Source organism: Lepidochelys olivacea, assembly GCF_965140295.1.
Source record: "Lepidochelys olivacea isolate rLepOli2 genome assembly, chromosome: 14".
NCBI lineage: Eukaryota > Metazoa > Chordata > Testudines > Cheloniidae > Lepidochelys > Lepidochelys olivacea.
In genome coordinates this window covers 35,712,132-35,855,886 of record NC_140424.1, presented here as the reverse complement: position 1 = coordinate 35,855,886, position 143,755 = coordinate 35,712,132, and the positions used below count along the sequence as shown (strand labels likewise).

The 143,755-nt window shown below is 49.3% G+C and overlaps 1 protein-coding gene and 1 pseudogene across 2 annotated transcripts; one reads left to right on the top strand and one right to left on the bottom strand.

Moving 5' to 3' along the window:
* Positions 1-6,029: 6,029 nt before the first annotated feature.
* LOC311530276 (butyrophilin subfamily 1 member A1-like) lies at positions 6,030-56,600 on the bottom strand. The gene is made up of 11 exons (XM_084646730.1): positions 56,328-56,600; positions 51,951-52,067; positions 48,321-48,668; positions 36,845-37,126; positions 29,434-29,550; positions 27,402-27,434; positions 26,490-26,522; positions 26,369-26,401; positions 21,598-21,618; positions 20,278-20,304; positions 6,030-8,218 (listed from the first exon to the last, which is right to left on the bottom strand). The coding sequence occupies exons 2-11, from the start codon at positions 52,054-52,056 to the stop codon at positions 7,659-7,661; spliced, it is 1,560 nt and encodes a 519-aa protein (XP_084502856.1). The 5' UTR covers positions 52,057-52,067; positions 56,328-56,600; the 3' UTR covers positions 6,030-7,658.
* A 6,836-nt stretch (positions 56,601-63,436) lies between these two features.
* On the top strand, positions 63,437-116,077 carry LOC311530275 (butyrophilin subfamily 1 member A1-like; annotated as a pseudogene). Its single transcript has 8 exons — positions 63,437-63,659; positions 76,489-76,836; positions 87,433-87,714; positions 92,502-92,619; positions 96,779-96,811; positions 97,117-97,149; positions 97,238-97,274; positions 115,486-116,077. The product of its transcript is annotated as a butyrophilin subfamily 1 member A1-like (transcript).
* Positions 116,078-143,755: the final 27,678 nt, after the last annotated feature.

Sequence of the window (143,755 nt, the reverse complement as noted above, 5' to 3'; positions counted from 1 at the left end):
GATTCCACCACCTCCCTAGGTAACCCATTCTTGTGCTTCACCACCCTCTTAGTGAAAAAGATTTTCCTAACATCCAACCTAAACCTCCCCCGCTGCAACTTGAGACCATTACTCTTTGTTCTGTCATCTGCTACCACTGAGAACAGTCTAGATCCATCCTCTTTGGAACCACCTTTCAGGTAGTTGAAAGCAGCTATCAAATCCCCCCTCATTCTTCTCTTTTGCAGACTAAACATTCCCAGTTCCCTCAGCCTCTCCTCCTAAGTCATGTGCTCCAGCCCCCTAATAATTTTTGTTGCCCTCCGCTGGACTCTTTCCAATTTTTCCACATCCTTCTTGTCATGTGGGGCCCAAAACTGGACACAGTACTCCAGATGAGGCCTCACCAATGCCGAATAGAGGGGAATGATCACTTCCCTCGATCTGCTGGCAATGCTCCTACTTATATACCCCAAAATGCCATTAGCCTTCTTGGCAACAAGGGCACACTGTTGACTCATATCCAGCTTCTCGTCCACTGTCACCCCTAGGTCCTTCTCTGCAGAACTGCTGCCTAGCCACTCAGTCCCTAGTCTGTAGCGGTGCATCGGATTTTTCCGTCCTAAGTGCAGGACTCTGCACTTGTCCTTGTTGAACCTCATCAGATTTCTTTTGGCCCAATCCTCTAATTTGTCTAGGTCCCTCTGTATCCTATCCCTGCCCTCCAGCATATCTACCACTCCTCCCAGTTTAGTGTCATCTGAAAACTTGCTGAGGATGCAGTCCACACCATCCTCCAGATCATTAATGAAGATATTGAAGAAAACTGGCCCCAGGACCGACCCTTGGGGCACTCCGCTTGATACCGGCTGCCAACTAGCCAGTGAGCCATTGATCGCTACCCATTGAGCCTGATGATCTAGCCAGCTTTCTATCCACCTTATAGTCCATGGGGCACTCCTACTCCTAAAAAGAAACAAATGACAAATGCTGCTGTGTGGATTATGTATCAGGCTGTGAATAAGTTTGCAGAGGAGCATGAAATTTGGAAACATGATAAGGAAAGTTTGCAACAGGAGCTGGAGAAGCTGGACTCATGTTGATGGAAGTGTGCAGGGCTATTAATCACATCCTGCTCAGAAAAAACATTGCTGTGGAAAACATGCATGACACTGTGGATGGCTTTGCGCAAATGGGCTTCCCTAACTGTGGAGGGGTGATAGATGGCACACATATTCCAATTCTGCACCAGACCACGTAGCCTCCAAGTACATTAATCAGAAGGGGTATTTCGCAATGGTTCTCCAGGCGCTCATGGGTCATCGTGGGCATTTCACAGCCATTAATGCAGGCTGGTCTGGAAAGGTGCATGGTGCACGTATCTTTGGGAACCCAGGCCTGTTCAGGAAGCTGCAAGTGGGAACAGTCTTCCCAGACCAGAAGATCATCATAGGGGAAGACGAAATGACCATTGTGATCCTGGGAGATCCCACCTACTGCTTGATGCCATGGCTCATGAAGCCTTGACAGCAGCAAGGAGCGGTTCAAGAACAGTTTGAGCAGGTGCAGAATGACTGTCGAGTGTGCCTTTGGCTGTCTAAAGGCCTGCTGGTGATGTCTGTATGGGAAGCTGGACCTGGCCAATGACCACATCCCTATGGTTATAGCTGTATGATGTACCCTGCATAATATTTGTGAAGGGAAGGTTAAAAGTTTCACTCCAACCTGGAGTGTTGAGTCTCAGTGGCTGGAGGCTGAATTTGAGCAGCCAGAGACCAGGGCCATTAGGGGGGCACAACGCAGGGCCTTGAGGATTTGGGATGCTCTGAGGCAGCAATTCGATGTTGAAAGCAAGTAATGTTTGGTGCCATGCACAGGAGTGCAGTGGTTGTAATGCTAGTAGGTACCTAGTGCTCCATATGATGCACTGACTAGCAGTGCTTGTTGCTTTCCTGGGCTATGCTTGCTTTCACTTAATGCAATTGTGACGTTGCACTCCATATACTTTATGAAAATATGCTTATGAACATGAATATAACATAACTGAAATATGCTTTATTCTAAATGCCCCATGTAACATACCATAAGAAAGGTTATGATCTACGGTGTTGGTGGTGACATGGGGGCGCAAGGGAAAGAGTTTTGGGACACAGGCTGCAGGGGAGGGCAGGCACGAAGCTGCTCCATGTGCAGTTCTATGAGCACCTGCATCGAGTCCACTTGCCGCTCCATGATGTTTAGGAGCCGCTCTGTGTTCTCCTGCATTTTTCTATTCTCAGCAATGGCCTGCTGCATAACTTCATGCAGCAGGTCCTCTTTACTTTTTTGAGGCTGCTTCCTGAGTCTGTGCAGCTGTTCAGCTGGCGATAACAAGGACGACTGGGATGCCAAGGTTGCCTCTGTGAAAGCAAAATGCAACATTTTACAGAGGCACCATTGTTAACACTAGACAGAGCAATGATACGGTTGGTCTTAAACACAAGCACAACTTACATACCTATCACAACTGTCTGTCTCAAGGCAAGAGCACATAAGCCACAAGACCCCCCAAAATGGTGAGTAACCTCAGGGGCCAGGGGAACTCATTGCTCAGGGACCGTGTATAATGGGAAGAGCTAACACTGCAGGGGGGCCTTATACTCAACACTATCCACACATTTTCCACAGCCTGAGTTCATTATTCAAGATATCTCACTGCTGAGGGTGAGCAGGGAAGCAAGTCAGGGTTTTCTGAAAGACTGAAGATTCTGCCCTGGCCCTTATGCAGCTTCCCTTTGTGCAGCAATGGTCCCGCCACCCCTGATGGCACAATGGCGTGGGAATGTTATTCTTAATGGGAAAATGAACACAGCAGCATTGCCAAGGAACCTACAGAATCGGATTTGCTCAGTATCTGCATGAGACCTTTGCTGAGATTTGTGAGGCCAAGTGCCAAGACGCGAGAGAGTGCATCAACACCCTGTTCCACTTCCAGGCACCGCACAAATCCAAACCTGCTTTCTGCAACTCTCCTCGCCCCACCAACCTGCCTGCAACAACTCTCTTCCTAAAATCAAAGGCACTTACCAGGTGCCTCCTCTGATCTTTGTGATTCCCCAAGTTCCAGCTGCTGCGACTGGCTATCTTCCTCCAGGCTTGAAAACAGCTCTTGGATGCATGCATCTATGGATGCCGAGTCATCCTCTGTCTCTGGGCTCCCCTGCTCCTCAGCACCTTTGCTCCCGATTTCCTTCTCCTGGCTTGTTGCACTCTGGGCTAGCATGGCCTGTGAAGTGTCCATGGTGCTCTTTGGGCTGGAGGTGGGTGTGACTGGTTGGGTCACAGAGATCCCCTTGGGACTATCACCTGATGTGCTGAAATCACCCCTGAGCCCATTTTCCCTGCCAGCCTGGGCCTCCCAGAACCCCATCTAGTTGAGCCAGACACGCTAGCCCACCCAACACAGACCCAGGGTCTGGGCCAAGCCCCGAAAGCTGCAGGCTTCACTGAAAACAGTTCAGGAAGTTACCTGTCTCCAGCACCAGATACCCAGCTCCCAGTGGAATCCAAACCCCAAATAAATCCGTTTTACTCTGTATAAAGCTTTTACAGGGCAAATTCATAAATTGTCCGCTCTCTATAACACTGATAGAGAGATATGCACAGCTGTTCACTCCCCCAGGTATTAATCACTTACTCTGGGTTTATTAATAAACAAAAGTGATTTTATTAAGTATAAGAAGTAAGATTCAAGTGGTTTCAAGTAATAGTGGACAGAACAAGGAAGGTCACAAAAGTAAAATAAAACAAAATGCAAGTCTAAGCCTAATACATTAAGAAAGTGATTACAAGTAATATCTCACCCTCAAAGATATTTCAATTAGCATAGTTCATGGACAGGATTCTTTCCTAGCCTGGGCCCAATCCTTTTCAGACCAAAGCTGTAGTTTATGGCCTCAGTCCATCAATCTTGAGCCAGCTGAAGACAAAATGGAGGGGTTTCCAGGGCCTTTTATATTCTCTGCCTTGTGGGAGGAAACCCCTTTGCAAGATTACAGCAGCTAGATGGAGTTCGGAGCCACATGGGCAAGTTACATGTCCATGAATGATTCAGCTTTCTGCAGGTCGACGCCAATTTTTACGTTAGTTTAGCACATGTGGATTGGTGTTTCCCACAGTCCATTGTTAGTCAAGTACTTCCAATTTACTTGAATAGTCTTCAGAATAGGTTGGCTCACCCTCCCTTATGTGTTTCCCACAGCAAATAATTAACATACTAGAATAGAGCCAACGCTCATAACTTTAGATATGAAAATGATACATGCATACAAATAGGATGAATATATTCAGTAGATCATACCCTTTGCAGAGATATGTTACATGGCATACTTAGCATAAAGCATATTCCAGTTATGTCACATTCACATTCATAAGCATATTTCCATAAAACATATGGAGTGCAACGTCACAGTGGGGTCATGCCCAAGTATCGCGTCCAGCTCTTTGTAGAACTGGCAGGTCACGGGGGCAACACCGGAGTGGTGGTTTGCCTCCCGCACCTTGTGATATGCATTCCGCAGCTCCTTCGCTTTCACCCTGCACTGCACTGCGTCCCGGTCATGGCCCCTTTCGGTCATGACCCTTGATACCTGTCCATAAGTATCATAATTCCTACAGCTGGATCGCAGCTGGGACTGGACAGCCTCCTTTCCCCAAACACTGATGAGGTCTAGCACCTCAGCATTGCTCCATGCTGGGTATCGCCTGGAGCGTGGAGGCATGGTCACCTGGAAAGATGTGCAGAGAGCGCTCCACGCCTTGCTGAGCAAATAGGAAGGGGACTTGCAAAATTCCCAGAGAATTTAAATGGCGGGTCTGACACTTGGTCACCTGAGGCCGGGGCAGTAGAGTTCAAAGTGATGACCAGAGTGGCTAGAACAGGCATTGCGGGAAATGTCCCAGAGGCCAGTGAGAGTGCAGCAATAGAGCAGGACGTCCACACTGGCACTGCGGTGCTTTAGCCCAGGCACAGAAAGCTCTATGCCTCTCGTCGAGTGGATTCCCAGGAGTGCTCCAGCCGCAGAGTCGGGGCTCTCTACAAGCCTTACCAGTGTGGACACCTCGAGAGTTATAGCGCCCGGGACTGATTTAATGTGCTCCAACTTAACAGCACATGAGGTGGAAAGAGGACAGGTAAAATTATATATCAACATGGCTGTCCAGAGCAGATATTGGCAGATCTGGGTTCTGAATTGAACAATGAGGTAACAGTTTACATTTGGTGTTATTTTCATTACATGGTCACCTACACAATTATGGCCGTGTGACAGGGGGCTGTTAGCAGCTACAAACTGAGCCCTTTTGAAGCCAGCACCCTGGTCACTGAGCACATCCAGGGCACCAGGTGCAGTTAGAGGAGGAGGGACTGAGTAGTTTGGGTTCGGAAGGGCAGAGGGGATCTCCTGCACCTGTAGGAAGCCTGAGGAGGTCACTAGCTCAGCGCTGAGAAGAAAGCAGCAGGATAAAAGGCTGAACCAGGGAGCAGGAAGGGGCTTCCACGTAACTGCTGCTATGGTGTGATGCACCATAAATGGTAATAAAGACACTTGGTGGAGGTTCCTTGGCAGACTGCCTGCTGCTTAATTCACCCAGAGGTCTGCCAGCCAGGGGTTGCAAGAACTGATGCAGAAGCATTCATAGTTAGAAATTTAAAAATGAACATTGCCTGCAATCTCCTCATGACATTTCATGCTGTAAATTGTTAGTGACAACACACTTTTATGTCTTGTCAGATATGTTAATATACAGTGTAGTTTTTACTATTTGCGAACATATTTTCCCATGTAATAACACAATAAGATTGGATAAGAAACCACAGTAATTACACATAATTCAATGGGAAATAGGAAAGGAAAACAGATATTTCTGAAGGAAATTTTAAGGAAAAATTCTCTATTTTTAGATTAACATTTCCTCATGTTAAAAACTAGGAAAAACAGATAGCTTCAGCAGCCCATGCCACCTAGACACCAGCAGACTGGATAAAAAACACAAATGAATCCATCACAAGATAATTTTAGGGTATTTATTTTCAAATAATCAAGGTATGTTTAGGGTACGAATAAATTTTCAAAACTGAATTATTACACTGAAAATGTTCATAACACATCACATTTAAAACAAGAAGTAATCCTAGCAATGCCATGCAATGTGCCTCCCCTCATACTCTGCTCAGCCAGCTCTTCAGGAAATGACATTCAATTTCTAATTTCAAGGAATTAGCCCAATCAGTCACTATTTGTACACATCATTCCAGAAGGTGGTGGACAGAGAACCCAGAGGAACTGCGATGAATTTCCTGGAGCAACATTATTTTCTTTGTACTCTGAACTTCACATGACAACAAAAATATCACGTGATTTACGGCCGAGAAGAAAGGTTTCCCAATAAAGCTCCACCAAATTTCATAGTATGGGCCATTAAGTGCCAGTGTCTTTAATACAATTAAGTTAATTTGTGATGATTCAGTAAAGGAATACACCCCATCTCTATTTTTTTACCAAAATACATTTGTTGTGTCCTTAGAACCAAGAACATGAAGAGCCCGGCAGTACATTGAAATCAACAGTGGACACTGACAGGACATTGCCTGCAAGTAATATTTCTAAAGAAAAATAAACTAAAAAAATGGATATTGTAGAAGTGATTTCTAACTATAGGAAGATAGCATTTGAGGTTCGGGACCATGTTTTGTTAATTGATGTGAGAACAAGAAAGGAAGGGTCATGTCTTGATTACCGATTATATGTAGCTAGAAAGTTAAAAATCACATGAATTAATGCTGACAGAAGTTCAAAGACTATTTTAAAATCTTGTGTGAGTTAACTTAAATATATTGCTTAATTAATTCTATCATTTTTTCACCTATTAATTTTCAAAGGTGTAGTGCAGGAGGTGGGTGTATGTGCCCTGCCTTGCAGAGAGAACCAGTCAAGACAATAAAGAGAGAGAGCGAGAGAGCGAGAGCAGCTGCACATGTGTGTAGTTATGATATTTATGACACACGTACATTGTAACTGAACAGCCCAGTCTGACGGTTTTTAATAAGTATTTTGATAAGAGAAATATTTTGGATTTCCTGAAATGACACAGTTGAAATACAAATGATGCCATGTAGAGAAGGTAACCCTCAATATAGATTTGAGAGAAGAATCAAAAAATAAATGTAAATAATTCCATTTCTAAAAATATGTTCAGATGCATGTGTCAGAAGTACTGTTGAAATGTCTAGGAAAATGCTTTGGTTTTACAATAACATTTTCTAATTAGAATCATCTTTTTTTCATATTTTGCATTGAGATTTCACGGGGTAGAAAATTGTGAGAGGAGTGAATGATCCCCGTCCGTCACCATCTGCTACCCCTGGGCAGGAGACGGGGAAAGGTGAGGGCAGCAAAAGCCACTCGCTGTCTGGCCGTATTTCTTACCAGCATCGCCCTGTGCCGGGGTGGAGCAAACACGTGGGGGAGGGGGGGAATCTGTCTGGGTCCCACTCAGCAGCCTGGGCAGGGGTTGCCAGGTGTCCGGTTTTCTACTGCAGCTGGAAAGGGAAACTGGCAGCGTCTGGTCAGCACAAAAAACTCCAGCAGCTGCAGTAACTGGCCTCTGCCACAGGGGGTGTCCGTGCCGCGGGGTCACTGTCAGGGACCGAGATGCCCCCCGGCCGGAGCCGGGACCGGGCAGAGGATCAGGGGAGCCGCGTTTCTACCCCCAGCGTTGAGACCGGGACTGAAATAAGGGCGGAGCGTCCCGGAGAAGGTGCCAGTGAAAGTGAAGAGACGGGACCCGTCAGTCGCATTGTAAAACGAGACCTCGCCCGCCTCATAGTCCAGGAAAATCCCCACCCGGCCGGGCCGGACGCTCACGGGGAGGGGTGTCCAGGAGGAGGTGAGGGCCTGGTATACCCCCTTCCTCAGCCACACGGCCCAGAATCCAATCCCAGGAGTGTATGTGACCCACCCCTTCCTGCGCACAGATTCCCGACAAACCCCCAGTTCCCACTCAGTCTTGTCTCCCACCCCCACCTCCCAGTAACGCCTCCCGCCCGCGAACCCCTCAGCGCCCAGGACAATGGGATAAGTATCGAATCTCTCAGGCTTGTCGGGCAGATCCTGGCGTCTGTCTCCGTGTCTCACACGTTTCCGATCCTCAGACAGGACGAGGTGGGGATTTGCCGTGTCTGGATCCAGAGTCACCTCCACTGGGGAGAGAGTCACCAAGTCAGGGCCGGGGCAGGGGCTGGTCACTGGGATCGAAGGGAAATTAACCTGCGTCCCCGTTAATCGCTGCGGGGGGGGGAGGCATGGGGGGGGTTGTTGCCTGAGGGGAGTCAGGGCCCATCTGCCTGTGAGGAAATGGCAGAGGCCGGGGGAGGGGGAGGGAAGGTGTCCGTGGGGGAGGGGAAGGGAGGGGAGGGCAGCAGAGGGATGGGGGAGGGGACAGCTTGATGCTGGGAGAGGAAAGGGGAGGGGCAGGTGAGGGAACACGGGGGGAGGGCTCGAGGGGGGCAGGCACAAGGGCAGTGGGGGGGAAAGAGGAGCTGGCACCAGGAGGGCCGGGGCGGGGGGAGAAAGGGGGATAGGTTTGAAAGGGCTGCAGGGGGCGAGGGGGGGCAAAGGGAGGGGAGGGGCAGACAGAAGTGCAAGGGGGGGCAAGGGAAGGGGTGGGCACCAGGAGGACGGGGCGGGGGAAGGGAAGAGCAGGTTCCAGGGGGTGAGGGGAGGGGTGGGTGCCAGGGCAGAAGAAGGGGACAGACCCCAGGGGCACAGGGAAGCTAGGGAAGGGGCGGGCACCAGGGGCACAGGGCTGTGAGGGAATGGGGGGAGCTCCAATGGGGTGGGGAGGGGGGAGGAGGAGTGGGGCAGGCACTGGGAAGGCAGAGGGGAGGTAGAAGGAGAGGTTGGCACCAGGGGAAAAGGAGGGGGAGGGGGAGGGAGAAGGCGCAGGTGACAAGGGGAGGAAGAGGGGTGAGGGGTAGGGCCAGTGCCATAGGACCATGGGGGGGCAAGGGGTGGGGCAGACCCCAGGGGGAAACGGGACCGAGAGAAGGGGCAGTCATCAAGGGGGAGAGGGGCATGATGGTAGGGGTGGGTGCTGGTGGGGCTGGGGTGGGGGGGTGAGGGAAGGGCTAGTCTCCAGGAGGGATGAGGGGGCTGATCAGAGGGGCAGATGTAAGGAGTAGAGACAGGACAGGGATGGGCACCAGGGGGCAGAGTGGGGGAAGGGAACAGGTGCACACAGGTGGGGGGTAGAAAGTGGGGTGTGGAGAAGGGCAGGCCCTGGGGGGCACAGGGGTGTGGAGATGTGGGCACCAGGGGGACAGAGGGAGGATGAGGGGAGGGGTGGGACCTAGAGGTTAGGAAAGGGTGTGGGGAGGGGTGGGCACCAGGGGGGCAGAGATGGGGGGAAGGAAGGTCTGACACCAGGGGGCCCAAAGTGGGTCAAGGGAAGGGGTTTTCACCAGGCAGGCAGATGGAGCAGAGGAAGGGGCAGGCACCATAGAGGCAGATGGGGGAGAGGGTAGAAATGGGCATCAGAGGGGCAGAGGAGTGAACAGAAGGGTTGGTACCAGGGCACTAGACGGGGGTGAGGGGTGCAGGTGTCAGGGAGGCAGAGGGGGCGACAGGAGGGGTGGGGGGAGAACTAAGGGGAAGGTGGCAGGGGGAGGAGGTACAAGGGAAGGGGCAGGCACCAGGGGGTGGGGGGGGCAAGGAAGGGGGCTTGTGCCAGAAGGTGAGGGGAGGGAAGGGGTCAGAGACAAGCATTGGCAGGACAGAGTGGGGGAGAGGTGGGCACTGGGGGGCAGTGGTGTAGCGTGGGACGGGACAGGCACCGGGGCAAATGAAGGGTGAGGGAAGGGTTGTCATCACGGGGAGGTGGGAGGGCAAGGGAAGGGGTGGGTGCCAAGGGGCTAGAGGGGCACAAGGGGAGAGGTGAAAGTCAGGGGGTTGAGGGGACAAGCAGATGGGCAGGCAGTAATGGGGCGGGGGAGGGGCAGGCACTAGGGGGACAGTCGTGCGGCATGGAAAGGGGTAGGCACTGTGGCCAACAAGGGGCAAGAGGAGGTATTGGGGGATAGAGGGGGCAAGGGAAGAGGTGGGTCCCTAAGGGGCAGGGGGAGGGGCAGGTGGTGGGGGACAGACGGGGGAAAGGATGGGGCAGGCAAAAGGAGGGAAGGGGGAGGGGAGCAGTAAGTGCTAGGAGCAGGATGGTGTGAAAGCAGAGGTAGGCACCAGAAAGGCAGGGAATGGGGGAAGTCATGGGTGATGGGGGCAGAGGATGGTGTGTGTGTGGGGGGGGCACCAGGGAGGAAGGGGGCAAGGGGAGGGGCAGGTGACAGGGGGGCTGAGGGGGGTGAGCAGAGGGGCAGACACAAGGAGGGCTGAGGGGGGAGGGGTGGGCACCAGGGGGCAGAGAGGGGGGAGGGGAGAGGCAGGGCAGGTGGGGAGAGGGTGTTAGGAGAGGGGATTGGGAAGGGGCAGGAGCCAGAGGGTCAGAGTGGGGCTAGAGGAGGGGTGGGCTCAGGGGGGCAAGGGAAGGGGCGGGTGCCAGGGGGGCAGAGAGGATGCGGAGAGGGGCAGGTGCAAGGAGCGCTGAGGGGAGTGATAAGAGCAGGAGCCAGGACAACAGAGGAGGGTGAAAGATGGGGTGGGCACTAGGGGCAAATGGGGGTGAGGGGAGAGCTGGGATTCGTGAGCAGGGGGGAAAGGGAACAGCAGAGGCTAGGGAGTAGGGGAGTGAAGTGATGGGTGGGCACCAGGTGCAAAGAGTGTTTGGAAGAGGGGGCAGCTGCCAGCCCAGGAGGGCAGGGTGAGAAGGGGGGTGGGCTCCAGGGGGGCAGAGGTAGGTGGGGGGCAGGGACATGTGACAGGGCAGGGGGCATGTGACAAAGTGCGTAGAGAGGGGACCATGGGAGCAGAAAGGGGGTAAAGGGAAGGGGTGGGGCAAAGTGGAGCCATGGAGGATAGAATTAGGGGCCAGGTGGGCACAGAGGTTGAGGGAAGGGGAAGGGAGGGGCAAGAGCTAGGGGCCGGAGGGCAATGAGGAGATTGGCAGGTGCCAGGGGGCAGAGAGGGGTGAAGGGGGCAGGTCTGCATCTCTGTTGCTTTGGGGCCATGTGTGGTTGGTTTGTTACTAAGAGCAGGTTGGCACCGTCCCCACATACACTGGCCAGGCAGCCCTGCCCCAGGGGTGGAGCTGGGACTCTCCATGCCGCCGGCCCCATGGGTACCACCTTCCAGCCAGGCAAACCCCACAGCCAGCCCCTCCCCTCCCCTCCCCTCGCCAAGCCCAGCCCCTCCCCCAGGCCATGGGAAGTAGATCTGGGCTTGGCTCCTGGGTGGGGGCAGGACAGTGGGGGGATGCTTGGAGGTGTAACTGGGTAATGGGGGGACCAGGGGCCATTACTAATGGGGCTGGGGCAGTGGGGAGGGAGGGGACATTTCCCCACTTCCTGCCCCCTCCATCTGGGATAAGCTGCACCAGGGGCCAGTCCTGACTCACACCTGTGCAGCGCGTCTGCACTAGGGGTTTGCACAGGGGCACCGACATGCCTGAGACACTGCTGTGCCAGGGGCCATAACCCCTTCTCTCACTGGGGTTATGGATCAATAATTACAGGATCAATGGAGCAGGGGAGCTGACTCTGGGCGTACGTACCAGGTGGGGCCTGACCCACTGGGCTGCAGGATCATTCTCACTCCCATGCTCTGGCCGAGGGCCCATGGCAGTATTTAGACACGGGCATCTTCAGCAGGAGAGACACAGAGAGCCCCATGTCAGAAACCTGGAGCCCAGCGGTTCCAGCCCTCACCTGAGGGGGGGGAGACCCCCATTCCAATTCCTTCCCCTATATCACACGGGGGGGATTGAACCTGGGCTCCCAGATGAGGGCCCAGCCACTGGGCTAAAGGCTAGAAGGGAAGGGGTGGCATATTCTTCTGTTCATTCAAAGTATTCAGCAAACTCAACATGGATTTGCAAAGTTTCAGCCTATCAAAAATAATATTTTGCAGCAAATAAACTATTTGTCCAAAACATTTCACCCAGCTCCACTTCAAACCTGTCTGATCAACTTAGGAGCCTAAACCCCAATGACTTGCAATGAGTGATTGTCAACATCCTCAGCAACGCAGAGTTACGGGCTCAGGTCATCAGCTATGAAACACCCCAGTGCTGCCGTTAAATTTGCCCTGGGTAGGAAAATTCCCCACCCCCCCAGCTCCTGATCGCACCCAAAAAATCAGGCTGAAAATGGAGTCTTGGCTCCAGCCTGAACTCTCTGCTCAGAGCGATTTTCTCCCCTGGATTGTGCGAGTGGCACAGACCCTCTGCAGCTGCACCTGGGTGTCTCCCAGAGCGGATAATGCTCCCAGAGACCGTCTCAGATCCCCAGGGGCTCAGGTGTCTCCATCTAATGACTGCGCCAGCCACCCCCCTTGCTCTAATTAACCGGCCCTGGGTCAGACACTCTGGGAACTTTCACACCCAGACTCTGGAGACACTTTGGGTTCGTCTACACAGCCCGTGGCAGCAAGTCTCAGAGCCGGGACAACAGAATGAGGTTTGTGGGGGCTCCTGCTATGGCGCTAAAAAGAGCCGTACAGACCTTCTGGCTCAGGCTGGAGCTGGGGCTCTGAAGCCCAGGGAGTAAGTGTGGGGTTCAGACCCAGGCTCCAGCCCCAGACACAACATCTAAACAGCTGTGTTTAATGCTTAGCTCAAACCCCAGAAGCTGATGTCTGTCACCCCGGCTCTGAGACTCGCCCAGGAGGGCTGACAGAGCAGCACGGTACAGACACCTTCCATGATGGTGGGACATTCACTCTCCCAAGCTGATGTCTGGAGGGCCAGCAACAGCCAAGGGTATTCCAGCTCCCATTGCTGGAAGTGCCCACGCACCCACAGCGACGCACAGAGGAGGGCCAGTGACTTGAAAGAGTCACCCTGGCCCATTGCAGACAGGGCTGGTCCAGTGCTGTGCACAGACTGTGGGCAGGACGGGCATATAAGATGGGGCTGCCTCCAGAAGCAAGGATGGGCAGACTGGCCTGGTTTCCCAGAACGCTCGGGGAACAGAGGAGTCCCAGGTTATTAGACACCCTGCCATGGGGAGGTCAGGCCCAGGACTGTGGGAACCCTATTTTGGGCTGGGAAGAGTTCCCCCTCCAGGGTCAATTTGTTTTGACTACACAGAAAAGGGACACATAAAAAGATGCTGCCCTACAAGAACTTTGGATTTTGGACAGAGGGGATCGGGGATGTTGCTATGGGGCAGTGAGAGTTTCTAGCACTGAGCAAAATGGGTAGCTAAGAAAGCAGACCCTGGGGTATAAGCTTCAGAGGGAGAGGCCAGCCATGGGTTTCAGATATCCCTCTGCTTACCAGGGATATCTTAGCCTCGCTCCCAGAAACAAAGCTTGAGAACTGGGGGCATTTGAGTAGCTTCCTCCAGGATCCTGAAAGGACTCCCTTGGAAAATGATCCAACCAGCAGCTTAGTGGACAGCAGGCTCTCTGGGCCAGGGGAGCTGAGGAAGAAGCTAAATGTGATTCAGCATTTCTGGTGGTCCCAAGAGGGTGGTGTTACTAGAGCTCTGAGAGGGCTATTGAACAGCTCTGTAATTTGCAGGCCCAGGTGCGGGTTTTCTTACTGAAACTGGCCAAGCAACAGGAGCAAGCCCACTGACCAGAAGACAGGCAGAAGGAGCTACTCACAGAGCAGGAGAGAAGCCACCAGGTTGTGGCTGTGGAGAGCAAACAGGTCAAGGCACTGAAAAGAAATAGGGCATTCGGCAGAAGAAATTCTGCTCTAGCTCCCAAAAAGCCCAGCTGTTGAAGATTAAGCTCCAGCACCGACATGAGCCGAGGACTGATGAGATTATTGATATTCAGGAGAAACTCACAGCTGCTGAATGTACCAAGCGCCAGGTACCATCCCACAGGGAGGAAGTGGCAGTTGGAATTGACAATACTCCTGGTCAAGGAGCCCGGGCCCTAGAGGAGAAGCAGCACCTGGAGACCGGAATCGTTCAGCCGAGGGAGGAGTAAAGCAACAGGGAGATGGGGAACAACAGTCTCCAGGCAGCCAAGGTAGAAAATGAGCCATGCAAGAGGAAAGTTACCCAGGAGCCAAAACGGGAAGGGCTTGAACAAGCCCTAGGCCTTGGAAGGAGGGGCCCAGAAAGGGCTGCAGGATGGGAGTGGTGTGGCTGGGAAACTAGAGGAGGGTTTGCTGGGACACAGGAGCCTGCCACGCTGGTTAGAAGGAAGAAACCTGGAGAACTTGAAACAGAGGGTGTCTGCAACTGAGCGGGGAGGTGAGATTCCCAGCTCATGTAGACGTACCTACACTAACTCTGCTCAAGCTAGAGCGCTAAAAGTAGCAGTGTAGCCCGGCGAGGAAGGGCAGCTCGGGCCAGCTGCCTGAGTACGTACCAAGGGGGGCTGGGCAGGTTTCTACTCAGATGGTTAGCTGAAGCTGCCACCTGTGCTACCCTGGCCACACGGCTGTTTTTAGGTGCTAGCTCAGCTACATCTACATGAGCTGGGAATCACACCTCTTAGCTCCAATGTAGACGTTTCCTAATAGAGGAGAAGGAGCAGCTCCTGGACTAAGTTAAAGAACTAGACAGACTAAAGCTGAGGGTTCAGGAGAGGGCAAAGGTGCAGCCTGAGGTCTCTGGTGTGTGCGATAAGAGAGCCCAGCAATAAATCACCAGGAGGCTGCATTTACACAGGGGAGTGCAGTGATGCTGCGGGTGTCCTGGGAGGCTTTTTAGGGGAACAAGTGGATCAGTCACTGAAGGGCTGGATGTCGACGGGCACAGATACAGAGGTGCTGGCTACAAAGGAAGCTGCACTAGTGGCCGAGTCCTCTACAGCGACCCAGCAACCCCACCCACAATGGACTGGGCAGAGCGAGAAGAAAAGGTTGCTGCAGCTGAGGGGAGCAGGGCAGAAGGCCTTGCACAGCTGAGCACCCTCCAGGCCCAAAGGCTGAGGCCCTGCAGGAGCTAGAGGAGATGCGCTGACAAGGGACTGGATCTCAGCCCAAGCCATCCAGTGGGAACGGGAGCAGGAGCACTGGAAGGAGCCCATCTCAGCACTGGAAGGTGACCGGGAAACAGCAGTGTTTGTTGTTGCAGAAGAAGCTGACTAAGCTCCAGATCCAGCTTAAGATGGAGTATGGAATGAAGCCCGGTTCTAAGACGCATACGAAACAGGAGAGCCCAGAGGCCTTGTGGAAAGAGATGAAATTATGTCAGAGAGAGAAGGCGCAGCTTCTCCAAAAAACAGAGCAGCTGGGCAGTGAGCTACACCAGCCGGCTGGAGACAAGAACAGCGCTGTGGTGGGTGCAGAGGTACAGGCCCATCGTGTGGAAGATGGACTGTCTGAGGTGGAGATTGCACCTGCTGGAGGGAAAAGCCACCATAAAAACATACGTCCAAGAGGAAGTTGAAATAGAAAAGGAAGAGACTGGGGACCTCTCTCCCCAGAGACCTGAAAAAGCAGCACAAAGCCCGAACCAGAGCTGGGCTAAAACGAAGTCCATCCTACAGGAAAAGGGGAGAAGCAGAAAGGCACTTTCCCAGCTCCTAACGTTACACCCAGCCAGGTGAACGGAGGAGGATCTGAAATGTGCTCCCAGAGCTCATTTACTGAAGGCTGCAGGAAAGCAAAGCTGTGCTCAGTAATAATTAGAGATGCTAATAAGGAGCTATCTGAATGAAAGACAAACTTAACTCCAAAGGGCATGTGTGTGAGTGTGTCCTGGGAGGCAGCTGTTGGAGGGACCTTGTAGCTAGGTGGGTCTGTGTGTAGCAGACCTTATTTAAGCTAACCTCAGCCAGACCTGGCAGAGCCCTGAAGGGCCTTGTGATGAGCACATCTGGTGTGTACCTGGCTCCGGAGGAAGCTCTGTAGCCAGCCTGTATCTGTTACAGCATCATGACGGCAATGGTGAAAGCCTGGTGCTATTGCCTACCTCTGCTATGGCCAGAGGGCCTGACTCACACAGTACATGTTGTTCTGAACTACGCCATGCTGAAGACTATGGGAGATTTTGCCCATCACATGAGCTACACAGGACTGTGGGGAACACAACTCCTGGTCTCTTCATTTTTTCACAATTCAGTGATGAGGATAAAAATATGGCCAAGGGCCTTGTAGGTTTCCTTGTGGCAGAAGGGCAGGAAGTGCCCCCTGGCTGCAGAACATCACCAAGTGTTAGCCACGGTCAAGCCTGCTTTTAGGTAAACGGGGGGAAGGGAGGTCATGGGGGCCGGCCCTTTACGGGGAGTCAGGGATCAGCCTACCTGTGACAGGCTCCTGTAAGGGAGAACCAGCCAACCCAGCCCCACCTGGAAGTAATGAAATCCCTAGTGCCTGGTTGGCAGCTAAACAGCTAATGAGCCTGATAAAGGGTTATCAGGGCTCAGCTGAAGGGATCCCAGAAAGAGGAAGCTGCTGAGGAGAGGGGGGCCCAGGACAGCTCACAGAGCAAGGACCCTGGAAGGGGTGCACCTAGAGAGAGGAGTTCCTCTAAGGGGGAGGAGCTGCCAGAGATGACATTGATAGAAATAGCAGCTGAATGAGGACAGAGGCCTGCAGGGAAAAAGGTACAGTCTGAACTGAATCCAGCTCCAGGAAGGAGGGCTGGGGTCTCCTGACTCGAGGAGAGTGAGGACCTTGAATTAGAGCCAGAGGCTAGAGCAGAGTGAAGGAAAAGATTTTATTTTGGGGTTTGCTGGGACTCAGAGTGGACCCCAGCAGGGGACTTTTGTCTCAGCCCTTTTGGACTGTGGGGAGCAGTTTAAGGAATGCTGAAGAGAGTAAACTGAGGCAGGGCAGTTGCAGGGCCACCCAGAGCCGGCTGAGGGTGGTATGTGTGGGCGCCACCCCATGATGCGTCTGCACAACTGGCCCCCATTTAACAGAATTGCCCGTTCCCCAGGCAGACAGAGCCTCGCTCTCTCCAGTCTGTCTGCTTGGGCCCAATGGAGCCTGCGTCGCTGAGTGAGAACCTGGAGCAACTGAGCACAGGGTGGTGCCTCCCACCTGACTCCTGGCCTCCCCATCCCAGCTCCCAGGCTGTTCCCTCTTGCCTGCAACCTGTGACTGCCCTGTCCTCTGAGTGCCCCTGCCCTGCCCTGTGCCCTGGGGGTGCTGAGCCCCCTGCTGGCTGTACATTGAACTGGGAGTGACCCAGGGCCCAGCAGGGTCACTACAATACTCTGTCAGACCCAGCCAGACAGGCCCAAGGGTGCACTGGGATCCTTGCATCATCTTGGCGTTTGCTGCTCCCCTTGCTGGGCCTTGTCCGCACTCAGACCGGGAGCCCTTTGGGGCCAGCAGCCCCTTGTTCTGTCTCTGCAGCGCCTGGCTCACACATGGGCACTCACTGCCCAGCCCCTAAGGTCTGCATGACAGCATGGGGCCTTCCCCATTGCACATGGAGCCCTGGTTACTCTGCCCCACAAATTCACGCAGTGACTCCCCCGAGTTGCCAGACCTGGGTCCCTGGGGTCAGAATGCGGGCAGTCGAGTGGCACTGACCAGTCAGGGGCTGGTGGGGTGGGTGGAAGGAAAGGGTTAATCCCAGCACGGTGGCACTTTGCTGCCTGGCCCTGGCTGGTCTCTGCCCTCCGGGTGCAGCACAGGGCGTGTGTCTCTGAGCAGGTCCCTGCCCACTCGCCCGGCCACTTGCCCCAGACGCAGAGAACCCAGGTGCCGGTGGAGGAGCAGCCCCAGCAGCGCCGCATTGGCCCTGGCACGGGCTGAGCCTGCGAGCGCAGCACCAGAGGCAGCGGCAGAGAGAGGGGCTCCGCCAGGCAGAGCTGCAGAGGAGGGGTCAGTGCTGGGGCAACAGGCTGGCCTGGGTCAGGGGCTGGGAGCTCTGGCCACGAGAGCGCGGTACCAGCACCAATGGCCCTGGCCAGCTGGGAACAGCCAGTGAGTCTCTCAGGGCCTGGACCCTGCCCAAGACAGGACAGCTGGGGTGTGTGTGTGTGTGGGCCGGGGGTGGGGGCAGGAGGCTCCCCAGGGGCTGGAGATTCCCTAGAATGAGGCATCGAGGAGACGGGCTCAAGATCACGACAGGCTCAGGGGCCAGGGGTGTGGAATGGCCCAGAGAGCCCAGCCATGCCCAGGGCCCCGTGGCCATAGAGTGCACTGGGCTGGGGGCGGGGAGGGAAGCAGGGCTGGCAGTGCCAGGGGTCTGAAATAATCCAGAAGGAGCATTTGGCCTTGCTGACTCTAGTCTTGCCCTGCCATTCTGTCCTGATCGCTGCCACCAACTCCACCTCCTCCTCATCATTCTGGCCCACCACATAAAAAACAATGGCTCACGTTTTAGGTTCTTTTTCAACAAATTATCTAAGTATATGAATGTGCCGATGGACGTTCTACAGCATCTCTGTCTACCTTCCTGAGCTGGGGTGTGTGTGACTTTGCTAAATGTGTTAATAAACTATTTGTAAATCTAAGAGGGTTCCTATAGTGTGAGTGTTGCAGCTGTGCACAGTGGGGTTCCCAACCATGTAATGATTTAAATAATACTGGGCCTGATCTTGGGACAAAAACCAGTCAACCCTCAAAGTGACAACTACAAATTCGTAAGTAATCAGTATAATCGATCTAGAATCTCTAGATTGGGCTACAGGCCCCCTCACACCCACTGCCGTCCCCTTCACTGGCTCCACTCCTTGTCCCCACCCCCGGGCTCCACCCTGCCCACCCCTCATCTGACACCTCCTGCTGCTCCCTGACTACCAGCCCCACTCACCCTCCTTCTCCCTTTGTTCCCTTCTCCCACCAGCTCCCCCTACACCCTGAACAAACTCCCTGCTGCTGAGCATCATCCAACCGCCGCCTCCTCCTTCCTGCCTCAGAACCCCCTGCTCTCACCCGGCTTCCCAGCTCCCACTGCCCCCCACGCTCCTGTGCTGCTTTAATTCACACACCCAGGCACTGGGCATTAGGACCTTGCACATATGCACTGTGCATGTCCTAGGGTGGCACATGAGACCCAAGCTCTGTGACAGTCTCCTGGTCTTATGGGGCTCTGCTCCCCAAGCCCTCCCCTGTCACTGCCCCTCCACATCCAGTCTAGTGTCCTGTCTATGACTGGAGTAGTGAACGGATGCTCTTGTGATTAAAGTGCTGACCTGACCAAGGAACCAGCAGATCTAGGCTCAATTTTGCCACAGCAGGGGGTAGTCAGGGCTTGTTGGCTCTGGGAGGGGACCTGCTCGGGTGCTTCTCCTCTTTCCCTTGGAAGCAGGTGTGAAAGTAACTTACATTTCTTACAGGTACTGTCCTATGGCAAGCACCGGTTGGGGAGGGGGCTCAAGGCAGGGGGTTGGGGCAGCGCCACCTAGGGACTGTGTGTGCTGGCTTGGGCCCACCAGGGCTGGGGCCTCACCCCCAGCTGTCTGGCATTGGGGTCAGGAGTGGTGGTGGTTTGGGCTCCTGTGGGGGAGGAGGGTAGAAGGGGTGGGATGGGCCACCCATGCCCAGCACCGCCCAGTGTTACCCTGCTGGCAGCATCCAGAGCCCCGCCCCCAGCGAGCCAATTGTGGCTCTAATTCACACACCGGCTTACTTTCACCTCTACTTGGAAGTAAATTTAAGGACTTGTATACATGGGGGGAAGCCCTGAGTAGCTAGTGCAGAACAGCTAATCAGCGCTAGCTGCCTGTGCGGACACTCTTATTCCATGCTAAGAGTGCCCTTGTCTGCTTTGGGTTAATCCACATTGGAAGAATACAAGTGCAGAATACTCCACACTAGCTGCTCTGGGCTCTTCCCCATGAATTCCCCATGCTGAGAAGCCCTAAGTGTGGGGAGAGGAGGTTTAAATTCCTTGTTCCTCACCCCGGCAACCCTTCTAGAGTCACCAGCTGCCCCTCTGCCCTCCACCCACTCTCTGCCACTGCATCCAGCAGGGTTGGATAAGCTCATCGACTGGATGTTTCTGCCAAACAATGGTCAGTATTGAAGTAAACAATGTATTAACTAGAAGCTATAAAATAGCAACAGAGAGCAGTTAAACAATTATCTGTTTGCACCAGCTCCCCCTGCCCCCAGCAGGTACCCTAGGGGGTGTTTGAATAACCAAGCTCCTCAAAGTTTCACACAGACAATCACATTTTGCCTTACCCCTTAGCTATTGGGAGAGCTGTAAGAGGACTGAGCAGGGACCGAGTACCCCAGAGGAATGGGTCTGAGAGCGACTGCAGCAGTATCAGTGTTAGTTACCTGCGTATCCTTGGGCTCTGGTGAGTCCTGAAATAATCAGAAACGAGAATTTACACCAACGAAATGCAGACTCAGCAAGTCACATACTGTGAAAAACAAACCACACAACCAGAAATAGCTTACCCAGTTCTGCCAGAGGGTCCATGAGAATGTGAGGAGAGAAAAGGGAAAAAAGAACATAAATGAATGAACAGGAGAGATTCTCAGTAACAGAAGTGCCCAGTTCTAACCCCACATTACACTGGCTTCAGTGGGAACTTTGCCTGAGTAAGGACAGCAGGATTGGGCTCCTAACCACTAGTTATGACTTCTCCTTTATTCCATCTGATCCTGCAAACCCTCCCTGCAGAAATCAATGGGGCCGCACCTGTGGGGATCACTCATGTGAGTCGGGGGGCAGAATGGGGCCATTAGTGATAAGGGGCCCAGTTCTTTCCCCTGCTCCGGTCACTGTGAGCAGGGATGGTGCAGACTGGCTGGAACCAGGCCCTGGACATCAGAGAATTCCCCTGGTGTAGGGAGAGCCCAGCCAGGGTAAAGCAGCATAGCTGGCTCCTGTGTCAACTTGCCCCCCCTCCCCTCTCAGCCATCCTGGTGAAGGGGGAGTGTCAGGGCTGGGAGGAGGTATGCTGGGGCAGAGCAGAGCACATCACCGATTCTCAGGGACCACAGCCAGCTGGAGCAAGTTAGAGCAACCCCTGGGGCAGCCTGAGAACCAGAGAGCCATAACCAGCTCCCTCACTGCCCCCACCCCAAGCAGGCACTGGCCCAACTGAGAACCTGGGCCTGCAGCTCAAAGAACTCTTCCTTCATAAGTGTCTCCATCATCTGGGTGATGCTGGTGACCCCAAGGGGTGATGAGCACCTGCAACTCCTGCCACCTTCAGTGGGATCAGACCCATGTGCCTGATCCTACAGCTGCTGTGTGTGTAAGCCAACAGGGCCCAATCCTGCTCCAAGGAGACCTAGGGATGCAGGAGAACACCCATGGAGAGCTCAGCGGGCTGGGCCCTATTGGTATAAAAGAATCATTGCTCTCGTTACAGGGTCTCTCAGGTGTCAGTCAGTGACGTTTGTTTACTTTTTAAGGGTATTTCCAAGGGTTAATGTTATGAAATATAAAACTGTTAATATTCATATTTCAATATCAAAAATTTCCCATCCATTATGTCTGGGTAATATCTGGATTTCTCCTTGTCGTGTACATTACCTGTCTCAGTAACACATTAATTTTTTACACTAACACGCCTTTGCACACACAGCTCTGAGTGTTCCTTTTCCAATTTAAAGCATAATCAAAACTAGTACAAATGCCCTTACCTTTCGCTGCCTCGTATTCCGCTGGAAAGTCAAAGACATCGGGAGTTAATGTTGAGTCTCAAAACTTAATGGGCAACAGTCAAGATAAAAGTGACGTCTCCCTCACTGGTGATACGAGTATTTTGAAAGATTTGTCCATAAGACACTAAGCAGAGCACAGCCCAGGAGCTGGCTTCTTATGGACGAATGGACTTAAGCTGTCCTGCCCCATCTGTTATATCTACTACGTTCTAAACCTCAAATACTGGAAGGTAAACCTGGCCCAGAGAGCAGAGCTTCCTTGGTCCACATCATTACTCATCTCTTGCTGTGTGACATTGTTCCCTGCAACCCCCCCACCCACCTTCACCTCTTCATCCCCCATCCTCTGCACAGACACACACACTTTTAAGCCCCACCCCAGGCCATATCTCCATATCCCAGAGCCAGTCTCCTGCCCCACTGCACATTGTTATTCGCATTCCAGTTGCATCTAGAGGTCACACTCTGAACTGGGCCCCACTGAGCTAGGTCCTGTACACCCACACTCAGCACTAGATCCTGTACGCACACACTCAGAGCCAGCCCCCACTGCGGTAGGTCCTCTACGCACACACTCAGGGCTGGGACCCACTGGGCTACATCCTGTATGCATACACAGTGCCAGGCCCCATGGTGCTAGGACCTGTACACACACACTCAGGGCCAGGCCCGACCGTGCTAGGACCTGTACACACACACTCAGGCCTAGGTGCTGTGCACACATTCATGGGCGGGCCCCACTGTGCTAGGTTCTGTACACACACACACACACTCAGGGCCGGGCTTCTCTGAGCACAGAGTGCCAGGCCCCACGGTGCTAGGTCCTGTACACACACACTCAGGGCCAGGCCCACCACATGCCCAGCCAGGAGAGATTCCAGGGGCCACAGCACAGCTGGGTTTGGGGGAGGGATTGAAGAGAGGAGAAGGGAGCAGCTTTACTAATACTGAGGGGATGTTTTTCCTTGCATGGATGGGAAGGGGGAGAAAACTCTGAGGTGTTTAAGGGAGAAGCAGATAGGCGGGTGACCCAGGCTGTGGGTAACCAGACATCCCAATATTAGGGGCTTTGTCTTATAAAGGCAACTATTCCTCCACCCCCGCACAAGAAAAAGTGTCCAGATTTTTCACACTATCTGGTCACCCTACCTAGACTGCCAGGAGAAAAAAAAATAGAAAGCCCAGCGTCAGTACAGCTCCCCCTGGAAGTGGTGCCAAGGATGACGGCCCTGTGTGCCCACCCCTGGAACCGGCCCTGCACGCCCACCCCTGGAACCGGCCATCGCTGGCAGAGGGAAGGCAGCATCAATCGCTCAGACGGGGTGGGACTAAATGTTGAGTTGAGGGGCCTAAAGGCGAAGACAAAGAGCTTGTGCTGGAGCGGTGCTGGAGGGGGCCTCAGTGGAACTAAGTGGAGGATGTGGCAGGAGAGACGAGTCTGAGGGCTGAGCCTAGCCGCCATGCTTTGGATGGAGCTAAGGGGACAAAGTGGCTGGCGTCAAGGCTGGACAGGAAGAGATCACAGCAGTGGAGGTGTGAGACGATGGGGTGAACGAGAGCCTGGGCTGTCGGACAGACACAAGAGGCTGTATCTGTGACGTGTTATACACGCAGGCGCATGGAGACGGGTGAGGTCAGGACATGGGGGCCCAGACAGAGGCTGAGTCAGAGACAATGTCTAGATTGACGGGGCTGATGGAGATGTTTTTGGGGTGGCCAACACTGTATTTCAAAAATACAGGACAGTTTTTTTCTCCCTCCCACAACTCCAACCCCAACCCCTGACCTGGGCCTACATTATGGAGAGGTTCTCCCAGCCAGGGCAGGGGAAATACCCCCTGGCCCCTCCCATAAGGAGACACCTCGGGTAGGACTCAGACCCCAGGCCCCTCACTCTGCTCTGGGCTCCCTGCAGCCAGCTCAGGCCTCACACCCCACCTCAGGACCACAATCCCTGGCCCACAGAAGGGGCAGAGATCCTGGTACCTTGCTCGGGGCAGCCCAGTGTGCGGGATGGGAGGCGGGGAGGGAGGGAGAGCTGTCACAGCCCCCTGCCTTGGGGAGGGCTCGAGGTCTTATCCAAAGAGATGAAGAAACTAGGAAGTGGGGTGGGCTGTGAGGGGGCCAGAAGAGCTTTGAGCTTAAGCTGCCCTCTGGACATCGAGGAGGAGGAGCTGTCAGACAGGCTGAGATGTGGGATGGGAGGCCCGGGAACAGTCTTTAGCAGAGCAAGAGTTTGAGAGTCACTGGCATAGAGGTGGTATCTGATGCTGTGAGTGTCCATAAGAACCACTAGGGACAAGCACTGAGCTTTGGGGGATGTGCTGTGAAAGAGGGAGACAGGAAGAGACCGACCCAACAGAACAGACACCGAGAGCGATTAGCGAGGCAGGAAGAGAACTGGGAGAGGGAGAGCTGTGAAAGGCGAGGATTTAATGGAGATAGGAGTGGTCAGGCCCGCCGACAGCAATTCCGGGCCCCAGGGCAGAACAGTCATTGGGCCCCCACGCACACACAAGCTGCACCCGTGCAGACACGGTCCCCCTGACATTCGGGCAGTGCTGCCAGCTGCGGTGTTGGGCGCGCTCTTCCAGCACGGCCAGGGCTTCCACATGCCCATCTGGTAGCATTGCCAATTGTCTAATGGCGCAAACCCAAAGACCCATTTCCATGCCCCCTGCCCAGCCCCTTCTCTGAGGCCCTGCTCCCGACTCACTCCATCCCCACTCCCTCTGTCACTCACTCTCCCCCACCCTCACTCACTTTCACCAGGCAGGGGCAGAGGGTTGGGGTCCGGGAGGAGGTGTGGGGTGCAGACTCTGGGAGGGAGTTTGGGTGCAGGAGGGGGTGCAGGGTGTGGGCTCTGGAAGGGAGTTTGGGTGCAGGGTGCTGGCTCTGGGCTGGGGCAGGGGGTTGGGGTGCAGGGAGTCAGGGGGTCAGCTTTCCTGGGGCAGCTCCCAAAATTGACTGGCACACCCCTCTGGCAGCGGCTGCTAGGGATGGTGGCTGGGGGCACTGTGGGGGGCCAGCGGCCTTGATGGGGAGCTCAGAGCTTGGGCAGGGGCTCTGGAAGAGGGGCAGGGGGCGGAGGGGTGGTTCACACACTGCCCATGAGGAAGGTTCTTCTCCTCCCTGTCTCTCACATCAGTTCTGGGTGGCCTCTGTGCATGACTACTGGATCAGGCCCCACAGGCGAGCTAGATGCTTCTCCCCCCAGTTTATGTGTCGCCGGGGGCACAGGTGGGAGATAGGTACCCAAACATCTAGAGTGAGGCAGCAGTGCACTCTTCGTGCCCAGAGGCAGAAGCTTAGATAGTGTGAGTACTTACACAGAGATTTATATCCTGAGTGAATTTAGGTGCCTACAGGGGTAGGTGTCAGCCAAGAGGGGGTTGTGGATCATGGAACCTAAAATGGGGATTGAGGCTGGAGTTTAGGTGCCTAAGGCTCTTTGTAGATCAGGACCATAATGCGCTTCTGAGATAAAAGCTGAGGGAGGTTGTGGAATCTCCATCATGAGAGCAGGTTAGACGAACACCCACCAGAGATGGTCTAGATAATACTTAGTCCTGCCATGAGTGCAGGAGACTGGCCTAGCTGACCTCTCGAGGTCCCTTCCAGTCCTCCAATTCTATGATTAGTGTGGGGTTAAGGTGGAGAGGATGTACTTGTAATTTAAGGGTAAAGCACATTACAGGGATCTTGTAATTATCCTCAAACCAAGTGTTATAAACTCAGGAAATACAGAACTAAGGTTAAGTTAAAAATAAGCCAAACATGCCATGGTGTAGAAATGCAACTAAGGCAGCTAAGCAACGTTAACTCTGCTCTGCAGTAACTTTATGAGGGGAAAATTGAAAAAAAAACAACCCCCCCTCCAAAAAAAACCCAGCATGCCTTTAAAAATCAGTTTCATTTAACACAGAACCACACACACACTGCTCTGCATTGAGCAGACCTGTATGGTTATTGTGTGGAGTCGCTGCAGGCTGGAGCTGAGGTTGTGGGTGTGTGTGGTCCCTGAGGATGAAATCCTGCCCCCTCCCACATTACATGGGCATGCAAGGGCCAGAACACCTGGGGTTCCCAGGTGAGGGATCCTGTTAAATACTGGACAAGTCTCTGTGGGTTTGCCCCCCCCCCCCCCCAAAAAAAAAGCTCTGTGGCAGCTGGTCTCAGAGCCAGGCTTGTGGGGCTCACACAGTACAGACATTCCCACTCAGGCTGGAACCTGAGCTCTGAGACCCAGTAAGGAGGGAAGGGGAATGTCTCAGAGCAGGAATGGCACTGCTAGATTTAGCCCTGCAGCACGAGCTCCAGGCAGGTGACCCAGACTCTGAGACTTGTGGGCATGGGTGGTTTTTTGACACGTACACACAGTCTCCAACAATGAGACTGACCGAGCTGTGTTGTATATTCAGGCCCCTGGGCTCAAGGTGCCATTTCTGTAATTCCCATGGGGTTTATTAGATCATATGATCCTTTCCCCTTCAGAGCCTCTTTGTGCCCTCTTTGTGCCAGCCCCTGAGCTCACTGCTTGGGCTCTGATGTAGAGATGGAGATGTTCCCCATCACTCCTTCAAACAGGCTGTAACTCCACTTGCTAAAATTGAGCTAAAGGTGTTAAACTGTGACTCCACCGGCATTAAATGGGACTTTCAATTGAGTTAAATTGGTTCGACTGAGCTAACTCGACTGACATGACATGAAATCTTCAACCCATCGGATCCCATTGATCCCAGACACTGACCTTTCTGTCTCTCCATTGCAGATCGCAGAGCCTCTAGAGGGAGAAAAGAGGGAGAGGTGAGACTTCCCCCTGTCGTGTTTATGGGGATAGAGTTAATATTGTAACTGGCCCAGACACTGACCTTTCTCTCCCTCCCATTCAGACAGCAGGGTCTCTGGAGAGAGAACAGGGCGAGAGGTGATTCATCAATTCACAGATTCCCAGGCCAGAAGGGACCATTGTGATCACCTAGTCTGACCCCTGCATAACACAGGCCAGTGGGTTTCCCCACAATAATTCCTACAGCAGATCGTTTAGAAAAACATCCCGTCTGGATTAAAAACTGCCAGTGCTAGAGAATCCACCATGACCCTTGCCATGGGCGGTGGGTATAATAGATTAGGAGAGGCTCAGACTCCCCTGCCACTGCCACGGCCACCAGACCTCTGTTTGTGGGGTTTTGGGGGGACGTTTTTGATTTATTATGCCCCATGTAGGTTCAGGGCTGCTGAGGAGGCGGTATGTGCTATTCAGCTTCCTGGGTTCATCAGTAATTTCCCTGGACTGGAGAATACTGATGGACCCAGGAAGCTGAGTAACACATACCGCCTCCTCAGCCACCCTGGAACCAGCATGGGGCATAGCAAAAGCGTCTTCCAGACCTGGGAGATGTTTTTCCCCAGGCAGCTTGGGGTCTGGGAAGGGCACAGCATAGCTGCAGCTGACCAGGGGCAGTTCCGGGCAGGTGGGAGGGGAGGGCTCGGGGCTTCAGCCGGCCTGGGGCTCCTCCAGCCGAGGGAGGGGGCGCTTGGGGCTCCTCCAGGTGTGGGGGAGGGACAGGGGGTTTCGGGGCTCTGGCCGCAGGGGGAGGGGGCATGGGTGAAAGAGGCGGAGCTGGGGCGAGCTTACCCAAAGGGGGGCTCCATCCGCCGCCCATGACCCTCAGTAAATTGTTCCAATGATTAATTAATAATTAATAATGGCTGCCAAGATTTCACCCTGTTGTGTTTATGGGGATAACTCTACAGCTAATGTGATGGGCCCAGACACTGACCTTTCTCGCTCTCCTTATCTGATTGCAGCGTCTCTAGAGGGAGAAAAGGGCGAGAGGTGAGATTTCACCATCATGTTTAAGGCTCAGTTCCTGCTATTAACATAATTATGCTGTAACTATGAAAGTGAGGCAGACAGACTGACAAACAGGACACACAGACAGATCTATCTCAACATCCCTGCAGCCAGCATCCCTGCTGCCTGGGCCCTGTCACACACCTGTCTAATCTCGCTATTGAGGGGGATGGTGGGGAGGAGAAGGTCTCTTTTTTTGTCCAGTTCCTTGCCTGCTCCCCTCTGGCCCATCCCCTGAACAGCCCCAGCTCTCCTACCCTCCCTCCCCCTGCTTCAGCTCCTGACTGTGGGGATGGAGGATGGAAGTGAGCGATGGGAATGGGGCACTGACCCAGACTGGGAAAGGGGACAGGGTCTGCTTGGCTTCATTCTAGGCCAACTCCTGACCCTGTGGCAGGTGCCTGTCCCCTGGTCTTAGTGATACATGGGAACAACTCCCCCTAGGGCCTGGGTAGATGAGGGTGCCCCAGGTAAGAACAGGGTGGAGAGATCTTTCTTTATCTGGGTGCTCAGGTCAGCAGAAGCCAGGGAAGGGTGTGTGGATGGGCCCCTACAGGCATTGCCTCTAAGATCAGCTGTTTCCCACTGGGAGCTCGTCCCCTTGGTGCATCAGCCCTGGGGTACCAACACTGCAGGACATGGAGGCAGCGTCATGTCTGCCAGTCACTGCTGAGCGCAGCCTGAGCGAGACCGTCTTGTGCCCAGTGTGAGCAGCATCTCAGACCAGCCGTGCAAGTCCTGAGTGTGTTTGTGTTACTACAGCATCCTAGCCACAGCTCACCAGGGCAGCTGGTGCGGAGAATTCTCTGAAAGGCCCAGGGAACAAGACAGTGACAGTTAATTGTTCTGATTGTTTAATGCTTCAAAATGAGCCCAACAGAGTTCTCTCTCTCTCTGGGCATATACATGACTTTTACAGACAGCTCAAAATGAGTGTATCCCTGTCACCTAACCGTGTACTCAACCCACATAATGTATCTGTTAGCTAAAGCCACGAACTAAACCAGCTCACACCTGGTGCTGACCGAGCGTGAAGGTGAGAGTTCTAAAGGTGCAGCACCCAGTTCCAGCTTTCACAACTACAAAGCTCCTCTCTGCTTCTCTCAATTACCCGCTTCCGCCCCCATTGGGAAATCATTGGAACAGACATTTCCCCTTCCCAATTCTTCCAACACTGGTACATTTCTACATAATTTTCACAGCCCTTCAGGTGAGAAAACCCTCTGGGTGGGACTTTCACAGCTGCCTTGGGAGTTTGCACACTCAGTAGTCACTAATTTGAACAAAAATTGGGCACTCAGACCCCTTAGGCAGCTGTGAAAATTCCAGCATCTCTATAAGTACTTAGATCACTGAAGGGCAGTTCTGCGCTTTGCAACTGGAGAAAAAACTACAGCTGAGCACTTATACTGCAATGGAGAGTTCATTGCCCTATTTCTGTAGTGTAGCAGGATCTCAGGCAGAGCAAATCTGAGTGTAGATAAGTGCTAACCTTTCCATTTGCACAGCCACTGCTTTGCCCATCCACAGCTCCTACTCACAAGCATAGACTGGGGGGCAGAATTGGGCCCAAACAAACCCCTCTCTTCTAGTTTGCGTTCTGTTTTTCTTGCAAGCAGCCAAGTTCCGTATGTTGGTGCTCTCAGCCCAGCTCACTGAGCCCCATACGGGTGTTTCAAACTGAGCCGTGCAGATCCCCAGGGAACAGTTCAGACTCACACATGCGATTGGGATCCTCGTGTGAGATCTGAAGGGCTGAAACCACTTGACAATTCTTGGTTCAAACATGATCATAATTTCTTCAGCTCCCTCTTCACCCTCAGCCCAACTCTCACTGCCTGAAATTCCTCCAAACACTGAATCAAAGCCCCTTAATCCCTGTCTCTTTACTTTTGGTTTGGTTTTTAAATCTTAGTCTGTCTCTCACCAGGTTCCCCCCACCCCTCTCATTACATCACCTTTTGCTCTGCGTTGCCTCCAGAAGCAGTAACTGACCAGGGCAGTGAGACCAGCCAGGAGAGCCAGAATCACCCCCAGAGCCACCGTCCAGGGATTGACTCGTGGGAAAAACAGCTCTGCAAGAGAAAGTGCCATTGACTTGGGAGCAAACACGTGCAGAATGACGGCAGGACACTGTGTCAGTGGTGACACTGTGACTACTTATAAGACTCTCACAGGGAAATACACAGGGAGACGTGGCTGCTTTGTGCTTTATTATTAAACCAATGGAAGCCGAAGCTTTAGCCTGGTTACTTAACTTGGTTAATTAATGGGAGGGGGCATGTTGGGGATAGGGAAGGGTTAGGGTGCAGCTCCATTAAGCTACACCTATCCCGCACTGGCATAAGCTCAAGAAGTCCCTAGGTTGCTCTCAGTGATCCTAAGGCTACAGATTGGGGTTCAGCTTCACGGGAGAGTCTGGCCCAAAATATGTTAATGCAGGATTTTAATAAAAACAAAACTTGAGCCGATAGATTCAGAGTAAAAATTCCTCCAGAGTCCTCTTCCCTGGGCCTCGGAGCAATGGCTGACTAGAGGGCCCTTTGCTAAGTGATTAGTGGTGTGTATTGAAAACTGTGTAAAAATTACAAGCTGACTCTTGAAATCCTGAGGGGATTCCTGGTCCTGCTTGCAGGCTAAAGGGCTCTTTTGGGAGCGTGCATCTGGATCCTCTGCAGTCAGTCTGCAAAGAGCCAGCCTAGAGCAGAGTGGGTTTCGTTCTGCTGCACTGCCTTAGGGAGCAGCCTGCTTTGTCTCTCTCTGTATTTGGCTGTGGCATGTTAGAGTCTGGATTCTTAGAAATAAGCAGTGCTACATTGCAGCCTTTCGGGAAGAGTGTTTATGTGTTGTTTCAACTCTCTCTGTGCATGCTGTGAACATAACAATTAGGTAATACTGGACATAACATAGACTAACCAGCAGTGCAGCACTATGAGACCTCAGATGAATAGTGCTTTACAAATACAACTTTCTTACTATTACAGTGATGAAATATTCATTCAGTATTAACCAAGTTATTTGGTAGATAATAATACATAAAATCGCAACCTTTTATTCTAAAAATTAAGATGCTCCTAGGTAAGAATTTGTTTCAGCCAATTTTGGGCCTCAACTTTTATTGCTGGTATTTTCAGATGTATTCTAAGTAGCAACGCTCAGACCATATCCAGGGCTCTCTTCTGCTGTTCAGGAAAAATGACTTCATTAGCCAGATTTTCATAAATACTCAGCACCCAGCAGCTCTCACTGAGAACAGAGGAGAATTCCCTCCCCCACCCCCACTGAGAACTGTGATGGTCACAGCACCCACAGACGTTAGACACAAACATAAATACTCCTGCTGGAAGGTTGCAGCGTAACACAACTTTATGTCTTAGCCCTGGTCTACACTAGGACTTTAGGTCAAATTTAGCAGCGTTAAATCGATGTAAACCTGCACCCGTCCACACGATGAAGCCCTTTATTTCGACTTAAAGGGCTCTTAAAATCGATTTCCGTACTCCACCCCTGACAAGTGGATTAGTGCTTAAATCGGCCTTGCCGGGTCGAATTTGGGGCACTGTGGACACAATTCGACGGTATTGGCCTCCGGGAGCTATCCCAGAGTGCACCATTGTGACTGCTCTGGACAGCACTCTCAACTCAGATGTACTGGCCAGGTAGACAGGAAAAGAACCGCGAACTTTTGAATCTCATTTCCTGTTTGGCCAGCGTGGCAAGCTGTAGGTGACCATGCAGAACTCATCAGCAGAGGTGACCATGATGGAGTCCCAGAATCGCAAAAGACCTCCAGCATGGACTGAATGGGAGGTACGGGATCTGATCGCTGTATGGGGAGAGGAATCTGTGCTATCAGAACTCCGTTCCAGTTTTCGAAATGCCAAAACCTTTGTCAAAATCTCCCAGGGCATGAAGGACAGAGGCCATAACAGGGATCCGAAGCAGTGCCGCGTGAAACTTAAGGAGCTGAGGCAAGTCTACCAGAAAACCAGAGGGGAGAACGGCCACTCCGGGTCAGAGCCCCAAACATGCTGCTTCTATGATGAGCTGCATGCCATTTTAGGGGGTTCAGCCACCACTACCCCAGCTGTGTTGTTTGACTCCTTCAATGGAGATGGCGGCAACACGGAAGCAGGTTTTGGGGACGAAGAAGATGATGATGATGATGATGAGGTTGTAGATAGCTCACAGCAAGCAAGTGGAGAAACCAGTTTTCCCGACAGCCAGGAACTGTTTCTCACCCTGGACCTGGAGCAGGTACCCCCCGAACCCACCCAAGGCTGCCTCCTGGACCCGGCAGGTGGAGAAGGGACCTCCGGTGAGTGTACCTTTTAAAATACTATACATGGCTTAAAAGCAAGCATGTGAAAGGATTAATTTGCCCTGGCATTCGCGGCTCTCCTGGATGTACTCCCAAAGCCTTTGCAAAAGGTTTCTGGGGAGGGCAGCCTTATTGCGTCCTTCATGGTAGGACACTTTACCACTCCAGGCCAGTAACACGTACTCGGGAATCATTGTACAACAAAGCATTGCAGTGTATGTTTGCTGGCATTCAAACAACATCCTTTCTTTATCTCTCTGCGTTATCCTCAGGAGAGTGAGATATCATTCATGGTCACCTGGTTGAAATAGGGTGCTTTTCTTCAGGGAACACTCAGAGGTGCCCGTTCCTGCTGGGCTGTTTGCCTGCGGCTGAACAGAAATGTTCCCCGCTGTTAGCCACGGGGAGGGGGGAAGGTTGAGGGGGTAGCCATGCGGTGGCGGGGGGGGCAAACTGCAACCTTGGAACGAAAGCATGTGTGCTATGCATGTAATGTTAACAGCAAGGTTTACCCTGAAAGACTGTAACCACTGTTTTATAAAATGTGTCTTTTTAAATACCGCTGTCCCTTTTTTTTTCTCCACCAGCTGCATGTGTTTCAATGATCACAGGATCTTCTCCTTCCCAGAGGCTAGTGAAGATTAGAAAGAAAAAAAACCGCACTCGTGATGAAATGTTCTCTGAGCTCATGCTGTCCTCCCACACTGACAGAGCACAGACAAATGCGTGGAGGCAAATAATGTCAGAGTGCAGGAAAGCACTCCGGGACGAGTGGTGGTGGGCTGAAGACAGGGCTGAAGCTCAAATGTGGCGGCAGCATGATGAGAGGAGGCACGATTCAATGCTGAGGCTGCTGGAGGATCAAACCCAGTATGCTCCAGTGTATGGTTGAGCTGCAGCAAAGGCAGCTGGAGCACAGACTGCCACTACAGCCCCTGTGTAACCAACCGCCCTCCTCCCCAAGTTCCATAGCCTCCACACCCAGACGCCCAAGAACGCGGTGGGGGGCCACCGGCCAACCAGCCACTCCACCACAGAGGATTGCCCCCCAAAAAAGAAGGCTGCCATTCAATAAATTTTAAAGTTGTAAACTTTTAAAGTGCTGTGCTTAAAGAGCTGTGTGGCATTTTCCTTCCCTCCTCCACCACCCCTCCTGGGCTACCTTGGTAGTCATCCCCCTATTTGTGTGATGAATGAATAAAGAATGCATGAATGTGAAGCAACAATGACTTTATTGCCTCTGCAAGCGGTGATCGAAGAGAGGAGGGGAGGGTGGTTAGCTTACAGGGAAGTAGAGTGAACCAAGGGGCGGGGGGTTTCATCAAGGAGAAACAAAGAGAACTTTCACACCGTAGCCTGGCTAGTCATGAAACTGGTTTTCAAAGCTTCTCTGATGCGTACCGCACCCTCCTGTGCTCTTCTAACCGCCCTGGTGTCTGGCTGTGCGTAACCAGCAGCCAGGCGATTTGCCTCAACCTCCCACCCCGCCATAAACATCTCCCCCTTACTCTCACAGATATTGTGGAGCACACAGCAAGCAGTAATAACAGTGGGAATATTGATTTCACTGAGGTCTAAGCGAGTCAGTAAACTGCGCCAGCGCGCCTTTAAACGTCCAAATGCACATTCTACCACCATTCTGCACTTGCTCAGCCTGTAGTTGAACAGCTCCTGACTACTGTCCAGGCTGCCTGTGTACGGCTTCATGAGCCATGGCATTAAGGGATAGGCTGGGTCCCCAAGGATAACTATAGACAGTTATTTTCTGGTCTGGGAATAAAGTCCCTTCCTGCTTTTGAAACAGACCAGAGTTCCTGAAGATGCGAGCGTCATGTACCTTTCCCGGCCATCCCACGTTGATGTTGGTGAAACGTCCCTTGTGATCCACCAGAGCTTGCAGCACTATTGAAAAGTACCCTTTGCAGTTTATGTACTCGCCGGCTTGGTGCTCCGGTGCCAAGATAGGGATATGGGTTCCGTCTATGGCCCCACCACAGTTAGGGAATCCCATTGCAGCAAAGCCATCCACTATGACCTGCACATTTCCCAGGATCACTACCCTTGATATCAGCAGATCTTTGATTGCGTGGCTACTTGCATCACAGCAGCCCCCACAGTAGATTTGCCCAATCCAAATTGATTCCCAACTGACCGGTAGCTGTCTGGCGCTGCAAGCTTCCACAGGGCTATCGCCACTCGCTTCTCAACTGTGAGGGCTGCTCTCATCTTGGTATTCATGCGCTTCAGGGCAGGGGAAAGCAAGTCACAAAGTTCTATGAAAGTGCCCTTACGCATGCGAAAGTTTCGCAGCCACTGGGAATCGTCCCAGACCTGCAACACTATGCAGTCCCACCAGCCTGTGCTTGTTTCCTGAGCCCAGAATTGGCGTTCCACAGCATGAACCTGTCCCATTAGCACCATGATGCATGCATTGGCAGGGCCCATGCTTTCAGAGAAATCTGTGTCCATGTCCTGATCACTCAGGGGACTGCGCTGACGTCGCCTACTCTCCCGGTATCGCTCTGCCAGGTTCTGGTGCCGCATATACTGCTGGATAATGCGTGTGGTGTTTAATGTGCTCCTAATTGCCAAAGTGAGCTGAGCGGCCTCCATGCTTGCCTTGGTATGGCGTCCGCACAGAAAAAAGGCGCGGAACGATTGTCTGCCGTTGCTCTGACGGAGGGAGGGGTAACTGACGACACGGCTTACAGGGTTGGCTTTAGGGAGCTAAAATCAACAAAGGGGGTGGCTTTACATCAAGGAGTATTTCAGGCAGGACTTCACGGAGGGTTCCAATAAGAAATGGTGCACCTAAGTTATTGTTCTTATTGGAACAAGGAGGTTAGTCTGGCCTCTGATTGATACATGGCTAGATTTACCTCGCTGCACCTTCCCTGTGAGTGACTGCAGTGTGACCTAGAGGAATGAGTCTCCTAGATGGGGGAGGGGGGGAAGCAAATGAGTACAAAACAAATCTGGTCTATTTCTTGTTTTGATACACTCCATCTATCTTTTACATCTTTGGCTGGCAGCAGACGGTGCAGAAGGACTGCATGCCATCCACATCTCATGGCTGCCCGGCAGAAGATGATGCAATAGGACTGCTAGCAATCTGTATTGCCTGCCTGCACACATAAAATGGTTCAATAGGACTGACTGCAGGACTAAAGAGAATGACTTGATCAAGTCACTCCAAATTTAGTCCCTGCGCCCATGTCTGGCCAGGCACTCCCGGCCGACACGGCCAGGAGCACCTTGGACATGACGACGACGGCTACCAGTCCTATTGCACCATCTGCTGCCACAAGGCAATGGGTTGCTGCTACTGTGTAGCAATGCAGTACCACGTCTGCCAGCACCCAGGAGACATACGGTGACGGTTACCTGAGCGGGCTCCATGCTTGCCTGGTATGGCGTCTGCACAGGTAACTCAGGAAAAAAGGCGCGAAATGATTGTCTGCCCTTGCTTTCATGGAGGGAGGGAGGGAACGGGGGCCTGATGATATGTACCCAGAACCACCCGTGACAATGTTTTAGCCCCATCAGGCATTAGGATCTCAACCCAGAATTCCAATGGGCAGCGGAGACTGCGGGAACTGTGGGATAGCTACCCACAGTGCAACGCTCCGGAAGTCGACTCTAGCCTCGGTACTGTGGAAGCACTCCGCCGAGTTAATGCACTTAATGCACTTAGAGCATTTTCTGTGGAGACACACACACTCGAATATATAAAACCGATTTCTAAAAAAACGACTTCTATAAATTCGACCTAATTTCGTAGTGTAGACATACCCTTAGAGTCCAGAACCTTAACACACAAGAAACCTTAAAACAGGAGAGGGGGGCTGTTGTATCCTTGGGGTAACAGTTTTAGGAAGAAACCACTGGAGACACAGAGAGCTGTAACCCTTAAGAGCAGCCATTTATTGCCACACACTGAACTAACCAAAAACCAGCCAAAACTGGCTGGGTTATCCCCTAATAATTTAACTCAGTTGCCATAGCAACAACAAGGTTCTATTACCACGAGAACCAAATACACAACAGGGGCTGCTCCCTAAGGCAGTGGGCACAACTCACCCCACTTTGCTTTATGTCAGCTCGTCTATAAGCACAGAGAGTGCACGGCAGGCTGGCGTGTAAATCCACCTCGCACTAGCCTGTTGTGCCCTAACTGGCTGTGTGTACCCTGCTGCACTGCACTAAAAGTTCCCTGGTGCACTTTGATCTGTTCCTGTTTCCATGTGGGGCAGATCAAAGCGCACTATGGAATCGTTAGTGCATGTAGCAGGGTCCACATGGACAGTTAGTGCGCAGATTTACACCCCAGTTTGCCACAAACTAACTGTTCCTGTCGACAAGCCCTGATTCTGCTCACACGCTTTGCTACAGAGCCCTCTAGCCTGCAAACAGGACCAGGAAACCCCCAACTCTTAAAGTGACAGCTTGCAATTCCAATACAGTTCTCACTACAGCACAATAACAAAGGAGAATTCCCTCCCCGTCCTACACTGAGAAGAAGGATGATTGCTGGGTACTGAGCTGTTATGAAAATCTGGCCAATGGTGCCCCAGCTTTCAAGGTGCTAAACACGCTTAGCTCCTTCTGGAGTCAAAGGGTATGTCTACACTGCAATTAGCACCCACGCTGGCCCATGCCAATTGACAAAGGCTCAGGGGGCTCGGGCAAAGGGGCTGTTTAATTGCAGTGTAGACCTTCAGGCTCAGACTGAAGCCTGAGCTCTGGAAACCTCCAACCTCACAGGGTCCTAGAGCCCGGTCTCCAGCCGAAGCCTGAACATCTACACTGCCATTTAACAGCCCCTTAGCCCTAGCCCATTAGCCTGAGCCAGCTGGCACAGGCCACCAGCAGGTGTCTAATTTCAGTGTAGACATCTCCAAAGAGAACTGAGGCTGCTCAGTACTTTCCATGACATACTCAGCACCTTGAAGGTTCAGGCCAATAAATAGGAGACACAATAATAAATACTTTCCGCTCATGTCTGCAGCATCTCGGTCTGTCCATGTGCAGCATGGACGGGCACTGACCTGCTACGGAAATCGCTGACTCTCTCTCCTCGTTGAGTCGGGGGTTCCTGACACAGCAGGATGCTTTCTGGTTGGACTCTTCTGTTAGAACAATGGCAATCTCTGTTTGAAACAGGCCATTGGCCTCTGGGGATATTTCTTCAGAGGCTGATGGTAAGAGCTGCCCCTGGAGATCTCTCCACAGCACCTTGGGCTGTGGGTACCATCCGGATGATCGACATATAACCCGGATCCCTCCATCCTGATGTCCCTCCACAGAGATGACAGGAGCAGAGCCCAAATCTACAGAAGAAATAAATGAACTTGTAATAATCCTACAGTGCCCAGTAATGAGCCAAAAGTTTTATTACATGGTTGTCAAAAGCCATTTCCTATTAAACTAATAATCGAGTGTGAGTCCAAGAGTGTGGCTGGTCAGTTAATCTGGCCAGATTCATATTTGATACACCGTAAAATTAATATTAATATCAGGGATTTTCTATGCACAAATTTGCTCCATTTTAGATAAACTGGTTTAGTTAATCAAGTGTAAATTCCTCTGTGGACACTCTTATATCAAGAAGGAATTAACTCAAGCTAAATTGATATAAGCCATTTCCAAACCCATTTAAGTGTCCCTAGAGAGGTTTGCATTAGTTCATCGAAAGCAGTGCACACGTATGTGTAAGCAGAGTCAGAATGAGCTCTCCCCTGACATCTGGTGGTGAGCTGTGGAAAAGGACTTCAGGGACTGATCTCATTTGCATGGGCACACCCACCCTGCCTAGCATGATGCTTGCCCAAATGATCCCTTTGGCTGCTGTGGGATCCCCAGTCTCTTTGTTATTGGGGCAGGAGTAATAAAGGGTTGTTATCCTGGTTGAGTGAATCAAGGACAACAGAACTGTGCTTGGCATTATCTGACTGAGAGGCTCACCCTCAACTAAAACAGGATTTGCTTGGCAAGTGACATGGGTTCCAAAGCCCAGTGAGTTAAGAGAGGTTGGGGACAGATATTTGTATTGGGTAGTCTAGTCCCAAATGTGATTTTGTTCTGTTCTATCTTCACTGTGTTACAGAGCTAATTTAAACTTAATTAAGAGTCTAGTTATACGCTATAGAGCTGAAATCACTGATATCTACGTCTAAGCGTAAGACCTACTTTGGGCTAGGGGTTCTGATGTAAGAAGACTATCCAGTGTGCACCAGCAGTGAGGTTCCCCTACTAACACCTGAAATCACTGAGAGCTCGGGGGTGTGTGTGTGAAGATATCTTGTTGAATGGCTAGTGGAGAGGTGTGGCCAACAGAGTGGTTGGTAGAGAGGTGTGGCAATTGGCCTTTGGGGGGGGGCAGTGAGGGCCTGAGCAGTGGAGCGTGTAAGGTGCCTCCATACCTTCTCCCCCTTCCACCCAGGCTGGGAGGTAAACTCTGCAGATGAACTTCTGAACTGTGGGGCTGCACTGACCAAGGACAGCAACTGTGAGTGGGGTGACTTTTGGGTTGCTGGACTTAAGAACCCAAATGGAAAGGACATGGCCCAACCTACCTGACGGTGGGTCTTCTGGCTCATGGTTTATGTTTATGAACCTTGTTTGTGGTGTTTCCCCAACATAATGCCGCATTGTTTCCCTCCTTCATCAAAAGATTTTTGCTACACTCAGACTCTGTGCTTGCGAGAGGGGAAGTATTGCCTCTTAGAGGCACTCACGGGGGTGCTGTGTAATTGTCCCAGGTCACTTGGTGGGGGCTCAAGCTGGTTTTGCATTGTGTTATTAAAAGGAACCCCTAGATACTGAACCCGGCCCTTGTTGCTGCCAACTCTGACAGGCAGGGGTTACATATGTGTAGACAAGCCTTATATTAATTCACAAATAAAAAACCTTGCAATAGGGGAGTTTGGGTTGTGTTGGCAGTGCCTTGTATCCTTCCAGAATGCAGAAATGGGTAGCAGAAAACTGGTACCTCTGAAAGCCAGGAAATACAGTCAGCAAAAGAGAAACACAAACACTAGATAGAATCATAGAAGATTAGGGTGGAAGAGACCTCAGGAGGTCATCTAGTCCAACCTCCTGCTCAAAGCAGGACCAACACCAACTAAATCATCCCAGCCAGGGCTTTGTCAAGCCAGGCCTTAAAAACCTCTAAGGATGGAGATTCCACCACCTCCCTAGGTAACCCATTCCAGTGCTTAACCGCCTCCCCCACCACCAGTGAAAGTGTTTCCTAATATCCAACCTAGACCTCTCCCACTGCAACTTGAGACCAATGCTTCTTGTTCTGTCATCTGCCACCACTGAGAACAGCCTAGCTCCATCTTCTTTGGAACCAAGGGCATCATTTGGGGGGGGGGGGGGGGGCAAAGGGTGGGGGGGGTGGGAGGGGGTGCTGCACAACTAACGAATGAGCACCTGGGATCCTTCCCCGCTATGAAAAAACAAACATGAGCTGCCACCACCACAAACATTACTTAAATTACACTTAAAACTTTCCACTTTTTTCCAACTCTCTAATTTTGTAGTGAAATGGCCACACTGGGCACTGCCATTATTCTACCATTTGGTCCCCCTTGTCTGTGGGAGTCTTTCCTTTGCCAGCAATGGGCTTTGGGTCAGGTCCATCGACTGTGACACAAAAACACCAATTCCCCTGGGAATGTCTGGATTTTACCAAATCTCCCCAAAGTGGGGCTGCACTTTTCTAGTCTAGGACCTTTTCCCCAGATATCTTTTGAGGAGCTGCTACCCTCAAGTAGCCATTTTGCAGCTTTCTGCTGTATCTTCTCTTCCAGCTGGTAAATATTCATATCTCCTGTTGTACTTACTGTTTAACATTTGTGAGGGTGGCAGAGTGTCACAAACTTGAGTACAATCGGTGAATTTCATGGAGGTGATGTTTACTCTCTCAAATCCTTACAGCAACACACCAGAAACCTTCTAACTTAACCCTCTGTATTTATTGTAACTATTTGTATAAACTTTTCAGTGAACATAAACCTAAGCCAATCTGAACAATTTCTATGATTTGGCTGCCAAAATGATCTATATGCTGCTAACATCCATCGTTTAATTATACTCTAACTCGTGATTCTTTTTAAAGGTATAGACCGTAGTGTTAATAAAAATAATGTTTAAATAAATATATTGGGCTAATTTTGAAGTGACTGTGGACTATTGAGGCAGTAAAAAATAGCCTTGGGAATCCTGGTTAAAGCCGCCCCCACCCCCTACCAAAATCTGAAATGGTGCCCCTGTTTGGAACTCCCCTTCAGGTAGTTGAAGGCTGCTATCAAATCCCCCCTCACTCTTTTCTTCTGCAGACTAAATAAGCCCAGTTCCCTCAGCCTCTCCTCATAAGTCATGTGCCCCAGCCCCCTAATCATTTTCGTTGCCCTCCACTGGACTCTCTCCAATTTGACCACATCCTTTCTGTAAGGGGGACCAAAACTGGATGCATATTCCACATATGGCTTCACCAGTGCCGAATAGAGGGGAATAATCACATCCCTCGATCTGCTGGCAATGCTCCTACAAATGCAGCCCAATATGCTGTTTGCCTTCTTGGCAATGTGGGCACACTGCTGACTCATATCCAGCTTCTCGTCCACTGTAATCCCAAGGTCCTTTTCTGGAGAACTGCTGCTTAGCCAGTCAGTTCCCAACCTGTAGCAGTGCTTGGGATTCTTCCTTCCTAAGAGCAGGACTCTGCACTTGTCTTTGTTGAACCTCTTCAGATTTTTTTTGGCCCAATCCTCCAATTTGTTTAGGTCACTCTGGACCCTATCCCTACCCTCCAGCGTATTTACCTCTCCCTCCCAGTTTAGTGTCATCTGCGAACTTGCTGAGGGTGCAATCCACCCCATCATCCAGATCATTAATGAAGACATTGAACAAGACCAGCCCCAGAACCGATCCCTGGGGCACTCCGCTTGATACTGACTGCCAACTAGACATCAAGCCATTGATCACTACCCGTTGAGCCTGACGATCTAGCAGCTTTCTATCCACCTTATAGTCCATTCATCCAAGCCATACTTTTTTAACTTGCTGGCAAGAATACTGTGGGAGACCGTATCAAAAGCTTTGCTAAAGTCAAGTAATATCACATTCACCTCTTTCCCCATATCCACAATGCCAGTTATCTCATCATAGAAGGCAATCTGGTTGGTCAGGCGTGGTATGTCCTTCGTGAATCCATGTTGACTGTTCCTGATCACCTTCCTCCCCTCCAAGTGCTTCAAAATGGATTCCTTGAGGACCTACTCCATGATTTTGCCAGGGACTGAAGTGAGGCTGAATAGTCTGTAGTTCCCTAGGTTCTCTTTCTTCCCTTTTTTAAAGATGGGCACTATATTTGCCTTTTTCCAATTGTCTGGGACCTTCCCCAATCACCATGAGTTTTCAAAGATAATGGACAATGGCTCTGCAATCACATCAGCCAACTCCCTCAGCACCCTTGGATGCATTAGATCCACTCCCATGGACTTGTGCATGTCCAGCTTTTCTCAATAGCCCTTAACCCGTACTGTGTTGCCCAGGACCGCAGTCTAAAGGAAATGCTGGGTTAAAGTCATGCCTCCCACACCAGATCACACTTGGACTTTTTTAGTATTGACAAAATAAACTGAAATAAAATTATCTTAATCTGAAGCAAGAGTCTTGTACCTTAACCAGGTGTGAATTCAAACTGATTTCATTAGTCAGTGTGTATGCAGAGAGGCCCTCAGGGAGTTTGGAAATTTCACACAGACCAGCCTAGAGAGGGAAACAACCTCCCAGGAGAGACAGAGAAGGGCCGGGTGTCTGGAGCCTTCCGCGTGGGATTCTTGACCAGAAGAGCACAGGCTACTGAGTCCCCTCCCAGCAGGGGTGTGACTCACAAGGCTTTGGTCCACAGACTCATGGGAAATGCCCAAGAGCCACAGACAAGAACTGAGGTTAAAGGGCCTATGGTGGAAATTATATGTACACATCCCATCCCCCGTGCTTCTGTGGCTGTTCCTTTTCAACAGTCCACCGATTCCAGCTAGTCAGGGACTAGCAGGTGTAAGGTCTGAGGCATTTTCCTGCAGCCACATTAGGAGAGCAGCAGCCATAAGCCAAGAAACAGAAAGTCCCATCCTCACATTCCATCTAAATTACATCAAAACAATGTAATATCGGGCTGTTAAGGAGGAGATCCTCTCCTAATAGTACCCACCATCACCAGATAAGCAAGGAATCTCTTAAGATGTTTAAAGAAAACTTTGCTTGATGCCATTCTGTTTGGAAAGAAATCACTTATCAATAGTTGTGGGTGTGAAACCTCTACTTCTTTATTGTTTTGCCTTTATTGTCCCCACTTCTCTATTGTTTATCTGTCTGGTTTCTGTCTGGTTCTTTGATTGTTTCTGTCTGTTGCATAACTAATTTTGCAAGATTTAAATCAACTAAGGTGGTGGGGTATGATTGGTTAAAGAATTGTTTCACAGTATGTTAAGATTGGTCAAAGAATTATTTTGTAATATTTTAGTAAAATGATTGGTTAAGGTACAGCTAAGCAGGACTCAGATTTCACTATGTAACCTGGGGTCCAAGAAGGAACAGCAGAAGGAACAGAAGAATAAGAATAAGAAAAGATCTGGAAGAAGAAGAAAGAACTTGCCTGTAAGACACAGCCCAAGATCAGAGCTACTACAAATCCTCTGCATGACTGTGATGGGCAGCAACCAGAATCCAGACAAGACTAACCTTGCCTGGCCAACAGGGAAAGTCCGCCTGCCTGATCATGATTGGTGAGCATAGCATTGTATGCCTAACATGTGAATTCTGCTTGGTAATTGTAAATAAATAGAGGGTGAGGATATTACTGTGTAAGGCTCTTTAACTGATAAAAGACCCCGCAAACCCACAGAACAGTACACGTTGAGCCCTAGGAATTGGGTAAGGGTGGGGTGTCATAGAGTGTGCGGGTAACATGGGTGAACAAAAGAAAAAGTTTATGAACCCTTGCAGTATGCTTAGTAGGGGCATCTCCAAGGGTGGGGGCCAATTCCACTCCCAATATAAAGAAAAAAGGGACCAAAGTCTTCAGTTAGTTCAGCCAGACCCAGAGGGCAACAGCCACACCAGAGGGGGTGAAGATCTCTGCCCTGAGCGCTGATACTCACAGGTCTGCTTTTACTGATTGCAGCAAGAAGATAATCACAAAGAGACGGATACCAGCCTATTAGAAGAACTGGGTGCTTGCTGCTGGATCAGCTCATGGCAGTGTGGTGACATTAATACCAAATCAACAGTGTAAGTTTTAAATGCAGGATTTGTGGCCTGTGAACCATTTGGTACTGAAGAAATCTGTATGTTTGATGCTAATTTTGTTGGTGCTGTTTGTAAAATATTTGGTGTATGGATGTAATAATAAGATTGGGTCTAGATTCGTGAGAAGTCTCAGTTAACCCTCAGATTGTCCCCTTATGAACCTAATGATTGTTTCAGTTTGGGGCAGCTTTGCTCCATTGTGGTGTCTTTATTCCAAACTGGAGCAATTCAGTGTATGAGCATCCATTACTGTCCAAATGTGCGTATTTATCTCATTGTTGTTATTCACGGGTGGGAGTTCCACTGTCAGACCAGACTGAACCCTCTCACTCTCCCTGTAGTAACACGGAATTATAGCGAGTGCTTGTGGGACGAAAGTTTGGTGGGTTACGTGTACATTACACAAGGGAATGACCTTGTTGTGATTATAAAATGAACTCTGTGTAATACCCAGTTGTGGCTGCTCAGGTTACCCACATTTAACAATTATTGTGCTGTGGATGGGAGTGAGTGTCTGGAAGGGTTTTAAGTAAAAGTTTATCAGAATTATTGGCTATGATTGTTTGTCTTACAGTAGTGACTAGGGGCCCCAGCTGAGACTGTGGCCCAGGTGTGTTGGGCACTGTACACATGGGCAGTGGGTGAACCCTGCCCCTTCTGCCAGAGGCCCCACGGCAGCCAAGGCCCCCGCACCGTAGGGGCAGGCCCCCAGTCCTCCCGTGTGAGTTGCATGTGGCCCCAGCCTCCCCAGTCCCAGAGTATGGGAAGGACAGGCGGCCACAGTCTCCCTGACCCCGGAGCAGGGGAAGGTGAGCGGTGTGCAGCCCCGCGGCCCCAGCCTCACGAGACTGGAGGGAGCTGCGCTGAAGCGGGGCAGGGCGGGGGGGTGGGGAGAGGGAGGGCTGGGGATGGAGTGTGGCCGGGGCCACATCTGGCATTGCCTTCCCTTGTCTCTTATACCTGCTGCCCATGGCTGTACACACATTGTAGGAGACAGTCTGTGACCTGCAGAGTTTACAGTCTAAACGGGCAACACAGACAAAGGGTGAGAGAGGAAACATAGACACAGAGACTTGCCGAAGTTCACGCACAGCTCAGTAGCAAAGGCAGGACTAGAACCCCTGTCCCTTGACTCTCAGTCCACTGTGCTATCCACCAGGCAACCCGACCTCTCATTTATTACTGTTCTAGCTTATGTGCATTTTCTTCATATTCTCTACCAATCGTGGGGAGCCGCTACATAATCCTGCAGTTTCCTGAGCAGGGACAAAGGACTGGTTCTCCCTTTGATGAACACAGACAATGCCTCTCACCACACACACTGCACAGCAGGGACAAAGGGTTGAATCAGAAGAGCCTCTGGAAGGAGATGAGCACTGCTAAACTGATGGGCAGGGGGAGGCCAAACTCTTCCACTACTTTCACTTATAAAGCTAATTGGAAACATATTTGTGACCCCCCTTGGGGTTTAGAGAGCACGGCCCCTTCAAACCTGTCCTGGGGCAGAGGAAGTGCTGGGTCTTCCAAGGGAGGAGAGTGGAGAGAGGGAGGGACGGGGTGTGTGTGTCTGTAGATCTGGACAAGAGGGCTACAGCGAGAGGCCCTCACACAATGACAGCAGCCAAAAACTTGCCAAAAGCCCAGGAAGGACAGAGCAGCCGACTGGGGACATCACAGGACGGGAGCCATGAGGAGCACCGTGCCAGGTAGGACTCCCCTGAGAAGGACAAACCAGAGCCGGTCCCAGGATCCCTGTCACCCAGAGCTGTATGGGGCTATGATACTGGGGCTTGTGACTCTGTACTGGGAATAAGGAGGGAGGCTGTTAGCTAGTTAAGTGGGGAGGTGGTCGCTCTGTGGGGTTTGCAGAGGGCGGCAGAAGAGGGCACTGGAGGCGTTTGCTGGGGAATGTTCACTGGCGCTGAAGACGAGCAGAAGCACCCAAATCTCACAGCTGCACCAGAACTCTGCCCAGGACCCCTGAACTCTGAGTGTGGACACAGCGCCTGGCATCTACGCTTTCATGTTGTGGTCCCACTGGGCACGCGGGGCCCCGTGTTGGATCTAAGCGTGTTTTCTCCCTCCCGCATCTTCTCCCTGTTGTTTTTCTACCTTCATCCCTCTGTAAATACATATTTCCCCATCCTATCTTTGCTCTACTATTCCCATGGGTGTGCGTTGACACCGGAGGTTTTGGAACAGGCAGGGACACCCCTTGCCTGTCAATCGTGCGTGCATGTGAGGGGTGGGGTGGGGGGGGGTCACGGTGATGGCAGCTGGCTTCAGCAGTATTACTGAGCAAGCTCAGTCCATGTCAGCATACTCATTACAAGCCAGGCAGCAAATCTGGGGGAGCATGTGACCCCCTATGCCCTACCACCACCACCACCATCTGTGCCCTGGGGAAGGGAGTTACCCCGCTGCGCTCCAGTTCACGCTGTTCTTGGGGGGAGCCGCTCTGCAGAACAGACTCTATCTCGGCCACAACGATTCTAGTTACATTTTATTAAGATGATGCTAAAATAAAAATAAAATGGTACAGAGTTTAAGCGTAGAAGTTTCTGCTTATCAGGGAATAACATACAGATTATCAATGGGTGTGAAGTTCGGTTTAGGATCAGATGGTGTAAGGAATACATAATCTGCAATATCCCCAATTTGGGGTAAAAGGTTAACGGGTCAAAGTACAGACATTGAGATATGAGGGTATGTTGTTCATTGTTAGGATATAGATATTCAGGCCTGTCTGTAAAGGCCTATACTCTAAGAATTTAGGTGTATTCTTATCACTTGGCTAGTTATAGAGGTATAAAAGAAAGAATCACTTTAGATAAGCTATTACCAGCAGGACAGTGGGGTGGGAGGAGGTATTGTTTCATATTCTCTGTGTGTATATAAAGTCTGCTGCAGTTTCCACGGTACGCATCCGATGAAGTGAGCTGTAGCTCACGAAAGCTCATGCTCAAATAAATTGTTTAGTCTCTAAGGTGCCACAAGTACTCCTTTTCTTTTTGCGAATACAGACTAACACGGCTGTTACTCTGAAACCTGTCTGCCACTGTAAGATCCTTCTCTTACTGTGACAATCTGAGGCCCTGTTCTTAGGCTAAGGCCTTTGGCTAAGCAACAGAGGCAGCCATAAGCTGGGAAGCGAGGGGTCACCTCCACACATTCCAACCTAGTCACATTGAAAGAAGGTGCTATTGGGCTGTTAGGAATACAATCCTGTCCTGATAATGCCTATCGCCTCCAGAGAAAGAGAAGTTCCTAGAAGATGTAAAAGGAAACTTAGTTTGATAGCATCCTGTCTGGCAAGAACTCACTTATCAATAGCTGGAATGTGAAATCCTCACTTCTGTATTGTCTTGTCATTATAGTTCCCACTTTGCTATTGTTTGTCTGCATAATCTCTCTCTGGTTCTGTGATTGTTCCTGTCTGCTATATAATTAATTTTGCTGGGTATAAACTAATTTAGGTGGTGGGATATAATTGGTTACATAATCATGTTACAAAATGTTAGGATTGGTTAGTTAAATTTCAGGAAAATGATTGGTTAAGGTATAGCAAAGCAGAACTCAAGTTTTACTATATAGTCTGCAGTCAATCAGGAAGTGGGTGGGTGTGTGGGTGGGGGGAATGGGAACAGGGAATGGGGGTGAGGAAATTGGAATCATGTTTTGCTAAAGGGGGAAATGGGAACAGGGAATGGGAGTAAGGAAGTTGGAATCATGTTTTGCTAAAGGGGGAAATGGGAACAGGGAATGGGAGTAAGGAAGTTGGAATCATGTTTGGCTAAGGGTAGGAATGGGAACAGGGACACAGGTGTAAGGCTCTGTGGTGTCAGAGCTGGGAAGGAGGATACTAAGGAAGGAAACTGGAATCATGCTTGCTGGAAGTTCACCTCAATAAACATCGAATTGTTTGCACCTTTGGACTTCGGGTATTGTTGCTCTCTGTTCATGCGAGAAGGACCAGGGAAGTAAGTGGGTGAAGGAATAAGCCCCTTAACATTCATATAATAGCTATGTTCAGGTGTGGAGTATAACGATGATGAGGACGGATTTACCCTCATTTGGTGAGATTTAATGTTCAGTGAGTTTATGGTTCCAGTTCATATGGTCCAATGGAAAAAGTCTCTCGGTTACTAAAGCCGACAAAATACTTGCCAATGCAGAATTACGGTTGCCCAGCAGGACCTGGTGCCTTTCCAAAATGCAGAGAGAGGCTAAACTTAAACTCCTAAAACCCAAGAGATATAAAGTAACGGCACACACCACCCCAGCCCTGCCACCTGGACGCTGTCTCCCGGGGCTGGCAATAAGCTCTGGGAATGATTCAGTGGGGGCGGTGCCACAACACACAGGCATGACAGAGACCGTGTTCGGAGTCACTGTCGTGACTGGGGGAGGGATAAATTCAAGCTGGCTGGCAGAGCTGTCACTGCGATATGAGGAGAGGTGCATGCACCTTGAGGGATCACGTATGCGTCTCATTTCAGTGCTGAGGTCTGTAGGCTGTGTCAGTAGAAGTGCACAGAGGTGTCTTCTTGCCACGCCATGGGGATTGTCAGCAGTCTGGTGTTCGTTGCACCTGACCTAAACCTCATGTCACGGTTACAGACCTAGCTAGACATGTGCCCTTGCTGGTCTCTCTGGCATCTTCAGGGGTCAGGCCTCCTGCCTTTACCAGTCCTGGGGAGCGGGGGGAATTCCTCAATTCTCCCCTTCTTATACCAGGCTCTGGGCTACAGAACTCTGTGTATCAACCACTGTTACCCTGTGGGTGCCAGACACAAGCCGAGATCAATCCCAGCTGTCTGGCCCCAGGTGTGCACAAAATTGTCTGGCCCCGGGTGTGCATAAAAAAGTGGTACTAACCACAACATGCCCATATCACCAGACTTTTTATTGGTGTTTGTGTATCTCATTAATTCCTTGCTCCAATGAACTCAGTCTTAGCCCACTAACCCTGTCCCAGACTCCAATGTGTCACAGAAAATTTCAAAACAATCGGAGTAAGTTTCTGGATTTTAGAGCCCTTAGAAAAAACAGCTGTTAAATAGTGAGCTAGAGTAAACCTTAACCAGAGCAGAGCTACTGTCCCACTACAATGAGACATATCAGGTGGCATCTCACAATGTCCCCCCTGACTCCTTTTATTACCCTGCTGAAGATGTCAAAGTGTCAGAACAAGTTACTGACCTGCCACCTGTAGTTCCAATAAAGCATCTTCGTAAGAGGCACTGGACTGAAAATAACAACTGTACTGCCCATCATCGGAGGGTCTGACATCCTGTATTCTCAGGGAAACTCTCCCACTGGTGATGTCGTCTTTCAAGAGCTCAGTTCTGCCTCGGTATTCCAGCATCTGCTCTCCGTACTGATCCTGCCCACCACGATACAGGTGCACCACTGCAGAGTCCCGGGATCGTAACCATCCCACCTCCATGTTCTCAGCGCTCATCCTGGGGGAGAGGTGGCAGGGCAGGACGGCCTCCCCACCTAGGGAGGCAGTGACTGGATGGTCAGGTCCAGTCACTGTGAACTGTGCTGTGAAATGAGTCAGGGCAAAAAGAAAATTAAATTGGAGAGGAACCAAGACAGACAGGAATGTTAGTGCAGCAGGAGGCGTATTGCTAACTTTGAAGTCTTCAAAAATCAGGAGATAGCCCCCCACCCAAATTATGAGATTGGCTTAAAAATAAAGAGATTTTTAAAAAATCATAGGTTTCAGAGTAACAGCCGTGTTAGTCTGTATTCGCAAAAAGAAAAGGAGGACTTGTGGCACCTTAGGGACTAACCAATTTATTTGAGCATAAGCTTTTGTGAGCTACAGCTCACTTCGTCAGATGCATACTGTGGAAAGTGTAGAAGATCTTTTTATACACACAAAGCATGAAAAAATACCTCCCCCCACCCTACTCTCCTGCTGGTAATAGCTTATCTAAAGTGATCACTCTCCTTACAATGTGTATGATAATCAAGGTGGGCCATTTCCAGCACAAATCCAGGGTTTAACAAGAACGTCTGGGGGGGGGGTAGGAAAAAACAAGGGGAAATAGGTTACCTAGCATAATGACTTAGCCACTCCCAGTCTCTATTCAAGCCTAAGTTAATTGTATCCAATTTGCAAATGAATTCCAATTCAGCAGTCTCTCGCTGGAGTCTGGATTTGAAATTTTTCTGTTGTAATATCGCAACTTTCATGTCTGTAATCGCATGACCAGAGAGATTGAAGTGTTCTCCGACTGGTTTATTCTGGTCATGCAAATTGGATACAATTAACTTAGGCTTGAATAGAGACTGGGAGTGGCTAAGTCATTATGCAAGGTAACCTATTTCCTCGTGTTTTTTCCTCCCCACCCCCAGATGTTCTTGTTAAACCCTGGATTTGTGCTAGAAATGGCCCACCTTGGTTATCATACACATTGTAAGGAGAGTGATCACTTTAGATAAGCTATTACCAGCAGGAGAGTGGAGTGGGAGGAGGTATTGTTTCGTGGTCTCTGTGTATATAATGTCTTCTGCAGTTTCCACAGTATGCATCCGATGAAGTGAGCTGTAGCTCACGAAAGCTTATGCTCAAATAAATTGGTTCGTCTCTAAGGTGCCACAAGTCCTCCTTTTCTTTTTAAAAAATCATAAAATCGGTCTCTGCCTTCTGATTTCTGAACCTTTAAAGATGACTTGGGTCACATTTCCAAGTATTCATCTGCACCAAGATGGCCAGAAACGTACTTTAAAACAAAATGAAAGCTGAGTTTCTCAGCTAATCACAGGCCTCCGGGAGCTGTGGCTTTAAGAACCCATCAAACAGCATGAGACTCGTGACAAAGTTCTGTGAGCTGGTAACACTGAGGAGGCATCTACACTTTGAGCTGGAGGTGTAATTTCCAGTGTGGGGAGACATGCACCCACCAGCTTTGACTGAGCTAGCGTGAGAAAGCGTAGCCGTGGTGGTGTGAGCGGGGGGATGGGCTATCTCCCCAGGTATGATCCTGCCCAGGACCCTAGGTACATATTCAAGGAGGCTTCTCATGCTACTGTGTCTACTCTGCCATTTATGGCACAACACCTTGATCAGAGCTAGTGCAGGTATGTCTACCCCATCTGGAGACAGCAAGGAGCAACATCTTACATATTAAAGGCTTCGACAGTGCTAACTAATGGCTTCATGGGGAGGGAGAGCTGGAATGTTGGAGGGGAAGGGGGGCTACACGTTGTGAGGGATGGTGGGGCAGGGGGTGGAGAAGGAGTCAGACTCAGCAGTTTTCTCTCACACTTACAGTCACTGTAAGCACCAGGGAACTGTCGAGATGCTGGGACATGGACTGTGTCTCCAATTTCTTGAACCAGCCCTGTTAGCAACTACACACTCTAAACCCTTCAAAGCACAACCATTACCCCCATTGCACTGTAACAAAATGTACAGGTAGGGTGAGGAGTGCTGAGGAATGACATAGCAACCTTGTGGCCTAGTGGAGAGACCACTGGACTGGGACTATTCCTGGCTCTTCCACTGGCCTGCTGGTGATCTTGGGCAAGTCTCTTCACTGCTCTGTGCCTCAGTTTCCCCATCTGTAAAATGGGGATAATGAATAAAGTTCCTTGAGCTCTATTGATCAAAACTATTATATAAAAGCTAGGGCTTTGTGTTATTATCTAGCCACAGTCATATATCAACTGCAAATCTAAGTGAGGACTACAACTGCCTAAATGACCATTAATGTCTATTACTCTTTCTGTTCAAGAAACTAGGCAAGACACAGACAAAAATCTTTGCTAATGCAAAGTTAAGGTTCCCAGGGGTATTTCAGGTCCTTCCAGAAAACAGTTCAGCAAAACTCAGGACTCTGAACACCAGCAAATACAAATTTAAGGTACAGGCCAAAGCAACCTTAACTCTGCCCTCCTGAGAGATGATCCAATACACCACCTCACACAGACCTGCACTCTGCCTGCACAGATAAGGCACATCACTCAGGGATCAGGGCATATGACAACTGTAGCACAGAGTCAAATGCCTTCTCCTTGCTAAGCCCTGGTCTACACTGGGGGGGGGGGGGAAATCAATGTATGGTAGTCAACTTCAGCTATGAGAATAACGTAGCTGAAGTCAACGTACCTAGATCGACTTACCGCAGCGTCTTCACGGCAGTGAGTCGACTGCCGCCGCTCCCCCATCGACTCTGCTTGTGCCTCTCACAGCGCTGGAATTCTGGAGTCGACGGGAGAGCGCTCGGGGATCAATTTATTGCGTCTAGACTAGACCCGATCCAGCGGGTAGTGTAGAAAACTTGTTTTTAGGGGAGCTGCTCTGAACAGGAGCTACCAACCCTGTTCTACACTGAGCTACTGCCCAGAAACAGCCCCGCACTTGTCACATTTTACAAGCCCTTCATCCCTTTTAACAGCCCCTTCACCCTCACTCTGCGTCAATGAAGATTTTTGTCAGTGAATGTGCCAGGTGGCAGGAGGAGCACGGGAGTGGGGGGGGACACACTCTCGCACTAGCAGGAAGGGGCAGAGAGGAGGCTGGTGCTAGATTAAAGCAAGGACCATAAAGGAAGTGGAGACACCAGATCTAGGGGAGAAATCCAGGCCCCACTGAAGTCAATGGGAGTTCTCACCCAGGGGTTTGGCTGGCAGGAGTCCATCGGACAGCGTTAGGAGGAGGGATATTCTGGGTGTGCCCTGAGCTGCAGGGGTGTCCAGTGTGACCCTGGAAGGGGTGACATGGTCACTTCTCTCTGTATGTGTGAGGAGCTGCAGGGCAGCAGAGCTCTGTGTGAGAACAGGCAGCAAACCCAGCGAGGAGGCCAGTGTCCCTACCTGACGCTAGCCTGTGAACCTGTAGACTGAGGCAGAGAGCGACGTAGCCGGGCAGAGTGGAGCTCACTGTGGAGCTGCGGGAGAACGAGGGAACCTTCCCCGTCATCGTAGCTGGGTCTGGGTACAGAAGAAACAAACAAAATCAGACATGCAGTGACTGGCACAAGGGTTAGCCCACCCTGGTGTGCATGTCTGCCCAGACGCACAAATTCACTCCAGCATGGATCCTTCAGGAGATGCTGAATCTAATTGCTGGGGGAGAGGGGGGTGGAGTGAAGAGTTTGTGCAGGCAGAGCCTGAACCAGCAAAAGAAACACTGATATCTATACCAAAATCGCACAGGGCATGGTGGATAAGGGCTACACCAAGGACACGCAGCAGTGATACGTGGAAGTAAAGGAGCTTAGACAATCGTACCACACGACAAGGCTAGCGAACAGCCACTCTGGTTCCGAGCCACAGACATGGGAGACTAACGATATGCACCCATAACCACCTGCAACAATGTTTTCATCCCATGAGGCATTGGGACCCTAGCCCAGAATTCCAATCTGCAACAGGGACTGTGGGATAGCTACCCACAGTGCATCACTCCTTGAGTTGATGCAACCCCTGGCAGTGAGGATGTGCTCCATCGACCACAGCCACCTAGTGGGGACATGCAAAATAGCATTTGTGAAATCGGATGCTCAAAGTCGAATTAAATAAAATCGACCTAATTTTGTAGTGTAGACATGCCCTTATATTTGACAGTCTCTTAGATGGTAATAAATTATGGGAAGACGGTGACCTGAAGAACAGCTCCGTGTGTCTCGAAAGCTTGTCTCTCTCACAAACAGAAGTTGGTCCAATAAAAGATGTTATCTCTCCCCTCTGTCTCACTAATATCCTGGGACCGACATGGCATGCATGTTAATAACTGCTTTGTGAGGAAAAGAGAAGTTACTGACATAGGCCAACTCTGTTGTTGTTGTTGCTGTTGTTGATAAAGTCCAGTCATGTTTGCTAAGAAGACAAAACAAGACAAACGCACACAGAAGGGGAGAGACAACCGGAGTGTCTCTCCAGAGCTTCTATCTTGAGCGCTGCCCCTCACTTGCAATTTCACTGCTGGAGAAACACAAGCCCAGCACCTGGTGGGACCTGGGCTCTGAGACCTGGCAACTTGTCCCAGCAGCAAGCTGTTTAGAGCATTGCTTTTAGCTGCCTCTCTCATAACCAGGGCTGTCCTTAGGATTTATGGGGCCCTATGCAGGGTTATAAAATGGTGCCCCAGTGTGTCGAGGGGGCACAGCCCCTGGACAAAACCTGCTCAGGGGCCGGGTTGTGCCAAGGCAGCCCACTCGTCCCACAGGCAGAGCCCCTCGGCTGCTGGCCAGAGCCGGTCCCCCGCAGACTGTGTGAAGAAAGAGCGAGGCCAGGTGAGTGGAGTGAACCTGCCGTGACTCACGACTATGCTCCCTTCTCTCTTGGCTCAGCCCGGCTCCTCCACCTACCTCCACGTACCTCCGACCAGCTGATTTTTGCAGGCCCAGCACTGCTGACACCCAGTTATGGCCAGCAGGGAGCAGGGACGGGACAGACGGCTGGCAGCACATGTGCAGACAGGCCTGCTCCCCCTCCTGCACCCCTAATCCCTGCACCCTTTACTGCTAACCCCTGCGTCCCCCTCCTGCACCCCTAATCCCTGCACCCTTTACTGCTAACCCCTGCGTCCCCCTCCTGCACCCCTAATCCCTGCACCCTTTACTGCTAACCCCTGCGTCCCCCTCCTGCACCCCTAATCCCTGCACCCTTTACTGCTAACCCCTGCGTCCCCCTCCTGCACCTATGTGGGGAAACTGACCTGGATACACAAAGCAGCTGGCATTGCTGCTCACTCCCCCCCAGGACTGCTGCTCCTCTGCCCCACGCATCCCTAGGGGGCTGTGGTGGGAGAAGCAAGGAGCAACATCAGGGCTCTCTGCATCCAGGTCACTTTCCCCGCCTGGGCTGCATAAGTGGAGAGCAGAGAGCAGCAGCTCCTGATGCCTCCTAGCACAGCCCAGGTGGGGAAAGTGATCTGGATGCAGGGGGCCTGTCTGTGTGTGTGTGTGTGAGAGAGAGAGAGAGGGAGAGAAACCAGCTCACAAAGCTGGCCAACACACCAGCCATGTGCTGCCCCCACTAAGAGGGAACCATCCCATTATCTCATCCATCACATTTCTCATAGGAACTACCAGGGTTTGAATTACATTTTTGCATGAAACTGGGGAGAATTTAAAAACTATTTAAAACATTAAAAAAAATATAAAATATGAAAAATTCTATTACATTGTATTTACAGTATCGTTATTCATACTAGACTTGCTAGTCCTCCCCTCCCCCTCGCCCCCTCAGGCAGAGAGGCACAGAGATTAGGATCAGGACCAGCTGTGCCCCCAAAAGACCAGGCCAACCCTCCAAACTGGACCCGACCCACATCCCTCCCCAGACCAAACTGGACCTGACCCTCCCTAAACCAGGGGTGCTGGTGGGGGGATGGGGAAGGGGGAACTGGGTCTCCACCAGGGTTGCTGGTGAGGGCAATGCGGGAGGGGGAACTGGGTCTCCCCCAGGGGTGCTGGTGGGGGTGATGGGGCAGGGGGAACTGGAGGATGGTGCAGGGGGAACTGGGTCTCCCCCAGGAGTCCTGGTGGGGGGGATGGGTCAGGGGGAACTGGGTCTCTGCCAGGGGTGCTGGTGGGGCTGATGGGGCAGAGGGAACTGGGTCTCCTGCAGGGGTGCTGGTGGGGGTAGTTGGTAGTTGAGGGTGCTGGTTCCTCTGCATGGAAGCCAGGCTGTCACAAGGCCCAATCTCGCTTGCCCTGTCTTCTTTGTCTCTCCATTCCACCAGAGCTCTGTGTCTGCGTACCCTGCTCTTCCTAACCTAACCCTGACACCTCTCTTCTTTGCTCTCAAGACACAGCAATGTTGTGCTCCCATGTTCAGCTTCCCCTGCAGCTAGGTGTTAATATTTAGTCATTGTGGTTTCCATTGTCTCTGTAGGGTATGCCATTCCAGTGTGTTGATTCTAGCTCAGAAAGTCCTAGCAGCTCTATGTCTGAGATACCTACCTTCATCTACCATGTCCCAGGGAGAAAATCAATTCTTTCCCTCAATGGATAGTGCTGCCAAGGTGATAGGTACAGAGTCGTAGATAGTTCATAAAAATATTACAGACAATTCCCACTTTGTCACATCTCTTTCCCCTTTGACATCAAACTGAGCGAGATCTCTTCAACCAGTGACTTGGGAATGTTCATATCTCCTGCTACCTTGGAACTCAGATGCCTTCCAAGTCCAGGTAAAACCACAGATGTTTTCCATAAATGCCAAAACCAATTTCCCATCCATATGGTAACTTTTCTACCAGGCAATTTCAAGATTCTTACAGCACAGACTTTCATTACTCAAACAGACTGTTTTCATAACAGAGTTCAGAGCAGTTTCACAACCTTCCTTGGGTCTTATCTTTGGGATGACACTAGCAGGGTGAACATGGGGAGTTTTCAAGGGCCTCCTGCCACCCCAATGCCTTGAGGGTTGAAACCGAGACAGGAACCTGCCACTATCCCCTCCCACTCATCTTCCAGGGAGTGAGGAGGGCCGTGAACCCACCTTCCTCCATATGTCAGCCAACTTGGCTGCAGCCTTGGGGTGTCTTTACCCCTTGGTTGGGGTAGGGAGTGACCCTCTGAGTATTTGGGAGGATTGGATAGGGAAAATGCTCAGATGCAGAAAAATATGCACCTGTAAACTGTTACTGCAAAAATTTAGGCACCAAGTGATTGTAGGCACTGCAGGGTTTGGCCGCAGTTGAGTAGGGTTTTGTGAATCCCAGTGTGTCCTGATTCTGGGATTTTTTTCTAGGTACTTAAAGTGACAGGCACCTAAGTCCTCTAATGAATCCATCCAGTGGTAAGGAAGGGGAGTCACACACGGCCAATAACATCACTTAAGGAAGTGATTCACTAACCACAGCTCACATCAGGCAGCAAAATAGCAAGAGCAAATGAGCTCTACTGCAGGGCCCCAGGCTCTGCTAAAGCATAATGAATCAGGAAAGGGAAAAAACGTCTCTCAATCTTCAGGCTAGAAGCTCTGCGGGGCAGAGACTCTGCCTCATTGTACGACTGGAATGGACTAAGCACACTGTGGTGTTACCAAAACCAAACACTTACTGACCATCATGTGTGTGCGTTTCTGCAGCCAAATTTACACTCCAAGTGTGGGAGCGGCAGTTTACCCCTGACAGACCTGGGAAAGGGGTCCTGGGACACTGACCGCTCATCTGAGTGTGTGTGTGGTTGAGGAAATACCAAAGGAATCTAGTTCCAGCACTGGAAGATCCCTTACCTGCTGAGTCCTGCAGGGACACTTCCTCCAAGCGGACTCAGGGTCCTTCAAAGCTCTCAGTTTTTCTAGCATCCATGAGTTCGTGTTTCCTGTGAAACCTCCCTTTGCTGAGGCAGTTTCATCCATTCAGCACAGGAGTCACAGCCAGGGAGTTTCACTCTGTCCTGTTCATTCGTGGCTTTTGTTAATTTACTGCACTTGTAACTGAATGTCCGGTTTCTGCTGCTCCCACCAGCTGCAGAAATGAAAGTAACAAGATAGCTGGGAAGTTATCCTAACAGGAATCCTTGTCACGTGCTGCGTAAAGTACAAGGATCAAAGTCCTCTTAAAGAAACATCCCCAGCAGTGCTAGTGAGTGACAGATTTGGAGCCGACCCACTCACTTTGGCAGGTGACACTCAGCTCTGCCCTGTTTTTTCCTGCTCTCTGAGAATCAGTAATATAAAAAGAAATTGCATGTAAAGCCACCGTCCTCCAAGGTTTTCGTCTCCTGGGGGTGAGGGAAAGAAAGCCTCACATTTTCCTGATTGTGAGGGGTGTGGCAGAGCCAGGCGCTGCACAGACTCTCAGCTAGAGACCTGGGGTAATTGATGAGTTTTCTTGTGCAACCAAAATACAACAGATTGTCCGAGCCCCAGGCCATTGTCCCTTCATGCAGCTGCACAGTCTGGGACATTGCTGGCCTGGCAGGGCCTCTGGGGGTGAGAGTTCTCTCACACCCCATGTCCAGGGGATGCCTGGCCTGTCTGCTGAGACTTCCAGACAACACCTGCACCAGCACGAGTCATGACGGTGGACTTTGTGCTGTGGACACCAGTTCCCTAGGTCGACTAAGCTCCACTGAACTGTGCTGAGTCACTGACCATTTATAATGAAGGGTTGTGTTGTCGCAGGCCAGAGCAACTGAACCCATTCAGACTATCCCAAAGCAAAGGAAAGATAGGAAGACTAGTAAGAAGGTACTCTGCAATCCTCTGCCAAAGGTTCCTTGGGAGGGCTGCTCTGTTTCTTCCCCCATGATAGGAAACTTTGCCACACCAATTGGTAAATACTTCTGCAGGCACCACAGCAGCACATAAGCAAGCAGCATATGGACACGGCCTGCAGTCGCACGCACAGAGGAGCTTCACCCTTGCATCCTCAGTTACTCTCATGAGTGAAATAAGCTACTGGAAAACAATGCCAGTATTCAGAACAGTGTCTTGTAGTGATAACTCATTTGGATCAAGGGTGAGAATGCACTCACAATAATGCCTCTGTGTCTTGAGGTCCTTGAGGTCTCCTCCTGTACACCAGCAGAGCGGCTCCATTTGGTAAGGATACAAAACAAGAGAATTAAGGAAAAGATGTTCCAGGAGGTGCTGCAATTCTCAGGTGCTTTGGATTGTAAGCAGAGAGCATAGGGAGAAGCTATCAATGGAAAAACTGTGAATGGATAGTCAGGATAGGAAACAGGCAGGCGCACAGGAGGAAACTTCTTTGTCTTAGCATCACAAATGTTATTCGGAGCACACAGGTGCTATGACAATGGGAATATTTTTCTCACTGAAGTCTAATCTGCCAAAAGGCAGTGCCAGTGCCTCTTTAAGCAACCAAAGACACATTCAACAGTCATTCTGCACCTGCTGTGTCTGTTGTTGAAGCACTCATTGCTGCAGACTTCAAAGTTCCCAGTGTAAGGCTTCATGAGCCAGAGAAGCAAGGAATAGGCTGGGTCTCCAAGGTTCACAATTGGCATTTCCATATCGCCAATGGGAATCTTCTGGTCTGGAAAGAAAGTCCCTGTTTGCAGCTTTCTGTACTGGCCAGCGTTCCTGACGATGCATGTTTCATGCACCTTCCCAGAGCAGCCTGCATTAATGTTGGTGAAACAACCCTGGTATTCCACCAGTGCTTGCAATACCATAGAGAAGTACCCCTTTGTGTTGATGTACTCCATCACAAGGTGGTCTGGGGCCAAAATGGGGATGTGTGTTCAATCTATCGCCCACCGCAATCAGGGAATCCCATTGCTGCAAAACCACCTGCTATTTCACATAAATTACCCAGAGTCACAGTCCTTTGTAGCAGGAGGTGATTAATATTTGGGGGAGGTGATTAACAAGCAGGAGGTGATAAACTTGCCTCATTGCAACCCCCACAGTGGACTTCCCAACTCCAGACTGATTTGTGACTGATTGGTAGCAGTCTGGAGTAGCCAGCTTCCACACAGTGATCGTCATTCCCTTCTCCACTATTAGGGCATCACCCATTTTGGTGTCCTGGCTCTGGAGGGCAGGGGCAAGCAGAGGTGCTGGACAATTTGTATAATGGGGGTGCTGAGAGTCATTGAACCAAATTGTAAACCCTGTATATGATGGAAGCCACTTCAAGCTGGGGGTTCCTGCCGCACCCTCAGTATCCCTGGTAGCAGCACCTTTCCAGACATCAGCTCCAGTCATTGGAATTCATTGAGATTCAGCAGACTCCTGCTCTCAGAAATCTCCTTCCTTGTAGGTCCCAACAGCCCACAACTTTGAAAACTGCCACTGAGCACTCCCTGGCCATCTACCCTTTGTTTTATCCTCAACAATGGAAAATTAACTTTACTAAAACATCAGAGTCACCTAAGTGAACAAGTAGCAGGCACGTGGGCTTGCATGTTCCAGGCTCTGTGCATGAAGCGCATTTGGGTTGTGCAGCTAGAGTAACATGCATGCCCTCATGCCCGTCATGCAGGTCCTGAATACACGGGAACGCCAGGCAGGCAGAGTGGGGCAATGGAGCTCAAGGGACAGAATAAAAGGTCTGACAGGCTGGATGCAGCCTGCAGACCATAGCTTGCCCACTCCTGGTCTACACTGACCACAGCATCATTCTAACTAGGTCGCCCTAAGCACTACGCCTCTTGTCAAGGTGGTTTTATTATGTTGGGGTTGCAGGAGAACATAAGAACGGCCATACTGGGTCAGACCAAAGGCCCATCTAGCCCAGTAGCCTGTCTTATGATAGTGCCCAATGCTGGTGCTCCAGAGGGAATGAACAGAACAATAATCATTGTGATCCATCTCCTGTCACTCATTCCCAGCTTCTGACAAACACAGGCTAAGGACACCATCCCTGCCCATCCTGGCTAATAGCTATTGATGGACCTATCCTCCATGAATTTATCTAGTTCTTTTTTGAATCCTGTTATGGTTTTGACCTTCACAACATCCTCTGGCAAGGAGATCCACAGGTTGACTATGCGTTGTGTGAAGAAATACTTCCTTTTATTTGTTTTAAACCTGCTAACTATTAATTTCATTTGGTGACCCTAGTTCTTCTGTTATGAGAAGTAATAAATGACACTTCCTTATACTTTCTCAACACCAGTCATAATTTTATAGACCTCAATCATATCTCCCCTTAGCCATCTCTTCTCCAAGCTGAAAAGTCCCAGTCTTATTAATCTCTCCTCATAGGGAAACTGTCCCACACCCCTAATAATTTTTGGTTTCAGAGTAGCAGCCGTGTTAGTCTGTATTCACAAAAAGAAAAGGAGTACTTGTGGCACCTTAGAGACTAACCAATTTATTTGAGCATAAGCTTTCGTGAGCTACAGCATCCGATGAAGTGAACTGTAGCTCACGAAAGTTTATGCTCAAATAAATTGGTTAGTCTCTAAGGTGCCACAAATACTCCTTTTCTTTTTGCTAATAATTTTTGTTGCCCTTTTCTGAACCTTTTTCAATTCCAATATATCTTTTTTGAGATGGGGCGACCACATCTGCGCACAGTATTCAAGATGTGGCTATACTATGGATTTATATAGCGGCAACATGATATTTTCTGTCCTATTATCTATCACTTTCTTAATTATTCCCAGCATTCTGTTCGCTTTTCTTACTGCTGCTGTACATTGAGTGGATGTTTTCAGAGAACTATCCACAATGACTCCAAGATCTCTTTCTTGAGTGATGACAGCTAAGTTAGACTTCATCATTTTATATGTATAGTTGGGATTATGCTTTCCAATATACATTACTTTGTATTTATCAACATTAAATTTCATCTGCCATTTTGTTGCCCAGACACCCAGTTTTGAGAGATCCTTTTGTAGCTCATCACAGTCTGTCTGGGTCTTAACGATCTTTAGTAATTTTGTATCATCTGAAAATTTTACCACCTCACTGTTTACCCCATTTTCCAGATCATTTATGAATATGTTGAATAGGACTGGTCCCAGAACAGACCGCTGGCGGACACTACTATTTATCTCTCTCAATTCTGAAAACTGACCCTTTATACCTACCCTTTGTTTCCTGTCTTTTAACCAGTTACCAATCCATCAGAGCACTTTCCTTCTTATGCTGAGCAGCTTACCTGCTTAAGAGCCTTTGGTGAGGGACCTTGTCAAAGGCTTTCTGAAAATCTAAGTACACTATATCCACTGGATCACCTTTGTCCACATGCTTGTTGACCCCCTCAAAGAATTCTAGTAGATTGGTGAGGCATGATTTTCCTTTACTATAACCATGTTGACTCTTACTTAATAAATTAAATTAATCTATATGTCTGACAATATTGCTCTTTATTATAGTTTCAACCAGTTTTCCCAGTACTGAAGTCAGGCTTACAGGCCTGTAATTGCCGGGATCACCTCTGGAGCTCTTTTTAAAAATTGGCATCGCATTAGCTATCCTCCAGTAATCTGGTACAAAAGATGATTTAAATGATAAGTTACAGACTACAGTTAGTAGTCCTGCAATTTCACATTTGAGTTTCTTCAGAACTCTTGGGTGAATACCATCCAGTCCTGGTGACTTATTACTGTTTAATTTATCTATTTGTTCCAAAATCTCCTCTAATAATACCTCAATCTGGGATGGTTCCTCAGATCTGTCACCTAAAAAGAATGGCTTGCGTTTGGGAATCTCCCTCACATCCTCAGCAGTGAAGACCAATGCAAAGAATTCATTTAGTTTCTCTGCAATGGCCTTAAATGAGAGTTAAATGAGTGGGAGTAGCATTGCAGTGTGTACACCTTTGTAGTTAGGTCGACATAAGATGCCTTATTTCGACTGAACTTTGTAGTATAGACAAGGCCTTAGACCTGCCTCAGAACAGGGAACTGGACTAGATGACCAATCAAGGTTAAGTGGCCTGTTAACACTTTGCCAGTCAAACAGGCATTAGTGGGTTACAGACTGTTGCCTCTTATAATTTTAGGTAAAGGGAGTGGGAGTGAGGACTGAGATGCTCTCGCTATCCAATTCCACTGGGGTAGTGCAGAAGCCAGGAAAGTTCCCCACAATAATGAGACCATTCCCCCATTAACATAATTGGCATTGGAAACAGGATCCTATCCGTAGGATTTGCCCCATTGGTATACTGGTTGAATTCTGGTAGTACTGTCCAGGTCTGGGTCAGAAATCTATAAAGGCTGGAATTGAAGAACTAAACACACAGTTTTCTGAACTTCAGCACACATTACTGGACAGGCTGAAGCATTACGACAAGCTAGATCTGAGCAGCAAGAAGTTTTATCATTGGCTAAGGTGGTGAAAGACCAGCATGCTGATGCAGCTAAGAAGCCTCCTACCATTTATGTTCCATGAGACTGGAAGATATCTGAGTTCAATAGCTTGGCAACAAAGTCAGGGGACATCACAAAAGAAGACTGGATTAAGTCAGTGAAAGCAGATCTACAGGTGATGAGAACTGAAGATCATATGGATTTTGTGGAAGAGCATGGAAAAAGCCAGACCCGATCCATAGTGAAGTTCAGGGCAACAGCTGACAAGACAGATGTAGAGAAGACATTTCAGCTTCTCTTAGAAGAGTATGGAAACTTTGATGGGTTGGGTCACAGAGATCTCCTTGGGATTGTCACCTGATGTGCTGAAATCACCTCTGAGCCAGTCTTCCCTGCCAGCCCAGGCCCCCCAGAACCCTGCCTTGATGGACCAGACACACTAGCCTGCCCAACACAGACCCAGGGTCTGGGCTAAACCCCAAAGCTGCAGACTTTAACTGAAAACAGCTCAGCAAGTTACCTATTTCCAGCATCCAGACACCCAGCTCCCAATGAGATCCAAACCCCAAATAAATCCGTTTTACTCTGTATAAAGCTTATACAGGGCAAATGGATAAATTGTCCACTCTCTATAACACAGATAGAGAGATATGCACAGCTGTTTGCTCCCCCAGATATTAATCACTTACTCTGGGTTTATTAATAAACAAAAGTGTTTTTATTAAGTATAAAAAGTAGGATTTAAGTGGTTTCAAGTAATAACAGGCAGATCAAAGTAAGTTACTATGTAAAATAAAACAAAACACACCAGGCCAATTTAATACATTGAGGATCTAGTTACAAGTAATATCTCACCCTCAAAGATGTTCTGATAAGCATACTTCACAAACTGGATTCTTTCCTGGCCTGGGCCCAGTCTTTCCCCCTGGTACAGTCCTTGTTAGTTCCAGCTTACATCTCAGGTGGTAGACAGGGGTATTCTCCTGACTGGCAGCCTCTTGAACCAGCTGAAGACAAAATGGAGGGGTTTCCAGGGCCTTTTATATTCTCTGCCTAGTGGGAGGAAACCCCTTTATTCCTTTGTAAGATTACAGCAGCTAGATGGAGTTTGGAGCCACATGGGCAAGTCACATGTCCATGAATGATTGAGCTTTCTGCAGGCCCTCGCCATTGTTTACATGTTAGCTTAGCACATGTGGACTGGTGTCTCCCACAGTCCATTGTTAGTCAAGTACTTCCAATTTACCTGAATAGTCTCTTCAAAATAGGTTGGCTCACCCTCCCTTATGTGTTTCCCACAGCAAACACTTAACATATAAGAATAGAGCCAACGCTCATAACTTGAAATATAAAAATGATACATGCATACAAATAGGATGAATATATTCAGTAGATCATAACCTTTTCAGAGATATGTTACATGGCATACTTAGCATAAAGCATATTCCAGTTATCTCATATTCACATTCATAAACATATTTCCGTAAAACATATGGAGTGCAACATCACAGAAACAAAGTGCCCATTGGAACCAGACTCAAGGAATTCTACAAGCTGACACAGAATCCAGGTGAGACCATTTGGACCTACACATACAACCTTCAGGAGAGAATGAGTAAGCTGAAGCGCTGGGACCCACAAAGAGTTCCAGAGAGAGATATGGTCCTGAAAGAGCAGCTGGTGCTGGGGCTCTGGGATGACTCCCTCTGCTGTGAAATGAAGAAGAGGTTTAAAGAAGAGACCATTAAGAAGTTCCATGAACTCGTGCCAGCTGCCATTACATGGTCCAAAGAAGAGGAAGTTCCTGTGGAAGAGATGGACAAACCTAATACCTGTACACAAAGTGGAGGCCTAGTGAATGCAGCTACCAGGGAAAAGGCCCTGCCTCAAACACAGTTAACACTGGAAAGTTTAAATGAAGCTGTTCAGAACCTGGCTGAAGGAGATGACTGAGGTGATGAAAGCTAAAATCTCCCCAGTACACCGAAGTATCCAAGGGCACTGATATCCTGAAAATCTCCACTGAAGGATGAGCAGGGAAGGTACATTTGCTACACTTGTGAAGGGCCAGGGCATACTAGCCGAGAATGTCCACTGAGAAGGAGACCAGAATGCCAGGCACTCAAAACCAAAACTCATTCCTGATGCCCCATCTACAGTAGAAGCCCAAGCAGTGGCAGAAGGATTCCTAGGCCTGTCCTTGGTGGAAAATCACTCTGCAGACAGTGCTGGAAGAAACATGAACAGTGCCAGGATATGTAGTGACTTCTGTGAGTGAGCATTTGGAGACTGTTTAACTGCTGAAGGACTTATAGCAGGGGTGCAGACCAGATGTTTGTTAGATACTGGCTCAGAAGTCACCACCGTTACTGAGTCGCATTTTAAAAATATTTGAAGGACAAGGAGCTGACCATGCACAGCACACGGTTTGTACATCTAACAGCAGCTAATGGAATGACAATCCCAGTGGTAGGGTGCCTTGAGACAGACATAGAGAACCTGGGTCAGACACTGCCAGGAAAATGCATCTTCCTCCGGAAAGACAAGGTCTCCGAAGGAAATCATATGGGAGATGGAGTCCCCGAGATTCTAGGGATGCACATCATTAGTGAGCTGAAGGAGCTACTGTTGCCAGGAGAAGGAACCAGGAGGATGAACTGTCATAGGCACTTTAAGAAGAATGCTGTGCAGAGTAGGGTACTGGCTTGAGCAGAGAGACGCCATTCCCTGGGCCCCTTGGGCAGATTGGAAATGTGAAAGTGGCTGGAAGACAGAAGGTGGCTATTCCTCCCTGGAGAGGGAAGATCCTTGATGAATGCTGCCGGGTACCAGGAAATACGGATGGATATCAAGTGCTTGTAGAGCCCGCATCTTGGGCAAGCCTACCTAATGGGTTTCAGCCAGCCAATGTACTGACAAATGCCATGAAAGGAAGAATACCAGTGAGTCTTCTTAACTCAAGTGTGAAGGCTGAAGGGTTGTATCCTCGAATTAGAGTTGCTGAGGTGTACCAGCCTGAGGAAGTGGTTCCTCAGGTGGAGATGACCTTTGAAAAGAATGAAGATGAGAAGACAAGAAGAGAGAAAGAAGAACAAATTGCCAGTTGCAGTTCAAGCAGAGCTCCAAGAGTTGATTCCTGTCACAGATGGTTATTTAGGGCTTGTCTATACTACCACTTACTTTGGTATAATTCACCTCGCTCAGGGGTGTGAATAAGCTACCCCCCGGAACAATGGAAGTTACTTTGATCTCAGCACCATTGTAGAGAGCACTATATTGGTGGAAGAATTTTTCCCACCGACACAGCTACAGCCTCTCATAGAGGTGGAGTTTTATGCCCACATGAGAGCTCTCTCCCATCGGCATAGAATGTCTTTATTAGACGTAGAGCTTCTAGTGTAGACTAGTTCTTAAGCATGTTGCTAGAGAAGCATCAAAAAGTCTTTTCTATGGATGAGCTGACCAATTTGGAGAACTGGGTCAAAGGTCACCATGACAGGCTGAAGACAACCTGTGAAGTTGCTCCCAGCACAATGCAAGAAACAGCCCAAAGTAGGAAGAGGACTTCTGATCACAAGACCAGTGGGGCTCTCATCAGACCTGGTGACCATGTACTAGTTCGTAACCATAGATACTGGGGATGTAATAAAATACAGGACAAGTGGGAGTCAAATCTCCACATTGTACTTGCTCACAACAACCCTGAGCTGCCAGTTTACACTATCCGGCCTGGAGGAGGAGATCCCGAAAGAGTAGTGCCTAGGGACCAACTAAAACATTGCACTCTTAGTCCGATTGGGGACCAAAGGAGGCACAGATCAGCATACCTCAAGGATACTGATATCAGTGTGAGTGTGGTTCTAGTCACATAAACTGAGTCCCAAGGAGAACAGAGTAGAGCAAACCTAATGACAATGGCCAGATCCGTCAAATTGACCCAGTGTTACTCGGGGACGGGGAATAGAAAATATGGGTAATAAAGATGGTACCAGGGAACTAAAAAAGGTGAAACACCCATTAAATTTACAGATGATTGTTATTCGTTTTGTGCATTATATTAATGAATGTTATCATGTATAAGATAAAGAAGTGGGCATAGAATGTTAAATATGTTCAATGTTTATATATATAAAATGCTTGTAAATGTTGTTAACGTGGGACCTGGATGTGCTGGTGTGGACATTCTGGATGTGGCAGAAAGGGGGAATGTAGAGGCTGTTGGTCCTGTACTGAAACTTAGTGGAGGTTTGGCACTCTCCTGAAAGAAAGGGGAAAGGCTGAAGAGAAATTAAGATCCTAAGACTGGCAGTCCCCAGGGCCAATGTGGGAGAGGCCAAGGCTCCAGGTCAACCTGATTGACAGGGCAGGCCGGCCAATGAAGGAATCAGGAGCCCAGAGGACCATCCTCCATGTGAGCTGGAGCTGCCTGACCTAATCCGTCACAATTAGCTACCCCTGTACGAGAGGACGATAGAGGTGAGAGGTAGAAAATTGTGACGGATGATTGATAGCCTGTCACAATTGGCTACTCCTGGACCAGAGGATGGGAAAGCTAAAAAATTGTGAGGTGTACCTCATCTGTCATAATTTACTACCCTGAGACCAAGGAGAAAGGAGGGGTAGCAAATTGGGACACGACACCATGGGTGTCAGTAACTGCTACAGGTCACAAACTCTGCTTGACTTTTCCAACATGGCATTTAGTATCAGTTGTGCAAGTCTGTCTGTATTGCTGGTCTTCAGACTGCCTTCACTGCATGCACGGACAATTCAGGGACTAAGTGTTCTCCACTTTACACGGTCTAAAGGCCAGGAGAATGTGGCCGATGCTTGCCCTAGAAACCAAAGGGAGGTTCGAAATGGGAGGGGGGTTGAATCCTTAGTGTTCTGTAGCATTTATATCTGCAGAAATTTCCAAAACTTCCATAACCCTGATTTTCTATGTGAGCTTTGTGATATTCCTGCCGCTCCTGAAATCTTCTCAGTGCACTTTTAACTCACTGGTGAATGGGAGCTATGCATCCGCCTCTGGTCCCGAGCCACAGAGTATATTAATCTTTTACACCTCTCTACTCATTGTCCACCCTCCTTCCTTCACCACCTGCTCCCTTTTCCTGCTGTTAAACAGGGTCATACAGACTGTAATCAGGTCACAAATGACACAGGATGAGGAGAAAGTTTAGTTACAGTGTTTCTCTGCACTGGGTGGGGAGATTGGGTGGGGTCAGATAAGTCAAGTAAATTATTTACCAGGCACTGGGAGAAATAGCAGCCAGTGAAGGTCTCGTGTCCTCCTGCTTGGCAATCAGTGTATTTCCACACTGGGGAGTAACCTGCATGTCACTGAGCTGCTTACATGGTGTAAACACAGTGTGGAGTGGACATCCCCATTTAATCACCAGGTTTAAAAGCCTGATTCTGCCTTTGAAGAGGGAGGAGAGTTTGGGGGCAAACAGGCTAAAATGACTGGATTTTGCCCCGACATCTCTCTGCTGCCATGTGTGATACTGAGCCACTGGCCCAGCTACAGCCCCCATTGACACCAGTGGGGATTTTAACCCTTCACCCAGTGGGAGCAGGACTGGGGCTCACAGGTTTGAAACATCAAGATGAGGAGTGTTGATTCCCCCTCCCAGTTTCAGGAACAGACAGACCACATGTGGGGATCCTGAGGCTGGATCTGCCAAGGAAAGAAGGGAACAGGCTAAGATAAGAGACGGGTGGGACACTGGAAGCAGGGAGAAGGGGTGGGTGGGTGGCAGCAGGAGAGGGGGTGATTAGGGCAGGGTGAGAGCTTGCCCCATGAGGAGTTCTGTACCCTTATCCTGTCCTCTGTGTGAGCCAGGATCTGCAACTATTGTTCCATTGTTCAATGTTAGATGAAATTTTCTAACTTTTCTTCCTTCTCTTCTTAAGAATGAAACTTCCCAAGAGCCAGACACTTAATGTCTCCCTGGCCATCAAGCAACCGTTGATCTGATAAGGGAATGTTTTATGGTGCTACCCGTATTATTCATTGCTGTGTAAAGTCTGAAGTTTACAACAATTCCTGCCTCCAGAGACAAGGAGCCTTTCAGCACAAACTGGTGTGAAGAAAAGTTATCAAATACGGAGGTGACTCATGTCCCCCTGCCCAGATCTGCTCTCACAGGAAACCTCTGCACCAGGGTCCCCTGCTCCCATGTGAATGGGGCTCAGAGATCTCTGTGGCACTGCCGACACCCCCCCCCCCCCGGTAGAGTGTACTCCATGGACCCTACAGCAGATGGTGCGAGGAATGGATAGGCCAGAGCTGGGGACACCCATCGTCCCTCCCTCAGCCTAGTGGAGATTCATTGGAAAAGGCAATATCACAGGGGGCTATATGATATTTTCTGCACCTTCCCATTCATGGTGGGGATCCCCCTTTATCGGGTTCCCCAGGGGCAGCTGTGATCACTGGGGACTTCCAGCTAGTGCTGCTCCCTAGGAACTGTGTTTCCAAGGAATGGCCATGGGCACTGCCTGGGGCTTAGGGCCTCCTGACTTCTTGCTGGTCCCGCAGCACCGGCCAGTTTTGGGGCAAGTCTCTGGCTCAGTCTGTGGGAGAGCCAGCCCCCACCCACTGACAGAGCTGTGTGAAGGGTATTCCTGTATGGGAGCCCCATGGCGACTTCCTCCAGCTGCAACCCCTCCAGCAGGTGTTACCACAGCAGGGGTCTGATCCCTCCTGCTCTAGTCAGGTTCTTATACTGCACCCATCCCTGTGCGCTCTGCAACCTTGCAATTTATATATTTAGTCTTTCATTAATTTTGGAAGTGTTTAAAAAAGAAAAGGAAATCAACCTTACGGAAAAGTAGAATACAAATGTTCCCAGCAATAACTTGTACAAACGATTCTGGGGAAATGCAGGGGAGATATTGAGGTGTCAAACCCAGAAATCAAAGCAGCTAGAAGGACAAATATAATCAAATGATCCTTCGAAAAGGTTTCTGTTACAGAGGAGTGGCTGGGCATTGGCCCACACCTGGCTTTCACCACTAGGGCACTGGTACCGTTGGTCAGTAATAGCACAGGACAATACGTGGACGATGTCTGGAGACCTGTGTGAAGTGAGCTGTTGGGTCTTCGTCTATTTCATAGGGAACTGGCCCCACATCGCCTCATCCACCCTCACAATCGGCACCGACACAGATGCTGTTTGGAGTCTCAGCAGAGAGGTGAAACAACCCAGGACGGGGAGAGTGCTTGACTCTGATCCCTAGAGAGGGCCTTGCCCATGGGGTCTCAGCCTGTGCAGCTGCATGAAGGGGACATGGCCACAGACTCTGCTAAATTGTTTTATTTAATTGCACCAGGAAGACTATGAATGAAACTGACACTGTGGAGAGGGTTTTGTCTGGTTATCTTGGGCGGCTGCTGAGTTCCTGCCAGGCTGCCGGCCTTTGTCACACGCCTCACAACCAGACCTGTGTCGGGGTTTCTCTCCAGTACGGCAGGAAGGCTGGGCAGGTGGGTGTTACATAAACATTATTTCCTTAATTACACCGGGGCCCAGTGAATTTCTCAATTCTCAGGCTGCAGAATTCACCTCTTGCTGCAGAACTGGGCTCCAGAGTCTCCATCTGCATCTTCAATAATCACAGGTGGGATTTTCAAAGCCCCACAGAAGATTTGGAGGCCCAGCTCCCATTTTAAATTAATGGGGATTGGGCACCCAATTCCTTTACTCATTGACTTCAAGGGCAGAAGGGACCATTGTGATCATCTAGTCTGACCTCCTACATGGCACAGGCTACAGAACCTCTCCCACCCGCTCCTGTAATAGACCCATAGCTGCTGCCTGAGTTACTGAAGTTCTCAAGTCATGATTTAAAGACTTTTAAGCAATAACCTTGAAAATGTGAACAGGCAATGACTGCCTGAGTCTGCAGACAGCCTGAAACAGTAGCTCTGAGAGGAGTGAACTGCCCCAGACATCTGAGCCAAGGTCCCATGGAGGGGAGAGAAAAGAACAGCTGAGAGAGAAAATGCAGCTTCTGTCTGTGGGTCTGACTCTGACTCGCAGCCTTGCTGCTGGAGAATCACAGCACACAGTCTGATCAGCCACTGCGAAGACAGAGCAAACTTGTACCAGCATCCGGCTGTTTAGGTCATTGCTTTTAGTGCCTCCTCTGCAAAATATACAGAAGGCAAAAGGAAAGGGACTGGACAGAATAAAAATAAGGTAGGGAAGGAAAAGGACAAAGAGAGAGAGAGAGAGAGAGAGAGTATGTGTGTGTGTGTGTAAGTCTCTTATCCCAGGGATGTAGCCAGAGTCACTTGCGATGTCACCTGGGACCCTCCCTGGCTCGGTCTGGTCAGCACATCTCTCTGGATCAGGGCAATGAAGGCCCAACTGCATAATGGTGGATTCTGAGGTCCTAACACATGGTGGGGGTGGCAGCCATGATGGTGAAGCTCGCTCTTTCCGGCCAACCTGACTCCCAGTCAACCAGCATCGGCTAATTTCCCCCCCCAGGTTCTCTTTTAGAAGTCCCCAAGGGGATTGGTGGGTGGAATAGCCCATCCCCTCATTATTTTGCTCACCAGCTAGGCCTAATTTCAGACACACGCATTGTGCTCCACTGATTTCCCACACCACCCTCCTCATGTTTACCAGGCACGATCTGAACACAGTCCTGGAGTTAAACCAGGAGCCCGTCTGTTGGGACTGATTCAGGCTGTCTGTCTCCCACCAAAGCCAGCCCTCAGCATAAGCTGACTAAGCAATTGCTTAGAGGCCAGGACAGCTCAGGGGGCCCTGATTTTTGGAAATAATGCAGTTAGTATTCTCAGGGGTGGGTAAAGGTCACCCCCCCCCCCTGCACCACCACACACACATTGTTCTCTCTTAGGGTCCCCAACAGGGTAGCACCGGCTTGGTTTGCAGCTTTTCCTATCAGCATTTATTGCTATCGGCTATTGTGATATTTTATCAACTTTTTCTCACTTCTCACCGCTCAGCTCACAATTCGGGCAGATGTGTAGCCCAATTATCACAACATTCCACAGTGAGGGAATTCAGCATTTTTCATGATCCCACAGAATTCAGGAGGTTTGTTGCACACAAGGTTTGTATTTTAAAGAATCCTTATTGAGGTTGCAAAAACAAACCATCCCAATGTGTAGAAAGAATAGTAAATATGGCAGGCGACCAGCTTGGCTTAACAGTGAAATCCTTGCTGTTCTTAAATACAAAAAAGAAGCTTACAAGAAGTGGAAGATTGGACAAATGACCAGGGAAGACTATAAAAATATTGCTCAGGCATGCAGGAGTGAAAGCAGGAAGGCCAAATCACACTTGGATTTACAGCTAGCAAGAGATGTTAAGAGTAACAAGAAGGGATTCTTCAGGTATGTTAGCAACAAGAAGGTGAAGGAAAGTGTGGGCCCCTTACTGAATGGGGGAGGCAACCTAGTGACAGAGGATGTGGAAAAAGCTAATGTACTCAATGCTTTTTTTGCCTCTGTCTTCACAAACAAGGTCAGCTCCCAGACTACTCCACTGGGCAGCACAGTATGGGGAGTGGGTGACCAGCCCTCTGTGGAGAAAGAAGTGGTTCAGGACTGTTTAGAAAAGCTGGATGAACACAAGTCCATGGGGCCGGATGCACTGCATCAGAAGGTGCTAAAGGAGTTGGTGGATGTGATTGCAGAGCCATTGGCCATTATCTTTGAAAACTCTTGGCGCTCGGGAGAGGTCCCGGATGATTGGAAAAAGGCTAATGTAGTGCCCATCTTTAAAAAAGGGAAGAAGAAGGATCCGGGGAACTACAGCCTCACCTCAGTCCCTGGAAAAATCATGGAGCAGGTCCTTAAGGAATCAATTTTGAAGCACTCAGCGGAGAGGAAAGTGATCAGGAACAGTCAGCATGGATTCACCAAGGGCAAGTCATGCCTGACTAATCTAATTGGCTTCTATGACGAGATAACTGGTTCTGTGGATGAAGGGAAAGCAGTGGACGTGTTGTTCCTTGACTTTAGCAAAGCTTTTGACACTGTCTCCCACAGTATTCTTGCCAGCAAGTTAAAGAAGTATGGGCTGGATGAATGCACTATAAGGTGGGTAGAAAATTGGCTAGATTGTCGGGCTCAACGGGTAGTGATCAATGGCTCCATGTCTAGTTGGCAGCTGGTATCAAGTGGAGTGCCCCAAGGGTCGGTCCTGGGGCCAGTTTTGTTCAATATTTTCATAAGTGACCTGGAGGATGGTGTGGATTGCACCCTCAGCAAGTTTGCAGATGACACTAAACTGGGAGGAGAGGTAGATAAGCTGGAGGGTAGGGATAGGATACAGAGGGACCTAGAAAAATTGGAGGATTGGGCCAAAAGAAATCTGATGAGGTTCAACAAGGACAAGTGCAGAGTCCTGCACTTAGGACAGAAGAATCCCATGCACCGCTACAGACTAGGGACCGAATGGCTCAGCAGCAGTTCTGCAGAAAAGGACCTAGGGGTTACAGTGGACGAGAAGCTGGATATGAGTCAACAGTGTGCCCTTGTTGCCAAGAAGGCCAATGGCATTTTGGGATGTATAAGTAGGGGCATTGCCAGCAGATCAAGGGACATGATCGTTCCCCTCTATTCGACATTGGTGAGGCCTCATCTGGAGTACTGTGTCCAGTTTTGGGCCCCACATACAAGAAGGATGTGGAAAAATTGGAAAGAGTCCAGCAGAGGGCAACAAAAATGATTAGGGGACTGGAACACATGAGTAATGAGGAGAGGCTGAGGGAACTGGGGATGTTTAGTCTTCAGAAGAGAAGAATGAGGGGGGATTTGATAGCTGCTTTCAACTACCTGAAAGGGGGTTCCAAAGAGGATGGCTCTAGACTGTTCTCAGTGGTAGCAGATGACAGAACAAGGAGTAATGGTCTCAAGTTGCAGTGGGGGAGATTTAGGTTGGATATTAGGAAAATCTTTTTCACTAGGAGGGTGGTGAAACACTGGAATGCATTACCTAAGGAGGTGGTGGAATCTCCTTCCTTAGAAGATTTTAAGGTCAGGCTTGACAAAGCCCTGGCTGGGATGATTTAATTGGGGATCAGTCCTGCTTTGAGCAGGGGGTTGGACTAGATGACTTCCTGAGGTCCCTTCCAACCCTGATATTCTATGATTCTATGATTCTAAGGTGCCACAGGACTCCTCGTTTCCATTGATATGTGTTGATTCCAGCCCAGATACTCTGAGTGGCTCTACATCTCAGATATCTGGCCTTTTCAGCCTAGTCCCAGTGAGAGAAGCAATTCTTTCCCCCAAAGAAGTAGTGATGCCAAGGGGATAGGTAGAGAGTCCTACTGATAGTTCATTAAAATATTTCAGTAAAGTTTCCCATCTGTCAGACCTTCTGTGACAGAGCAGGGAGTGGGGAGTATTGACCTGGGAATGTTGTGTGGGAGTTGTACTCGTACTGTCTGCATTGATACTGGATGGTGGTGGGATATCAGGGTGTGACTTCACTTGGGGGATGATACATGAGCATGTAACCTGAGCCCTGGAGGGGGTTGGGGCCAGGTGACACCTTCTGCCTGGGAAACTGGACAAAGGCTGGAGGAGGAGCCAGGGTGGGGGGCTGGCTGGGTGAGATGGCTGGAGGAGGGTCTCAGTTTGGAGCTGGCTGGGGAAATGGAGGGAGACCCAGGACCAGGGTCTGGGCTCCCTGGCTCTCAAGATGGACGTGACTGAGGGGGTCCTGTTGTCTGTACCTACAAGCCCTGTTTTGGACTGTGCTCCTGTCGTCTAATAAACCTTCTGTTTTACTGGCTGGCTGAGAGTCACGGTGAATCACAGGAAGTAGGACACCCATCCCAGTGTGTGTAGGGCAGTGTCTTCTGCCTTGTGTTCTTGAGTTCTACAACCAGACGTTCCTTTTCTGTGCCCCGCTCTGCTCCCTCACCCCACCCCACCCCACTCCACTCACAGTGGTTGTCCTTGGTCAGTGAGGACCCAGGGGATCAGAGGTGCATCTGTGTGAGTTTACCTCCCTCCCGGAAAAGAAGGCACCTGACTTGATCTATCCTCTGAGCACTTGCTCTGGCTAGTTACCCCACCAGCCCCTGTTCCTCTTGCCGATCACCTTCTGCCACCTGTGTCTGCTGTGACCTCGGCAGGTCAGTCTCTTGAGGGTCTATCCAGCTCTTAGTGACGGTCAGCTCTGAGGCTGGGCAGAGACACTGTCCCACCAGAATTGATTGTCAGCTCTTTTAAGCACTTAAAATAACAAAAGGCTCCTAATGGAGACTATATAGCTCTACCTCTGAACCATGGGGAGGAACAACTTAAACCAGCCCAGGCACCCATAGGGAGCATCCACACCTCCTTGCTAAAACACTTGTCCCCACCCTGTCTCTGCTTTCTCAGGGGGGTCTGGCATTTAAGCCCCTGGCTTAGCGAGGTGACCTCTTATTTGGGACAGGTTAAGCACAGTTCTGCTCCCTTCTACTCAGACAATAAAGACAACAACACTGATAACAGCATTTCACTACCCCTGCATTCAGTACTAAAGTGATTTGTAACCCAGCACCAGCCAAAGTAGATCACTTGGAGCTACACAGCTCCTTTCTGCTAGATATTTACACAGAGTAGGAGTGTTCATGTAAATACAGTTTGCTCCTGAAGTCTCTCCCCTCTCAACTAGATGTCAGGGGAGAGCTCATTCAGACCCTGCTTACATCTAGTGCTCCTGTCAGCTAATTACTAAGTTACATATAAAAAAACCACTCTAGAGTTTTCAGGTACCTAAGTAGCCCCTGGAATCACAGTTAAAGTTGCCCCCACTCCCCAAAATCAGAAATGGCACCCCGGTGAGCCAGGAGTGGCCCAAAGGGCTATGGGCTCTGGCAAGATGCAGCCCCTGTGTGATAGTGTAAAGCCTGCCTTGAGCTGCAGGCCGAGTGCCAGGCGCTACGAGTCACAGCAGCAGCAGTAAGGGTAGCATTATAGCATATATCACGCCACCCTTACTTCTGCGCTGCTGCTGGTGGCGGTGTTGCCTTCAGAGCTGGGTGCCCGACCAGCAGCCACCACTGTCAGGCCACCCAGCCAGTGCTTAATTTGTGCCGGGATTGAGCTCTAACACCTCTTTCAATATAAATTGAGCACTGGGGGGAGGCAGTGGGGCAAGGAGGTGATGGGGGAGTAGGAAGACTGTGAGTGCCAAAGGTGATAGGGGGAGGCACCAAAATAAAAGCTTGCCCAGGGCACCAGTTTCCCGAAGGCCAGCCCTGAGATCAGGTCCAGAAGTCTAAGGGAACAAAGATTTTTGGTTTAAAAGCTGGATTTGAACTGACCAGAGGCCCAAGATCTTGGGCTACAAAGTGACAGGACCTGTTAACCAAGGGGGTAACCTTTAGAGAAAGGTTTGAAAGACTCTGAACCCTACCAGCGAGTCCCATGTGCCAGATGAGAATCCTTTGGGACAAGTGTAAAATGTGTTCAGACTTTTGATGGGTTTATGGTAACTTTTCTCTCTCAGGCTTTTGTCCTTAAATGTTCTCTGCTTTGCAAGAGCTCATAGAATCATAGAAGATTAGGGTTGGAAGAGACCTCAGGAGGTCATCTAGTCCAATCCCCCGCTCAAAGCAGGACCAACACGAACTAAACCATCCCAGCCAGAGCTTTGTCAAGCCAGGCCTTAAAAACCTCTAAGGATGGAGATTCCACCACCTCCCTAGGTAACCCGTTCCAGTGTTTCACCACCCTCCTAGTGAAATAGTGGTTCCTAATATCCAACCTCGACCTCCCCCACTGCAACTTGAGACCATTGCTCCTGGTTCTGTCATCTGCCATCACTGAGAACAGCCTAGCTCCATCCTCTTTGGAACCCCACTTCAGGTAGTTGAAGGTTGCTATCAAATCCCCCCTCACTCTTCTCTTTTGCAGACTAAATAAGCTCAGTTTCCTCAGCCTCTCCTCATAAGTCATGTGCCCCTGCCCCCTAATCATTTTAGTTGCCCTCTGCTGGACTCTCTCCAATTTGTCCACATCCTTTCTGTAGTGGGGGAAGCAAAACTGGACGCAGTACTCCAGGTGTGGCCTCACCAGTGCTGAATAGAGGGGAATAATCACTTCCCTCGATCTGCTGGCAATGCTCCTGCTAATAAAAGCCCAATATGATACTGGCCTTCTTGGCAACAAGGGCACACTGCTGACCCCTATCCAGCTTCTCATCCACTGTAATCCCCAGGTCCTTTTCTGCAGAACTGCTGCTTAGCCGGTCGGTCCCCAGCCTGTAGTGGTGCATGGGATTCTTCTCTCCTAAGTGCAGGAGCTGTTTGGTTACTGGCACACGCTGTTCATAGCCCTGGGACAGGAAGCAAAGCACAGGTCTTTGGTCAGGCCTGCTGGGAAAACCACAGTGAATTGTGGGGCCTGAAACCCCAGTGTGAGGGAGAGGGACGGTGAGAGGTGACGGCTGGAGGCCCGAGACCTAAGGAGACATGCCTTGAGCAGACCACAGAGGGGTCAGAGGTGCAGTTACCCCAAGCCTGTGACTCTCTGCATTCATAGACGTGACTAGAGCACTGCATGGGGACATGATTTTCACTTCTAACGCAGGGCACGCTCTCACTGTGGGTCTTACTGCTGAATTAATGCTCCCTCTCGCCAATTTAATTTCCATTTTTCATTGTACATTTCACAGCACAGTTCACAGTGACTGGACCTGACCGTCCAATCTCCGCCTCCCTAGGAGGTGAGGCCATCCAGCCCTGCCACCTCTCCCCCAGGATGAGCGCTGAGAACATGGAGGTGGGATGGTTACGATCCCAGGACTCTGCAGTCGTTCACCTGTACCGTGATGGGCAGGATCAGTACGGAAAGGATAGGCTGGAATATCGGAGAAGAACTGCGCTCTTGAAAGATGACATCACCAGTGGGAGAGTTCTCCTGAGAATACGTGATGTCCGACCCTCCGATAATGGGCAGTACACGTGTTTTTTTCAGTCCAGTGTCTCTTATGAAGAAGCTTTATTGGAACTGCAGGTGGCAGGTCAGTGACTTGTGGTACTTTGACGTCTTCAGCAGGGTAATAGGTGGAGTCGGGGGGGGGTCATTGTGAGATGACAGGTGATTTTTCTCATTGTAGTGGGGCAGTAGCTCTGCTCTGGTTAAAGTTTGTTCTAGTTCACTGTTTAACAACAATTTTCCCCCCTAAGGGCTCTAAAATCCACACGCATACTCAGATTGCCTTGAAAATTGTTGTGGCTCATTGGAGTCTGGGGTAGGGTTAGTGGGCTAAATCTGAGGTCATTAGAGCAACGGTTCTCAACCAGGGTACATGTATCCCCGGGGTACGCAGAGAGCTTCCAGGGGGTACATCAGCTCATCTAGATATTTGCCGAGTTTTATAACAAGCTACATAGAAAGCACCAGCGAAGTGAGTACAAACTAAAATTTCATACAGACAATGACTTGTTTATACTGCTCTATACGCTGTACACTGAAATGTAAGTTCAATATTTATATTCCAATTGATTTATTTTATAATTATGTGGTAAAAATGAGAAGTCAGCAATTCTTCAGGAATAGTGTGGCTGTGAGACTTTTGTATTTTTATGTCTGATTTTGTAAGCAAGTAGTTTTTAAGGGAGGTGAAACTTTGGGGGTAGGCAAAACAAATCAGATTCCTGAAAGGGGTACAGTAGTCTGGAAAGGTTAAGAGACACTGCATTAGAGCCAGGGGTTAAGAAGATACACAAACACCAATAAAATGTCAGGTGATATTAGCATGTTGTGGTTATTACAACTTTTTTGTGCACAGCTGGGGCAAACAATGGCTGATCCTCCCCAGACTGATGTCACCAGTTGGGATTGGTTCTCGGCTTGTGTCTGGTGCCCACAGGGTAACAGTGGTTGATACACAGGAACCCATAACCCAGAGTCTGGTCTAAGCATGGGAGAACTGAGGAATTCCCCCTACCGCAGGACAGGTGAAGGCAGGAGGCCTGACAGCTGAAGGTGCTGCCAGACAGACCAGCCAGGACACAGGTGTAGCTAGTTCTGTAACCATGACATGAGATTTAGGGCAGGTGCAGTAAACACCACACTGCTGACAATCCCCATGGCTGGAAGACACCTCTGTGCACTTTTATTGACACAGCCTACAGACCTAGGGTGACCAGATGTCCCAATTTTATAGGGACAGTCCTGATATTTGGGGATTTTTCTTATATAGGTGCCTATTACCCCCCACACTCTGTCCCAATTTTTCATATTTGCTGTCTGGTCACCCTATACAGACCTCAGCACTGAAATGAGACATATGTGATCATATGACAGCGACAGCTCTGCCAGCCTGCTGTAATGCATCCCTTCACCAGTCACTACAGAAACTCCAGACACGGGGAAGGCAGTGGGAGTGCAGGCAGATCGATGCTGGAATCCAGATCCGAGAAATACAACACAAACAATGGCACCTTCCTCATGCCTGTTTATTATGGCACCACCCTCGCTGAACCACTCCCCGCTCCTGTTGCCAGCTCCAGGAGGCAGAGTTAAGGTTGCATGGCTGGGGCGCTGTGTGCTGTTACTTTGTATCTCTTGGGTCTCAGAAATGTAAGTTTAGCCGCTCTCTGCATTTGGAAAGGCACAAGGCCCTACTGGGAAACTGTAATTCTGCACTGGGAAGTACTTTGTGGGAATTAATAGGTAACTAGAGAGCCCTCATGGCCAAGATGGAGTCTGCTCTGCAGAGCAGCTCCGGCCAAAACCAGGCGCACACAGTGCGGTAACTCCCTTCCACTCCAGGGGCACTTGTTCCAAACCCCACTGATGTAAATACACACACACACCAGAACAGATCAGTGAATACAGGAAAGGGAAATATCTACAGAGGGATGAAGATAGAAAAACAACAGGGGGGGAAAATGGGAATGCCGGTAAAACAGGTTACGGCCCAGTGATACCACAATTAAAAATGGGAGACACCAAGCACTGCGTCTACACTCACAGTTCAGGAGTCCTGGGTCGAGTTCTCATGCAGCAGTGAGTCTTGGGTGCTCCTGGTCATCTTTGACACCAATGAATTTTCCACAGCAAACCCCTCTAGTGCCCTCTTCTGCCGCTCTCTGCAAACCCACACAGAGCGACAGCCTTCCCACTTACCTGGCTAACAGCCTCCCTCCTTATTCCCAATGTAGAGTCACAAACCCAAGTACTCACAGCCCCATACAGCTCGGGGTGACAGCGAAACTGGGTCTGGCTCTGGTTTGTCCTTCTCAGGTGATTCCTCCCTGGCACAGTGCTCTTCCTGGCTCCCATCCTGGGGTGTCCCCAGCCAGCCGCTCTGTCACTCCTGGGCTTTGGGCAGGTTCTTGGCTGCTGTCACTGTGTGAGGGCCTCTCGCTGTAGCCCTCTTGTTGGGAGCTATAGACACACTCACCCTGTCTCTCTGCCTGTCTCCACCCTCCTCCCCCTGGAAGACCCAGCACTTCCTTTGCTCCAGGACAGGTTTGAAGGGGCCGTGCTCTCTAAGCCCCAAGGGTGTCACAAATGTTTGTAAAATTATCTTTGTAACTAAGTGAAAGTCGTGGACGACTTTAGCCTCCCTGCCCATCAGTTAAGCCAGGGGTGGCCAACCTGCGGCTCTTCAGAAGTTACTGTGCGGCTCCATGTACAGGCACCGACTCCGGGGCTGGGGTTACAGGTGCCAACTTTCCACTGTGCTGGGGAGTGCTCACAGCTCAACCCCTGGCTCTGCCCCCCTCCCCCCTTTCTGCCCCCTCCCTTCTGCCTGCAGTGCCCTCGCTCCTCCCCCTCCCCCCCAGATCCTCCTGCATGCCACAAAACAGCTGATCAGGAGGTGTGAGGAGGGAGGGGGAGGTGCTGATCAGTGGGGCTGCCTGTGGGTGGGAGGTGTTGGGAGCGAGGTGTGGGAGCTGATGGGGGGCTGCTGACATATTACTGTGACTTTTTGGCAATGTACACTGGTAAATTCCGGCTCCTCCTCAGGCTCAGGCTGGCCACCCCTGAGTTAAGCAGTACACAGCTCCTTCCAATGGTTCTTCTGATTCAACCCTCTGTCCCTGCTGAGAGGCACTGCCTGTGTTCATAAAAGGGAGAGTCAATCTCTTGTTCCTGCTCAGGAAACTGCAGGGTTATGTAGCAGCACCAGCTCCCCGCTATTGGTAGAGAATATGAAGCATGTGCACGTAAGGTAGAACAGCACTAAATGAGAGACACGATTGCCTCGTGGATAGCAGGGATTTCCCTACATCCCCCCTGAATTTTCCCAACACTCCTCCCACCAGTTTTGTGAACTAGTTACACGCAGTGTTGCAAATTTAGTGATTGTTTGGAAATTTGAATTGAAATTGAAACATTAATACACACTTTAAAAGCATGTAAAGTGTATGATAAAATACGTGTATCTGAAAAAGTATAATTGATTTGAAAAGTATGAACATAGACTAGCTTCCTTATACAGCTGTTGTTTTTCATGACAGTGTCAGTGCATTCATTTCGGTGATGTTGGCCAACCTAATCATTTCAAATTATGATTTGTAAGCAAAGTCTAAATGAGCTCTCCCTGACAGCTAGTGATGAGCTGGGGGCTGTGGGGGAAAGGCTTCAGGACCAGATTGTATTTACATTCACACCTAATCTACCTAGGTATCCAGCAAATGGACCTGTGTTGCCCAAGTGATAGATTTTGGCTGGGATTGGATTACAAATCTCTTGAATGTGGGGGTAAAGAAATGTTGTTATTCTTATTGTATGAGTAAAGGGCAGTAGAACTGTACTTAGCCTGTGCTGATTGAGGGCATCGAGAGAGAGGGTGGGGCCAGGTGTTTTGCTTGATGGTCTGCCTGAGTCACAAGTACTATTTGACCTACCCCCTCTACTGTTTAAAGACAGAGCTGATTAGGCTCCATAGATAGTCTTTTGTTTTGTTAAGTGACCACTACAGCTGAAATCACTGATAATCAGGTCTAAGTGCTTAGTCCTGCTGTGGGGACAGTGTTTTTGTGGAAGAGTTGGCCCAGTCTGCACTAGCAGCGAGGTTCCCCCACTGAGAGCTCAGCTGAAATCACTGAGAGCTGGGTGAAACCTCAAGAGACCAACTCACAGAGGTCATGATGGCAGCAGAAGGTGACAGCGCAGGGCCATTGGCAACAGAGCGATGGAGTGAACGGTGGCATAATGAATAACAGTGACCAGAGCGAACAGTGAGCAGCTGGAGGAATGAGCAAGGTGCCTTCTTGCCCTCCACCTAGGAGGTGAACTCATGTGAAAGCACCTCTGAACTCTGAGTCTCCACTGACCAAGGACAACACCGGTGAGTGTCAATGAGGCTGTTAAGAATGCTGGAGACACAATACAGTTCATGTGAACAAACATGGCTGTGGCATCATACTTTCTATTTAAGCAAGAGATAGCACACACTACAAACTGGAGGCCAATGTTAAGTGCATGGTCACTTGTTCATCCTGAATTTGAACACTGGTTCTGAACAAGACCAGCAAATGCTCACTATCTTTCTGCAAGAAACTCAACTGACTGGCTAGACGCAGGTGGTGCGACAGTGAAAGACTCAACAGTTGAAAAAGTGAAGAACTCTCTCTCCACATTCAAAAAATGTGCATACATGGCTGATGAATGCACCGATGCAAATGGGAATCAAGTATTAAGTCACTGTGTATGTTATCTTGATGTCAGTGGTAGGCCAGTAGATGCATTTCTAGATGTTCAAGTTATAGAAGACACATCGGCTCCATCTGTGACAACCCACATCTTAGAAGAGTTAAATGCTTGTCAGTTGGACCCCAAACAGATGGCTGCTTGTGCATTTGATGGAGCTGCAAACTTCTCTGGAAGATATGGTGGAGAACAAGCTTTGCTCAGAGAAAAGTGTAACCCTAATCTCTCCTATACACACTGCAGAGGCTATCTACTCTAACTATCACTAGTACGAGCTGCAGAATCTTCAAACGATATTTAAAAGCTATAAATTTAATGTCTTCATTATATTTTTCAGCAAGAGTCCAAAAAGACTGAATATCTTGGAAAATATAGAAGATATACTGGTATTGAAGTTCAAATTAGTCCAACCTGGGAAAACTCTCTGGCTTTCTCATGAGCGATCCTTAGCTGTTGTCTTAAAATTACTCCAGCCATTATTACGGGCTTTGGAAAGTATCTACCAAGATGGGATGGATCTAAGTAGTGAGGCTGGTGGATTACTTTTTCTACTACCTTCAGAGAAGACTATGACCATTCTCTCTCTTGTAAGTCTACTGTTGAAACCACTTGGGTCATTAAACAATGTCATCCAGGCATCTGCTACAACAGGAGTAGATCTTTGTCCAGCAATAGAAGCTACATTTGGATCAATCAGAGAGCTATCCATTGAAAAAGTACTGGAAGAAGCAAAGACTTCAGTCCAGAAGTTGAGTAATGAAGGCATTTATATTGAATCCTTAAGTGAAGAGGACAAAAAGTGTTTGTTAAGACAACTGAAAAAGTACACAGACTTGATTCTTAAAAATCTACAACAGCGACTCCTAGATTCTACTCAACCTCTACATAGCTTTTACAGATGCCTGTCCTCTAAAACACTGACAGTTGAGTGGAGTGAGGCACTACCAGCAATGGGGCTGCTGTGGGATCAGGACAGAATAGAGAATTTGAACACACAGTGGAATATCATACAACGAATGAATGAAGATTTGACTTCAACTTCTTTTTTATCATCACTAGCGGCTCGAACCGATGTTTGTGCTGTGTTTCCTGGGATGAAAGAAGTAGGAATTCATCTCTTGCTACTCCCAGTCACAACAGCTACAGGTGAGCGTTCCTTTTCATCACTGAATAGAATTTTGTGTTCTGAAAGAAGTCACCTTCTGCCTGATCACGTGAATGAACTAATGAGCATATCAACTGAAGGAATGGAAGTACCGGGCATACGAGAAGCCACCGAAGATGAACGCGTTGCATTCAAGAAGTTTATTAACAGAGTTGTGCAAAATTATAACAAGGAACCAAGAAAGATGTAGATATAGTGCTTCATAGAAGGCTTGAGTAGCCAACTTTAATTTGTGTGATGATTTTAAAACATGAGTTAAATCTAATAAAATAGTCTTGAAACATTTTTCAGTTTTTACTATGGTGTCATACAACCCACCTTCACCCTCATGGCCTCACCCCTCATCGGCCCTGACCCCGCCCCCCTGTAAATTCAAACACCCCCCCAATTTCAATTCCTGGGGAAAACACTGTTCTCTATCATATCCCCCCCAGTTGCCTCTTTTCCAAACTGAAAAGTCCCAGTCTTATTAATCTCTCCTCATACGGAAGCCGTTCTATACCCCTAATCATTTTTGTTGCCCTTTTCTGAACCTTTTCCAATTCCAATATATCTTTTTTGAGATGGGGTGACCACATCTGCATGCAGTATTCAAGGTGTGGGCATACCATGGATTTATATAGAGGCAATATGATATTTTCTGTCATATTATCTATCCCTTTCTTGATGATTCCCAACATTCTGTTCCCTTTTTTGACTGCCGCTGCACATTGAGTAGATGATTTCAGAGAACTATCCACAATAACTCCAAGATCTCTTTCTTGAGTGGTGACAGCTAATTTAGACCCCATCATTGTATATGTATAGTTAGGATTATGTTTTCCAATGTGCATTAGTTTGTACTTATTAACATTAAATTTCATCTGCCATTTTGTTGCCCAGTCACCCAGTTTTGTGAGATCCTTTTGTAGCTCTTCGCAGTCTGCCTGGGACTTAACTATCTGGAGTAGTTTTGTATCATCTGCAAATGTTGCCACCTCAGTGTTTACCCCTTCTTCCAGATCATTTATGAATATGTTAAATAGGACTGGGCCCAATACAGATCCCTGGGGGACACCACTATTTACCTCTCTCCATTCTGAAAACTGACCATTTATTCCTACCCTTTGTTTCCTATCTTTTAGCCAGTTACCAATCCATGAGAGAACCTTCCCTCTTATCCCATGACTGCTTATTTTGCTTAAGAGCCTTTGGTGAGGGACCCTGTCAAAGGCTTTCTGAAAATCTAAATACACTATATCCACTGGATCTCCTTTGTCCGCATGCTTGTTGACCCCCTCAAAGAATTCTAGTAGATTGGTGAGGCATGGTTTCCCTTTACAAAAACCACGTTGACGATGAAATTATGAAACCATGAAATTATGTTCATCTATGTGTCTGACAATTTTGTTCTTTACAATAGTTTTCAGCCAATTTGACCTGTACTAAAGTGAGGTTTACTGGCCTGTAGTTGCCAGGGTCACCTCTGTAGCCCTTTTTAAAAATTGTCTATCCACCAGTCATTTGGTACAGAAGCTGATTTAAATGATAGGTTACAGAAGACAATTAGTAGTCCTGCAATTTCACATTTGAATTTCTTCAGAACTCTTGGGTGAATACCATCAGGTCCTGGAGACTTATTACTGTTTAGTTTATCAATTTGTTCCAAAACCTCCTCTAATGACACCTCAATTTGGGACAGTTCCTCAGATCTGTCACCGAAAAAGAATGGCTCAGGTTTGGGAATCTCCCTCACATCCTCAACAGTGAAGACCGATGCAAAGAATTCATTTAGTTTCTCTGCAATGGCCTTATTGTCTTTGAGTGCTCCTTTAGCATCTCGATCGTCCAGTGGCCACACTGGTTGTTTAGCAGGCTTTCTGCTTCTGATGTATTTGAAAAATATTTTGCTATTACTTTTGGAGTCTTTGGCTAGCTGTTCTTCAAATTCTTTTTTGGTCTTTCTAATTATATTTTTACACTTCATTTGCCAGAGTTCATGCTCTTTTCTATTTTCCTCATTAGGATTTATCTTCCACTTTTTAAAGGATGCCTTTTTGCCTCTCACTGCTTCTTTTACTTTGTTGTTTAACCACAGTGGTTCTTTTTTGGTTCTCTTATTATGTTTTTTAAATTGGGGTATACATTTAAGTTGAGCCTCTGTTATGGTGTCTTTAAAAAATTTCCACGCAGCTTGCAGGGATTTTACTTTTGGTACTGTACCTTTTCATTTCTGTTTCACTAACTTCATTTTTGTGTAGTTCCCCTTTCTGAAATTAAATGCTACAGTGTTGGGCCGCTGTGGAGTTTTCCCTGCCACAGGGATGTTAAATTTAATTATAATATGGTCACTATTATCAAGCGGTCCAGCTATATTCACCTCTTGGACCTGATCCTGTGCTCCACTTCGGACTAAATCAAGGATTGCCTCTCCTCTTGTGTGTTCCAGGAATAGCTGCTCCAAGAAGCAGTCATTTAAGGTGTCAAGAAACTTTCTCTCTGCATCCTGTCCTGAGGTGACAGGTCCCCAGTCAATATGGGGATAGTTGAAATCCCTCATTATTACTGAGTTTTTTACTTTAATAGCCTCTCTAAAGTCCTTGAGCATTTCACAGTCACTATCACCATCTTGGTCAGGTGGTCTGTAATATATTCCTACTGCTATATTCTTATTATTCAAGTGTGGAATTACTATCCATAGAAACTCTATGGTACAATTTGATTCATTTAAAATTTTTACTTCATTTGATTCTACACTTTCTTTCACACATAGTGCCACTCCCCCACCAGCACAACCTGTTCTGTCCTTCTGATATATTTCGTACCCTGGTATTACTGTGTCCCATTGATTATCCTCATTCCACCAGGTTTCTGTGATGCCGATTATATCAATATCCTCATTTAATACTAGGCACTCTAGTTTACCCATCTTATTATTTAGACTTCTAGCATTGGTATATAAGCATTTTAAAAACTTGTCATTTTTTGGCTGTCCCCTATTGCATGACATAATCGAATGGGACTTTTTTTCATTTGACTGTTTCTCATCAGATCCTCCCTGTATTTTATCATTTTCCATTCTCTCCTCCTTATTAGGACATAGGGAATCTCCATTTATAGATCCTTCCCTAAGGGATGTCCGAACCACATGCTCCTCCACACCCGTCGGCTTTCCCCCAGCCCTTAGTTTAAAAAATGTTCTAAAACCTTTTTAATTTTAAGCGCCAGCAATCTGGTTCTGTTTTGGTTTAGGTGGAGCCCATCCTTCCTGTATAGGCTCCCCCTCTCCCAAAAGCTTCCCCAGTTCCTAATAAATCTAAACCCCTCCTCCCTACACCATCGTCTCATCCACACATTGAGACCCTGCAGTTCTGCCTGTCTAATTGGCCCTGCGTGTGGAAATGGAAGCATTTAAGAGAATGCTACCAGGGAGGTCCTGGACTTCAGTCTCTTACCTAGCAGCCTAAATTTGGCCTCCAGGACCTCTCTCCTATCCTTCCCCATGTCGTTGGTACTTACATGTACCATGACCACCGGCTCCTCCCCAGCACTACACATAAGCCTATCTAGATATCTTGAGAGATCTGCAACCTTCGCACCAGGCAGGCAAGTCACCATGCGGTTCTCCCGATCATCACAAACCCAGCTATCTATGTTTCTAATGATCGAATCGCCCATTACTAATACCTGTCTCTTCCTAATAACTGCAGTTCCCTCCCCTGGAGAAGTATCCTCAATGTGAGAGGATACCACAACATCATCTGGGAGGAGGGTCCCAACTATGGGATCGTTTCCCTCTGCTCCAGTTGGATGTTCTGCTTCCCTGAGGCTTTCATCCTCCTCAACAGCACAAAGGCTGTCAGACTCGGGGTGGGACCGGTGTGTCCCAAAAAGTCTCATCTATGTACCTCTCTGTCTCCTGTAGCTCCTCCAGCTCAGCCACCCTGGTCTCCAAAGTCCGTACACGGTCTCTGAGGGCCAGGATCTCCTTGCTCCGAGTGCACACATACGCCACCTGCCCATAGGGCAGTTAATCATACATGCCACATTGGGTGCAATAAACTGGGTAGCTCCCAATCTGTTGCTGGACTTCTGCCTGCATTCTCTTTTTACTCCCGAAGCTTGTTCCCTTGTTGGTGCTTTGTTTTTATCAAGCGATGTTTTGACCTTTAAGTGCAAAGAATGTTAGGTGTATCTAGCCCCTGCTCACACTCCCCCTGTAAACTCCCTCGTCAAACTCCCCTGTTCGCTAGCTCCTCTGGTCGCTTATTTTTTAAAGCCCTGCTCTGCCTGAGTAGTGCCGCCCCCTGGTTGAGGGTTGATTGGATGCCTCGTCAAGAAGCTCCTAGCTCTCAGCCTTGCCTAGCAGGCTGCTAGGCTCAGCACACACATGGTCAGCACACGGTCCCTCAAACAAACAGACCACACGGTATATTACAGTCAAGCAGCAAGCACACCACAAACACAAACACTACAGACAACAAACTTACCCCAAGGGATATTGATTTATCTTGAGTCAATTCCTTCTTGATTTAAGAGTGTCCACACAGGAATTTGCACTTGATGAACTAAACCAGTTTAACTAAACTGGAGCAAATTTGTGCATAGAAAAGCCCTATTATAATATCAGTTTTACTGTATATCAAATATTAATCTGGCCAGATTAACTGACCAACCACACTTGTGAACTCACATCTGATTATTAGTTTAATAGGAAATGGCTTTTGATAACAGTGTAATGAAGCTTTTGACTCATTACTGGGCACTGTAGGATTATCACAAGTTCATTTATTTCTTCTGTAGATATGGGCTCTGCTCCTTCCATCTCAGTGGAGGGACATCAGGACAGAGGGATCCGGGGTGGTGTGTCGATCATCCGGATGGTACCCACAGCCCAAGGCTCAGTGGAGAGATCTCCAGGGAAAGCTCTTAGCGTCAGCCTCTGAAGAAATAACCCCAGAGGCCAATGGCCTGTTTCAAACAGAGATTGCCATTGTTCTAACAGAAGAGTCCAACCAGAAAATGTCCTGCTGTGTCAGGAACCCCCGACTCAACCAGGAGAGAGAGTCAGTGATTTCCATAGCAGGTCAGTGCCAGTCTGTGCCGCACATGGACAGACTGAGATGCTGGAGACGTGAGCGGAGAGTATTTATCATTGTGTCTCCTATTTATTGGCCTGAACCTTCAAGGTGCTGAGCACGTCTTGTAAAGTCCTGAACAACCTCCGTTCTCTTTGGAGATGTCTACACTGCAGTTAGACACCTGCTGGTGGCCTGTACCAGCTGGCTCAGGCTAAGGGGCTCGGGCTAAGGGGCTGTTAAATGGCAGTGTAGATATTCAGGCTTGGGCTGGAGGGTCCCAGAGCTCAAGCTTCAGCCTAAGTTCAACTACACTGCCATTAAACAGTCCCTTAGCCTGAGCCCAGTGCACCTGAGTTAGTTGGCAGGGGCCAGCCGCAGGTGTCTAATTGCAATATAGACTTACCCTTTGACTCACAGGGGCCGTCCTGCATAAAGTACATCTCAGTTATGTCATATCCATATCATAAGCATATTTTCATAAAGATTATGGAGTGTAACGTCACAGCAGCAATCATCATTCTTCTCAGTAGGGGTGGGGGAGGGAATTCTCCTTTGTTCTTGTGGTGTGGTGAGGACTGTGTTGGAATTTCAAGCCATCACTTTGAGAGGGGCGTTTGCCAGGTCCTGTTCACAGACCGGAGGGCTCTGTAGAAAATCCTGCGAGTTCACAGAAGCAGTCTGTGGCAAGCTGGGGTGTAAATCTGCCTCTCACTAGCCTGCCACATACTAACTGTCCATGTGGACCCGGCTACGTACACTAGTAATTCCGCAGTGTGCTTTGTTCTACCCTGTTTTGAAATGGGAACAGATCAAAATGCACCAGGGAACTTGTAGTTCACCGTTGCAGGGTGCACACAGCCAGTTAGTGCACAGCAGGCTAGTGCGAGGTGGATTTACATCCCAGGCTGCCACACACTAACTGTTCCTACGGACAAGCCAACGTAAAGCAAGGTGCCCGCTGCCTTAGGGAGCAGCCTCCTCTCTGTGGTTTTAGTTCTTGTGTGTTATGGTTCTGGATTCTAAGAAGTAAAGTCCTGTTGGTGACATCCCCTAGGGTACAGTCTGGACTGTTGAACTGCTGTGTCCCTTTAACTGTCCAGCCCAGGATGCCTCGTACACGGCTTTGCTAGTGAAACGCAGCCTCTCTGGGCTCTGCTCACACACAGCCATTAGCACGTAAAGTTACTCACAGCAAAGTTACATGAATGCTTTCCCAGCCACTTATGGACTACATAGAGTGACACTTGCAAACTCCCCAGCCTTGCACCCAGGAGTGTGCGTCCTGTAGTGTCCAGCACACTACTGAACAATTTTTAATAGTCAGTCGTTTCATCAACGGAAATGATTCTGCTGGAGTGTTTGTTAACCTGAGTAACACTTAAACCAAAACACACTGGTTTAGGTAAAACAATAAAACAAGTTTATTAACTAGAGAATGGTAGATTTTAAGTGATAATAAGTGATAAGGCATAAAGGTCAGAATTGGTTACAAAAGAAATAAAAAATGAAACCAAAAACTAATTCCTAAACTTTACCAAGCTAAACAACATTTGAAAGCAAAAAGGTTTCTCACACCCAAAAACTTACTGCAGTCCAAACTAACTGGCAAGCCTTCCAGCTAGGACCAACTCTCCCCCCCCGCCCCCGTTCAATGCTGCTTCTACTGACTTTCAAGCAGTCTTATTGCTGTGAGTAGAGATGGGGGAGGAGAGGCAAGGTGAAGATCACTGTCTATTATTTTATACCCTCCTCCTCTCTTCGAGGATTACTCCCCACTGGGGTGTAGACAAAACAGTCCCCTGTGTATGTGAGATTCAAAGAGTTTATCAGGAGAACTGTAAATTTCTTGTTCGCACCATCTGTGTACGTGATGTGTGAGATGTCACTGGGGATGATATGCAAATCTTTTTACAGTCCCCCGATGGCAAATGGTTGCCTCAGCAGTTAATAGCTTCCCATCACCTGTCATCAGTTTGTTGTCTCTGAGGAGCTAGTCTGTGGGCATTCCCCAGAATTATAACATATTTCACTAACAAACATAGTAAAATCTCATAGCTCCACATACAATGTTATCATACACATTTAAACAGAAAAATGCTATTCAGTAAATTATGAATTTCAAATGATACTTCACAAGGCACACTTTGTACAAAATATATCATAATCATATAGCAGTGGTGAACATGGGGGTTCAGGGTTTTATATGGGGTGCAGTGTGTCACAGTGTTACAGAAAGCAAGGTGGGATGAATTGTGCCGGCTGCCTTAGAGACTCCATTGTGGGGTTCTTGTGGGTTAAGGTTCTGGATTCTAAGGAATAAAGTCACATTATGCTGCAACCTTCCAGCAAGAGTATTGATATCTGTGTCTAACTTCTCTGTGTGCTGTGACCATCGCAGTTCTCGGGAGGGAATTCTCCTTTATTCTCACTGAGAGCTGCTGGGTGCTGACTGTTTGTGCAAATCTGGCTAATGAAGTCATTTTTCCTGACTAGCACAAGAGAGCCCTGGATATGGTCTCAGCGTTGCTATTTAGATGACATCTGAAACTCCCACATCAATGTGAGAGCTGTACTATGGGCCTTATCCTGCAGTTCAGACTCTGGCAAAATCCCATCACCTTAAATGAGAGTTTTGCTCATTTAAGTCATAACTGAGGATCAGGTCATAACTTGTACTTAATTGCTCAGAAGGCAGTAATCACAGAGCTCCACAGCCATGAATGTACATTGTGTTTTTTTATTTCACAGCACACAATGGAACGGATCCTACCTTCCCTGCATAACCAGGTTGATGAGAGTTTTGGCAGTGCTAACAATAAAGGATCAGGCCCAAAACATGCAGAAACAAACTTTTAGCTAAAAAGCATCTTGATTTTTAGAAAAAAGGTTCATATTTTTCTGTATTATTATCTACCAAATAACTTTGTTAATACAGAATGTGTAGTTCATCACTATTGTCATAAACATACAGCTAAGGGTAGCCTAGAATTCCTTCTTAACCCCTTACAGGTAACAAGGAATTCTAGGCTACCTGTAGCTGTATGTTTATGACATGTCAAGGTTGCCTCCCCACTCTGAACTCTAGGGTACAGATGTGGGGACCTGCATGAAAGACCCCCTAAGCTTATTTCTACCAGCTTAGGTTAAAAACTTCCCCAAGGCACAAATCCTTCCTTGTCTTTGGATGGTTACTGCTGCCACCACCAAGTGAGTTAGACAAAGATTCAGGAAAAGGACCACTTGGAGTTCCTGTTCCCTAAAATATCCCCCCAATCCCCTTCACCCCCTTTCCTGGGGAGGCTTGAGAATAATATACCAACCAAATAGGTAAATCAGATTATTAAAAAACAGAACTTTATTATAAAGAAAAAAAAGTAAAAGAAGCACCTCTGTAAAATCAGGATGGAAGGTAACTTTACAGGGTAATCAGATTCAAAACACAGAGGATTCTCCTCTAGGCAAAACTTTAAAGTTACAAAAAACAGGGATAAACCTCCCTCTAAGCATAGGGAAAATTCACAAGCTAAAAGCAAAACATAATCTAATGTGCCTTGCCTTATTTACTTACTCTTTTTGCAATATTGAGACTCATTTTAGGATGATTTTAGGAGAAGGAATTTTCTGACCTGATGCTTCTCTGTTTCCCCAGAGAACACACAACACAGAGCACAAACAAAGCCTCCCTACCCCACCCCCGATTTGAAATTATCTTCTTTCTCCATTGGTCCTTTTGGTCAGGTGCCAACCAGGTTATTTGAGCTTCTTAACCCCTTATAGCTAAGGAGGAATTCTAGTCTACCCTTAGCTGTATGTTTATGACAACTATAATAATAACAATGTTGCATATGTTAATCACTATTCATCTGAGATCTCATAGTGCTGCGCTGCTGATAAGCTTATGGTATGCCCGGTATCACATGATTGTTGTGTTCACAGCATACCCACAGAGAGTTAGAAACAAAACAAATACTCTTCCTGGAAGGTTACAATGTAATGCTGCTTTATTCCCCAAAATCCAGAACTCTAACACACAATAGCCAAATACAGAGAGAGACAAAGCAGGCTGCTCCCTGAGGCAGGGAGGCAGAACATAGCCCACCTGGCTCTGTGCAGAGTGACTGCAGAGGCCCCACATTGCATGCTCCTTACAGAGCCCCCTAACCTGCAAGCAGCATCAGAAAACCCCTCAGGATTCAGAGTGGCAATTTGTGATTTCTACACAGTTTTCAATACACCACACTAATCACATAGCAAGGACCCTGTTGTCAGCATCGTTCCAGGGCCCAGGGAAGAGGAATCTGGAGGAATTTTTAATCTGACTCTCCAGGCTCAAGTTTTGTTTGTATTAAAACCCTGCAATAACATCTTTTGGGCCAGACTCTCTCATGTGGCTGAGCCCCTCTGAACACAGGGGAGTTGGGGGTGTCAGGAAGCTAGTCACAACTCTCTGATTCTGAGGGTCAGTCTGCACTGGCTGCAGCTTGGGGATCAGTTAGAGCAACCTAGGAAATACCTGAATTTATGCCAGTGCGGGATAGATGTAACACAGCAGAGCTCCACCCTACCCCCTCCCTACCTCCAACACGCCCCTTCCCTTTAACGAACCATGATCAGTAAGAAGAATAAAACCTGGACTTTCATTGACTTAATAATAAAGCACAAAGGAGCCACATCTCATGGTGCTTTTCCCCATGAGATTCTTTTAACTAATCACAGTGTCACCACTGTCACAGTGTCCTGCCTTCATTCTGCACGTGTTTGCTCCCAAGTCAATGGCACTTTCTCTTGCAGAGCCATTTTTCCCCAAGGGTCAATCCCTTGAAAGTGGCTCTCTGGGTGATCCTGACTCTTCTGGCTGTTCTCATGGCCCTGGCCGGTTACTGCTTCTGGAGGTGAGACAGAGCAACAGGTGAAGTAACGAGAGAGGGGGCTTTGGGGTGAGGAGAGAGATAAAAATGAAAAACAAAAGTAAAGATACAGGGATTAAGGGGCTTTGATTCCATGTTCAGAAGAGTTTCAGGCAATGGGCGGCGGGAGAAGGGTGAACGATGGCTTCACAGTTGAGCTGAGAAGTGTCAAATGGCTTCACCCCTTCAACGTTCATTAAAGGATCCCAATCGAATGGGATTCTGAACTATTCCACGGGGATCAGCACCACTTACATTGAAACACCCATGTGGGGCTCAGTGAGCTGGGCTTGGAGCGCTGACATTTGTAACTTGGCAAGAAAAAACTAACAGAAAGTAGGAGGAGAGAGGGGATTTCTTCGGTTCCAGTTCTGCCCCCGCCCCAGTCTGTGCATGCCCCTTCCCCTCCCCATCTAGATGAGTAGGAGCTGCAAATGGGAAAGTAGTGATAATGGAGAGGTTAGCAATTACCTTATCTACTGTGTGGTCATGCACCAGCAAAACCACTCCACGAGGGGCGGGGCGTAGCTCCCAGTGCTGGGAGCCTGTCTACACTGGCAAGTTACTGCGCTGAAACTTGCTGCGTTCAGCCGGAGGGTGGATCTACACTGCACACTTCTATCGGTATAACTACATCCCACGCTCGGGGGTGTGGGAAATCCTGACCCACGAGCAACTCAGTGATACCGACCTAGCTCTCGGGGAGGTGGAGTACCTACCCCAATGGGAGAGGCTCTCCTGTCAGTGTAGGTAACATCTCCACTAAGCACTCCAGCGGCGCATCTGCACGGTGCAGCTGCAATGCTGTAGGTGTAGACAGGCCCTGAGATCCTGCTACAGGGACAGGGCAATAAACTCTCTATTGTAGTACAAGCGCTCAGCTGTAGGTTTTCCTCTGATCACAAGGGGCAGAAATTGGCCTTCAGTGATCTGGGCATTTCTAGCAATGCTGGGGTTTTCAAAGCTGCCTAAGGGATCTGAATACTCAATTTTTGTTTAAATTAATGGGCACTGAGTGTGCAAACCCCCAAGGCAGCTGTGAAAGTCCCAGCCAGGGTTTTCTCGCCTGAAGTGCTGTGTGGGAATTTACAAGTATCTGAAGAATTGGGAAGGGGAAATATCTGTTACAACCATTTCCCACTGAGGACGGAAGCGGGTAATTCAGAGAAGCAGAAAGGAGCTGTGCTTTGTACTTGTGAAAGTTGGAACTGGGTGTTGTACCTTTACAGCTGTCACCAGTAACCCTTCTGCCTGTTGGAACTGGCAGCAACAAGGGCCGAGTTCAATACCTAGGGGTTTCCCTTCAACAACACAACACCAAACCAGCTTGAGCCCCCACCCAGTGACCTGGGACAATTATATACCATGCTCTGGGTGTCTCTAAGAGGCAATACTTTCTCTCTTGCAAGCACAAAGTCTCAGTGTAGAAAGAAACTTAATAAAAGGTGGGAAATAACCCAGCATTAATTTGGGAATACACCACAAACAGAGTTCATAAACATAAACAATGAGCCAAGGACTCAAGCAGTGTCCTTTTTCCCTCAGGTTCTTCAGTCCAGCAACCAAATGTCCCTTTAACATGCCCATCCCTTCTCTGCACCCCACTCACAGTTGTTGTTGTGGGTCAGTGCAGACCCAGAGTCCAGAGGTGCATCTGCAGAGTTCACCTCCCACCCTGGGTGGAGAGGGGGTAAGCAGGCATATTAGGAGCTCTGCTGCCCAGCAATTGCTTGCCACTCCTCGTCGCCAGCCACCGTGCTGGCTGATCACTGTGCCTCTTCACCAGCTACCCTGACAGACAATTGGCCCTCTGCTTCTCTTCCCCAGCCACCCTGCTGGCCAATTGCTATACCAATCCACCAGGATGTTTTCAGGTCCCCACACACTTAGCACAACTCTCATGATTTCAGCTGTTAGAGTGTGGGAGCCTCACTGGCTGGTGCACACTAGGCAATCTCTTACATCAGAGACACTGTCCCAAAGCAGGTCTAACAGTTAGACCTAAATATCAGTGATTTCAGCTCTGGGGTGTATAACAAAACTCTCAATTGACTCCAAATTAACTTTGTTATTACACAGCAGACAAAAAGGATCAAATAGCTGGCTGGCCAGCCTCACTAGGCTTTGGAGCCCATGTCCACTGCCTAGCGAGTGCCATTTAGTTGAGGGTGAGTCCTTCAATCAGTTATGCCACGTACAGTTCTGCTGCCCTTGCTTCACACACCAAGGATAACAACCCTTTATTACTCCTGCCCCAATAACAAGGAGATGTGGGATCCCACATAGAATCATAGAATCTCAGGGTTGGAAGGGACCTCAGAAGGTCATCTAGTCCAACCCCCTGTTCAAAGCAGGACCAATCCCCAACTAAATCAGTCAGCCAAAAGTGATCATTTGGGCAAGCAATCCCATCATGTTGAGCACCTAGGCAGGGTGGGTGTGGAGGGCAGAGAGGCCCTGTGACCAGAATATATGGGGCTGCCCTTGCCCTCGCCCTCACGCCCCATGGCCAGAGTCAATATGGCTGCCCCTATCCTCAGGGCAGCGAGGCCTAGCAGCGAAAGTCAATCAATCTGGGGCTTTAACACCCAATGGCTCTAGCTTCCAGTAGCAGTGCCCAATAGTCACCATCTCAGACAGTAGCACCCAATCCCTGGGGTGGCCCCTGCACCCAGTGGTAGGCACGGGAAGGGGTAGGGGGACCCAGATCCACCCTGCTCCACTGGGTCCCAACCCAGGGCCCTATGAAACCAGTAGCCCTGGTTTCAGATTCAGGTTCCAACCTCAACAAATAATCTTCCTGGGCTGCTTCCCACCCATGATTCCAGTGATGGCATTTCCTCCACCAGCAGCAGCTGTCTGTCTTCCTCTGTCTCCGCAGTCAACCGGGGTCCTGCCGTGGGCTCGGTGTGTTCAGCTGCCACAGTCTGCAGCTCTAGCAGCTTCCTGGCAGGAGCTCAGAGTGTGCGTATGCTCTCTTCCGCTGTTAGCCCAGACTGGGCTGAACTGCTCCCTTGTATATCCAGCATCCAGTTGGAGCGTGTCCAGGAGGGGCGAGGATGCATGGCCTCTTGCACCCATAGGCTGTGTTCAACCCTTGTTGGACCAGTGCACGGTTGATAGGCCCCATCACACAGGGATTCACTCATTTTCAGTCATATGTAACATTTGTCTGTGTCCAGAGAAAGCTATGTGGGGTTCATTTCCAAGCACTAAAAAAATCAGAAAAATTAACTGTCACTGTCTTGTTCCCTGGGCCTTTCAGAGAATTCTCCGCACTAGCTGCCCTGGTGAGCTGTGGCTAGGATGCTGTAGTAACACAAACACACTCAGGACTTGCACAGCTGGTCTGAGATGCTGCTCACACTGGGTCACAAGACGGTCTCGCTCAGGCTGTGCTCAGCAGTGACTGGCAGACATGACGCTGCCTCAATTTCCAGCAGTGTTGTTACCTCAGGGCTGATGCACCAAGTGGATGAGCTCCAAGTAGGAAAGAGCTGATCTTAGAGGCGATGCCTGTAGGGGCCCATCCACACACCCCTCCCTAGTTCATGCTGACCCAAGCATCCAGCTAAAGAAAAGACCCCTCCACACGATTCTTAGCTGGGGCACCCCATCTACCCAGGCCCTAGAAGGAGCTTTTCCCAGATATCACTAGGATCAGGGAATAGGCATGACCCTAGTGATACATGGCCAGCAGTTGACCTATGATGGAGCCAATCAGACCCTGTCCCTTAACCAGCTCAGGTCAATGCCCCATTCCCATCCTTCACTTTCCTCCCCCATCCCCACAGTCAGGAGCTGGGGAGAACTGGGGCCGCCCAGGGGATGGGCGCAGAGGGGAGCAGACAGAGAACTGGATAAAAAAAGAGACCTTCTCTCCTCTTCCCCCGCAACAGTCAGATCAGACGGGAGTGCGACGAGGCCCAGGAAGCGGGGATGGCTCCTAGGGGAGACACTTAGAGCAGCTCCTAGAGGTGATGGTCAGTGGGGGAGGGAAGTGAGGGATGGTCAGTGCAGGAATGTTGAGACAGATCTGTCTTTGTGTCCTGTCAGTCTGTCTGCCTCACTTTCATAGTTACAGCACAATTATATTAATATCTGGAACTGCACCATAAACATGATGGTGAAATCTCACCTCTCGCCCTTTTCTCCCTCTAGAGATTCTGCGATCTGATATGGAGAGCGAGAAAGGTCAGTGTTTGGATCCCATTACACTAGCTGACAGTAGAGTTATCCCCATAAACACAACAGGGTGAAATCTCGCCATTATTAATTAATGATTGGAACAATTTCCCAAGGGCCGTGGTGGATTCTCCAGCACTGGCAGTTTGTAAATCAAGATTGGATGTTTTTCTAAACAATCTGCTGTAGAAATTATTGTGGGGAAGCCCCCTGGCTTGTGTTATGCAGAGGTCAGACTAGGTGATCACAATGGTCCCTTCTGGCCTTGGAATCTGTGAATTGATGAATCACCTCTCGCCCTGTTCTCTCTCTAGAGACTTTGCTGTCTGAATGGGAAGGAGAGAAAGGTCAGTGTCTGGGCCAGTTACAAAATTAACATTATCCCCATTAAGACTACAGGGGGAAGTCTCACCTCTCCCTCTTTTCTCCCTCTAGAGGCTCTGCGATCTGAGATGAAGAGGCAGAAAGGTCAGTGTCTGGGACCAATGGGATGTGTTGAAGATTTCATGTCAAGTCAGTCAAGTCAGCTCAGTCCAGCCAACTTAACTCAATTGAAAGCCACATTTACTGCCAGTGGAGTCACAGTTTAACACCTTTAGCTCAATTTTAGCAAGTGGAGTTACAGCCTGTTTGAATGAGTGACAAGGAATGTCTCCATATGGGCACCAGAGCCCCAAGCAGGGAGCTCAAGGCTGCTCACACCGACACAAAGAGGCTCTGAAGGGTGAAGGGCCCATTTGTCCTAATAAACCCCATGGAAATTACAGAAATGGCACCTTGAGCCCAGGGCCCTGAATACAACAGCCCAACTTGGTCAGTCTCATTGCTGGAGACTGTGGGTACATATACAGTGCAAAAACCCACCTGTGGCTGCGAGTCTCAGAGCCTGGGTAAACTGACTGGGGCTTGTGCTGCAGGGCTAAATCTAGCAGTGTAGCCGTTCCCACTGGGACTGGAGCCCAGGCTCTGAGACCCTCCCCCATCGCTGGGTTTCAGAACCCAGGTGCCAGCCCAAGCAGAAACTTCTACACTGATATTTTCAGCCCTGTAGTGCGAATGCTGCAAGCCCGAGTCAGTTTGCCCCAGGCTCAGACCCACTGACACAAGGTTTTCTGCAATGTAGATGAACCCGGAGAGACTTGTCCAGTATTTGACAGGATCCCTCACCCGGGAACCCGCTGTGTTCTGACCCTTCTGTGCCCATGTAATATGGGGGGGGGGAAGGGATTTTACCCTCAGTAACCACGCACACCCACAACCTCAGCTCCACCCTGCAGTGACTCCATACAATAACCATACAGGTCTGATCAGTGCAGAGCAGTGTGTGTGGTTCTACATTAAATGAAACTGATTTTTAAAGGCACACAATGTTTTTCAGTTTCCCCCTCGTGATCTTACTACAGGGCAGAGTTAAGGTTGTTTAGATGTCTTAGCTGCATTTCTAGACCATAGATTTCTTTTATAATTTAACCATAATTTGTATTTCCTGGGTGTATAACACTTGGTTTGGGAATAATTAAAAGATTCCTCCTGTAATGTGTTTTACCCTAAGTTACAAGTATGTTCTCTCAGCCTTAGCTCCACATTAATGTAGTTTTTATCTGGGAATTGCACTGTGCATTACGGCCCGGATCTACAAAGAAACCCCAGACATAAGCCTCTCAATCCTAGTTTTAGGCACCATGGTCCACAAAACCCCACTTGGTTGAAACCCAACCCTGTAGGCACCTAAACTCACTCGGGGCATTAATCTCTGGTGTAAAAGTTCTCTCAGTGTCTAAGTTTCTGCCTCTGGGCACATGGAGCACACAGGTGCCCAGATATCTACAGCAAGGCAACCATCTCCCACCTGTGCTCCTGGAGACACATAAACTGAGGGGAGGAGCATCTAGCTCACTTGTGGGGCCTGATCCAGTAGATGTGCTCAGAGGCTACCCACCACCACACAGAACGAGGTGGGAAAGGGAGAGGTTGTGAGCCTCCTTTGTAACATTTAGCCCAGGGGTTAGGGTACCCACCTGGGCTGTGGGAGACTCTGGTTCAAGTCCCACATATCTGCCAGATAAGGAGAAGGCATTTAAACAAGTATCTTCTACCTCTCAGGAGAATGCTCTAATCACTGGGCTATGGGACATTCTGATGTGAAGCTCCCTTTGTCTCTTTTCAGAGTAACAGCCGTGTTAGTCTGTATTCGCAAAAAGAAAAGGAGGACTTGTGGCACCTTAGAGACTAACCAATTTATTTGAGCATAAGCTTTTGTGAGCTACAGCTCACTTCTGCATCCGATGAAGTGAGCTGTAGCTCACAAAAGCTTATGCTCAAATAAATTGGTTAGTCTCTAAGGTGCCACAAGTCCTCCTTTTCTTTTTGTCTCTTTTGTTACACTTTAATTAAACATTAACTCAGAATCACTCTATAACACCTCTCTACCCTTCGGCCATCTTGCGTGGCGCATGGCCAGTGCCTTCCTCTGTCTCTCAGACACACAGAGATGCCTAATTTGCCTGGTTCCAGAAGAGGGGCTCCTGGCTGTGGATCACTAGCAGAGAGAGGCACCAAATTCAGGAGAGGGGTGGGGCTTAGAACATACCCCTCTTGTCGGCCTCTCCCATTGGCTGGCTTACATGGCTTCTAACACACTAGGTTCTGTGGATCCCATTCTAAGTCGCCTGCTTCTCCCCATTCAGTGTATCGGGAGCTCTGAGATGCCTTTGGGGTTACACGAGTTCTAAATCGCTGCAACCTGCTCACAGTGTGAGAACCTTGTCTGTGCCCACCCAGGGAAACTCTCCCAAAGCTACTGGCTACAGGCAACACGAGGTGCTGTGCTCCGGGCTCCATGAGCCCCACTGTGTCTCTCTGCAGGCTAGCAATTCACACCCCGGCTTTGTTACACCCCTTTGCCCAGTCCCCTGTCTCCTCCTGGACACCAGCAATGCACCCCCGCTTACTGGCTTCACCTTGGTTCAACACACTCCTTTGCACCAGGCACTTAGACACTTCTACAGTAAAACAAAACTGAAGTTTAATTAATAGAGCCTAAGACAGGGACTCAACTAAAAGCAAGTGTAGATTTGGAAACATAAAGTTACAGGTATAAGAAACACAATCTATAGCCTATACTTGTTCACAGGTTATCCTGTCTAACAGGGTATTTCTCACCCACTGGACAGTTCTATTCACAGTGGCTGCGAGAAAGCTGGTGCAGGGAATGGAGTTACAAATTTCCAACCTTTCACACAGTGAGGCTGAGGTTTTCGAAGCTGCCTCAGAGATCTGGATGCCCATCCAAATTCCTGTTTAAAACCTTGTTAAAACTTTGTTTTCATGTTTTTGTTACAATCAGACATGAACAGGGCTCTTTTCCATGTCCTAGGATGTCCTGCAGGTGTCTTCCTGCTCCCTGAAGCTCTCCTTAGCTGAGGGACTTGCTGGCCAGGCTTTTGTGAGGACAAGGCGATCTTTAAGCCGTCACCTGATCCCTGGGCCCAACTTCCCTTAAAAGACCAGACACCCTGTGACACTTAGTCTCACCCATCTTCACACTTTCCATCCCCAACCCCAGTTCCCTCTCTACTTATTGTCCCTTCTGCCTTCCATCTCTAAGCTCAGTGAACACTCTGTCTACAATCGCTGTCTGGAGTTCCTCTCCTCCAATTCCATCCTAGACCTGCTCCAATCCAGCCTCTGTCCCCTGCACTCCCCTGAAACCGCTCTCGCCAAAGTTTCTAATGACCTTCCTGGCCAGCTCCTATGGCTTCTATGTGATCCTCATTCTCCTTGCGCTAGCTTCATGCTCCTCCTTCTGACACCACTGACCAGACCACTCGTCTCCATTAAATCCTTGGCTTTCACAGCTCCCTCCTCTCCTAGTTCTCTTCTTGCCTTTCTAATCACTTCTTCGGTGTCTGTTTTGTTGGGTTGGTCTCTTCCTGTCTCCCTCTTTCAGAGAACATCCCTCCCCCAGAGCCCAGTGCTTGGCCCCCTGCTCTCCTTTCTCCACACCCTGCCTCTAGTAGCTCCTATCTACACACATGACTTCAGATACCACCTCTGTGCCAATGTCTCTCAAACTGTTTCTCCACTAAAGACTGTTCCCACATCTCAACCTATCTGACATCTCCTCATCAATGTCCAGAGGGCAACTTAGGTTCAACAGCTGAGTGTTTAATCTCTTCTGCACCCCTCAGAGCCCTCCTCACTTCCTAGCTTCTTCATCTCTTTGGATAACACCATGAGCCCTCCCAGAGGCAGGGGGCTGGGGCTGCCCTCCCTCCCTCCCTCCCATCCTGCCCACTGGTCTGCCCCGAGCTAGGTACCAGGATCTCTGCCCCTCCTGTGGTCCAGAGATTGTAGCCCTGAGGTGGGGTGTGAGGCTTGAGCTGACTGGAAGGAGCCCAGAGTGGAGTGGGAGGCCTGGGGTCTGAGCCCTGCTTGAGGTGGCTCCTTATGGGAGGGGACCGGGGCTATTTCCCCTGCCCTGGCTGGGAGAACCACTCCATGATGTTGGCCTGAGTTGGGAGTTGAGTGGGAGGGGCAGAAAAAAACTGTCCGGTATTTTTGAAATACAGTGTTGGCCACCCTAACAACACCTCCATCTGCCCAGTCACTCGGGCCAGAAATCTGGGCATCGTCTCTGACTCAGCCTCTCGCTGGGCCCGCACGTCCTGACCTCACCCCAGTCTCCCTGCTCCTGCCTGTATAACACGTCACAGATACAGCCTCTTGTGTCCGTCTCAACAGCCCAGACTCTTGTTCATCTCACACCTCCACTGCTGTGATCGCCTCCTGTCCTGCCTTCATGCCAGCCGCTTTGTCCCCTCAGCTGCATCCAAAGCACGGCTGCTAGGCTCAGCCCTCAGGCTCGTCTCTCCTACCACATCCTCCACTTAGTTCCACTGAGGCCCCCTCCAGCACAAGCTCCTTGTCTTTGCCTTTAGGTCCCTCACCAGTTAGTCCCACCCTGTCTGAGCAATTGGCGCCACCTTCCCTCTGCCAGTGATGGCAGCCTGCAGAGCCGGTTCTAGGGGTGGGCGCATGGGGCCGGGTCACCCTCGGCACCACTTCCAGGGGGAGCTGTACTGCTGCTGGGCTTTTTTTTTTTTCCTCCTGGCAGCCTAGGTAGGGTGACCAGGTAGCAAGCGTGAAAAATAAGGACTTTTTTTTTTGCAGTAGGGTGTATAGTTGCATATATAAAACAAAGCCCCTCGTATTGGGACGGTACTGATAATATTGGGGTCCCCCCAGCCTGGGTCACCCGCCTGTCTGCTTCTCCCTTAAAAACCTCAGTGTTTTCTCCGCCTCCCTTTCCATGTACAGAAAAACACCCCCTCAGTATTAGTAAAGCTGCCCCCTTCTCCTCTCTTTAATCCCTCCTCCAAACCCAGCTGTGCTGTGGCCCCTGGAATCTCTCCTGGCTGGCACTGGGCACCTGGTGAGCTGGGCTTTGGTTTGTTTTTATCATTATCAACCCCTCCCAACCCCTTCACCCCACTTGCCTATTTCATCCCCCTGTTGTACCCTGTCTGCCATGCAGAGGGTGAGCTCCCTGGGCCAGGGACTGTCGCTTTATTAGATGCAGTTTGTGCGGATAGAAGGGGGACAGTGGGTGCGTATGGGAGCCATAGAAGAGGCTGTGGTTTTAGTCATGGCAGGATATAATGAGGGCCTGAGAGAGAGATTGTGCTGCAAGGATGGAGAGAAAAGGGCAGATACTGGAGATAACACCCAAGAAGCAGCAGCAGTGTTTGGAAATGGCCTGGGCGTGCAGAGGGAGGAACCAAAAATAACCACAAAGTTGTGGGCACTGAGATTTGGCCAGGGTGATCACTAGGGACCCCAGTGAGAGTGGAGTGGGAAAAGTCAGACTGGAAGGGATCTAGGACAGCTGGAGACACAAGCATTGTTTGCAGACTGGGTTCACTGAGTTCAGAGACAAAAGGGAGGAGGGAGAAGGGGCAGCAGTTAGAGGGTTGGGTGGGGAAAAGGCGGTTTGTGGATAAAGTTAGACATGGGCATAAATATTTGCAGGGTCAGGCCCCAAGACTGTAAACTCTTTGGAGTAGGGATTATGTCTCTTATAGTCTGGCGTGTGTGCACAGGTCTAGTGCTGTGGGCAGGGCCTTTAGCGGCTGTAGCCCAGGGCCCCGGGCTAAGCATGGGTGGGGGGGCCGGGCTGCAGCCACTAAAGCTCCTCAGTGTTGCATTCTTGGCCAGTTCTGCCTGGCGGGGGGTGGGGGGAAGCGGCTCCGTGCACTGCTGACCCTTTCCTCCCGCACCCGCCCCGGGCTGGAGCCCTGTCCCAATGCTTCGTTCGCTCCGCCCCCGCCGCTCCCATTGGCTGGGATCCATTGGCAGGTGTCTCCCCCCTCCCCCCCCCCGAAGCAAGCGGGAGCGCCAGGTAAGCGCCCCGCATGTCAGCCCTCTCCTACACCCTACCGCCCTCACAGGCCCCGCACTCCCACCCCCCCAGCCTGCTCCTGCACCCTACATCCCTTCCTCCCTCCCAGACCCCGTACCCCCACCCAGCTCCTACACCCTCCCTCCCAGACCCCACACTCCCACCCCTCAGCCTGCTTCTGCACCCTCCCTTCCTCCCTCCCAGACCTTGCATCCCCCCAGCCCACTCCTGCACCCTCTCTCCCTCCCAGAGCCCCCAGCCCCAGCCTTCTCCTGCACCTTACCTGCCGCCCAGACCGCTCCCCGGCAGCTGCCTCCCACACACTGAACCCTGCATTTTTGGCCCAACCCTGGAGCCTAGGGGGCCCCACAAAATCGACTAGCCCCAGGCCCCCAGAAGAGTTAATCCAGCCCTGGCTGTGGGGCCTGGCCCTGAGTGTGTGCGTACAGGACCCAGCTCAGCGGGGCCCGGCCCTGAGTGTGTGTGTGTACAGGACCTAGCGCAGTGGGGCCCAGCCTGGAGTGTGTGCGTACAGGACCTAGCACAGTGGGGCCTGGTGCTGTGTGTGTACAGGACCTAGCGCAGTGGGGCCCAGCCTGGAGTGTGTGCGTACAGGACCTAGCGCAGTGGGGCCCAGCTCTGAGTGTGACTTCTAGGTGCAACTGGAGTGCAAATAACAATGTGGAGTGGGGCAGAAGACTGGCCATGGGATATGCAGGTATGGCATCAGGTGGGGCTTAAAGGTAGGGTTGCCAGCCCTCCAGGATTGGCCTGAAGTCTCCAGGAATTAAAGATCAATCTTTAATTAAAGATTGTCATGTGATGACATCTCCAGGAATACATCCAACCAAAACTGGCAACCCCACTTAAAGGTGTGTCCGTCGGTGCAGAGGACCAGGGATGAAGAGAGGCAGGTGGGGAGGGTTTCGGGGATCAATATGGGAGGGACAGGGAGTAGTGATGTAGAGCCAGGAAGCTCTGCTCTCTGGTCCAGGTTTACCTGTGCAGTGTTTGAGGTGTATAACATAGTACATGTAACAGCTGCAGTAGGACAGGTTGGGTCCCTGCCTCCATAAGAAGCCGGCTCCTGTGCTGTGCTCTGCTTAGCATCTTATGGACAAATCTTGCAAAACATTCGTATCAGCAGTGAGGGAGATGTTGGTTTTCGCTTGACTATTGCCCATTCAGTTTTGAGACACAACGTTAACTCAGGATGTCTTTGACTTTCCAGGGGAATACGAGGCAGTGAAAGGTATGTGTGTTTTTACAAGTTTTGATTATGCTTTAAATTGGAAGAGGAACACTCAGAGCTGCGTGTGCAAAGATGTGTTAGTGTAAAAAATTAATGTGTTACAGGTAAGGTACACGACAAGAGGATATCCAGATATTACCCAGACATAATGGATGAAAAATTTGTGGTATTGAAATATGAATATTAACTACAGTTGCCAACTGAACTGAAACACAGAGAGACTCAGTGACTTGCCCAAGGTCACACGGGCAGCCTGTGGTGAAGCTGGGCCTAGATCTGTTGGTTCCTAGGACAGCACTTTAATCATGGAGGGAGTTTGTTCTGGGTATAGGGGGAGCTGGTGGGAGAAGGAACAAAGTGAGCATGGGGGTGAGTGGGGCTGGTAGTGCGGGAGCAGCAGGGGGTGAGAGGTGAGCAAGGCAGAGCCTGGGAGGGGAGGGCAGTGGGTGGGAGGCATCCAGGGTGGTGAGGAGGAGGAGTTGGATGGCAACGATCAGAACAGAATTGCAGAGCAAGGCGAGAGTCAGGAAGGCCAGATGCTCTTTCCAGACACCAACCTAGGCTCTGGTTCGTTTCATCCCTGCTCCCCTCGCCACCTCTGCTCCCCTCCCCCCTTGCTGCCCCCGCCCTGTGCAGTCTGTGTCCATTGAACCTGGTCACAGATGGGTCTGGGCCATTTCATGTCCCTGAGCCTGTAGGGAGCCCGAGCCTCCGATCATCACCTCCTTCTCACATCCCCCTCCCACACTCCCTCAGCTGGCTCAGGGTGGCCCTGCAAACACCCCACCTCAGTTTACCCTCTTCACACTCCTTACATTACTCCACACAGCCCAAAAGGTCAGAGACAAAAGTCCCCTGCTGAGGTCTGTTTTCAGTCCACATAAACCCCAAAATAAAATCTTTTCCTTTGCTCTGCTCCAGCTCTGACTCTCACTCCAGCTCCTCACTCTCCTCGAGTCAGGAGTCCCTCAGCCCCCCGATTCCCAGAGCTGGGCTTGGTTCTGTCTTCCTCATGGAATCAGGAGCCCCCAGCCCTTCTTCCCATAGCCAGGCTTGGTTCAATCTCCCTCATGGAATCAGGGGCCCCCATAGCTGGGTTCAGGTCAGGCTGTACCTTGATTCCCTGCAGCTCTCAGCCTTAGGGCTCTGTCCTGCTGTAGCCTGTCATTGTCACCTCCAGGTGCTCTTCTCCCTCAGGGGAGCCCCTCTCTCTGGGGGCATCCCCTCCAAGCTCCTTGCTCTGTGAGCTCTCCTGGGATCCCTTCTCCTCAGCAGCTTCCTGTCTCTAAGACCCTTCAGCTGAGCCCTGGTAACCCTTTATCAAGCTCATTAGCTGTTTGGCTGCCAACCAGCCACCTAGAGATTTAATTACTTCCAGGTGGGGCTGGGTTGGCTGCTTCTCCCTCACAGGAGCCTGTCATAGGTAGGCTGGGCCCTGACTCCCCTTAAAGGGCCAGCCCCCCCATGACATCCCTTCCCCCCACAAAGCCAACCTGTACCCAAAGGAAGGCTTGACCATGGCTCACACTTGGTTATTGTCTGCACCCAGAGGGGTACTTCCTGCCCTGCTGCCACAAGGAAATCTGCAAAGCCCTTGGCCACTGAAGTGTAAAGAGACTACGAGTTGTCCCCGCAATGTTCTGTGTAGCTCATGTGACAGGCAAAATCCTCCATAGTCTACAGCGTAGTTCAGAACTTGTACCCCCTGTAAGGGCATGTCTACACTGCAAACTTACGTTAACCTATGTTAGGTCGCCTTACAGCCACAGCAGTCATTACTGGGGTAGGTGTTGTCCACACTGCCCTCCTTTTCTCAGCTGTGTCCAGCTCCCCGCCAGGAGCCCAGCTGCCCCATGGGGATCTTGGGCAGCCACCCACATTTCTCACCTCCTTTAGCAGGGAGCTAGGATTGAGGGCAGATGGACTTCAGCTGAAGCCCATCATGGGTCTGGGCTTTCTTGATAATTTCACAGCTCCAGCATGGAGCCATGAAATTAACGACAGCTAACAGCTGACATAAGTAAGGCAGTGTCTACACCAACACTGCATCACCCTAACTACACCGACATTAGTCCTATGCCTCCTGTGCAGGTGGAGTCATTATGTTGGTGTAGTGCAGCACTTACATCAGTGGGAGCAAGGCTGTCATGTGTACACTGACATAATTAGGTCAACGTAAGCTGCCTTATGTCAGACTGACTCTGTAGTGTAGACCAGACCTAAGTCAGGCCCTCTGGCCATCACAGAGATAGTCAAAGCACTGACCTTTCACCACTGGTGTCATGCTCCTGTGCCAGATATGGACTGGCCACAGCGCTTTCCTCTGAGCCAGATACACACCAGCTGTGTTCAGTGTAAGATCAATTAATGCTCTGCCAGGTCTGACTGAGGATTGTTTAAAAAAGGTATTTAGCACACAGCAGCACCTAGTGGCTGAACAGTATAATACAGTTTAGCATTCCATTACATCTTCCCCTTTAAATCCTACATTCCTACCGTTGCCAGTATTTACACTATCACACTGTATTTGGAGTGCAGTATGGATCAGTCTGTCAGGTGTCTCTGAATGGTCCTGGTCTTCTAATTACATGACCCGAATATGTAACAGATTGGTCCTCTGAGTGTTCGTTAGTTGCAGTGACTGACTATGGTCGGTCTGGAATCCTTGAGTCGTCTTCTTGCTCTGCATCCACCATCTGTAGAGTTTGCTCTGTCGATTGTTCTTTCTGAAGAACCAACTGTAGATATTGACAGTTTCTGCTGAGCTCTCCTCTGTCAGTCTCGACCACATACAACCTGGGTGCTGAATTATTTTCCTTTACGACAGCTGGAGTATTCCATTCTTTTTCTCCATCCAGTTTGACACAAACACCGTCACCAGGTTCTAGACCTGGTAGGTCTCTGAGTGATGTCCTTTGTAAAAGTGTTCCTAAGCTCTTTTTATCTGATTTGGCTACTCCCTACATTGGGAGGGCAGTTCTGAGTTGTCTTCCCATCTGGAATTGTGCTGCACTGTATCCAGGAGCTGCTATTGGTGTAGATCTGTAGCTCAGAAGAGCAAAGAATGGATCTTTCTGCTGTAGGATATTCTTGGCTGTCTGTACATTGGCTTGGCTTCTCCATTCGCATGTGAGTAATATGGGCTGCTAGTAATATGAGGAAGACCATATTTTATTTGGATAAATTAAATTCTGCTGCAGTGAATTGTGGTCCATGCTCTGTCACAAGTTTTTCTGGAACCCTGTGCACTTCAGTTGCTCTAGAACACTCTGGTGTGTTACGTCTTTCAAGTACACTATTTCTATATACCTGGAAAAATAATCCACAACTACCAAGTAATGAGGTCCCCTGAATTCACATAAATCTGCAGCGAGTCTCTTCCAAGGTCTCTTTCATTCAGACTAGCTTCTTTGCATCATTAATTACTACTGGCCATATCTTTTTTCCTGCTGCCTTCAGCAAAGGAGCTCTGGGAGCCCATTTTGAATCCTCCTCCACCCACATGACTGTGTGTAATGTTATCAGCTGGAAAAGCACCTTCCTGCTCCTCCCCTGGGGAGATGTCTTTTCCTTTAGGATGGACTTCTTTATGGCCCAGCTCTGGTTCAGGCTTTGTGGTGCTCTTCCAGGCCCCTGCAGGGGAAAGGTCCCCTGTCTCTTACCTTCTTATTTCAGCTTCCTCTTGGATGTAGGGTGACCAGATATCCCGATTTTATAGGGACAGTCCCAATATTTGGGGCTTTTTCTTATATAGATGCCTATTGCCCCCCACCCCCTGTCCCAATTTTTTACATTTGCTATCTGGTCACCCTACTTGGATGTGTGTTTTTATGTTATTAACGTGGTTGCTTTTCCCTTTAGAAACCAGAATCTCCACCTCAGACAGCCCATCTTCCACCCGATGGTCCTGTACCGCTGGACCCACAACAGTGCTGACCTTGTCTCCAGCTGGCTGGCATAGCTCACTGCCCAGCTACTCTGTTTTCTGGAGATGACTTGTCTTCTCTCTCTCTGGCATAATTTTATCTCTTTCCACAAGGCCTCTGGGCTCTCCTACTTTGTATGTGTCTCAGAACCAGGCTTCATTCCACACTCGATCTTACGCTGATTCTGGAGCTTCGTCAGCTCCTTCCGCAACAACAAACACTGCTGTTCCCTGGTTACCTTCCAGTGCTGAGACGGGCTAGCTCCTGCTCCCGCTAGATGGCTTGGGCTGAGATCTAGTCCCTTGGGCAGCGCATCTCCTCTAGCTCCTCCTCAGCCTTGGGCCTGGAGGGTGCTCAGCTGTGCGAGGCCTTCTGCCCTGCTCCCCTCAACTGCAGCAACCTTTTCTCCTAGCTCTCTCCAGTTCATTAGTGGGTGGGGTTGCTGGGTCGCTGTAGAGGACACGGCCACTAGTGCAGCTTCCCTTTTAGCCAGCACCTCTGTATCTGTGCCTGTCGACATCCAGCCCTTCAGCGCGAGATCCACTTGTTCCCCTAAAAACCTCCAAGGACACCCGCAGCATCACTGCACTCCCCTGTGTAAATGCAGCCTCCTGGTGATTTACTGCTGGGCTCTCTCTTATTGCACACACCAGAGACCTCAGCCTGTACCTCTGCCTTCTCCTGAGCCCTCAGCTTTAGTCTGTCTAGTTCTTTAACTTCTTTCAGAATCTGTTCCTTTTCCTCTATTCGGAAACGTCTACATTGGAGCTAAGAGGTGTGATTCCCAGCTCATGTAGACGTAGCTGAACTAGGACTTAACAATAGCCGTGTGGCCAGGATGGCGCAGGTGGCAGCTTCAGCTACTTGCCTGAGTACAAACCCGCCCAGCCCCCTTGGTATGTACTCAGGCAGCTGACCGGAGCTGCCCATCCTTGCCGGGCTACACTGCTACCTTCAGCATGCTAGCCTGAGCAGAGTTAGTGCAGGTACATTTACATGAGCTGGGAATCTCACCTCCCCGCTCAGTTGCAGACATACCCTCAGTCTCACCTTCTCCAATTTTCTTCCTTCTAAGTGGTGTGGCAGGCTCATGTGTCCCAGAAAACCCTCCTCTAGTTTCCCAGCCACACCACTCACATCCTGCAGCCCTTTCTGGTCCCCTCCTTCCAAGGCCTAGGGCTTGTTCAAGCCCTTCCCATTTTGGATCCTGGGTAACTTTCCTCTTGCATGGCTCATTTTCTACCTTGGCTGCCTGCAGCTTGGCTGTCTTGAGACTGTTGTTCTCCATCTCCCTGTTGCTTTGCATCTCCCTTGGCTAAAGTATTCTGGTTTTCAGGTGCCGCTTCTCCTCTAGGGACTGGACTTCTTGACCAGGGGTATTGGCAATCCCAACTGCCACTTCCTCCCTGTGGTCTGCTGTCTGGTGCTTGGTACATTCAGCAGCTATGAGTTTCTCCTGAATATCAATAATCTCACCAGTCCTTGGCTCACATGGGTGCTGGAGCTTTATCTCCAATGGCTGGGCTTCTTGGGAGCTAGAGCAGAATTTCTTCTGCCAAACGCCCTGTTCCTTTTTCAGTGCATTGACCCATTTGCTCTCTGCAGCCACAATCTGGTGGCTTCTCCCCTTCTCTGTGAGTAGCTCCTTCTGCCTCTCCTCTGGTCACTGGGCTTACTCCCGTTGCTTGGCCAGTTTCAGTAAGAAAACCCGCACCTGGGCCTGCAAATTACAGAGCTGTTCAATAGCCCTCTCAGAGCTCTAGTCACACCCCTCTCCTGGGACCACCAGAAATGCTGAATCACATTTAGCTTCTGCCCCAGCTCCCCTGGCCCAGAGAGTCTGCTGTCCACTACGCTGCTGGTTGGATCATTTTCCAAGGGAGTCCTTTCAGTTTCTTGGGGGAAGCTGCTCAAACACCCCCAATTCTCAAGCTTTGAATCTGGGAGTGAGGCTAAGGTATCTCTAGTAAGCAGAGGGACGTCTGAAACCCATGGCTGTCCTCTCCTTCTGATGCTTATACCCCAGGGCCTGCTTTCTTAGCTACCCATTTTACCCAGTACTAGAAACTCTTCCTGCCCCATAGCGACATCCCCTCTTCCCAAAATCCAAAGTTCTTGTAGTGCAGCATCTTTTTACGTGTCCCTTTTCCCTGTAGTCAAAACAAATCAACCCTGGGAGAGGATCACTTTTTCCAGCCCAAAATGGGGTTCCCACAGTCCTGGGCCTGACCTCCCCACGGCAGGGTGTCTTTAATAATCTGGGACTCCCCTGTTCCCTAAGTGTTCTGGGAAATCAGGTCAGAGTAACCATCCTTGCTCCTGAAGGCAGCCCCATCTTATGTGCCCGTCCTGCCCACAGTCAGTGCACAGTATTGGACCAGCCCTGTCTTCGGTGGGTCAGGGTGACTCTTTCCAGTCACTGGTCCTCTGCAGTACGTCATTGTGGGTGCCTGGAACACCCTTGGCTGTTGCTGGCCCTCCAGACATCAGCTTGGGAGAGTGAATGTCCCACAGTCATGGAAGATGTCTGTGCCGTGCTGCTCTGTCAGCCCTCCTGGGCGAGTCTCAGAGCCGCGGTGACAGACTTTGGCTCTTGCAGTTTGTACTACAGCAGTAAACACAGCTGTGTAGATGTTGTGTCTGGGGCTGGAGCTTGGGTTTGAAGCCCCTCCTGCTACCTGGGCTTAAGAGCCCGAAATTCAGACTGAGCCAGAAGGTCTGTACGGCTGTTTTTAGCGCCATAGCAGGAGCCCCAGAAACCTCAGTCTGTGGACCGAGCTCGCTGCTGCGGGCTGTGTAGACGATCCCAAAGTGTCTCCAGAGTCTGGGTTTGAAAGTTCCCAGTGTGTCTGACACAGGGCCAGTTAATGAGAGTGAGGGGGGTGGCTGGTGCTGTCGTTAGATGGAGACACCTGAGCCTTGGGGCTCTGAGACGGTCTCTGGGACCATTATCCACTCTGGGAGACACCTAGGTGCATCTACAGAGAGTCTGTGCCACTCGCAGAGTCCATGGGACAAATCTCTCCAGTCAGAGAGTTCAGGCTGGAGCCAAGTCTCCATTTTCAGCCTGATGTAGGGGTGAGATCAGGGTCTGGAGGGGGGCATTTTTCTACCTAGGGCAAATTTAACAGCAGCTCTGGAGTGTTTCATAGCTGATGCCCTGAGCATGGCCTGCCCATAACTGTGTGTTTCTGGGGATATTGACAGTCACTCACTGCAAGTCTCTGGAGTTTGGACTCCTAAGTCGCTCAGACAGGTTTGAAGTGGGGCTGGGAGAAATGTTTTGGAGAAATAGTTTATATTTTTGGTTCGATTGAAACTCTTCCTGAATCCATGTTGAGTTTGCTAACTAGTTTCAATGAACAGAAAAAGGTGCCCCTTGTGTGATGTGGGGTGGGAATTGGAATGTGGGTCTCCTCCCCTCAGGTGAGGGCTGGAACCGCTGGGCTCTGGGTGTCTGACGTGGGGCTACCTCAAGCTCTCCTGCTGAAGACACCCCCCTGTGTCTAAACACTGCCATGGGCCCTGGTCCAGAGCGTGGGAGTGAGAATGACTCTGCAGCTCAGTGGGTCGGACCCTACCTTGGAGCCCAGAGTCCAGCTGCCCTGCTCCAGTGATCCTGTAATTACTAACCCATAACCCCAATGAGGAGAGGGGTTACTGCCTCTTGCACAGCAGTGTCTCAGGCCATGTCTGCCGGGGTTTCCTTGCACCGATGTAGCTGCCCCGGTGCAAACCCCTAGTGCAGACGCGCTGCGCAGGTATGGATTGGGACTGGCACCCGATGTACCTTCTCCCAGATGGAGGGGGCAGAAAGTGAGGAAATCCCCCCTCCAAAGCAACAGAGATTCCCTGGGGTCTGCCCCTTCCCTCATATGCCTCTGCCTCCCAGGTGCCTGTGACTGCACAGTACCACTTGGCCCTTGCCTCTATTCATCCATAACCACAGTGAGGGGAGGGGTTACGGCAGGGGATGGCCACCGACATAGCCCAGCCAGCCTCCTCTGACTTTAGCGCAGGCAGGAAGGGGTTAAGCCCTAAGGATGCATTGTGCACCAGGGCCCAGGGAACTTGATTGCAAGGGCTTCAGCGAATGGGGCCAGAGAGGTGGCTCAGCAGGGGAGGGTGCCTAGGGGATGGAGTCGCTCTGCACTCCCTGGGGGCAGGAACCTACCCTGGGGGCTGCTGTGGAGCCTGCAGGTTTGGGGCGTGATCAGGCTGGAAATCACCCCCACCCCCACTATCACCCCCAGAGCTTAGCTGAGGAGAGGCTTCCTTGTCCCAGTGCTGGGGGCGAGGGGGGGGTTGACACATGCAGAGCTCGGCTCCTCTTGGCCAGTGCCCTGGGCTGGAGGGTCTTGGGCGTTCCCAGAGTGCTGGCCCAGCCAGAGGCAGTGGGGGAAGGAAAGAGCCTGCTGGTGATGCGGCTGGTGAGCTGCTGAGTGCTCAGATCAGGGGCAGGTTCTTCACACAGTGCTGGGAGCAGGATGTGCCCCACTGGGGGGCAGCAGATACGGAGGAGCAGTGAGGCTGGGGGCGGGGGAAGGGGCAAAGCAGGGAGAGGGGGAGCACGTGAAGGGCCGAGGGGTGGGAAGCAGGGGCAACATGTAACCGGCTGCCACCTGGTGCCTGCCTGCACTCACCAGCCACCGCAGCTTGCAGCGAGCAGCCAGCGCTGGCCGGAAACGGGCCAGGGGCAGGGCCTTGCTGGCTGAGAGCTGGCACGCAATGGGGGCTGCGCTGGTGGACCAGCAGGGGGAGAGTCCGGCCCTGCGTTCTGCATCTTCGCCCCGCCACCAGCCTTGCAAACCCACCCCCATCGTCAGCCACTGGCCGCCTCCTCCTCACCGCTGGTGGGTGGGCGTCTGGTGAGCAGGGATCTGGCCAGCAGCAGGACCCGTCAGAACTGATGGGGGCAGAGACAGAAAATACGGGACAATTTGCCCATTTTGAAGAAAAAGTCGGGACACCGGCAGGAGGGCTTAAATACAGGACTGTCCCTTTAAAAAAGGGATGTCTGGTCACCCTCCCCCCTGAGGGGAGTCAGGGCCCGTCTGCCTGTGAGGAGACAATGAGCCGGGAAAGGGCAGGGGGAGCGGGGGTGGGGAGGGGAAGGGGACAGGCTGATGCTGGGAGGGGAAAGGGGAGGGGCAGGTGATAGGAGCAGAAGGGGGAGGAGAAGAAGGGAGGGGCAGGCACAAGGGCAATGGGGGGGCAAGAGGAGTGGACACCAGGAGGTGGAAGGGATGAGGAGTGGGGCAGGTGCCAGGACCATGGGTGCGGGGGAGCGAATGGGCAGGCACCAGGAACAAGGACCTGGGGATTACAGTGGACGAGAAGCTGGATAGGGGTCAGCAGGGTGCCCTCATTGCCAAGAAGGCCAACGGCATATTGGGCTGCATTAGTAGGAGCATTGCCAGCAGATCGAGGGAAGTGATCGTTCCCCTCTATTCGACATTGGTGAGGCTTCATCTGGAGTATTGTGTCCAGTTTTGGTTCCCCACATTACAGAAGAGATGTGGACAAATTGGAGAGAGTCCAGTGGAGGGCAACGAAAATGATTAGGGGGTTGGGGCACATGAGTTACAAGGAGAGGCTGAGGGAACTGCGGTTATTTAGTCTACAGAAGAGTGGGGAGTGGGGATTTGATAGCAGCCTTTAACTACTGAAGGGGGGTTCCAAAGAGGATGGAGCTAGGCTGTTCTCAGTGGTGGGAGATAACAGAACAAGAAGCAGTGGTCTCAAGTTGCAGTGGGGGAGGTCTAGGTTGGATACCAGGAAACACTATTTTACTAGGAGGGTGGTGAAGCACTGAAACGGGTTATCTAGGGAGGTGGTGGAATCTCCATCCTTAGAGGTTTTTAAGGCCTGGCTTGACAAAGCCCTGGCTGGGATGATTTACTTGGTGTTGGTCCTGCTTTGAGTGGGGATTGGACTAGATGACCTCCTGAGGTCTCTTCCAACGCTGATATTCTATGATTCTATGGCACGGAGTGAGGCAGGAGCCTGGGGGCAGAGGGACTGGCTGGGGCAGAGGGGCTGGCTGGGGCAGGGGCAGTCACCAGTGGGTGGAGGAAGGTGAGAGGAGGGGCAGGGGGAAGAATGGAATGATGGGAGGGGTGGGCACTGGGGGTGGGGGTTAAGGGGGAAAAGGAGGGGCAGGCATCAGGGCCATAGAGTATGCATGAGGGGCAGGACGGGAGATGAGGGGAGGGGTGGGCTCAAGGGGCAAAAGGGGGGCAGGAGAAGGGACGGGAACTGGGGCTCAGAGGAGGGGGAGAGGGAAGGGCCTCGCACCAGGGGACACAAGGGGTGGACAGAGGGGCAGGCACTGGGAAGGCAGAGGGTGGGTAGAAGGAGGGGCTGTCACCAAAGAAAAGGAGGGTGTGGGGGAAGGCGCAGGTGACAAGGGGAGAAAGTGGGGTGAGGTGCAGGGCGGGTGCCAGAGGGCCGTGAGGGGTGGGGCAGACCCCAGGGGGCAACAAGGGAGCAAAGGAAAGGGACAGTCATAAAAGTGGAGAAGGGCATGAGGGGAGGGTGCCAGGAAGACAGAGGGGGGCGAGGGAAGGGGCAGGCACCAGGAGGGATGTGGGGACTGAGCAGAGGGGCAGATGCAGGGAGAGGAGAGTGGAGGGGCACCAGGGGGCAGATTGGGGGCAAGGGAACAGGTGAGCACAGGGGGGCAGAGAGAGGGGTGTGGAAATGTGGGCACCAGGGGGGCAGAAGGAGGATGAGGGGAGGGGTGAGCACCAGTAGGGCAGAGATGGAGTGATAAAAAGGGCTTACACCAGGGGTTCAAAGGGGGGAAGGGAAGGGGACTTGTACCAGGCAGGCAGGCAGAGCAGGTAAAGGAAGGGGCAGGCACCATGGAGGCAGATGGGGGCAATGGTAGAGATGTGACTCAGGGGGGCAGAGGAAGAGTGAAGGGCAGGGCTGGCACCAGGGCACTAGAGGGGGGTGAGGGATGCTGGTGTCAGGGGGGCAGAGGGTGAGGGGAGGGGCGGGGGGAGAACTAAGGGGAAGGTGCCGGGGGAGGGGGTGCGAGGGAAGGGGCAGGCACCGTGGGGAGCGACGGGAATGCAGGTTAATTTCCCTTTGATCCCAGTGACCAGCCCCTGCCCCTGGCACTGACTGTGACTCTCTCCCCAGTGGACGTGACTCTGGATCCAGACACGGCAAATCCCAACCTCGTCCTGTCTGAGGATCGGAAACGTGTGAGACACGGAAACTGGGATCCGCCCAACAAGTCTGAGGGATTCGATCATTATATCTGTGTCCTGGGCGCTGAGGGGTTCACGGGCGGGAGGCGTTACTGGGAGGTGGGAGGCAAGACAGGCTGGTACCTGGGGGTTTGTAGGGAATCTGTGAGCAGGAAGGGGAAGGTCACACTCAGACCTGAGGATGGATACTGGGTCGTGTGGCTGAGGGGTGGGGTATACCAGGTCCTCACCTCCCCCTCGACTTCCCTCCCAGTGAGCATCAGGCCCGGCCGGGTGGGGATTTTCCTGGACTATGAGGTGGGCGAGGTCTCGTTTTACAATGTGACTGACAGGTCCCGTCTCTTCAGTTTCACTGACACCTTCTCCGGGACGCTCCGCCCTTATTTCAGGCCTGGTTACTATGTTTCGGGTACAAACGCGGCTCCCCTGAAAATCTGCCCGGTCCCAGCTCAGGCCGGGGGGAATCTCGGTCCCTGACAGTGACCCCCACAGCACAGACTGGCCCCTCCCAGCGCTGCTGCTCCTCCAGCTCCCAGTGGTGGGGCCAGTCACTGCAGGCAACTGGACTTTTTGTGCTGACTGGACGCTGCCAGTTTCCCTTTTCAACTGGAGGTTCCAATCAAGAACCGGACACCTGGCAACCCCCGCCCAGGCTGGGTGAATAGGTCCCACTTGCTGGAAGGAGCCAGACAGATTCCCCCCTCCCCGTGTTTGCTCCATCCCTGGCACAGGATGATGCTGGTAAGAAATACTGCCAGACAGCTAGTGGTTTTTGCTGCCCTCATCTTTCCCTGTCCTCTGTCCCAGGGGTAGGAGATGGTGACAGATGGAAATTATTCACTCCTGTCAGAATATTCTACCCCTGTGAAATCTCAATGTAAAATATGAAAGATAAAAGATTATTCTAATTTAGAAAATGTTTTTATTGTCACAAGGTGTAAATGCAAGAACATTTTCATTGACATTTCAACAGCATTTCAAAAACAAGCGTCTAAACATATTTTTAGAAATGGAATTATTTACATTAATTTTTTTAATTCTTCCCTCAAATCTATATTGAAGTTTAACTTCTCTAAATAGTATAATTTGTATTTCAGCTGTGGAATTTCAAGAAATCCAAAATATTTATCTTAACAAAAAAAATTATTAAATTGTCAGACTGGGTTGTTCAGTTACAATGTACATGTGTCGTAAACATCACAACTACACACATGTGCAGCTGCTCTCGCTCTCTTTCCCTCTCTTTATTGTCTTGACTGGTTCTCTCTGGAAGGCAGAGCACATACACCCACCCTCTGCACTACACCTTTGACAGTTAATTGGTGAAAAAATGATAGAATTAATTAAGCAATATATTTAAGTTAACTCACACAAGATTATAAAATAGTCTTTGAACTTCTGTTAGTATTAATTCATGTGATTTTTAACTTTCTAGCTTCATATAATCTGTAATCAAGATATGACATTTCCTTTCTTGTTCTCACATCAATTAAGAAAAAACGGTCCCGAACCTCAAATGCTATCTTCCTGTATATAGAAATCTCTTCTACAATATCCTTTTCTAAGTTTATTTTTCTTTAGAACTATTATTTGCAGGCAATGTACTGTCAGTGTCCACTGTTGATTTCAATGTACTGATGGGCTCTTCGTGTTCTTGGTTCTAAGAATGAAACAAATGTCGTTTGGTAAAGAAACAGACAGGGTTGTATTCCTTTATTGAATTATCATAAATTAAGTTAATTGTATTAAAGACACTGGCACTTGATGACATATAACTTGAAATTTGGTGATGCTTTATTAGGAAACCTTTCTTCTCGGCCCTAAATCAGTTGAAAGGGTGATATTTTTGTTGTCATGTGAGGTTTAGAGTACAAAGAAATAAAGTTGCTCCAGGAAATTCATCTCAGTTCCTCTGGGTTCTGTCTACCACCTTCAGGAATGCTCTGTAAAAATAGTGACTGATTGGCCTAATTCCTTCAAATTAGCCATTGAACCTAATTTCTTCAAGAGCTAGCTGAGCAGAGTATGAGGGGAGGCACATCACATGGCATTGCTTGGACTACTTTTTGTTTTAAACGTGATGCGTTATGAACATTTTCAATGTAATAATTCATTTTGAAAATTTATTCATAATATGCCATTCATGTCAGAGTGCCCTAAACTTACTTTGATTATTTGAAAATAAATACCCTAAAGTTATCTTTTGATGGATTCATTTGTGTTTTTATCCAGTCTGCTAGTGTCTAGGTGGCATGGGCTGCTGAAGTTGTGTTTTTCTTAGTTTTTAACACAGGGAAATGTTAATCTAAAAATAGGTAATTATTCCTTAAAATTTCCTTCAGAAATATCTGAGTTCCTTTCCCTATTTCTTACTGAATTATGTGTAATTACTATGGCTTCTTATCCAATCTCATTGTGTTATTACGTGGGAAAATATGTTGGCAAACAGGTTAATATACAACATGGTTTTTACTATCTGACAAGACATAAAAATGTGTTGTCACTAACAATTTACAGCATGAAATGTCATGAAGAGATTGCAGGCAATGTCCATTTTTAAATGTCTAACTATGAATGGGCTCCCCCATCAGTTCCTGCAACCCTGGGCTGGCAGACCTCTGTGTGAATTAAGCAGCCTCCAGTCTGCCAGGGAACCTCCACCAAGTGTCTTTATTACCTTTTATGGTGCATCACAGCATAGCAACAGTTACAAGGACCCCCCTTCCTGCTCCCTGGTTCAGCCTTTTATACTGCTGCTTTCTTCTCAGCGCTGAGCTAGTGACCTCATCAGGCTCCCTACAGGTGCAAGTGATCCCCTCTATCCTTCTGTAACAAGGGGTGCTCTCGTGGGACACTACTGAGAGTACCAATTCAGGGCAATTTCCTGAGAAATAGGGCAGTCACAGCCTCAGGCTGGTGGTTCTCCACCTCTAAGGCACATCAAACCAGCCAAACAGAGAGGACTTCGGTTTCACCCCACTGGCTAACCAGAAGTCATACAAAGAATTCCCTCAGGTACCCCAGTTCCCTTGTACCACCAGTAGCACTCCTTATAGGCATGACTGATTATGAAAACCGGTTTCCCCAATTAAAGATTCTCCTGATCCCAAAGGACCAGCCACAAAACCCAGGTCAATATACAAATCAGATCTTACCCCAAAATAACAATTTCACCAATCATTTAGGATCTAAAATCTAACAGTTTATTCATAAAAAGAAAGAAATATAGATGAGAGTTAAAATTGGTTAAAGGAATCAAATACATACAACAATTGAAAAGTTCCTGGTTCAGGCTTATAGCAGTGATGGAATAAACTGCTGGCTCAAATCAAGTTTCTGGAGTACATCCACAGATTTGGGTGGGTCCTTCAGTCCTTTGTTTAGAGCTTCAGTTTATAGCAAAGTTCCTCCAGAGATCAGAAGCCGGTTTGAAGACAAAATGGAGGGGCTTCCAGGGCCTTTTTATATCCTCTGCCATGTGGAAAATCCCCATTGTTCTTACTGTGGAAAATCACAGCAGAAGATGGAGTTTGGAGTCACATGGGCAAGTTCACATCTCCATGCATGATTCAGTTCTTTGCAGGTGGCAGCCATTGCTCACATGCTACTTTCAACATTCCCAGGAAGGCTCATCAAATGTGGATTGGAATCTCACAGGGTCCATTGTCAGTTAAGTGTTTCTTGTTGGGGCACTTAATCTGAATAGTCCCTTCTCAATGAGCTGGCCAAATGCTTCACTGGTGCTGCTTAGAATCAAACACACTGAAATACAAATGCAGAGCCAATACTCATAACTTCAAATACATAAATGCTACACCCATACAAGTAGGTTAATCACAATCAGCAAACTACAACCTTTTCATAGATATCTTACTTGGCCATCTTTGTACAAGATTTGTTGCAACTATATGACAGCGGCTGCAATAATGATGTATACAGTCATAGCTCATTTAGATACCGTCACACCTTCCGGACCCAGACTACTCAGTGCCTTCTCCTCTAACTGCACCCGGTGTCCTGGGTGTGGTCAGTGACCAGGGCGCTGGCTTCCAAAGGGCTCTCTTTGTAGCTTCTAACAGCACCTTGTCACATGGCCATGATTGTGTAATTGACCGTCCGGAGAAAATAACACCAAATGTAAACTGTTACCTCATTATTCAATTCAGAACCCTTTCCACACCACTATCTCCTGTCTTCATGTCTCTGCGTACTTATCCTATGTGATAGTGTTCTTGGGCAAGTAGGCTGTCACTGCCATTGCTACGCTCCTAGGCACACAGGTGGCTGACTTCTGGCATGCACTGTATTCATAGCTGCAGGATAATTGCATGGCAAGTGGAGAGGACATGGGCAGACAAATATCTGCTCTGAAGCTGCCTGGTGGCTGTCTCCCACTCCCCAGCAGGAATGGGGGCTTCCTGCAGTCAGGGAAGGTATTTGAGGTTCCCCAGCCGCTGCTACTCCTCTGTTCTGCCTTCCAGGAAAGACCAGGTCTCTCTGCAGCTGAAGTTCCCACCTGCCACATTTCACATCACCATTTCATACATGTCCTGGATCCCTAGGGCTTGAGTCCTCTTTGCCAAGCCATTGCATGGCTCCCAGTCTTCCCCGTGTAGTCTTCACAAACCCAGTAGCTGTTTCCCCTGTATGACAGCCAGCCAGTGGGGCAGAGTCTGCACCTGGAGTCCCCTGGATGGTGAGACAGGGAACGATTTGCCATTTGGTTTGTCCAGAAGAGTTTTGGGGCTTGTTTTAACTCAAGTTCATTAACTGTAAATTAATACATTAATCACCACAACTGTAAATGCTGGGGCTTGGCCACATAAGCGTTTGCACCTGTTTAACTAAAGGTGTCTTTTTAAACCAATTTGATTAATCACCCACTAGCACAGAGGCAGTTATACCTCTACAAAGGTGTTTATATCAGTACAGCTGTTCCGTTATGTGGAGTTCTGTTTCACTGAAAGACCAGATTTGCTTTAGGGGTACTGTGACTCACCCACAATATTTCATACTATAGTGAGAAATATGTTAGAGACAGACTAACAGGGGGACTGTTACAAATTGTTAGAGGGACTGTTACAAACGGGAAAAATAGTTCAGTATGTAGATGACAATTCAATAGTCACTGAATTTGCTGGAGCCCGGGCACCACAGGCCCATATAACTCACTGCCCCTGAGTATTTAGATCAAGCAGCTTTCTTACCCCTCTGGCTGTAACAGTTCATAATACACAGGCTTCTCCCTTAAGCCTGGACCAGTCTCCTCTGTTGAAGTTTTCTGTCTTCTCAGTATTCTTGTTGATTCCAGCGTAGGTGGGGGAGGAGAAAGGCCAAGCCACTATCCCCTATTTTATATCCTTAATCCATCCCAGACATGCCCTGGTGGGCTTTAGAATCATAGAATATCAGGGTTGGAAGGGACCTCAGGAGGTCATCTAGTCCAACCCCCTGCTCAAAGCAGGACCAATCCCCAGCTAAATCATCCCAGCCAGGGCTTTGTCAAGCCTGACCTTAAAAATATCTAAGGAAGGAGATTCCACCACCTCCCTAGGTAAAGCATTCCAGTGTTTCACCACCCTCCTAGCGAAAAAGTTTTTCCTAATATCCAACCTAAACCTTCCCCACTGCAACTTGAGACCATTACTCCTCGTTCTGTCATCTAGCCAGCTTTCTATCCACCTTATAGTCCCTTCATCCAGACCATACTTCTTTAACTTCCTGGCAAGAAGAACAATTGACCAATCTCCAACTCACTGGACCCTCAACTCTGAGGAAAAAATAGAAAAAAACAAAGGGAAGGAAAGAGGCAGAACAAACCAACCCAGTAAAAATGAAGACAGAGTCTCACCTGAGGCACAGGTTTTTAAGTGTGGGTAATTAACCACTGGAACAACTGGCCAAGAGATACGGTGGATTTTCCCTCCCTTTGAGACTTTAAATCAAGATTGGATGTCACTTTCTAAAAGATCTGCTTTACCTCTACCGCAGATTATGGGTTTGATGCAGGAATTACTAGGTAAAATTCTCTGGTCTGTGTTACGCAGGAGGTCAGATTAGATGATCATAATCGTCCCTTCTGGCTTTCACATCTGTCAGTGTACAGCAGATCTTTTAGAAAGGCATCTCGTGACAATCTAAAGACTTGATGACAAATGCTGCCCTTTCCCTTGGGAGGCTGTGCCAGTGGTTTGTTACTCTCACTATTAAAATGTTGTCTAATAAAAAGTAGAACTCATTACATGAAACTGATCACTGAAATGCTTATATTCCCACAGCCGTGGCCTGTCCTCTGAGAAAGCTATTGGAAGAAGCATTTTGTCCCATCTGTCTGGAGTATTTCAACGATCCAGTGAGCATGGACTATGGGCACAACTTCTGCCGAGTTTGTATCACAGAGTACTATGAAAAATTGGAAATTGAAGAAGAGGGAGTTTTCTGTCCACAATGCAGGAGCAAACTGAAGAAAGAGAAATCCCAGGCCAACAGGCAGCTTGCCAGAATGGTGGAAAATATCCAGCAATTAGGGATAAAACCTGAAGACCTAAAAAAACAGACCATCTGTAGGGAGCATGAGGACAAACTCAAGCTGTTCTGTGAAGATGATGGTGAGGTGATCTGTCTGCTTTGTGATAAAACCCAGGAGCATGGATCTCATAAGCTGGTGCCCATCAAGGATGCTGCACAGGAATACAAGGTAGGAAACATTTATTTCTAAATAGTCAGGAGAAATTAAATCACTGCAGGAGAAGTTTAATTTTCAAATGACATGGAGTTTAGCCATGACAGGTAGGAGTCTTCTAAATATACTGGGTGAAATCATGGCCCCATTGAAATCAATGGAAACTCCCAATGGACCCACAATGGTACATAGGAACCTAAGTCCCAGTTTTAGGTGCCACTGTGATCCCCAAAGCCCCTTTATTTACCTGAAGTGGAGCAGCTTCAACAGCAGAGACTGAGTGAGCCCCTCATAAGAACGGCCATACTGGTCAGACCAAAGGTCTATCTAGCCCAGTATCCTGTCTTCTGACAGCGGCCAGTGCAAGGTGCCCCAGAGGGAAAGAACAGAACAGGCAATCGTTGAGTGATCCATCCCCCGTCACTCATTCCCAGCTCCCTGAGCCCCTTCCACAAACGCCAGTGCTGAGCACCCCATCTGCCCCTCTCCCTAACCTCGCAAGGCATGGCAGAGCAGTGCTGGGAGGCGGGCAGAAAATCCCCTCCCTGAATCTTGCAGCTGGCTGTTTGGGAACCGAATAGGACAGCTCTGCAGAGAGCCCAGGGGTCACTCAGATCAGGCAGCTATGTCTGTGGCAGGCCTGGGGACAGAGCCCAGGTCCGCTCACTGCCAGGCCTCGGCTTGGCCAGAACCCCCTCCTTCCTGCCACTCATGGGCTCTGACCCACTGCAGCAGAACTCCCCAGGCATCGTTTTCCCCACAGGTGATAACGACATTGAGCTTCTGAAGAAAGCGAGGGAGGAGATTTGAAAGCTGGAATCCAAGGAGCAGAATAAACCGAAAGACTGGAAAGTAAGTGTCCACGGTTTGGTTTAATCTCTCATTTCATTGAGGTGTTTTAAAGAATTTACAAGAGATAAACATAGACCACACCAGCATAGCATTAAAACAACTAAAGAAACCCTGTTTATTGTTAGTTATAATAATACCATAAAAACTTTGAAAATAACCCTGTTTATTATCAGACTTTAATTCCAGAAAATGTTCATCCTGAGGAGTATGGAGGGGAACAGCAGCAGAACATTAGCAGATCTACATGGCACTTAACAAATAATGGGCTGATTTACACTGACTCAAAATGCAAATGAGGTCCAGATAAAGCCATGTTTTATTTATCTGCATTTCTATTGCAGAAGCCCCTTCTGGATCAAGCCCAGTCGTTCTAGCAACATCTAGGAAGGCAGAGGGCCAGACTCTTCCCTGTCTCGCATCTTGCGTCAGCATTTACACCAGGGCCAAATCTGTGTAAAACGCTGCCATTCTGGTTTAGTTGATTTTACACTTCCTGTGCTCACTGGGACAGCCCTGCTCTCGCTCGCACCAGCTTTCCACTGCTATAGCCCCATTAGCATGGATAGGGTTACCTCTGATTTACACTGGGTCAGTGAGAGAGGAATCGGCCCAAGTGAGTCCAGTGGAGTTAGACATGTTTAGGGGAAGCCTTTCTGCACCACACTTAAGGCTGAAACACCATTTCAGTTTAAAGCTGCCATTCAAAGTGCTCTACAATCCCCAGGCATGCTCAGATTGGTTTGAAAATTGCTGTTTGTTGAGGGACCAGTGCAGAATACATGGGGCAAATTTAGGGGCATTTGATCAAGGGATTCTGGAGACTGCATCCCTCACCCCCATAGGATGACCTGTTTTTTAGATTCTAATTCTTTCCCATCTTTCCTTTTATGGATATTTTGCATTTCCTGGTGAATATCTAGTGTAATGGAAGGAGAGGGGTGGGGGTTGCTTTTTCCCAAATATGAGTTTTGGGTTGGTTGTCTCCGGTGAGGGCAGAGTTAAGGATGTAATGGTTACTTGAAGATGACTCTGGCCCTGATTCTCAAAGGGACTTAGGTGTTACAACACCAAAGCTTTAGGCACCTGGAAAATCACTGGCTTAGGGGCCTCAGCTCCCAGTACAACAAATGGGGGTAGGATGGTGCCTCTCTTATAACTTTTAGCGCAGTGGTTAGAGCATTCACGTGGGATGTGGGAGATTTTTCCCTTGGCCTGAGAGGCAGAAAGGATTGGAACAGAGGAATCTCGCACCTCTCAGGAGAGTCGTGGGGGGGGGGGGGGGAAACAGGGGGGGAGGCAAGTCTCTTCTGTTGAAATTGTTCCACTGTGTGTAAGTACTTGTACAGTCATTGGGCCAGAGTGTAAAAGAGAATGGGTCTATAGCCCAGCGGTTGGGGTATCCACCTAGGAAGTGGGAGATGCAGAATCCATGCCCCTGCTTCATTGACTCTTTAATTCTTTACTCAGAAGTTATGGGCTTGATGCAGGAATCCCTGGGGGTAATTTTCTGGCCTGTGCCATGCAAGGGGTCAAACTAGATGGTCACAATGGTCCCTTCTGGCCTCAAAATATGAATCTATGAACGTACATTCAAATCTAATGCACTTCTCCCAAAATGGCCTTATACGCTTGCTAATTCTGCTGATATTTATGGGTTTGTTTGTTTACTCTTTCCTTTAGGAAATAAAACAAAGTGCCAGAGACAGCGAATCTCGTCTGAATTTGAGAAACTGCAACTGCTTCTGAATGAGAAAAAGGAACACTTTCTCCAGGGACTGGCCAAGGAAGAGAGGGAGACTCTGAAGAAACTAAAATGTGTCCCGCCCATATTATCATTATTATTTACTGATTTACTATTTATTTATGTACGGCCACAGATTTACACACCATTAGCAGCAATATTTAGGCTCCCTAAAGTTAGGGACCTAAGGGTAGAATGATCAAAAGCACCAAGTGACTTGGGGGCCCACATCTCATTTTGAAGAATGACTTAGGGCCAGATTTTCAGACGTATGTAGATGCCTAGAGAGGCAGATCAGCACCTTGTGAGGTTTTCAAAAGCATCAAACAGGTTAGGCACCCTACTCCCATTGACTGGTTTTACAGTTCCTATCAGGGTACCACCCACCATGCGCTGGATGCTTTCCAGGATCCAGCAAGACCCAGCGCCCCCCCTAAAGCAGGGGCAGTCAATAGGCGGACCATGAGCCATATCTGGACCACCAGACGCTTTTGAACAGACCTCCAAATATTTTTATTTCCGCACTATTATCATTATTGTTGGGGTTTTTTTTGGTTTTCTCTTGAGTCTGGACCTTGACTATACCTTGATCAAGAAATTTGGACCTTGAGAAAAAATAGACTACCCCTTCCCTAAAAGATTAGCCAATCAACATTCCTAAGTTCTTACTTGGTGCACCTCCCACCATCATCCATTGTCGGCATCCAGATAAAGTTCTCTCTTCCCACCAGGCAGCAGGCCGGACTTTGTTATTGGTAGGGCAGTTAGAAGACACATTTTCACAGTAAGAGCAGCACGTTTTATCCAGTATTTGCAGCCTCTAGAGGATTTCCGGGAAGGGAAGGGAAGTGTTGTGTCTTTTGCTCTGTACACAATAGGGAGCAGGTTGGAAATGTTCACAGCAGCCAGTGAAGTCGAGGGTGGGGTTTAAAAGGGAGCTAAGAATGCAGACTACCCATTCCTGCTCCTGGAGAAATTCTGTGCCACTGCACATGTGCAGAATTCATGTCTGGTGCAGATATTTTTTCCCCAGAGAAAATATATTCTGCTTGAGAAGTGCTGCAGTTCTGCCTTTTGCCCACCAGAGGCCACCGTGGTCCGGCAGCATGGCTATAAGAGGACCACAGCGGCTTCTGGTGGGAAAAAGGTGGAATTGCAGAACTTCCTGGGCAGAATGTATTTTCTGCAAGAAAAAGAATTTCTGGGCATGCACAGTGTCACAGATTCCCCCCAGGAGTAGAAGTTCATCACAGCACCCTGCCCTCAGAGCCAGGTTAGGACAGACAGAGCGGGGTACATGGGGCTGCTGGGTGGGTCACAGACGGGTTCAAAATGGCTAGTGGGGGGCACTGACTGGGGCACGAGCTCAGGAATTAGTGGGATGACAGCGTTGAGTCAGGTGCTGAATGGCAGTGGGGATGCAAGGCCACATGAGGACAGGGGTAGGGAGCTGTAAGGACACATGGGGATGGCAAGGAGGCTGCAGAGACCCACGGCGATGGGGGACGTGGAGTCAGGGACAAATGTGCCTAACTGAATGGGAGAGGCTTGGGGTGAGCCAGGATCTTCATGGGGCAGACTGTCCAACTCCCTAACAATCCCCTTCCCCCAACCCCCGCCAAAAACCTGTTCCATACTTCTCCCACCCACATTCAACAACCCTCCAGGATCCTTTCCTGTCCTTCAGCTCCTCTGTTACCCCTAACTCCCCCAAGCCTTTGCACTGCTTCTGATGGGTGTGGAAATACTTTTCTGGATTGTAATTTAAATTAATTACTCAAAGTTCTGTATTAGTGTACCTAGTAAGGAATCTATTTGTCAAAAAAAATTACCAGAATCTTCTTTTTTTGGTCTGTATTCTTACAGACATACTTGATAGCTATTTTGAAATAAATTACCAAAATAATTGAAACTGGCATGATTATAGTGTGTTATTTTGACAAATAAAATATGCAGAATTTTAAAATCTAGTGTGCAGAATTTTTAATTTTTTGGCACAGAAATCCCCCAGGCGTAAAGAATTCCCTGAAGAGCTCTCTGATGGGGGAAGTCCACAATGAGTGATTACTGATATTGGAGCTATGCTTGGCTACACAATAAGTGACCCATGTATTCAATATTACCATTGTTCTGGAATAACATCGGGGGAGGAAGGCACTGAACAATGAAAACAATCATGCAGGATCTAGAGTTGTGACTCACTTCCTCATTCTTGGGCCTCCCCAACAGGCCCCAAATTATTACAAGAGAATGCAGCACTGCTCTTTGCTTATGCAGGCTTTTAAGGCTTAGTCCATTGGCATGAACAATGGATGGGTAGGGAAAACACTGAAGGAAAGGGTAGGTGGGGAAACTAGTCATACCACACAGCAGGGTCCCCGATGGTGTTTATCAGTGGTGTGTCTTGGGGCCACAGAAAATGTGTCCATATGTTGGTATGCTCAGGTTGGCACCCCTGATCAGTGAAAACTTCAGTGTTGTCAATGCTGGGTAAGCTGGCCACGTAAGGGAAGCTATTCCTTGATATTTTGCTCACAATCCTCCTTTGGGGGTGAGAGAAGAGGGGGAGTGATCACAAGGGCAATGAAAAGAGTTTCAAACTCAGGTTCATAAAGTCAGGCAACTACCTTTAAGTGTTTAGCTGAAAATCCTGAAAAATTCCAGCAAACTGAAAAGCTGACAAAAGTTTCATTTTGGGCTGAACTAAATGTTTTGGTTCACCCAAAATGCACCTGTTCGTTTAATTTCAAGGCACTTTTTAACACGAAAGCAAAGGAAATAAAGGCCTAAAAGAGATCCACAAAATGGCCCGAAAAGGAGCCTCCATTATAATCTTTAGGCGAGTGGTTAGAGCACTCACCTGGGAGACCCAGGTTCAATTCCCTCTTTGCTTGATATAGAATAGGTGGTTGAACTTAGGTCTCCCACATTGCAGAGACTGCCTTAGCACCTGGGCTGTTCTGGTGGGTGGTTAGCACACTCTGGCCTAGTGATGCTGTTCCAGTGTAAAGGAATAACCACAGGAGCAGGGACATGAACATGGATCCCCTAACCATTGGCCTATATTGTGATTCTCACTCTCTTGCCCTGTGACTATTCAAGCATTTTATACAAAGCAGAACAGCTTCAACAGGAGAGACTGAAATCAACCCACCCACCCCAGAAAATCCTGTAGGCCAGGGAATTCTTCTGCTGGGGAGGGGGGGAGACCAGGGTTCAAGTTCTGCTTTACTGACTCTTTAATTGTTTATACACATTAGAACAGCTTTGGGAAAGCACCACCTCAGGCTGTCCCACAGCCCAGTAGCTAATGCACTCTTGTACAATATGAGGAACCCACATGTAAATCCCCACTCCACCTCAGGCAGAGGGGCGGAAATTGAACTCTGGCTTCCCACATCCCAGCTGAGTGCCCTAATCACTGGGCTACACGTTACAAGGAAGGCCTTGTCTGTGCTGGCAATTTTCTGAATGCTGCCCTAAGTCCCCTTTTTTGGCCAAAAGTATTCAGCAAATTAATGTCAAATTTGTCAATATTTTTGTGTCAACTGAAACTTCATTTTTCAATGAACAAATGGTGCAAAAAATTACACCCAGCTGTAAAGAGGAGCCTTTCCTTTTATTTCAAAGGGCTTTCGACAAAATCCTTGGATGTTTGATAATAATAATTGGGGTCAAAACAAGAGATTCCTTGTTGGTGGTCGCAAAGGGGTCTTTCCAAGATGGAATAAGCTTCTTGCACTTGTTTGTGAGTTTCCAGTGGCTGTAGGAATAGACTTTCTCTCCATGCCCACACTCCCCCGGAGGTAGCTTTCTGATCATGCTATTGGTTTTGGCTTGTCCATTTTTTTTAGTTGACTGTATGTTCTTATCTAATTAAAGGGAAATAAAACTCTTGCAGGAGACAAGCATTTACATAAGAAATGTCTAGCCCTGTGCTTAGATAAGCACAGGAGATATCTCTCTCGTACAAACATAGTGTATGTTCCTCATGCCAGTTCACTTACCAGTGAAGCTAAGCTAATACCTTTCATTGTTTCTTTCTCTCCCTCCTCTCGTCTCCATTATTTGATTTTTGGAAACAGCCCTGATCCTGTTCCTGAGTACACAGAGATGAAGGAGAGGGTTATTAACAGGCTCACTAATCCTCTTCCTTATCGTGACAATGACTAGCCTTCTCCCGAAGAAATAGGGTACCACCGAGGGTAACATGTGGCAGTCACTCACGGTTAATAGCTGGGAATCATACATCACACATGATTTTCTTTTTTGTATGCATATGTCATGCTTGCCAGGATACAGGAACTCTCCTAGGGATGTGTGGTGAAGGGAACATTTGTGTCCTTCTGAACAAAGACAAGAGAGATCTAGATCACCTAATCTCACGCTTTCGATCATTGTGTAACCCCTTTGGCAGGAGGGGTCAGCAGCAACAAGGGCCAGATCCAATATCTAGGGCTTCCTCTTAACAATGCACAACAGAACTGGTGCAATTCTGGGAAAACTGAACATCACCCCTGGATGCCTCTAAGAGGCAATACTTCCCTTCTCACAACCACTGAGTCTGTGTGTAACCAAAAAACCCCAACCTCTGCATTGGCTTTCACTGTCTAGGGAGTACTCTTATGTCTAGCATGGGAACCGTGCTGTGCCTATGCTAGATGTAAGACTACTCCTTAGACCCCCATTCCAGATAGTTCAGTCTAAAACAGAGTGCGAGGAGTCACAGAGAGATCTCACAAAACTGGGTGACTGTTCAACAAAATAGAAGATGAAATTCAATGCTGATAAGTGCAAAATAATGCACATGAGCAAAAATAATCCCAACTACACATATACAATGATGGGGTCTAAATTAGCTGTTATCACCCAAGAGTCACCATGGAGAGTTCTCTGAAAACTTCTTCTCAATGCCCAGCAGTGGTCAAAAAGGTTAACAGTATGTTAGGAACTGTTAGGAAAGGGAAAGAAAATAAAACAGAAAATATCATAATGCCTCTATAAAATCCATAATCCTACCAGGCCTTGAATACAATCTCCAGTTCTGGTTACTCCATCTCAAATAGGATATAGTGGAACTGAAAAAATTCAGATAAGGGCAACAAAGATGATCAAAAGTATGACCGTAGGAGGAAAGACTAAAAAGATTAGGGCTGTTCAGTTTAGAAAAGAGACGACTAAGGGGGAATGTCACAGAGGTCTAATAAAATCATGAACAGTGTGGAAAAACGAATAGAGAAGTGTTATTTACCCTTTCAAACAATATAAAAAACCAGGGGTTCACCCTGATGAAACTAACAGGCTGCAGATTTAATACGATCAAGAGGAAGTACTTTTTCACACAATGGACAATTAGCCTCTGGAACTCATTGCCACCGGATATTCTTATGGCCGAAAGAATAACTGGTTTAAAAAGAACTGTAGAAGTTCCTGGAGTATAGGCCCATCAATGGCTATCAGTGTTTCGCCCCTGGCCCTGGATAGCAGGGGTGAGGTCCTGGAATAGTGCTCTCTCTACTGTATACCATTTGCATGGGGCCATTGTCACCCCTCACACCCTGCCTCCCTGATTCATCCCCAGGCAATACACAGACTGTCAACTCTGTCGTTACTGCTGTGGTGGTACAACCTCCTCTCGCCCTGCAGTGTAAGTGACCCACTGCTGGTCCCCCGGAGCTAACCGGACAACAGAATTGCCTGGGTCTTTGCTAGCATGGCAGGGACTGTCTTTACCATGAGCTCAGACACAAGCCATATGGGGGTGTCAGGCTCTAGGCTGTGAAGACTCTGAGCTCTGGGGTGTCCCATTAAACATGCACATGAGCACACTGAATGGGACAGGAGAATTTGGTACGGGCAGCAGAGAGGAATGGTGCCAACCCCTTAGGGTATGCCTACACCAGAAAAATAGATCGATTTTATAGAAGTCGATCTTTAACAACCAATTTTATGAAGTCAACGGTGCATGTCCCAACTAAGCGCATTCGGTCGGTGGAGTGCGTCCTCAATACCGTGGCTCGCATCAACTCACAGAGCAGTGCACTGTGGGTAGCTATCCCACAGTTCCTGCTGCCCATTGGAATTCTGGGTTAAGTTCCCAATGCCTGATGGGAGAAAAACATTGTCGCGGGTGGTTTTGGGTATATGTCGTCAGTTTCCCCTGCCTCCTCCCTCCCTCCTCCTTGAAAGCAAGGGCAAACAGTCATTTCGTGCCTTTTTTCCTGGTTTAACCGTGCAGATGCCATAGCACGGCAAGCATGGAGCCCGCTCAGCTGCACACTGCTGTTGCAAGCATTGCAAACACCTCACGCATTATCCTGCAGTACGTGCAAAGCCTAGCTAGGAGCCACCAGCGCAAGGAAGAATTTGAGGAGGCCATGGACGGAGAATTGCTGGAAGGCATTGACTGCATCAATTGGCACATGCTGGCGGAATTTGGTCCTGCTGACACACAGTGGAATGCTAATTCTGGTCCCGGGAAACAAGCACAGAGTGGTGGGACTGCATAGTTATGCGGGTCTGGGATGATGCCCAGTGGCTGCAGAACTTTCACATGCGTAAGGCCACTTTCATGGAACTTTGTGAGTTGCTTTGCCCAGCCCTGAAGCGCAGCAATACCAAGATGAGACTGACAGTTGAGAAGCGAGTGGCGATAGCCCTGTGGAAGCTTGCAATGCCTGACTGCTACCAGTCAGTCGGGAATCAATTCGAAGTGGGCAAATCTATCCTCGGGGTTGCTGTGATCCAAGCAGCCAGGGCAATCAATATCCTTCTGCTAAGGGCAGACCGTGCTCATTTGAGTTGTCCGCGGTGTCTGGGGTCCGGTCATCCGGAGTCCAGATCATACCAGATATCCCTGTCCCAATCATTATATGGTCCCGCACCCCCCTGGGCTTTCACCCCAACGGCGGCAATCTGGGCTGAATAAGCCCCCTGGACCCTGTTCTCCCAGGCGGACCCCTCCAGGACCAGATCCTTCAGGAAGGTAAATGCCTGGCTCAGAGCGGCATTCTCTCCGTCCACCCACTCCCGCTCCTCCTCTGCTGCCGCCACCTGCACTGCAGCTACAGAGAGGGAAGATGCCTGGGCGCTAGCAGTCGGAGCCTGTGCCTTCCACATGTCCCGTTCCTTCTCCAACTCATTACATCGGTCCTTGAGTGGATCTATTTCAGTGGCGAGCTGACTCTTTGCTGCATGCCATTGTCAGCCTGCTTGCCACAGCAGCCAGGCCGTTGCACGATCCAGTCCCACCCTATTGGGACCGTATATAAGTACATATTTATCCAACATGCGCTCTAGTTCAGGAATTGTACTCCCAGGTGGAACCGCCCCTGGCATCCAGGGGTCTGCCCCTTTCTTTTGGAGCCATTCTAACAACACCCCGGGCAGCAGCGCCATTCCCCAAGTGGGGCTGTATTCTTGCTTGGGCTGCTTCGCCTTTTTCTTTCGCTTGCCCCACAGTGGCATACTTAGCAGTGGGGTCCTTTTCTCCCTGCAGTGAGTTGCTAGCCTACCACTTTTTCACGCAGGCTCGAGCCGGACCCACCCAAGAGACCACCGGGGGGCACCAGAGGACCCCTACTCTTGGGTCAAATCCTCCACTAAGCTGCCTGAATTCTCCACCAGTAATGTTACCCGAAATTGGGCCAGCTAGTAAGCTTAGGGAGGACTAATGACCCACCAGAGTTTGGCAGAAAGCAGCACGTTTATTATACTGATAGCTAAGCTCAAAAGAAGGGGGTGGGGGTCACACTCGCATACTCATGCTCCCAGGACAGGCCCGGCACTGGAGATGTCAGGATCCTTCAAGGTAAGTGTCCCACAGCACAGCGATGGACGGTGCAATGAAGGTAAGTCTTTCCGAGGTACAATGGAATGCAACGCTGCGAACCACTGGCCAGGCGGTCTGGGCGAAGGGCCTTCACGGGAGGTACAAGCTTGTGAGTGCACTCCTGAGCACGTGGCCCCTTCCCCTTTTAAGAACCTGCTCCTCATGGCCTGCGGCTACAGATGACTTGGCTGCATCTGGTTGGTCACACTCCACCTCGGCCAGTGTCCATGCACTGGGGGTGTGAGCGCTGCCTAATCAGAGTCCCAGACACCTTGTCTACCTGGGAGTTCTTCTGATCTTCCAGCTGTTCAACCAGCCCATTCATCCCAGGAGGGAGGGGGAGGGGGAAAGCCACTTCACAGGTATTCACAGAGGGAGAGGAGACAAAAGGTGTGGGGGGGTGTAACAGTCCTTTTGAGCATACAGGTTATACATAGCATAGCCATACAGAGCATACAGATCACTGCTGCTCCTACAACAGATCCATTTCAAACAGGGCAGCGAATGCTGGGTCATGATTTTTCTTGGGTGTCCGCAAACAGAGGGGGTTACTTCAGTGCTGTCCCTTACAAAAATCCCCCAATTTCAACCAGCTAACCATGAGCGATATCAGCCTCTTGAGAGTAAGAAAGCAAGAAAGGGAGAGCATGCTGCAGGACTGTGGGCAGAAACCTGGACCTTATGCTGCTATGGTCTGTGCTGCAATGATGCCAGACCATTTGCTACTGGCTTGGCATGGCAAAGTGTCCTACCGCAGAGGACAGAACAAGGCAGCCCTCCCCAGAAACCTTCTGCGAAGGATTTCCGAGGACTTCCAGGAGATCTTTATGGAGATGTCCATGGAGGATTCCTGGTCCATTCCCAGACACATTAACAGACTGTTCCGGGGATGCGGAGCACCCACTGAGTAGCTGTGCTGGCCACGACCAGATCCAAATGGTTAAGGGCAGACCAAACATTAAACATGATTGCATCTAACCCCTGCAGTGTTATTACAAGTGTGCACTCACCAAAGGTGCCTTCCTCGGGATCAGGGTCTGGTATCAATGGGTCCTGGGAGGGTATCAGCTCAAGAGTGAGGAAGAATTCCTCCTGGCTGTCAGGGAGTGTCAAGGTTCCTTCCCCACTCTGAACTCTAGGGTACAGATGTGGGGACCTGCATGAAAACCCCCCTAAGCTTATTTTCAACAGCTTATGTTAAAACTTCCCCAAGGTACAAACTATTTTACCTTTTGTCCTTGGACCTTATTTGCTGCCACCACCAAGCGTCTAACAAATATAACAGGGAAAGAGCCCACTTGGAAACATCTTTCCCCCCCAAATCCCCCCAAGCCCTACACCCCCTTTCCTGGGGAAGGTTTGATAAAAATCCTCACTAATTTGCATAGGTGAACACAGACCCAAACCCTTGGATCTTAAGAACAATGAAAAAGCAATCAGGTTCTTAAAAGAAGAATTTTAATTAATTAAAGAAAAAGTAAAAGAATCACCCCTGTAAAATCAGAGTGGTAAATACCTTACAGGGTAATCAGATTCAAAACATAGAGAATCCCTCTAGGCAAAACCTTAAGTTACAAAAAGGCACAAAAACAGGAATATCCATTCCATTCAGCACAACTTATTTTCTCAGCCACTTAAACAAACAGAATCTAATGCATCTCTAGCTAGATTACTTACTAAATTCTAAGACTCCATTCCTGCTCTGGTCCCGGCAAAAGCATCACCCAGACGGAGAGAGACTGTTTCTCCCCCCCTCCAGCTTTGAAAGTATCTTGTCTCCTCATTGGTCATTTTGGTCAGGTGCCAGCGAGGTTATCCTAGCTTCTTAACCCTTTACAGGTGAAAGGGTTTTTCCTCTGGCCAGGAGGAATTTAAAGATGTTTACCCTTCCCTTTATATGTATGACAGGGAGAACAGAGCCTCCACTTGCCAGCTGAGCATTCTCCTCCTCCTCCTCGTCCACAAAGTCCTCCTCACTGTTGGCCGAGGCTGCCGCCTTGGAAGTATCCATGGACAGTGACGGGGCACTGGTCGGGTCCCCCCCTAGAATGGCATGCAGCTGCTCATAGAAGCAGCACGTCTGGGGCTCTGACCTGGAGCGACCATTTGCCTCCTGTGTCTTTTGGTACGTTGCCTGAGCTCCTTAATTTTCACGTGGCACTGCTGTGTGTTCCTGTTGTAGCCTTTATCCACCACGCCCTGTGTGATTTTGGCATAGATGTCAGTGTTTCTTCCACTGGATCAGAGTTCTGCCTGCATGGATTCTTCTCCCCATACGGCAATCAGATCCAGTGTCTCCCATTCGCGCCATGCTGGAGCTCGTTTGCAATTCTGGGACTGCACGGTCACCTGTGCTGCTGAGCTCGTCACGCTGACCAAACAGGAAATGAAACTCAAAAGTTCCCAGGGCTTTTCCTGTGTACCTGGCTGAATGCAGCAGAGTTGAAAATGCTGTCCAGGGTCGTCAACTTGGGGCATTCTGGGACAGCTCCTGGAGGCCATGACCATTGACTTTCAAAGCAGTGTCTACACTATCCCAAACTGGACCCAGGAAGATCGAATTTAGCACTACTCCTCTTGTCAGGGAGGAGTATAGCAGTTGATTTCAAGCACCCTTTAGGTCAGTGGAACGGGCTTGGTAGTGTAGACACGTGCATTATAAATTCAACCTAACGTGGCTTACTTTGACCTAATCTCAAAGTGTAGACCAGGCCTTAGGTACAGAGAAGGGGATTCACAGCCCCTAAATGAACCCTTAGGAGCCACTTGGGTTCCTCAGGCCGAGGATCTGGGGTCCCCTGCTAGCCCATTTCTCCCAAGGAGGCTGAACAAGGCTGTTAGAGCCCCTGGATAGTGACAGAGGGAGATGGAGTCATTGTGAAAACCCAGTCTCCTGGCCTGGGGGAGAGATAGGAGGTGAATTTGACACAGTTTGTTTCTGTCAGGAGAAATCCACCCTCTGAAGCACTTACAGTGAAACCTTGTGGAGACCAGCTGCTGTGAAAGTGTGTGCCCAGATATGTCATGTACAGTGACCAAGGGCCATTCTTTCAGATTTTGTAGGTCAGTGAGAAATCCAGTGTAGAAGTTAAGGCAAGGTCCCTTCTCCGCACGCCCTTGTACAAACGATCAGATAATACAGCTGATTCCCAGGTATTTCCATTCAGTCACTGCAGGGCTGTCAGGTGTTACCCTCTGTTACAGCCTTGTTCGCTTCTGGGGAAGGCCAGTCATTGCCACAAAAAGGAAAAGGATTAGTGATGCTATTCTTGACATTATATCCTCCGTCTGTATGAAATTCAGGTTCTAATATCAGTTGTTAGCCATAGACTAGCAGCTAAGCAAATAGGAGGATACCATGTTTGTGTAAGATAGGTGATCTCCCTGGCCCTTGTCTAAACCAAGGGCCGTAAACCTCCTGTTTCAGTATTTTTATTTTGCAAGAGTTTTATGGCAATTTATTTAGATAAGCGCAAACAAGCAAACAAAGAACGAGCGCAAGGCGAAACCATTCACATGATCAGAAATCCATCTCCTGGGTGTGCGAGATAGCAGAGAAACACTGCTGGCCAAGCAAAATGAGGCCCCGCATGCAAATTGATGGTCTTTCTTTGCTTGTCTGTTTGTCCTACACAGAGGGGAAACTGTCACAGAGGCTCAGGAAGCTCTCTCCATCCTGGGGAGAACCTGTCACCATCACCAATAAGGTATCAGCCATGGAGACTTAGACTGTTCTTAGCAAGAGTCTTCTCTAAAGCCCATTGAAAGAAATGGAAAGTGACTTGCAGGAGGCCCCCATCCTGCCCACATGTACCTCGCTGTGGGACTGGAGCCACAGTAATGATGGGCCTGACCCTAGAGCCTTGGGGGAGAAACAGAGCAGAGAGTGAGCACCATCGTCCCAGACAGGGACCAGCAGGGATCTTTCATCCTCACCCCGAGGCCCTGCAGAGCCCTGCAGAGACCAAGAGCTGGGAATCTGCAAATATGCCATTTTATGCAACAAAATAATTGTGTAAGAACTGACTGAACCCAGCACATAGCTGCAAATGACATACACTGTATTGGCCTCCATGTCCCCTGGGTCTGAACTCACCCAAATCTGTTGTCGTTCAGGGCGCGCTGCAGGCCCAGCTCTTCAGGGGGTGGCTACAGAGGCAGCTATTGTTTGGGTGATGGACACAAGAAATGGGGAGTTTGCAGAAGGGGGTGTTTGCTTGTCAGACAGTTGCAGATCATTGATTATGTTGTACCAATAAAATAAAAACCAGCAGGATCTTATTAAAGGGAAAAAGGCAAAATACCACATTTATTGTGAATACAGAAAGAATCATAGTAAGCAGTTAGTTATAACTATAACATTCCATTCAATCTCATATTTAGTCACACATTCATTCATACAAACACACACACACACACCCACACACACAGGTTCTGCAAGGTTGTTATCATAGTTACCAGCCTTAGAGTTGCCCAATCTGACCCCCAAAGTTCTCACTTTTTAGAGTCTATTTTTATAGGAATTTCTTCCTATGCCAGTCTATGGGAATTGCTTCATCATGCTGTTGCTGAATCAATCAGCAGATAGCACATTCCTGACGGCTCCAAGATGTTATCTTGTTCTTTGGTTCTCCCATTCTTGAGGCTGTTGGGTGGATTCCAGTCTGCCCTCCGGGTGGGGTCCTCTGGTTATTTCCACTTGACGCCTTCTTCAGCCGATGGACACTGGATTCTTAGGCTGGCACCTCCCTGATCATTCAGTTATTATCCACACCAAGCATCCATCCACATACATCCTCTATCTCTATTTTAATCACAATTGTTAATACAACAAAAGGGCGGGGAGTCTCTGGGTGCTGTTTCTGTTGTTACAGAGTATTGCTTTGAGTCTCTCTCTCTGTGAATTGCTTTGAGAACAGACTCTGTCTTAGAATGTACTAACACAGTTAGCAGCTTGCAAGTTTCACACATAGAGGGAGAGAAACAGTACCAAAAACCAAGAGACCTCTTAATTAGTAATACCCTGGAATTTAAACTCTGGGGAATCAAACTCATTTGTGATTTTAATACAGAACTTCTTTAATATGATCCAACAATTAATTGACTTGGTTTGAAATCAGTGATTTTCCAAATGGAAAAGCTTCCAGGTCCCTCAAATGACAAGGCAAACCCCAGACTGCAAAAATAATAACTGAGCAGGAAGCCAGGCAAACAAGCATATGAACAATGGGCACTCCTCCCTCCCTCCCCCGCAGACCACAGGGTCCTGTCTCAGCCCTTGGCCACACAAGCCAGCTGGTCCCTTATGGGCTGCCTGCTTCCTGCTGCCAGGTGACATACTTTTCTCCAGACCACACGGATCACCTGTTCCTTTCTCTGAGCCACATGGCTCAAGTGACCAATAACAAGGAAGGTGACCAAACCCAAAGCAGGAGGAAGAGGATGGTGAGGCTAGTGCTAAAATCCCCTGTCCAGGGACATGGTTAGAGCAGGTCAATAGCTTGTGTTGCCCGATTTGCATTTCCATGCAGAGCTGGTTGGGGTCATTACGTCTTTTGGGGGGTTGGTGAGATAAACCCAAAGTGCAGATTCTCTGACAAATCCTCAGGGACCGAGTCACCGACCACATTGCCAAGAAAGGGCCAATCTGAGGCCTGCTGACGTGCCCAAACAACTCACTCAAGGGACTTGGGGTATTACTGAGAAGCACAGAAAGCTGCCAGTGTCTGGGAATGGGGTGAGGCAGAGCAGAGTCTCTGGCTGTGCTGGCATCCTTGGCAGCATCTTTCCTGGGGATTCAGCCATCGGGGCCAGTAACTGAAGCAAACCCCTAGTGCTGGCCAGGAGTGGTGCCATGTGCGTGGGTGGAGATTCACCTTGCTTGAAACCAGCTTTGCCTTCCTGCCCTAGGGGATTGAACCAGTGCAGCTACACCAGTTGTAGGCCATTGATGGCTGAACTGGGGTGAATCCAAGTATAAACCAGGCCTTAGTGAAACACGAGACCAGGATGGAGACGGACCAGAGTGTGTATCCAGAGTGAGGGCTTCTCAGCACAGGGAGAAATGATGGATGGATTTTGATACAAACTAGAGACCCCTTGGTCCTCTTCCCTTTAACTATCAACTATACTTGGCTTTCGCTTTCTCACCTGGCTCAGCTCCTTTTCCTGGGGAAAAGGAATGGGAGAGGGAAACAGTGCTTCTTTACTTTACTCTTTAATACCATTTCTTTTGGATCTGGTGTTGGCAAAATTTCCACGTTTCAGAACAAAAGCTTCATGTTGACTTTTATCCAATATCCACGTTCAGCTGCATGTCCACTGACTCTGAAGTAATAAAACAAATAGCTCTTTCTCCAGAATCATTCTTACCAGGGCAGGGCTCTTAACCAGTGACTCACTGACTTCTTTCCCAAGAAGTAAACAGGACAAAAGGCTCACCACATGTTGTTAGTACTTTCCTCAGAACTGAGAAGTGTAAACAGATCAGATCTTGTCCCCTGATGCCTACCACACCCCCCAGGAATACTCTGTAACCCTGTTAAGTCCCAATAGTCCATTAAATGCTCCCAGACATCATTAACACATAACATGAGTTAAAGTTTCCCATGGGTGCCTTGTGACCTTCCAGAATACTGAGTTCACTACACTGGAACTCTGACAACCAGGAAATTAAGTGTTACGGGACATTCCGCTACATAATCTTTGTGCTCAAATGAACCCAAATTTGGATCTTGACCCCTACCCCAGGCCCATGAGAGGCTACACAATTTTCAAGACAAGCAGAGTAAAATGTGGGTTTTATAGCACTCCGAAAGGTTCTCTGTCAAACAGTAAGTGAGTCTCAACCTTAAATATAGCAAAGCTGATGATCCATTACAGTTTCACAAACAAATGTTTGTTCTCACCTTGATCTATCAGTCCTTCAGCCCTCATATTGATTGCACTGATCACAACATGTCTTCCATTCTTCTCTTATTCTGGCCTTCCTTCTCCATGTACGGCATTCCTTTTCACAGTGAAATCTACCCATCTCTTTGGAGGTTGGCTGAATGGTCATTTCAGTTCCCATGGGTACCACTCAGTGACAGCTGCAGTCCATTGATTGTCAGTGAGCCTAGTGATATGTCCGGCCCATCACATTGTACTGTACCTGTCTTCAACAGCGACATCCTGCACATCACTTTGCTGTCTGATCACTTCATTTGTTATAAAGTGATTAAAGTTGTGTAAGTAAGTGTCATATCCCCCGATGCAAACCATTACAAGCTAGGTAATGGCAAGTTACAGGACACCTCTTATTTATATATTCATAGATTTAAAGGCCAGAAGGGGCCATTAGATCATCTAGTCTGACCCCATGTGAAACATAGGCGAGAAAGTGTCATCCATTACTCTCGTATTGGTCACAATAACTTGTGTCTGACTAAAGCATCTTACAGAAAGGTGTCCAGGCTGCCTTTCTGGGATCCACCACTTCCCTTGGTAGTTTATTCCAATGATTAGTGACCCTCACTGTTAAATATGTGTGCTTTATTTCTAATAGGAATTTGTCTAATTTTAGCTTCTAGCCTTTGGTTCTTGTTGTGCCTTTCTCGGCTAGACTAAAGGACTGTCTAGGACCCGCTGTTTTCTCCTTCTCTTGATCATCATTTTGACAAGCTAAACAGATCGAGCTTGTTGTGTCTCTTACTGTCAGGCATTTTCTCCAGCCCTGACCTGTGTGCGCAGACGCAGTGTGCAGCAGGATGTGTGTTTGTCGGATAAAGATGAGGCCATTGCTAAGGTTCTGCACTGAATGAGATCAGCTCCCTGTCCCACAACACAAGAACTGGGGGCATTTGATTAATGTGAAAGGCGGCAAATTCTAAATTGATCAAAGGAAATACTTTTACACACATGGTACAAGTAGCCTGAGGAACTCATTGCTGCTGGGTCTTTCTGAGGCCAAGGGCTCAGGCAGAGATTAGCTAGCTACATGGAGAACAAGAACAGCCAGAGTTAGGGTAGGAAATGTGACCAAGGGATATGTACATCTGTATCAGATTATGGGTTCCAACCATGTTCTACTGTGCATGGAAATATCAGCATTGTGACTGCCTTTGCCAGGCAGCCTGTAGTGTTATGTTCCATACGGCTGACCCTGCCCAGAAAAGGTGTATGACACTTGGTGAAGGACAGTCAACAGGAGCCATGGGGAGTAATCTGGGGTTCAGCCCGATGGAACGATGCACTTTCTCCCCAGGGGCCTGCCAGGGGAGTGGGACGATCATGACTGCAGGAGGCTGGAGTGTCTCACATGAGCACGTGGTTCAGAGACACAGACCGCAGTTATGTGTGGGGTTCTGCTTTGTGCAGGGGGAAGGGATGGGTGATGCTGCAACATGGAATGATGTAAGGACTTGCTGGAGAGACAGGGCAGGCAGGGCTGGGAGATGCTGACAAGCCTCAGGCTCACCGGCTGGCTGTGGTCGGCCAGGGGTGTGCGTGTCTCAGGAATTTCATTGTTTTCAAAGATCTGTAACTCTTGAGGGCTTTAACAGTGGCTGATAATTAATAATTGATAAATAATAAATTTGTCAATAATCAATTAACTGATCACCAATAACTGGTAGATTAAAAATTGTGGTTATAGTTTAGTCAGAGAGGGGTTCTCTCGAGTCCTGTTTAGTTTAACAGCAACAAATCTCAGATGTCAGCTTTCTTTGGATGTATTTATCAGTTAGTAAAGATACCACTTCCACAGAGAGGCATACAATTACCCACAGTTGTGCAAGACCTGCCCTGTAGTTGTCTGACCGTCTGTGTCTAGTCTGTAGATAGTCTTCATTCCCCATAATGTCTGAGAATAATTATACTCTTTGTTGCCTTTGTTTATCATTTTATTTTGTCTCTTTTCCTTCCCTTTCACACATACGTCTCCTTATTTTAGGTTATTTCTTAACACAGTTTGCAGTTAAGATTGCCAATCTCTCTATAACAGCACTTTTAAAAAATAAACCAGTTTCATAAACAAAATTCCATTCCTAAAGCTATCTTTGTCTTAACTGCAGAGCATCATGGGAGTCTTGCTCCCAGCCAAGTATAAGCTATGTCTACACATAGGCCAAGTATACACTACAGACTAACTTCAGGATAAATGTGTTGCTCAGAGGTATGAAAAATCCATCCCCCTGAGCGAAGCAGTTATACCGACCTATCCGCCGGTGTAGATAGCGCTATACATAAGCGCGGACTTCTGCTGGCGCTGGCGGGTGCTTGACCCCCCTCTACCCCCGGCCCCGCCCCAACTCCACCCCTTCCCCGCCCCCATTCCAACCCCTTCACCAAAGTCCCTGCCCCAACTCCGCCCCCTCCCGGCCCCTATTCCAACCCCTTCCCCAAATTCCCGCTCGGGCCCCACATCTTCCTCACCTCCTCCCTTGAGTGCGCCGCGTTCCCGTTCCTCCCCCGTCCCTCCCGGAGCTTGTTACACCACCAAACAGCTGTTTCACAGCGGCAAGTGCTGGGAGGTAGGCGGAGAAGCAGGGTCACGGCAGAGGGGGGTCGGGGAAGAGGCGGAGGCAGAGGTGAGGTGGGGCGGGGAGGGGAACTTGGCTGCCGGTGGGTGCAGAGCACCCACCCATTTTTCCCCATGGGTGCTCCAGCCTCGGAGCACCCACGGAGTCGGCGCCTATGGCGCTATATTGACGGGAGAGCTTCTCCTGTCGACATAGCTACCACCTCTTGCGAAGGTGGATTAACTACACTGATGGGAGATGCTCTCCCACTGGCCTAGTAGCATCTTCACTAAAGCCCTACAGTAGCACAGCTGCGCCAATGCAGGATTTTAAGTGTAGACTTGCCCCACTGCACCTTCCTCTGGAGCAGTTGGTGCTGGCTACAATCAGAGTTAGGAGACAGGGCTGGTGGAGCCCTGGTCTGGTCAGATTGGGCAATTCCCGTGTAACTGTGTTCCAGATTCCAAAGGCAGTAGGGCCTCCTGGGGCCGTGAGCTATGTGGGTGGGGGGTCAGTTGACCCAGGCTCTGAGACTCACTGCCGCAAGGGTTTTATTCCTGTGTTGACGTACCCTCAGGGTGTTTGTCTGGGCCAAGGCTGTCTGTGAGGAGGTGTATAGCACTCACTGCTGGGTGATCAGGGTAGGTCAGTGGGGGTGATAGGAACGATTACTCCTTAAATGGCTGTGGGGAACTGTCCGGGCACCTCGACACTCCCTTCCAGATGGGCCAGGACTCTGGTTTGTTGCAGCTGTAGTGGTTTTGCACAGACACTAACATTTGGCCCAGGGGTGAGTGGAGAGCATACAGGGGGAACTGGGCTCCACTGAACACACGTCCAACCAAAGGAGTCAGCTATTGCAGAGAACCTGCAGCTGTAGAGAGGGAATGAGCCGCTCACTCCCTTCACTGTCTTCAGCTCCTAGAAGGTTTGTGCTGGGCAAATTTGTAATGCAAAACCTTTTTTCCCCTCAAAAAAATGCAGATCCAGGTCAACCAAAACAACTGGTGAATTTGAGCTGCTTTTGTCTAATTGTTTCAGTCAAAATAAAATTGGGGGGGGGGGGGAGAAATGTCAGAACAGTTTCTTCTGGGCATTTTTGGGAAACTAAATATTTCGACTTTTTGTTTTGTAAATACATTTTGTTTCAGATTTCCTTTCAATGTTATTTAAATAAAAACCTTTTCAAGGCTTTTAAAATCTTTTCAATTGAAATGAAACATTTTGTTCAATAAGAAAACAAAGCATTTTGCAACATGTAGTTTCACCAAAAAATGTAAAACATTTTCATTTGGAGTTGACCCCAAATCAGTCCCACACGCCAGATTTGTTGGGCTTTCACCTGAATCGAATATTTGCACAGCCTTTGTAATGGCCTGCATCGCCCCTGCTCAAGGGCCGTGGGTGCATGGCCCAGCCCAGCCCTTGGAAAGGCCCTGGCAGGAAGCCCACAGATTGCTCAGCCCGAGAGGGTTAGTGGAGGTGGCTCTCTAAGAAACTATATAAGTAGCAGCTGCAAAGGGACTGGCTCTGAACACTGTGAGCCATG

What these genes read in the sequence shown, in the direction of transcription:
- LOC311530276 (XM_084646730.1), bottom strand. Translation starts at nt 52,056, where the DNA reads ATGACGGGGAAGGTTCCCTCGTTCTCCCGCAGCTCCACAGTGAGCTCC. An exon ending in GTCAGCGATTTCCGTAGCAG is followed by an intron (nt 29,551 to 36,844) that starts GTCAGTGCCCGT and finishes TTTCTCTTGCAG; the next exon opens with AGCTGTTTTTCCCACGAGTC. An exon ending in GAGGCAACGCAGAGCAAAAG is followed by an intron (nt 27,435 to 29,433) that starts GTGATGTAATGA and finishes TTCTCCCTCTAG; the next exon opens with AGACGCTGCAATCAGATAAG.